At 43.2% G+C, this 144179-nt stretch overlaps 1 protein-coding gene across 2 annotated transcripts; it reads right to left on the bottom strand.

Moving 5' to 3' along the window:
- Positions 1-26454: 26454 nt before the first annotated feature.
- Positions 26455-139221, bottom strand: MPPED2 (metallophosphoesterase domain containing 2). 2 transcript variants are annotated; one of them, XM_053946836.1, is made up of 7 exons: positions 139131-139221; positions 134058-134301; positions 100276-100457; positions 77665-77890; positions 32746-32861; positions 30106-30219; positions 26455-26648 (listed from the first exon to the last, which is right to left on the bottom strand). In XM_053946836.1, exons 2-7 carry the CDS (start codon positions 134183-134185, stop codon positions 26530-26532), a joined length of 885 nt encoding a protein of 294 aa, XP_053802811.1. In that variant the 5' UTR covers positions 134186-134301; positions 139131-139221; the 3' UTR covers positions 26455-26529. The 2 variants fall into 2 exon arrangements, with proteins under 2 accessions (XP_053802811.1, XP_053802812.1); XM_053946837.1 differs by lacking the exon at positions 139131-139221 and adding an exon at positions 138016-138049.
- Positions 139222-144179: the final 4958 nt, after the last annotated feature.

Genomic DNA, 144179 nt, shown 5'->3' with positions numbered 1-144179 from the left:
GCTCAGAAAAAAACTTTTGGATTGATCTGGAGTGCACAAGGCTATTTTCTATTAAAGTGTATTAATGTCAGGTTCTGTGCAATTAGTGAAAAGTCAATTCCCATTACTAGTTAACATTATTGAGTATCTGCTTTCTTTAATAAAAACCTATGTCCAGCATAAAGACAATAAATCAATAAGCAGCCACTTTCTAAATCTATTCTGGCTCCTCCAAAAATGCAGAGAGTGCTGCCATTTGGAGTCAGAATGGATTTACAAGAAGACACCCCCTGCAACTCCTTTTTTTTTTTTTTTTGTTAAACCTTTGCTTTTTTCCAAGAGCTGTACACGTGCAAACTGGTGTTAGGTAGATTTTACATTCATTCAGCAGCATCTCAGCCCAGCTTGGCAGAAATCAGAGAAAATTAGAGAGTCTCACATGTCTAAATCATATATAACTGTTATGATTTCTTTTTTTGTGAGGGTGGTGAGACCCTGGCTTGTGGCTGTCCCACCCCTGGAGGTGTCCAAGGCCAGGCTGGGTGGGGCTCTGAGCAGCCTGGTCTGGTGGGATGCCGGCATTAATTAATTAATGGTGGTGGAATTAATGGCATCCTACCAGGCCAGCCAGGAGCTTAGCTAGAAATCACATCTGCAAAAGGTCTGCTAGGTGCATTTTTAAGTTTCTCTATGTGCAGGTTTCATGTCTAGTTAGCCCTGAAATAAATGAGGAATGCTGTTTGAAATTAAGAAAAAATAACTAAAACAGAAGGAAAAAAAAAAAACTTGTTTTTCTTGGGTGGGAAAAATGAAAGCTAAACAAGGACTGAGAGGAACTGTGAAAGATTTATTGTTCTTCTCGTGGTGTTTCTTGAGTTTACTATTGGTTTTCACTTTCCCCATGGATCTGCAAAGCCCCAAGGGCTGCTGCTGAAAAGTGAATAAAAGGCAACTAAAAGGCAGCTGCTGTCAGTGGCCTTTTTTTGTTGCTGTTGATTTCACCTGCAGGACCAGGGGGAAGGCGGTGGCTGGGTGGCAGAAGAAGCTGAAGATGGCTCAAGGAAAGCAAATGTATTTTCCTTCATTCTTTACAGAGAAGGGAGGAAGGAAATCAAGCTGCTCTGCCTGTTTTAATGATTATTTGCTAAACATCCCAGCAGCTGAGTTGTTAGTCAGAATGAATGTAGATGAAATTCAGGCATAGACAAAGCTGTTTGTAGAAATTTGATTTTTATAGACACATTGGCAGTACTTTTCCCCCAGAAGTATTACATTTTGATTTAGCTGGGGAACAGGGATTGTATTATGTGATTTAATTACACGATTGTGACTCACACTTTGTTACAAATACTGAGCAGTGAAAATGGAAGCAAAAATGCAAGCTATCTGTTAGGTAAACATGTTCTTTTAAACTGTTGGCTGAATTTGAATAATGAATAAATTGGAGGAAATGGCAATCTGCTTGTGGAGGTTTCAGAAAAATAAAGAAGGGCTAAGCTCAAAAGGTAAATTATTAATGTTGGCATAGTCGCTTTGCTCCTGTTATTTGTAACACAGGAAATGTGATTTGTGTCTATGTGTCATTTTAATGTTAACTCGGTTGCCAGCTCAGAACTGAAATAATGAGACAGATGCAAGTCTTTCATTTCCAGAGAAGCATTTTTAATGCAAATCAAATCAATATGGTCAAACATTCTGCCCAAAGAAGAGCTAAAGGCTGGGCCTTGGGAGGTTTTACACCCTTCATTTTCTCCTCCTGTGGTGGGACAGACACAAGCACACATGGAAGGGGATGGTGACACCAGCTTCTGCCTCTGAGTTCAGCACGTGCTGGGCTCTTGTCTGCAGTCAGCTTGATCAGGAGCAGCTACAGCACTATAAAAAAAAGGTAAAAAATCAGATACTCAGCCACAGCTGTGTACAGCTGCAGGGCCTGAGAGCTAGTGAGTGAGAGCTAATGCTCTTGGGGAAGCCTGCCAGTGGTCTGGTAACTCTGTAAGGCCACAGCAGTGGGGAAACACTCAGGTCCTCTCCTCCTGTGAATGGCTCCATGTCAATCACCCTGAATTTTCCTTGGGCACCAAAGGGAAATGGCAGACTGGGTCTCACCCGGCTTTGAAGCTGCTCAAAACGAGGAGGGAACTCCCTGATTTTTGAAGGAAATCCCCTGGAAGGCTGGGGAGATCCCTCAAGAGAGCAGGTGTGCTCTCAGCACCCCTGCAGGGCTGCAGCTCCTCTCCCTTCTCCGCTCGTCGTGCCCGGCATGTTGCATCAGGAAGGGAGCACTGGTGAGCAGGCACTGCCAGCCAAGCCCTGTGGAGCCTCCCTGGGGTCAGGAAGGGCCAATCCCTCTTCCTGCTGTGCTGTGTTCAGCCCCTTTTCACACCTGTGCAGCGTGGCCTGGCTCCAGGTGTCCCTGGAGTCCCCTCCCGTCCTGGCTCCAGGCGTCCCCTGTGAGTGTCACACACAGGGGAGGAAATGAGATGGACAGAAAAGCTGGGACCTATCCCCATCCACTGCAGCTCTGAGCTGGGATTTTGGCTGTCCAGGCATGGCAATAACCAGAGCATGGAGTATAACCATTGCCCTGGATGGTTATTTCAGACCAGAGCAGCCCTGTGGTGACAGGTAATGGCACAAGAATAAAATAACCCTCACCAGCTCTGAGATCAGCTCTCTCAGCAGCACACTTAGAAGGAATCATAACGGGAGTTGGCTTTTTGTTTTCAGCTTGGGCAAAGCTCGTGCCAAGTTCAGTGGAAGTTCACACCTGCAAGCCACAGTGTGTGAAAACAATACTGTCAGGCAAAATTCACCTCTTATTTTCATGCCACAGGGGGACAGCAGCTCAGGTGCAGTTAGAGCCGGATAAAAATGCCTCTTTCTTTAACTCAAAGAGAGGTGGAGCAGGGGTGAAGACACTGTGGAGCTTGGCCCAGCACCTCTCTTCTTTACCCACGCCGTCCGAGCTGTCTCAGGGTGGAGCCAGCTTTCACAATTTGACAGTGTGATGTTGAGGAGCTGATGTTGCTGAGCTGCCCTGCACAGAGGCCAGGAGAATGCTGGCTTAGAAATTTCCTCCCTTCTTGTTTTCCACGGTGCTGACTCTGTGCTCCCCAGAGGCTGCTTGTTAACAGCACGCACACCATCAGCAAAAATTAAAAATAACAAAAAAAAAAAAAAAAAAAAAGAGGAGTGGGGTGGGGAGAGGGGAGGAAGGATGAGGAAACAAACCTGCTGTGTATTCCCTCTGTGTCCCACCAACAGTGTCATGCAGAAGGAAAATTGTTCCATCAGTGACTGTGTTAGATTCATGACCCCACCACAACCTTGAATTGGCCTTTAGTTGTCGCTGATGGGAACTGAAGAACAGCTCCTGTCGACATGATTGCTGCTCTCCAATGAATCAGAACACACAGGGCACAGAGCAGCACATTAAACTAGCAACAGAAATATATCACTGTACTTTTATATAGATGTATTGCTTTTGCCCAGGCACATAAATGATTGGGCTATCCACTTATTTTTTTTTCCAAGGACTATAAATTAAAAATAAGCTAAGGGTTTGGAAATTATGTTCTCTCTCTTTCCCCCCTCCCCCTCTCTCTCCTTTATTTTATTTATTTTTTTTTTTTTACAAAGCTGGGTAGCTATTTTAGGTCCACAGTAAAACATTTTAAAGGTAATCTTACTGCCTCAGCCTACTTGACCATCCTTTTTTTTTTTTTTTTTTTCTTAGAGAAATCTACCAGTGCAGCTCTTGCTTAGGTAATTTAACATTTCAGTCTGATCACACTAACTCTAGGTATGGATCCCCATGCTACTTCTGCTGCTAATGAACACGTACAAGGCTGTATTTTTTCATTTGGCAAGACAAGTTTCTGAAATGGCAAAATCTATGTGTGCCAGGTGCTGGGGGCTTTTCCCCTAACCCATATTTTATGAAGTAAGATTATTTCAATATACTTGGACCAAAGGTCACTTGGAGTTGAAAGTTAGTGTGATGCACTGCTGCATAATTCAAGGTAGTGCCTCAGAAATGGAAACACTTCACCATTAAGCTGCACTTAATTTTTGCAACTTTCTCTGCTCGCTGATTGGATCATCTGTTTAAAATATCTCTTTATATTGGAGGTGATATCACCAGATCTGCAAAAACTGGGGTTCATTTTGGCCATTGCACATTTCCAGTTTTTTGCAGTTTATCACTTACCAGCTCTGCAGGCAGGTGTAGCAGCAATAAGAAAGCTGCTCCCCTTGCATCCTTCCCCCAGCTCAGGGAATTTTATTTTGGATGAGAGGCAGAACAAGAGTCCAGGGATGCATTTTTTGTGGTCTGAGGCCAGGGCAGGCAGGCACCATGGTGTTTTTTCCAGGCCTGGAAACCCTTGTCCAGGTGAGCAGCCCCTGGCTGTGAAAATAGAACAGGGCAAATTTGTCCTACGAGGATCTGTGGGACTGAGCTTGTCTTCTGCTGGCTTTTTGGATGTGTTGCAGAAGACATTTTTAACTTTACTTTTCTTGGACTACCCGCTAAAGGAGTTTGGTGGTAACCACATGTGCACGTGCTGGATAAAATGGCTTTGCTGGCCACGAGCAAATGACCTGATCAAAGAGAATAAATGAGCTGCTCCCAGCTATTTCCCCTCAGCACATAACTGTGTCTCCTCTGTGTCTTTTCCCTTGGGTGATTGGATCTCTACTGTGTGCCACTTCCCAGCAAAACCAGTAAGGTACAAATGAAAACCTGCCTGCATTTTTGCCTTTAAAAGCTGTCATTTCCAGCAGTAATGCTAGCGTGCTCTCAAGGCCCACAGTCAAGCCAGGGCTGATGGGTGAAGGGCAGCAGTTCCTCTTGGCTGTGTTTGCTCAGGGAATGGAGCCACAGCTGTGGGATAAAGGATTGATGGTGATCACCACCTGTGGGAGCCCAGAACACCCCTCTGGCTGCCCTGGCTGGCTCCAGACCCTGGCAGGGGGCTCAGAGACCTTGGCACAAAGTCAAAAACACCTGTGGCTTCCATTTTAGCCCGTGGAAAAAGCTGCCAACTTTGTGTGAGGAGTTACAAACCACAAGGGTTTGAGTAGCGTGGTAGTTGACTTAACACAGGGTGGAAAAGTAGAATTTTGGGGTTTTTAGAATGGGGTTCAGGGTGACAAGATGGAGGAATTTGCATGTCCTGGCCTTCTTCTCCTTCTCCTTGCCCTCCATGTCTCGCTGTGCTGGTGACACTTTTCTGTTGGTTTCAGGCACAGACACACTGTCCAACACCAATGACAGACATTGGCACGTTATTGTAACCACGGCACACGGAGTTTTTGGTATAAAATGTGAACACTGCCCTGAGGGCAGACAGAATGCCATGGCCGAGCTGCTGGACAGAGCTCAGCAGGGCAGAGAGAGAATGTTCTAGAGAAGGGAAAATAAACAACCTTGAGAAGCTGATCCTGTGCATTCAGACTCCTCCTGTGGCTGTGTGGGCTGGGAAATGAGGAATTTTACACTCTTGGGGTCATCCCGACCCCCAGACCCCGAGAACCTACATGGAGACCAGCGCTTGGCTTGCCCAGAGGAGCCAGGCTTGGCCTCTGCCTTCACCCTGCCACCAGTCAGGCTGCCCCCCTCCCTGTGGATCCAGTCCCTTCCAGAGCCCTCCTGCTGCTGCTCTGTCCCTAATGCCATTCTTGGGGTGATGGATGCTGGTAGCCAGCCTGCCAGATTAAAAAAAAAAAATAATCTCATTTTATTTAAAGAGAAAAGAGACTTGCTTTGTGGCTAAAGGGCTGCCCCGAGGCAAATCTCTCCCCAGTTTACCTCGTGGCCTTGGGAAAGCCAAGTAGCTGCCACTTGTTTGCTGAGCTGGGGAATTAGGAAGTTGGGCACATCTTTCTTTTTCCCTTTTTACAGAATTGTGCTAGGTCTTTACTTTCTAACAGCTTTAGCCTACCCTAATTGTTTACAAACTAACTTTTAGGCCTGACTGGTGCGAAGTTCTAGACCTAATGGAGTTTCATGTCTCAGGATTTGTTTCTGAGCCACTTCAGGCTGTGAGGAGGAGTTTATTTTCACTGCCCTCCTGTCAGGCTCAGGGGGGATCTCCTGGCAAGGGCATTTCTCCCTCTCTGTGCCCTGCAGAGAGTGATGCCTTGCAGTGGCTACCTAGAACAGAGGCTAGACAAGGTTAAGAGAATAAAGTGGGTATTTATTAAAGGCTTTCAAACAGGGCAGACAAAAGCCTCTGAGGCCACACCCAAGATGGATGACAGTCATGGGTTTTTCAGAGAGATATAACATAGCAGGGGTTAATCCTCCAATTACACTTTCAGCTAATGAAGCCATATTCCCCCCCAATTTTACCCCCAATTCACTTTTGTTTATACTTTTCTAGGCCTGAGGCTGTGCTGTGCCCTTGGATCACAGGCCCAGAGGGATTGTTGTGTCTGACCAAAACGTGGAGAGTTTAGTACATTTCATGTGGAGCTCAGAGTTATGCACTAAAGCAGTACAGGGATTGAAAACCATAAAAGCTAAAATCCTAGGGCATCAAGGGGAGCAGAAGGGGCAGAGGCACAGCTTGGCTTTTGCTCTTCATGGAGAAAGGGATGATCTCTCACTGAACTGGGGACAGGCTCAGGTATTTGCCTCTAGTGATGCCTGGTGCAGGCTGGGCCTAGAGCAGAGACTGGACAGAGCTAAAGAACAAAGCAGGGATTGATTCAAAGGATCTCCTCCATGGATCCACCTTGGGCAGCACCAGAGCCCAGCCAGGGCTGCAGCCAAGAGGAACCAAAATGGTCCCAAAATGCACGAGCGCTGCCGGGGGCTCTCACTGGGATCAGCTCTGCTCCATTTGCACCTTGCACTTCATTGTCCCATTCCAGCTTTAGCCCAGGCACTCCCATCCTGCTTGTTTTTCTCTCTCCAGCCCACGCTGTTTGTGCTCCTGGGCCTGAGCTTTGGATCATTTGTCCTTGGTGCCCAGCTGGAGCAGGAATTGTTTTGTCTCCTGCTCTGTGCACAGAGCTCCCCATCCCCTCATGTGAAGCTCAGAAGTGCACACTGGAGCAGCACAGAATGTGAAAAATAGAAAAGCTGAACCTGAGGCATCAGGAGGAGCCTATAGGACTGTGAGGCCAGTGAACCTCTGCCAGCTCTGGGCAGGAGCATGCCTGCATGTTGTTTTCTATAAAATACCACATCACTTTCTAATCTGGTCTTAAAAGGCCAGGAAAAGCTCCTGAGAGCAGCCATGGGAAATGAAGAGCAAGGCTCTAAATGGGATAGTGGCAGCTAGTGAGCAGCACAGGTTCCCAGCACATGTTCCATGCCCAGAACCATTTACATCCAAACTCAAACCTGCTCCTGATCCTGAGATGAGGTTCAAGTGATCCACACTTGTGTAAACACCAGTCCCAAAGTCAGACAAACCTGAAGCAGTCCCCCCCAGGAAGTATCACTGCCACTTGAAGGACACACAGAAAGTCACTACTGAAAGGTGCTAACTTCTCTGATGATAATGAATTAGTTCTCTGACTCCTTGAAAGCTTTGTCAGCCCAGTCAGGAGATTGTTTACAGCCCAGGTCTGGCATTGCTGCTTGCCTATTGATGTCACAAAGTCCATAATTCTACTTAGGGTTTAGGCTATCACCAGATGGTGAGATTGTATTGGGGTGGGGAGGGTGGGGGGAGAAATCTTGCAATGTCCTCACCTGATGTGTTGAGCTGCTCCTGCAGCAGCTGATGTGAAGGGGAAGTTGACAAATTCCTGGTATCAAGCCCAGCTGCCAGAACAACGCGGGGTAATAGCTGTGCTTGTCAAACGTGCCAGTTAATTCAGCAGCCTGCCAATGCAGGTGTAAGTGATGGACTCCCCATTCTGGCTGAATGATGGAAGCCTAAAGCCTTGCTGAGTCCATTCCACGAGATCCTGGGAGCTCACCTGAGCTCTCAGTGTAGTGGTGAGGGGCGCTTAAAAAAGCCCAACGTGCAGAACAACAGTTTGCTGCAAGAGCAGGAAGAGGTTTCACATGAATCTTCAATTTAAAGGTGGAAAAGGATGTGAAAAGAAAGGCTGTGGAACAATGCTGTAACACTTTGGGCTGGCAGATTTATTCAAATACTGCTTGAAGTCAAATAGAAAATACAGTTAGAGGAATTATTTCTCTGTGAGAACCAGAACGTGTTCTGGAGCCTTCCTGCTAATGAGAGAGTTGCTTGGAGAAGAAAATGTGGCCATTTTCTTAAAAAGTTGTGGAAAGGCAGTGTCAGCTCAGCAGGCTCATTAGCATAATCCTTTGTCCGACTTAGAAATATTTGTTAAGAACTTCTAAAACAACAACAAGAAATTGCTGTTGGAGTTCCCTGACTACTGTGCTGACTCATCTACTTGCAGTGGAGATTTTGGTTTAACAAATGGCTTGAGGTCAGGTTTAGAGCACAGATTTTATGTTAGGCACTCATTTTACCCTCCCCCCAAAAAAAAAAGAAAAAAGGAAAGCTTTTTTCTCTATGACCACAGCACAGGGATAAGGTTGAGCAGAAAAAATAATAATAGCATAAAAAAAAAAAAAAAAATGAAATGTGTCTCACCCTCTGCCAGCACTGCCCTGCCTCCAGTGGGCTGTCACTCTTTGCTCTGAGGAGTACCTGCCTGCTAGAAAGAGCAGGGGCAGGGCCAGGCCTGCTTCCCTGGGCTAGCACAAACCATGGGCACGAGCCCCAGGGAGGGAACAAAGCCCCCTGGGGTTTTAATGGATGCTCTGAGAGCCTGAAATTAAAAAACAAACAAACAAACAAACAAAACAAAAAAAAAAAAAAAAAAACAAAAAAAAAAACCAAAAAAAAAAAACCCAAAAAAACAAAAAAAAAAACACCCTCAAAAAAAAAAAAAAAAAACCAAAAAAAAAAAACCAAAAAACCAAACAAACAAACAAAACAAAAAAAAATGTGATCTTCTAGGATAATTTAGGAGAGCTTTTTATGGGGAGGGGCTGTTGGTTCTTTATGCAGTTCAGGGGATGATTGAGGGGCATTACAAGCACTGGCAATGATGGGAAGAGCAGATGAAAAAGGACCAGCCATGCTGGTAGCTCTGCTTTCCTGCTTCCTAGGATTTATGTACTCAGGGATGAATTTAATACTTGGTGATCAAAAGAGTTCAAATAGTGGTTGTATTAATGATTTCAGCATAACCTCTAAATCCCAGGATGGCAGTAGGAGCCTTCAGCTTGGTCTTAATCTCCTGACTTTTTTTTTATTAAGAGCAAAATTAAGTGCTGTTGCCTGATGATAAAGCCTCTTACAGAAGTGTGAACTGTGGCATTGCCACCACACTGTGCCAGTCCTTTCCCAAAAAATGAATTACAAGAGGATAATATCCTCTTGGTGGTTTTTTGGTTTTTTTTTTTTTTGTTTTGTTTTGTTTTTTTTTCTGGTATTTGGTTGATTCTTACCTGGTCTTTACAGTCTCTGGCTCTGACTGTGCAGAGTGATGCACATTATTGCCTGCATTTATCACAGTGCATTGCTGTGTTCTGTACAGAGCCTCTGCCAACTGCTTTGGTGCTACATCACCCCCCTTCCCTCCTGTTTTCTCAATAAATGTTTGGTTCCCATTAAAGAAACCTGCAGGGCTCCTAGCTCATGCAAGTGTTGTGCATCTTGCAGCAAAACCCACCTTGTTTTGGAGCCCAGCTCACCTGTGATCTGTGCTTTGTGACCAAAGAAATATGAATGTGGCTCCAAGTAATAAGGGAATCATCTCACCATTACTCTTCTTGCCTTCCTCCCCCACGCTCCCTGAAGTATATTGATCTTTGATGTGCTTGCTTTCTTGAGCCAATTTGAAGACAAAGTGTCTGAATCAGGGAGGGAAATAAGTGATATTTGAAGCTGCTCCCAAACCTTAGGACAGTTTATTGTGGCTTTGCTGTGTGAGTCACAAAGACTGCTCAGTTTCTCAGTTAGGGGTAGTGTTAGCTGCTAATTAAAGGCAACGACGTCCCCAAAGATGAAAAATGCCAGCTCTAGTCTTAATTTTGAAGCTTTAAAATGTGGCAAGGTGTGATCCCAGGAGCCCTGGAGGCAGGACAGGGATTTTGGGGTTGACATGCAATTATTGTGCTCCCCCCGTTGCAGGGGGGGGTGTTGAGGACACCCCTGTGGCAGAACTGGATGGGATGCAGAAGTCAGATAAAACAGTTCCTGCAGAGTTTCTTCTCCTTCCTTACCTGAGGGAGCCCAGAGCTCACAGTCTCAGCTGTGATGTAGCCTGACAGATGCTGAGCACAGGGGTTTGAGAACCTCCCTGAGGGCCTGTGCTCACTGCAGCACAGTCCCTCCACAGAGCAGGACTTGTGCTTGTCCTGGCCCAGCTTTGGCCTGCTCCTGTCCCTCAAAAAACACTCCAAGGCCTTCAGATCAAAAATGAAATGCTTATTTTAATGTTACTTTAATTATTAATTTATTAGTTAATTATAACTTATATATATAATTATAATTAATATGTATACTGTAGCATATAATATATAATATATATATAATATAATATATATAATTTTATATTATATTATATATTATATATATTTTATATATATAATATAATATAATTATATATTATATATTATATATTATATAATATATATTATATATATTATATATAATTATATAATATATATAATTATATATATTATATATTATATATATTTTATATATATATAATATATAATTAATTATATTAATGCTATTTTAATGTAATGTTCCCACACAGGATGTGAGGACGGCAAGGTGTTGTGCTGACAGCTCCCACTTATTAGACTGCATCTGGGATACATGCAGGGAAATAAAAATGGGAGGAGGACACGGTGAGAGCGCCTCAGGCTGCCCCACACCCTGACCTCAGGTTAGTTGTGCCCCTGTTTGTGTAAGACACAATAATATCTGAGTGCTGTGGCCTTCAGTGAATGCAGGCTTTAAGGTGTGAGGGGAAGCCATCCATAAATTCTGTGTGATGAATGGTTGGCAGCTCCCTTTGAGCACTTCCTGCCACAGATGTTTAACATTTTTTTTTGTGAGGTGTCAAGGTTTAACCCCCAGTGGCAACTACGCCCCCCACACCACTCACTTATTCCCCTGGAGGGGTGGGGGAGAGAATGGCAAGGGTGGGAGTGAGGAAAAGCCTGGTCAAGGATTTTCCAGGTAAAGACAGTTTAGGAGGGAAAGCAAAAGCCACAGTGCAAGCAAAGCAAAGCAAAGCTGAGCAAAGCAGAGCAGAGCAAAGAATTCCCTCCCCAGTTCCCCTGGCAGGCAGGAGCTCAGCCATCCCCAGGGTCCAGCTCCCATATAATGGGGTCTTGGGGAGACAGATGCTGTCACTGAATGTCCCCTGTCCTCCTTCTTGCCCAGCTTCACAGGCTGAGCACGAGGCCATCTGGCCTGGGATGTCCCCTGGCTGGGCTGGGCTCAGCTGTCCTGGCTCTGTCCCCTCCCTGCATCTTGGCTCCATGTAAGCCCAGGCTAACTCAGCACGAGTACCATGGTTTAACAGGTTTAACTCAGCACGAGTTAAACTTTTCTGCGTTAGAGTTAAACTATTTTAAGCTCCTTTTTTAAGCTTTTCTGTATTGTTGGCACCACTTGCTAAGCAGGCACGAGGGAGAGAGTTAACCCCAGCCTATGAATGCATTGATTAATAGAACAACTACAAAATGACAGGGAGGTTTTTAAATCATGAGACATGAAAGCAGTTCTAACAAAAAAATGTGTGCCAATTGTTTCAGCTTTGCTGGGCCCTCTGTGGCTACAAGAAGTGGAACAGAAGCTCAGGGTGAAAGGGGCTGATTTAGGGACGGGGTGGCTCTGGCTGGGATAGAGTTAATTTCCCCCACGGTAGCTGGGATGGGGTTGTGCTTTGGAAACAAAGCTGATCATGCAGGGACGTTTTCCTTCCTGCTGAGCAGCACTTACCGTGCCAAGGCCCTTTTTGGGGTGCACAAGGGGTTGGGAGAGGACTCAGACAGGACAGCTGAGCCCAGGGACATTCCAGACCATCACACTCCCATGGAGAGCTGCGGGAAGAAAGAGGGGATGATAGATGGTGTTTTCCTTCCCAAGTAACCTCCAAGTGATGGAGCCCTGCTCTCCTGGGCATGCTGAGCACCTGCCTGTCCCTGGGAGAGGGGGATGAACCCCTCGCTTTGCTTTGCTTGCTCCTATGGCTTTTGCTTTCCCTATTAAACTGTCTTTACCTCAGTCCAGGGCTTTCTCACCTCCACCCTTCCCACGTGGAGGGAGGCAGTGTGCGTGTCCTGCTTGAGGGCAAATCTGGGAGAAAACCTCTAAAGGGGCTCCTCTAGAAAGCAAATTCAAGCAGCCCCTCCCACAGCTGGTTTGGGAAATAGATTTCCTTGGAGAAAAGGGGGAAAAACCTGTTTATTTAACAGGCAAAGCATTCACCAGCCCAAAAAAAAAAAAAAAAAGAATATTAAACAACACTAAAAAGTCACCCCAGGACAGAGTGGCTGCTGGGCTCAGCTGCTGGCTGGGGTTAAGCCATGGCAGGACAGGTCCAGGCAGTACAGTCACCCAAGACTAAATGTCACAAATATCAAAAAATCAGTCCACAGGGTTGGATTTCTGTTCTTACCTTTGTAGGAATGTGCCCCCTGTTGATGGAGTAAACAAGTTCCCCTTTGTCTCCTTAAAAAGGAAAAAAACCCAGAAGTTTCTCTCCTCAATTTGGCTAAAAGACACCTCACAGGACCTTGGGGACTTCACCTCAAACTTAAGGACACCCAACTGGACAGAAGCCAAAAAGTCCCACCTAAGCAATTCCCTAGAAAAAGAAGAGAACAAAAGAAGCAAATGGCTTTTGTGAAGTGTTTTAGCAGGAGCAAGAACCTCTTGCCCTGGCTCGGTTTTTCTCTGTAAAGAACTTTTTTTATTTTGCCTTTATATTATTTAATTTGCCTTTTTCGTTTCCAACGCTGTCACAAGAGCCATCCTGCTTCTTTTATACCACCTAAAGTAGCTGAGCTGTCAAGGGTGTGATGTTTGTCTGTAAGAGCCTATGAGACCCAACTCATAGAATAGATAAAACACACCTTTGCACACAAGCCCAGGGTCTTTCCCCTTTAATGTCCAGCGTTTCATTCTCTCCCAGAGAGAATGGTTTTAGCTACAAGCAGAGAGGGAGCAGGAGGTGCTCTGAAGCCTGGCTCACTCCCTGGGTGTCTCAGTGGGCTCCCAGCTGCACTGAGTGGGTGCTGCACGAGCATCCTCACGGCACAGCGCGGCTGGGGAGCAGGGAGACCTAAGGGAGCGACACAGCAGCTCTAGAAGGGAGAGCTTCGAGCCTGATTTCCCCCAGCCCAGCTGTCTGGGACACTCCTGGTCTGCTTCAAGGCGTCCAGGGGCTCCTGAGCACTTGGTGTGCCTGCAGGGTGACACAGCCTCGCTCCTCGGGTGCTCCCCTTGCCCCGGCAGACACGGCCCTGGCTTGCTCAGCCATGCCCTATTGATTTCTGCAGCCTCTCCTTCCCTCAGGAGCTGACTGCACTTGATCAAATGAAGAGCAATCTGAGCATTTAATGGGGCTCCTTCCATAAGATGAAGTTTGATTGCTTGAAGTTCATGATAATTATTTATGCTGACAGCACCCTCACAGACAATAAAGCCTGGCCCTTTGCTGAAGGCCTCTCCTCATCAGGGAATTAGTTTAATTGTGCTTACCTGATACACTTCTCATTATTAAATGTATTTACTATATATATTACTAAATCTACTTACTCATATTTATTATTAAATAATTAAATTCTTCTTATTAAATATACTTCTCATTAATTAATATAAGAATAACGATCAGACAACAAAATGCATTTTATTTCCACCAAAAGTGGTGTCAAAACTCTTCTTTTGGTTCTGTTCTCACTTACCAAATAAAACCCAGTACCAGCAGCCTCACCTGCAGTTTGGAGGTTAACAGCAGAACTTTTGGCTCTCCTGGGCAGAGGATCGGGGCTCTCCCTGCTCACTTGCAGTAGCACAAGACTTACAAAATGCATTTGTGATAAAAAGTGCAGCATTTTTGGGATGCCTAAGAGGTCTGTCCCGAGGATTGCCCATAATCACCACTCTGAGCTAATAAACAGGTTTGTCTGTGAGCAGGCATTTTCACGAGTGACAGAGAGGCTGAAAATAAATCTCTTGCAACTTCTTGAGTCCTGTTACTAAAAACCCTCGTGTCTGGGTATAATGAAGCCAATCCTCAAAGTCTGTGTGTGTTTGTGGGTATCCCCCAGAACCAGCAGTCCTGACACCTGAGGATGCACAAAACAATGCACAAAACACCAGCAGGTTTTCATTTCTGGTGTGCGTACACACACACCTAAAAGTGAAAACAAGATGTTTCATATTTTATATGTGTTTTTCTGTATTACACATGTTTAGTTTATACACACGTACAGAAATGCACAGGTGTAAAGGAGCCCTCCCCTTGCAGCTGCTATAAATGGAGCAGTGCAACTCCTCAGCCCCCAAAAAAGTGAAAAGGCAAAAAAAGAGAAGGCAGTTTTCTGATTAATTTTTTTTTTTTTTACTTTCCTCCCCCCCTCAAACAACAGCTACATCCACCCTAGTTTTCCCTGGAACAGAACTGTTCAAACAGAACAGAACACACTTTGGGAGAGCCCCATGCAAATGCTGCTGTTCTGTGGCAGGGAGCAAAGCAATGCCTGTGGCTTTCCCAGCAGGAATGCAGCACTTACCCGGGCTGGGGAGTCCTCCTGTGCTGGACAGGACGTGGACAGGGCTCTGACACACACTCCTAAAATGGTCCTTGGGGTTCCTCTGGGCAGCCAGCCCAGCATCCCTGCTGTGTGCATCCCACTCCTCCCCAGTGCAGCTTTCTCTCTCCAGAAATCTCTCAGAGCGTTCAGATGCAGGAACAGCTGCCCTGCATTACACAGTGATTCTCCAGCCAAGGGACTGAGTAGAAAAATCAGCCTCTTAAGCCACCTAAATGTAACAGTGGTGTCCCCTGGGGGAGAGCTAGAAAACACGAAAATGGAGCTGGAGCTGCACGGAGGCAGCAGAGGCTCCCTCTCACTCAGCAGTGACACAGCCCACTCCCTGCAGCCGGACAGGGAAGGAGCAGCTGACCAAGGGGGAAAAGCACATTGCAGGGCTTCCCTCAGATGGCCGTGTTTGCACCTTGCTCTGCCTCTCATTTGCTCCTTGTCACATCTCGCTTCGTCCCTTTTGCACTGAGTGTCAGAACACATCTCGTCTCGGGGGCTGCTCTGACAGCCAGGGATGCCTTGGCTCGCTCCATCCCCCTCAGGGGCCAGGCAAAAGGAGGCTGGAGCTGCCCCCAGGACATGCCAGGGTTTGCATTTTTTGGGGGGCAGTTGGCTGCTTGGAGCAGGGGAGGGGATTTTTGGCAGCGTGGCTTGATGCCGTGAAAGAAAAGGGCTTCGAGCTGCTTCTCATTTGAAAAAATAATAAAGCAGGGAGGCAGGGAGGGAGCTGCTCTGTTTCTTTAAGGGAGAGAGTCTGTGTCAGCCCCTCTGCTGAGCAGCCCATGCCATTCTCTGCCCTGCTCCAAGTTTCTCAGTGACACTGAACTCCAGGTGACCCTCGCAGACAGTAATCGCTTTAGCATGGGCTTGACAACAGCAAGAACCTCTCTAAAAATAAGCAAAGCTTAAAATAAATTTCAGCTCTGGAGACCTGCTCATGTGAGGAATACAGTACACCACCTGTATTTTCCTTGATGAGCGCCACAGTTCCTGGCAGCTGGAAAAAAAAAAAAATATGAGTTTTCAAGGGATTTCCAGTGCCTCCTGCTCCAGTGTCCAAGCTGGCAGGAGTCAGCCAGGAAAGACAGCAGGTGGCCTTTTAGGGACCCTCATGGGAGAGCATCCCTGCTCATTTACCCCAACAGCTACCTCACTGAAAGGTGGGATTTAGAGAAAACCAAATTTAATTGCAGTGCCTGGGACAAATGCCTTTCCTTGCTTTGCAGCCGTAACAAAATGAATTTAAAATGAGTTCATCAGACCTGGCAACAAATGCTACCTAAAAATCATCAAAATTCAATCAAAAGAACATTTAGTCACCGGGAGGATGAAACAACTCTGTGCCCCTCAGCAGGAAAAGGGGGAATTCCAGCTGCAAGTGCTGCAGGAATTGTTTGTTCTGGAAGAGGTGCCCACGGGACACACACAGAGCAGAGGCATGTCTGTGCTTCCAGAGCACTTCTGGAGCCTTTGCTGTGACAACAAACCGCCTGCAAAATAATCATCAGGGCAAATTAGCCAGCCCTGATCCTGCAGAAGTTTAAAGAGGTGTATGTACCTTGCTGCTGCACTGAATCTGGGGTGCAAATTTTCAGTAAATTCAATAGAAAGTAACCCTTCCCTTTCAAGAAGAGAACGCAGTTTCCTTTTTCTAGCCCTCACAGTGGCGGCGTACACAGGATGGATTTTGATTTGATGAGTAATGAAGAAGAGAAGCAAATTATTTTTTTTTCCCCGGGCTCTTTTTTGAAGACATTTTCCTCAGTTTTCCAGGCTGACTTTCTGCAGGCAGCTGTCTCACAATATGAGCTACTGAAATTTAGAATGTCCCTGTCCACAGTTTTGCTCATGTTTTGTTAGGAAAAGGCTGCCAGGACATTGGAGAAGAGCCCCAAACGTGGAATTGTACCCAGCAGTCAGGGAGTAATTGTGGGAAATGAATTTGTAGAAAATCCTTAAAGCTTAATCTGGCAAATAACCCACTGTCCTGTGTTTTATCCTCTTAGGAAGACTTCAAGTATTTCAAGAAAAGAATTCGCATCAAGTTTCAATCCCCTATAGCAAACATATAGAAAATAAGTGTTTCAAACTTATTTTGAAATATTTCAAATAGTCCCAAACAAAGTGTTCCAGGATGTGTTGTGTGAGGCAAGAGGAGACATCATTTCCCTGCATACAGCTGTCTGGAAACTGGTTTCTTTTTCTTGTCCCTCACCAATAAAAGCCAGAGGCAGATCCCAAATGTAAACTGAAATACTCACCTGACAGCAAATAGTCAGATATTCCAGGCAGTTTTAAAGCAGCACTTTCTCCCGTGACAAATGAAAGATGGGAATTCTGAAAAACACATGTATAGTCCACCTCCTTTGCTTGTTTTCTGGTTAAATACACTTCTGCTCTGTCATCACTGCTGAGGTCAGCTTGCTCCAACAATTTTTGATGAGACACTGGAGTGGGCTTGCTGTTGGCTTTTTATTAAATGCCTACATTTTAGGAAAAAAATTGTCTATTTCAGCTTGCTAAATAACACAACTGGTGAAATTGCTTATTTTAGTCATCATTTGGATTAGTAGTAATTATGCCTGTAATAGTAAAATGAGATTTTAATGCTGATTAATGGAACTGCTAAATTGTCAAGACTGCTAGTCACAGTTATCAGTCTCTGGAGACTGTGCCCTAAACCAGTTGTCATCATTTGTGTAATATGGCTTCTTTTGTAGGACCAGATGTGCAGCATATGGTGACCTGTTACAATAGGGATGAGCTCTAAGTCCATCAGGGCTGAATTATATATTGGACAAACTAGGAAAAAAATAACATCCACCGATCATTGCAGGATCACAGCAACTTTCTAGAGGGTGAGGGATGATGAAGGGTGAGGGAAACTGCCTAGCTGAGGTAATCATTCCTGCAATCCTGATTTTCTTCCACGTTTACTTGTGTCCTGGAGGAAGGCTGTGCTGCTGCGCATGTGAACGCGCTGTAAAACATCCTGCTGCTGCTTGTTCCCTTTCTTTTTGTGTTTCTCTCTTTCCTGCCTGCCCCAGGGCCCCGTTCCTGCTGCTGGAGGGAAATCCTCTGGGGTGCTGGGTGCTGGCAGGGGGGACCTGTGCAGCTCCCCGGAGGAGGAAACCTGCTGGGTGATAGGAGGGACACTGGGCTGGCCAGAGCGCCGAGCAGTAGGCAGGAAAAGAAAAACTAATGGAATGCAGCTCTCTGCCCTCCTGTGCAGAACAATTCTGGTGTGCTGGGCACATGTCACCTCCTTCTGGGGCAGGCTCCTTGCAGGAAAGCAGCGAGTGGCTGCACGGAGCTCAGGAGGGCCATCCTCAGAGCACTTGTGCCCCTGGGAGGGAGAAAGAGAGTAAACTTCTCTGAACAACCACATTTCCCCTTGCCCATTAACTAGACTGTAATCAAAAAACTGTGCTTAGTCCTCAGTACATCGGCAGGTACAGCCCAGAGCAGAGTACAAAGGACTGCTCTTCAGTTCTGCTGCTGCCACCACGTTGTGTTACTCCTCAAATGTTTCTGCCATTTCGTGAACAGTGTAATCTGGCTCAGGATCAGAGGGGCTTCATTAGCCACGAGGAGCTGCTGTCTTTTCTCACAGGGAAAAGCAGCAGGATGGCAGGTGTGCATCCAACTACCAGCACCCTGCCAGCCCACGTGTGGAGCGGCAAATACCCCACAGCACACACACAAACTGATTTTTGGAGGCCAGGGAAGTGTACACAGCTATTTCAGTGACTTAGCACACAAGTCAACATGCAGGATGATTCAGATGATTCACAGGCACATGCACTGTGCTTCACAGTCCTTTCCAAAGCCAGTAAATGCTGAGGGTCAAACTTACCTCAGGCAAGATGCTCTCGTTTGAATGTATGCTTGGAGGAGGGAGTAAACTTTGTGGAAATCCCTTGAAAACTGTCTTTTTTTTTTTTTTTCCAGCTGTCAAAAAACCTACTGGGCACACTTCCAGGATTTCTTCCACTGCCCCGTTCTTGGGCTTTAGGATTGCCCTGTCCAATGGAAGTGCCCTTCCCACAACCTGTCAGGTCTCACTGACTTTGGATGTGGTTTCACAGCAGCCAGCCCTGCACCCCTGACACACACGAGCAGCATCACCAACGTCACAAAATCAGATCCCCAGAAATGCTGAAACTCTGTCCTACAATTCTGTCACCGTGCAAGGCTGATTTACTGCAGCAGAAGCTCTCTTCAAATGGTCTGCCAACAGAAACCGAGGCACTTTTTATTATATGGCCAAGCTTTCTGTGACAAATAGTGCTACCACAGCTTAATTGGCATTAATACAAATATTCAGGTCTGTAAATGATACTGGTGGAAGCCAGAGCTACAGCTGGGGCTGTCTGCATATGGTTACTGCGCTGGGGATGGGTAATTTGTGCCTTGGAAAAGTCTGTTTTCACAGGAACGTGGTTACAAAGCAGCCTCTCAAGTGCCACTGTGTGGGGAAAGCACATCACAGGCAGAAGGTAATGACTGCTGACACCAGACCAGCTTTGCTCTTGTTCCAAATAAAAGCCAGCAAACTCTAAATCATCAGTGCAGCCACGCCGTGTACCTGCCCCCATTGTTCAGGCTTGGCTCTAAGCTGGGAACAAAATCTATCAAAATGCAGTTTCAGGGGGGAAAAAAATTTACTGTGCGACACGTACAAGTCCAACTGGCTGGTCTGAACAAAAGTAAACTGGGATTAAGATTTCAACAAAGAGCACTGCCCACTAAGGAATGGTGCCTTGGGAACTACTCCACACACACATAGGGAGAAAATCCCCCTCCAAAACTCCACCTCCCCTCTCCAAACAAAAGAAAAATCTGGGGTGGGATGGACCTGGAATTGTTCCTGCCCTGGCATTTTGGCACACACCCTTAAGAAGGAAGATTACAGAGCACAAGTCATGAACTACTGTTTGTCTAACATTTGCCCAAACTATAGCCTGTGTATTCTAGCTGGGAAATCCAGTTTGGAAATCTCAAATGCCCTTTCTCTTATCTGTTGGTTATCTTTGGCTCAAATGATGGCTTTAATGTGAAATCTTTTGTGGGCTTTCAAATTATGTTGTTTGTCCGAACTAGGGTTAGAAAGCTGGTTCATACTCATTGTATGATCTTACTAAATAAAAAGTTGTGAGGAACTGAACAGCAGCAAAAATCAGAAAATAAGGATTCCACCCTTAATTTGGCCACAGGCCACTGGTGTTACTGTGGCTGGTCAGCTTGATTTTCTTCCCACAGCTGCTCTAACAGTAAAAACAGCACAGTTGTTGGCTTTTTGATTCCTGTTTGACTCGGGCTCCACAGCAAAGGGACCCTCTGACCATGTTTGACAAGGAACACCAAGTCAGGAAATCTCTGTGCTCCCGGAGTGCAGCTGAGAGCTCCAGCTTTTATTCACATAGCTGACAGCCTGCTGCAGGGCGTTAGGCTAAGAAAAGTAAATTTTGTCTCTGACTACCCACTGTGCTGAAGTCTGACTGGTACCTACAGCAGCTCCAGAAAAATCTTAGAACAACGGGTAAGATTTTCTTAGTAAGAAACGTCAAAAAACAGAATTTTTAAAACGTATTTCCAGATACAACAAGTATCTATTCAAGAGTAACATGTAACTGGCAACCTAAACTGGCCTCAATTTGGTAACAGAAACACCAACCACTAATAAAAACAAACCACCTGAATTTCATTTTAAACTGATACAGCTCTTGGGTTTCAAAGCTTTGTATCGAATGTCATTGATTATGAATAAGTCTATGTATTCTGTAGTTTCAAGTCTGCAGAAAATTCAATAGCACTTTGTGCAAGAAGTCGTTCTGCTGATTAGGAGACCTTAATCAATGCAATTTAGCTCCTCTTAGGAACTGCCCCTCTCCCAGCCAGAGCTGGGCTTGAGCCTTGTAATGTCAATATGACGCTCAAACAGAGCCTTCAAAATTCTCCAGACACCTCCTAACACAAACCCAATAACAAGGTGGTGTTACTGACAGAGCTGCAGTTTGTACCTCACAATAATGCAGATTTTGCACCTGCTTCAGATCTCTTAAAGAACCTAAGACAGTGCTCATAAAAAAGCTTACATTGTTCCTGCAATGACAGTAACTCACCAGAAAAGAAAATATTTTGCTCTGGTCCTTACACAAGAGTGAATGTTGAAAATGCTTGAGCACAGCATGCAAAACCCCCCACATTTGTGGTGCTGTTCCTTTAGTAACTGAGAGCCCAACAGACTGACACTCCTGAGCCACTTCAATAGTAATGGTAATAAAAAAATACATCTTAATGCAATTCCAGGAAAACAAAGTCGTTTGTTTTACACTTTTAAGTCTAAGCTTTCTAGCCTAATTTTTTGAGTACGTTGCCATTTATCTGAACTCCTTGGACCTTATGCAGTCCCAGCTCCTCAGCTCCTAAATCTGACAAGCCCCCTTGTGCCACTGACACCTGCCTAAAGAAGGTGGGCTGTTCACTCAGTTATCCTAAACTCAGGTCTTTGTCACACCCCCTGTCGTGGATGTAAACCTTCACAAAACAAGTGACTGAGCTGTGCAGTGAGAATCACAGAGAAATGCTGCCCAGAAGAAAGGAAGGGCTACTCTGACTCTACTCCATGATCAACAGAAAGCAAATTGAGCCTGAGGAAAACAAGAGGGAAGACAAAATGAGATGTATCCTTGTAGCCACATCCTAATGGAATCATTGCAGCACTGCTGGCTCCTGCCAGAGGTGGAGGCAGGAAAGGGATAAACAGATGGGGAAGAAACAAATCAATACGGATCACTGAAAAGTGCTTTAGAGCACTGAGCTCACTCAGACTTCTCTTGCATTTTCCCTCGATTAGGCTGGCAGGAAGTGAAGGTGAAAATGTTACAACCTGACTTCAGTCTTCCGTGCTGCACTGAGGCTGCACTCTTGTGGGAGACTCCCTTTCCCCGCGTTTCTGCAGATCAGAAACAGCTGGGACCTGCCCACAGGGGTGCAGAGGGTGTCCTCTGGCAGCTGACATCCCTGTCCAAGCCTGATCATAACACCCTTTCGTTTGAGCAGCTCAAGTGAATTAGCTGGTGCCAGCGCTCAGCAGCCTGGTTACAGCAAATGAGGAACCTGCCAGGAGGTGAGGACTGGTACAAAGGAAAGGAAATGCACTCGCTTTTACAATGCATTTCTCTCTCCGTTAAGAAGCTGTGATGTGAGGCAGAGAAAAATCATAATCCCTGCCAGCCTATAACTGCTAGAGACTATTAAGTTGAAAAAAAGACATGGGGGGGGGGGGGTGAGGGAGAGAAGGGGTGAAAAGAAAATTCCAGAAACCTAATTCAAACACCTGTGGTCAAAAAGCAAGGTCTCAAGGGAGGCCCTGGGGTCAATGTGACACAGAGTGGGAGGACTACAGAGTTTGGAACTCTCCCTGTGACTTAAATTACAGATAGTTTCCAAGAGTTTCCTTAATGAAATTTGTCTGAGGAGAAAATACTGGTGTCAGTGAGGGGAAAAGCTCTGATTCATGGAAAATGGAAAAGAGAGAGGCAGCCTCAACCAGGAGTCAGTCATCAATCTGTTGCTGAGACAGAGTCTTGGCAAAACCCATCCTCCTGGTAGAACTTGCCTGGAGTAGAGCAGATTGATTTGTCAGTCTCTTAGCCTAATAAATGCTTGACCCCAAGGTCTGCTGAATTCACTAAATTGACTATGCAGAGAGAATTGGGAACCAATCACCTCTGGGGAGCATCCTGCCCCTCAGCCCTGCCCTGCTGAAGGCCTTGACTGCTCTCAGCCTCGTGGAGATGAGGAGATGGGAGCTGCTGTCACAGAAGAAAGGTTAATCGACTGCACTGCTGTTAATCAATCGCCTGGGAGGGTTCAGCACTTGCAGTAGGTAGGGCTCTCTTCCCACCAAGAGGCTCCTGCATCTTAACCAAGGACCTCCAGCTGGAAGGATGAGTAAAAGGCAGGAACACAGCCCAGAGAGATGGCAGGTGTCTGATCCACAGCCAGCTGAAGTCAACAGAAAGACTCCTGGCAGTGCAGTGGGCTTGGACCAGACCCCAAAGGAAGACTTATTACCTTGGGTTTGTTCTGCATACAGGCATTGAGCTACTTCCAGTAGAGAAAGATCCTTGAAAAGAAGCAGATTCATCACACATTTCTGCCTCCCTGTGAAACCAAACTTCTACAAACCATACTGTGTCCCAGTTACCCTGACTGTCAGATAGGGCTGACATCCAGCACAGGAAAATTACCTGCCTGTGACAGCACACACAGACATTACATTATATACATTTCAAAATCTCCGAGGAGCACAACAAGAAAATAAGCCAAACTGCTAATCTCTTCTGGCCTTTTTTGTAATTGCTGCTAGCCAAAATGAGAGCTTCCTCAGAAGAGGAAAACTAGATCAGTTCCTGAAAGGACAAAAGAAAACTGAGGGAGTAAAATTTAAAATACCCTGGCATGGAGGAGAACGAGCTCAGTGCTGAAGCACCAGCAAGGTGAAGCTGACAGAACCTGAGAGAAAAAGATACCAGGAGAAAACCCAGGGTTAGAAAGCACCCCTGAAGACTTACCTCTGTAAATGAGCAGCTGCATTTAGCCCCAGCACCAACTGATGACAAAGCAGTGACTGTCCCTGACGTGTCTAAATGGCAGGAGGAAGCCTCAGCCTGTTGTGACAAATCCAGGCCCCTGATTCCCAGTGCAGAACCCCTTGGTGACACACCTGCTGCACCACGCAGCCAAAAAGCCACGTGGCAAAGAGCTGAAACCAAGACTCACACCTTTAGGGCATCCATGGAATCCTTTAGGGATCCAGCCTAGAGTTTATCCCAGAGGTTGCTGCAGATCTGCTCCCTCACAGCATCTGCTTCTTTACCAGTCTTACCCAAGGCAGGCTCCTGGGTGAACTTCCACTGCCATCCACTCCTTTTGCTGCCAGAAGTCTGCTCAAATCCTGGGGCAAAGCTGTTGGCTCGGGAATCCTGCTTCTGGAATCACCCAGTTCCTATTAAGAGGCAGAGACGCGACAGCCTGGTGCCATGGAGCTCCTGCTGCAGCTCATGAAGAGGTGCCAGGCTCTCCAGAAGGCTGGAGAGCAACACAGATACAGTGGCTCTTCTCTGCTCACCTCCAAGCTCATGGCACTAGAGAGCATCTGAGGCTGTGGCTGTTTCCTCCTGGTGCAGGGACAACAAGCAAGAGATCAGCAGAGATAAACAGAATAATCCAAGCTGTGCTGCACACACGATTCCTGTGTGCTCCAAAGAATTGCTTTTCTTCCATCTCAGAAGCTCTTTGCCAGCAGACAGCTGTGGTTGTCACAGCCAATTTCCTCGTCTTCTCAGTGCTAGGTGAAAAAAAGCCCACAGGACAGACCCTGCATCTACATCCCAAAGTAAGGATTAGCATTCGGTGACCTTTCTTCCTTTGGCTCAGTTGATAGAATAACCAGCACTGCAAGCAAAGTGAGGCAGATGTCATTGAGGAGTGAAGGCACCTATCTATTTCATAAGGAAACCTGACAAGGGATTCCACCTACAGAGCAGGAACTAGATTTAAGAGATACAGCAGCTTCTTCCCCAAAAAAGACTTTGGAATAGCAGACTTAGAAATGTGAAGATTTCAGCCAAGATCTGTGTCATGCATGTTGCATCAAAATACAGACAGTGGCCCTCTAAGTTGCACTCTGCTGCAAGAGCCTTGGATTTGTTTGTCTTTTTTGTCTAATTTTTCTGACCTTTGTATCAAAATAATGTCAAGAATTACCAACCTGTTAAGGCCAATGGGGATTCTGTGTCTCTCTCCAGGTGTTGTGATGCCACTGTGGGTGCAGGCCCATGCAAACTCTGCCCTATTTCCTCATGCCTGAAAGCAGATTTTTGCAGCCATAGCTCCTGGTTTGGAAGAGGACTCTGTTATTCTGTGTAGGTGTGTGCAGCATCCCCAGCAGTCCTGCAGTGTTTGTCACCCCACTGGCATGCACAGAACCCCCCCCCTGCCCTGGATCCTGCTGCAGCCACCAAACTGCACAGAAAAAGTGATGGATTTCACCTGCTGGCCAGTCATTTTCTAGCCAGGAGTGGACGAGCATGAGACACACCTGCAGCTCGGTGCTCATGACCCAGGGGGGAAGCAAAGAGGCTCCTGCCTGATCAGTTCCTCCCCGTGTCATCTGCAGCAGGGTCCCACAAGGCTTGAACTTGGTCACGCTGCAGCACAACACCCAAGGACAAAAGCCCTTCTGCCCGAAAGGAATGGGGGGATGGCTGGCACAGGAACGGGAGGGAATCTCAGCTCCACTGGCCCAGCTGACAGCTGATGAACGGGCTGCAATACAAATGTACTGAGGAACAGAAAACCTCTTACTTATTACCCTTAGCAACACCCCCCAAAATCGTTCGTGCCACAGAAAAACCCCACAGATTCCCCCTTGAAGCGCGTATTTAAAAATCTTGCAATTTTATTTGCATATAAAGGCCGCTAGATATAATATCACAATAAATTTAAAGAAACAACTGCTTTTCTAAATTCCATTAACAAGGTAACATAAAACAGAACAAAGCTCAATAGCATTTACAGTGGTGGAACAGAAGTAACTATCTGCAACAATATTTTGTGCTAGTGAGATTGCATTTACACACAGTGCAAAATAAGAAAAAGGAAATAAAAAAGACAAGAAGAATATTTAAATATAAAGGACAACTAAGCCTTATTTTATTTAGGCTTGATTGTATCCATTTGACTCTATACATGCCTGAACTACAACAAAGATTTAACTCGGGCTCTTGAAGGCCTTGAGCACTTGGAAAAACTTGTCACATCCTTCATAATTTAGATGTGCTGTACAGCATAATTTTGCAGATGCTATACTGGCAATATTAAATCCTAGCTTAGTTATAATGCACAAAAAATACATATATATATAAATTCATATTTAAAAGGAGTCCGCATTTACAATTTATTTTTTTTTTTTACTGCATGAAATACCTGCTCTTTGCAGCTTTCACCCCCAGTCTTTTAAAGCTAAAATAATTTAAAAAAGAAACAACAGAAGGTAGATATCACATACAGGCTGTAGCTATCTAGATCAGTCTTTATAAAGCAAGTAGAGACAAACAACTGAGAAGTCTGTTCTCCCCTTGCTGCATTCTACCATGAATAGAAACAAGTTTAAGTACATGCACACGTGTCAAGAGGTAAATGGACCCCAAAACATTGCTTGTGCTACTAAAAAAATTGATATAAACTGAGACAAAAAGCTAACATTTAAACCTAGGGAAAGAGAAGACACTTAAAAAAACCCCAACAGTAACAAAAGTTGTGCAAATTTGGGTGTATTTAAATGCTGCCTATTTTTTAGCTTATAATATAATATTAAAATAAGGTCTTTCACTTATTAAAAGAAAGCTTGGCTGTCCTTTTGAGAACACTATAACAATTTACAATGGCAAATTTATTGAAAAACAAAATTCATTTTACAAATTCACAATGCTTTATCAATTTAAAATGAATGCTGCATTTCCAAAAAGCACAACCTCTAACTTTTCTTCTTGTTTCTTTTGCACCAGCAATTTACAAATTAAAAAAAAAACAAAAAACAAAAAATCCCAAACCCCACCCCAAAACAAACCCCCCTCCCCACGGCTCCCCCAAAATCCCCCCTAGCCCCTATTTTGAAATAAACATGAAGGTAAGTTTTGAAGTTAGAAAATGGCAGTTTATAGACCTTCCCCAGTAGTGCTTCAGGATCCTTGAGGGGTGGGAAGGTCGAAGATGATGGGAGGGTTGGTGGGCTGGAAGCTGACTGTGCACGTGGAGGCGTTGATGTAGGTGGTGTAGCCATCTGTCATGATCCCATAACCTGTGGGGACAACGGGCCACACTCACTGGGGCGCCTCAGGTTCAGCTTTTCTATTTTTCACATTCTGTGCTGCTCCAGTGTGCACTTCTGAGCTTCACATGAGGGGATGGGGAGCTCTGTGCACAGAGCAGGGAGACAAAACAATTCCTGCTCCAGCTGGGCACCAAGGACAAATGATCCAAAGCTCAGGCCCAGGAGCACAAACAGCGTGGGCTGGAGAGAGAAAAACAAGCAGGATGGGAGTGCCTGGGCTAAAGCTGGAATGGGACAATGAACTGCAAGGTGCAAATGGAGCAGAGCTGATCCCAGTGAGAGCCCCCGGGAGCGCTCGTGCATTTTGGGACCATTTTGGTTCCTCTTGGCTGCAGCCCTGGCTGGGCTCTGGTGCTGCCCAAGGTGGATCCATGCAGGAGATCCTTTGAATCAATCCCTGCTTTGTTCTTTAGCTCTGCCCAGCTCTGCTCCAGGCCAGCCTGCACAAGGCATCAACTACCAGGGACACACGGAGCATCCCAAGGCTGCTGGGGCATCCCTGCTGTGCAATAAATACAAATTGTCCCCTTCAAAATGACACCAGCCCCTTCTGGCATCTCTGCCACAAAGGCTCGACTGAAAAAAATACATTGGGCTGTGTTTGAGATAAGAATGGGTGCTTTTGGTTTATGCACAAACTTTTTGTCACCCCTGGAGAATCCTCTGTTGCAACTGGGTGTGGCAGAAACACAAACCCCAGATGTTCTTTTTCTAATTAGTGAGCTATAGCTTGCATGGCTGTCAGAAGAAAAAGACCAGTCAGAAGCAAAAGATTTTGGAGTAACTTTGGTTTAGCCTCAACACCCCCTCTCCAAAAAACGACCTGAACTCTGTCATCCCCCCTGTGCTGGGCCTCATCACCCAGCTCCTCATCCCAGCACTGCCCAGCTGCTGCTCACACTGGCTTTGATGCCTGGTGAAGGCTGGCCTGGAGCAGAGCTGGGCAGAGCTAAAGAACAAAGTAGGGATTGATTCCAAGGATCTCCTGCATGGATCCACCTTGGGCAGCACCAGAGCCCAGCCAGGGCTGCAGCCAAGAGGAACCAAAATGGTCCCAAAATGCACGAGCGCTCCCGGGGGCTCTCACTGGGATCAGCTCTGCTCCATTTGCACCTTGCAGTTCATTGTCCCATTCCAGCTTTAGCCCAGGCACTCCCATCCTTCTTGTTTTTCTCTCTGCAGCCCACGCTGTTTGTGCTCCTGGGCCTGAGCTTTGGATCATTTGTCCTTGGTGCCCAGCTGGAGCAGGAATTGTTTTGTCTCCCTGCTCTGTGCACAGAGCTCCCCATCCCCTCATGTGAAGCCCAGACCCACACACCAAAGCAGCTCAGAATGTGAAAATATAAAAGCTAAAACCTGAGGCCTCCACTTCTGAGACCTCAAGAACTCCTCAGCAGGTTAAAATCACACACATGCACATCCTCAGCCTGCCCAGGGAAGCTGTGTCTGCCCCATCCCCAGAGTGTCCAAGGCCAGGCTGGACAGGGCTCAGAGCAGCCTGGGATACTGAAAAACATCCCTGCCCATGGCAGAGGGCTTGGAATGAGGTGATCCTTCAAGTCCCTTCCAATCCAAACCATTCTATGGCTCCATTATTTAATTTATAGATCTATTTTAAGACAATTTTATAAAAGTGTGTGTGTGTTTTCAGCTGACATCCACAAAAAGCAAACAAAGAAGCTTGAAAACGTCTAAGAGATATTTGGCCCAAATGTACTTAAAAAAAAAAAAATGAAAAAAACCCCAGAGTTTCATGGAGGAATAAAGCTTCCCATTGCAAACCCACAGAGGAAAAAGGCTTTTTCTTTTAAACCATTATGATAGAGTACAGATCACTGCTGTCTGAAAGCTAAGATAAATACAGCTACCCACAGTGCCTATCAGAAAGAATAATCACTTCAGAATTGCTGCACTGTCCACCTGTATCACTTTATTTATTTAGACTGGCAATTTTGATTTAGATCATCTCATGGTGGGAAAAACCTTGTTTGTGGTTGTTTTGCTTATCAACCAGGGGAAAAAACTGCATCATCAAAATGTGTGTATAGCCTCTGTTGGTTCATGGGAGTGTGGAGCATGTTCATCTCAGCTGGGGTTGCATAAAAATTAATTGCACCCTAAGATAATGCTCTCAACACTTTGCTATTTCTTCCTGTACTGAAACAAGCCATTCTGTGTAAGTACTTGAAATTAGTTGAAATTTTTGCTGGCATTTCTACAAGAATTTATTTGAATGCTCACTTTTAATATGTCCTGCTGCCTTTCCCAGGAGATTTAAACGTGGTGCTTTCTCATAATGCTGGTCTTGGGCATTCAGACACCCTCCTCTCCCACCCTTAGCACTGTTACAACCACAAGTTTCACCACCCAAATTTACAGTTTACACATTTGAGCTGGGAGTCTTGGCATATTCATTTATTTTTAATATGCATTTATATTTAATATTTGCACAAAACACCCACTCTTTTTAATGGGTGCATGAAAGGACTGTTATTTATGCCTCTATGCAGAGGGCCATGTTATTATTCCCAGTATAAACTCTTTATTTACAGATGCCAGGCATGGAAATCATTGTATGAAGCCACGAGGGCTTCAGAAAAGCCACCACCACTGGCAGAGAAAGCTGTCCTCTTTTTATTTGGCTTTTTATGAAGTCCTCGAAATCTTCAGGCCCATGGAGAACCTAGTTAGAGACAATGGAGAAACCTCCAGGGGGAGAATATAAAACATTTAATGTGTAATTTTGAGTTCTAGGGTCACCAAGTCTTGCACTCTCTCTCAGGCAGAACGCCTAGTGTTTGTCTCTCAGCCACATGGAAGCCACAAAATTGTATTAAATATTTAAGCATCTCCAGAATGTATTTAATCTCTCAGTCTCTTCTCTTCCACTGCCACAAACTGAGCTTGTTGTTTCTGAAGCTTCACACTCTGCTGTGCTGGCAAGGGCAGAGGGGGAATATCTCTTCCAAAACATGAGACTGACTCGAGATGCCCTCCTTATACCCTGAGGGAGGTGAGCAGAGGCAGCAAGTTGTCTTCACATTTCCTATTTTTTTTTTTCTCTAGCATCCTTCTTAGCTCCTGTGCTCGGAGGAATGGGGATAATTTTCATTTTGGCTCGCAAGTGTGGGGAATCTCATCTGTTTCCCTAACCAAGTTTGTCAAAATTTGAACTGCTTTCAAATAACCTGTACGGAACAACCTTTGCAGCACAGTGAAAGATGTAGGTGGCTAAATGTAGCACACATTCCTGAAACAGTCTGCTTTAATTCTGGAATAAATTTCCAAAGTGCCACGCTGGCAATCGCTTCCCTGAACTCCGTCCCTGCTTTAACCCAATATTAAGCCATTACCCACTGCAACACAGCACCAAAATGTGCTTCTGGAAATCTGAGCTGAAGCAGGGAACAGCTCTGCTCCTTACCTTCATGAATCCCACCAAAGACGTGCAGTTTGGGCCGGACTCTCCTCTGCACTGTGTTCAGCAGCTCCACACAGCCCACTCTCTGCAGCTCCTTGGGAACCCAGTCTCGAAAACCTGAAGGCAAAAAGCAATCAGTGCTGTTCATTTTCCCTCTTCAGGTGAGGTTTCACCCAGTCTTTCAGGAAGTCATCATTCACACAGGGTTCATTACATTATCTCCAGTCATAACCTCTCCATTAAAGCACACAATGGCTTTTAGGAAACGTTTCACTGTCACTTTGTCTTCCTTAAGATTTCCTCCCTCCATCTGCATTAATATTTTTCCTGGATGTGATTTGTTTTTTTTTTTGAACTATAGGTTTCTTCCACCTTGAAACCCCGGGGACTGGGCACTGCTGCCAGATTTTTCTTCCCTTTCCCCTGGTTCTTACAGCAGTCAGCTCTGTGGCTACCCCAGAAATGAAACAGCTCAGGAAGACGAGCTGAGCTACGACTCAATGCCAAAGATTTAAAATACTCTCCACATCTTCTGGGGGAGCGTGCTCTGCAGGCATCAGGTCACTTCTGAGCCCTCGTCACCAGCCTCAAGCCGTGCAGAAATTGCAAAGCAGCTGCCAACTGGCCCTTCTGGCTAATACAGCAGAATTAATACAAAAGCTGCCTGCAGGAGCCTGCTGCCTGCACTGGCATGGGGAACATCAGCAGGGCAAGGTGGATGAGGAGCAGTAAAAGGGAAACCAGGAGCCAGCTGCAGCACCATCCTGCTGACTTTAGCAAAAACATGCTGGGACATGGACTTGGCTAAACTTTAGTGACCAAAGAGCCCAGCTCCAGCTCTCTGTAGTACTTAGTAAGTTAACACTTACTTAAAAAGCAGTGTTTTATCAATGTTATCACACAGGCTGAGACCTAGAGCCCCTCATTTTAGGCACAGCACTGACACCTGATCTGTGTCTGTAGCTGAGATACAGTGCCAACCCTTTGAAACTGAACTTCATTATCTCCTTCAAACACAAAATTTAAGCAGGCTTATTCAATTACAGCACTCATTAGTGTCTGCAGCATCACAGTATTTCTGTATGAACCCAGCTCAGAGCAGATGGATGAACAACCCATTTAAAACCAGCATCCATGAAACATTATAAACACACTTGGGTTGTTTTTGTTGGTTTTTTTTTTTTGTTTTGTTTTTTTGTTTTTGTTTTTTTTTTTGGGAAAATTGAGTGATTAAGAGAGTTCTGTTCAAGGCCCTGGTTTGCAGCACGCTGGCAGCTCCAGGAAGGTTAAAGGGAATTTGCTGATCATCTTACAACATTCTCTAAGTAGTATTAAAAAAACTAGCCAGAATATAAAAAGAGCAGTAAGTACACTGGTCAAAAACTTTCTGGACTTTTCTTTTTTCCCCTTAGCTTGGATTGCTGATTCTTAACTCCATTGTGTAAAAAACATAAGCATGCATTAATTCCTGACTCCACGGTCACCAAGAAGCTTTAAAAGAGCACCGAGCCAGCCTGGAAGCACTTAAAATGCTGGTTTATAGTGGCACCATGCAATTCTGAGCAGATTTTACATGTTTACTGCCATGAATGTAGCAAGTGACTGTGATTTGGTCACTTCCTGTGATTGTGTGACCCCTTCTTGGACTGCCAGAGCTCACTAAAACCCTGACAAAAATCCTCAAACCCGGACAAAAACCCCTCCTCTCACAGTGAGGGCCACGGAGACACTGCCACACTTCCTCCTCCTGAGAAGTGGCATTTGTAAGAGGCTCAGCTGCAAACCCAGCTGAGGGAGTTAAAGCACAGTGCCAGGCTGCCTGTAAAAATGTAAAAAAAAATACATTATTGTGCCTCGTGGGGCACGGGCTGCAGCCAGGACAGTGGGACTTCCCAAAGGGCTCCAGCTACTCCAGAGATGCCAAAATTGAGCACTCCTGCCTCTGCTGCATGAGTGTCCTGGGGTCCTCCTGAGCCCAGCAGAGCTCAGTTTGGACCTCAAAGCTGAGATCAGCGAATGACTCACGCTGACAAGCAAAACTTCAGCTCCCTAATGAAGAAACAAATTATGCATGCACAGACTGGTGCTCACCTGTCATTAGATCAAGTCAGGAACAATTATCTAAGAACATAATTTTATTCCTTCACAAATTTTTTATAAGCCAATTAATGCCTTTAAAACTATTCTTACGTATTCTAAGTTTACAAGGACATTATCAAGGAGAATATGTGACTGCATAGTTCCAAACTCTTGACTGCTCCTCTCAAACCTTAAAATGACATGACACCACAGTGAGAAAAGGTTTCAAAAGTTTTAGTCAATCTCTAAAAAGTCATATGGGATTGAAAACTGGTTGTCAGATGAATACTATTCTTAAATAAAATGTCACACTATAATGGTTATGGTGTCAGATATTTGATCTTCCCTAGCTTGAATTTAATAAAAAATTTCAATTTTTTAATGGAAATTCAACAGATCAGCTAAGCCTAATCATCATTTTCCACTTCTTTCAGAAAGTTTTTCCATCCACAGTTTTTACTCTGGGTGCAATTACAGTGTATATCTTACAGCATTATCAACTTTGAAAGTAAAATTCTCATGCAAAAAAAAAAAAAAGTCACACAGAACTTCTGTTTCACTTACCAAGGGGAGGTCCGTGTGTCATTAGTATATCAATTCCCTCAGGAATAAGGTTCCACTTGTCTAGCAGAGACTGACCTCTGGGTAGATTAAAGCCCCATCCATTAAACCAGGGTGTCCTTAGGGGAAAATAAGACAAACTGCATCAGTGTGAAATAAAAAACCTCTTCCCTTCCCCAATTTTTTTCCTGAATTAAAACAATTTCTGTGCTTCAGAGATTCCCTGCAGGGAATTTGAAGGGGATGCCTCTAACACACACTGATCCAAATACACACGTATGTTAAACCACACATTTAAATTTGGATTAATGTCTGATGATATTTCTGCACTTTGAGTGCATTCAGCCCTGGGGGCATTTGCTCACTAGAGAGAAAGGGAAAAACACTAAAATAACAAAGCTTTTTATCACAGTTTGGGAATGTTCAAACTCCTTCCCTATGCTATCAAAACAACCCAAATAATTTTTTGGAGGCAAAAAATCAGTTTCAAGAGTCAAACAAGTTGAAACAACAGTGTCAGGATTTTCAAACAAGAGGCTAGATGGGGCAGCAGCATCTGTGCCACTGTGGCATTTCACTAAACTCAACCTTGCTCCTTTCAGCACTTTCAATAGCAGAACACTGTCACAAAACTGGGGTTTGAGCCCCTGAGCCTCCTAGAGATAGAGGAAAAAAAAAACCATAACAAAAATAATAAAAGAAAACATAATAAAAATAATAAAAGAAATAAACATCCACACAATGCTCAGCCTTACAGTGATATTTTTTTTAAAAGGGATCTTATAATTTAGAAATCATTTAGTGTTTCTCAAGGAAAACTGACACCCTCAGTGCTCTCCAGCAGAGCACAGAGTTGTTCTCAGACACTGGTTTATCCACCAACTCAGGCATGCAGCAATGACAAGAACATTTTCTAGTACTTTTTTTAATATATAGCATTTTCAACGCGTAATTTTGATACAGGTCTATCATAACAAAGCCTTTCCCTATCAAATAAGTACACAGAAACAATTGCTCTGATGAAATGCAGGAATATTTAGATTTGTCACCAATGACCTTTCACACAGCTCTTAGTATTGTACAAATTTTAAGAGTTTGCACCCCTGTGTGTGATTCCTAGAGCTCAGTTTAGACTCTGTTTTCTAGGTAGGATTCTCCTGTCCTAGCCCTGGTCATATTTCTGAAAGTTCTAGGTGGGATTCTCCTGTGCTAGCCCATATTTCTGAAAGTTCAGGCTACTCCTGAAGTCCTCTGTGTGCTGCAGTTCCAAAAACAGAAAACGAAAACTGGGGCAAAGAACAACCTCAAACCAACCTAGAAAAAAACCCCCACACCTGTTAAAACAGAGCTCATTCGAGTCCTGTGTAATTTCATTACGTAATCTGCCTCCTCTCCCCGCTAAATTATTCATTTTTCCAGCCTCAAATACGCATTTGAGTGGGAATGTCCTCCTGAGACGACATCTCTTAATTTTTTTTTTTTTTTTTATCATTAAAGCATTTTGTTTTGCTGAGACAATAATTTGACCAATGAGGACTGTACCCAGTTCTGTGGATGATCTGCATTCCTGACAACTGGCAGTATGGAAAAACAGCAGGCGCTGCTAATATAGGGGCAGGAAGGTCACCGGTGCCTTTGTGACAAATAATAGACATATCCCACGTAGTCCTGCTGGATAATGCTCATACTCCACACACACAGGAACTCATTCAAGCTAGCAGACTTCCTGAATGAGCACTGACAAAAGACAGGGAAATGAGACTTTGGTCAGAGGTCTGATGTGAGCTCCTCGTGTGCTCGGCTTCTCCTCCCACAGCTGCCTCGCTCTGCACCCTCTGGAGCACCTGAAACCCCTCCCGTGCACCCTGCAGGAGCTTGGTGTGCAGCTGAACTTAAACTCGAGGTTGTTGGCTTGGCTTTAGCCAAACCACAAGAATTTCTGATTTCCTAGGACTGGCTTTCCTGGGACACGCATCTAAGTTCCCCTTCCTATAAACATTCCTAGGTTTTAACCTGTGGAGATTACTGTAACCTTCAGGGCTGCAGCTAGAAGTTAAAATATCCCTTCCTATAAACATTCCTAGGTTTTAACCTGTGGAGATTACTGTAACCTTCAGGGCTGCGGCCAGAAGTTAAAATATCCCTTCCTATAAACATTCCTAGGTTTTAACCTGTGGAGATTACTGTAACATTCAGGGCTGCGGCCAGAAGTTAAAATATCCTTTGGCTAAACATTCAGCTGCTTAAAACAAACAAACACACAGAGCCCGGGTCAAACTTTTCACTGTCAATTAATGATTCTTTCCCCACTTGCGTTTCTCCTGCAGATAAGACTGTAGTTACTGCAACACTGTTAAACCTGAAACGTGAAACCACATCTGTGATCTCTCTGGAGCTCTTCGGGGACCAGGACCACAGAAAAACCTGGCTTTGTCTGCTGGAATTTTATTTTATTTCCTTCTGAAGCACTGTGGAAAGAGGAGGAGGGGAACAACCTGAGCTCAGATATATTCCTCATTCACCAACCTCTGTAATTAGCTGTGACTAACAGGCGCCACACGGGAATCCACTTGCAAGAAAACTTTTGAGAAACCTTCCTCGTTCTGCACAAAGAGAGATGGTCAAGTACTTATTTAATATACTAAAGATTTTCATCCAGAAGGGGGTAAATCAAAGAGGAGAGCAGGCAATGACTGGAAGAACAGCTGGGTTACAGATTTAGGCTGCAGGCATTTAAAACATGAGTGCACAACTCCTGACAGCGCAGCACGCTGGCCAGGCACGCTGGGGCTCCCTGCCTTTGGAGGGGTTCAGGCCTTGCCAGGAAGCCAAGCACGTGCTCTGAACACCACCAAGAAGCCAAAGAGCTGCGTGGCACGGGCCCAGTTTGGGTGGGACCCCAGGGAAGGTGAGCTGGTGTTGGCTGTGCCGCAGTGAGGATGGCTGGGCTGGCTGTGCTGCGAACCCTGGCTACCCCAGCAAACTTCAAATACCTGCAGGAAACACAAAGCCTGCTCTGACTCTCCTGTCAAGGGGGATCAGAGAGGGATATTTCACTCCCTTAAAGCGTTAGTGCCTTTTTTTTTTGCATAAACGAGAGTTAAACAGAGTCACTCTCAATATCTAAATAATTTAGAAGGAAAGAATTGTGCACAGAGTTAGGTGCCTTCTGCAATGTATTTCCAAGCTGGTTACTTACTGTGAGGAACCACTTCCTGTCTAGGAAGAAATGTAAATAATGAACTGTGGCTGCACTGTCATGGTTTAACCCCAGCTGGCAACCAAGCCCCCACAGCCCTTTTCCTTACATCCCATGGGGTGGGGGAGAGAGTCAGAGGGGTGAAAGCACACACACCCACTCGTGGCAAATTGCAATCGGGCACAAGTAATTAATAAAGGCTACTTAGTCATTAGCAGCAATATCTCAGCTCTGACCTAATTCTTTTTCCTGTGGATCCCTGAGTAAAAATACTTCAGCTAATTCCTAAAACTTCATTTTGAAGCATAGCTGGCAACAGCAGGAAGTTATTGGCTGCTGAACAACGCCACAGGGGAGGCGCGGAAGGAAAACCCAGAGGGGCTGCTAATGAGAGATTACAAATGGTTTTGTCACTTTAGGTTTGATGGAGCAGAACACGTCCTCGCAGCCCGTGTGCAGGGGAGCCTAAGTGAGGCTCTGCTGCCCAGAACCAGGGCACACCTCACAGCATCCCCCACGTGCCATCAAAGCCCCACCGTAACTCCTGCTCGGCCTGGCAGCTCAGCCCTCCCTGGCTGCACAGCTTCCCTGTCACCCGGGGAGAGCGGCAGTGCTGGCAGCAGGCGTGGCACAGGGAATATCCTCGTGGAAGGCAGACACCTGGCCCATCCCTGCTCTCCTCAGCTCCTCGGCTCTGCACAGCAATCCCCACAGATCCCCCCCCTCTCCACCTGGCGTTTCGGAAGCCTCGTTTTCTGCAATCAGAAGGATGCTGATGCAGGAGGCTGCAAATTATCTTCACGCCTTGTGCTGCAGGAGGTGCAGGCACTGCTTGACATCATGCCAGGAAGGAGGGAATGTTAAGCTTCCCCTCATCCTCCTTTGGCAGGTGCAGTGGGAGAACCCCTGGACAGGACACACAAATCCATCTGCTCCTAGCAGCAGAGAGCTGCAGCTTCAGCAGGTGATCACATCTCCCTCCTCCCAAGGAAGCACTGAATGGCTTTATTACTTCACTCATACATTAAAAACCACCCAAAACGAACCCAAACCAACCTGCACGAGAAGCACAGCGGCAGAGCATCATTTACAACACAAAAAATCACAAGTGCTCCTCGGTGCATTCACCTCAGAAGCAACACTGTCACACAAGGGGACACAAAGCCCATGGCCAGTTCACCTGGGTAACACAGAAATGTCAACTCCTTCTGCAGCTTTAATGCTTTTGAAGGATGCTAACTCCTACAACCTACTTTCATCTCCTCCCTGACTCGTGAATTTAATTACCTGATCCTCAGAGTTCAACAACTCAAAAGGTAAATGTACAATGAGATCTTCTAGATTCACATTTTCCTCTTTACTCCACCGGTAAATCCATTTATTTCAACAGTTACTTCTAAACAGGATTAGAAAAAATAAATTGTCTTGTGGGTCTTTAATCCCAACTATTCATTCATTTTTAAGGCTACCCAGTCTTTTAGGAAAGCTTCAATTTTATCTTTAATCCAATGAGTAAAGTGCACAGGAGGCAAAAATCTCAGTCTGCCTCCTTCCAGAGGATACCAGCTGAGGGAGCATCTAAAAGGCATCCCAGTGGGAAGCACTTCCACACCACCACTAACAACAACGCAATGCTCTCTGTTCTTACCAGCATTCACAGGGAGCACACAGCCCTGGCCCACGAGGTGGGGAGACAGCTCCAGCAGCAGAACAGAACTGGTGGGACAGCCCATGGATGTGCAGCCCTGGCCTCGATTCCACGTGGGACCACCCTACAGACACATCCCCAGAGCACCCGCTCCAGTCCTGGGCCAAAGCTGCAGCCTGGCAGTGCAGCAGAGACCAGCAGAGTGCCAAAACAGCCACCAGCAGTGACTTTGGGTGGGGATAAGGAGAAAGAGAGGCTTTCAGTGCCCACACAGCAGCACACACTGCACACAGGGACAGGGACAGGAGGGGAGAGCCTGGGGCATCATCCAGACAAAACACTGAGCAGGGCAAGTGCAAAGTGCATGGGATGCTTTAGGGTTTAGCTTTTCTATTTTTCACATTCTGTGCTGCTCCAGTGTGCACTTCTGAGCTTCACATGAGGGGATGGGGAGCTCTGTGCACAGAGCAGGGAGACAAAACAATTCCTGCTCCAGCTGGGCACCAAGGACAAATGATCCAAAGCTCAGGCCCAGGAGCACAAACAGCGTGGGCTGGAGAGAGAAAAACAAGCAGGATGGGAGTGCCTGGGCTAAAGCTGGGATGGGACAATGAACTGCAAGGTGCAAATGGAGCAGAGCTGATCCCAGTGAGAGCCCCGGGAGCGCTCGTGCATTTTGGGACCATTTTGGTTCCTCTTGGCTGCAGCCCTGGCTGGGCTCTGGTGCTGCCCAAGGTGGATCCATGGAGGAGATCCTTTGAATCAATCCCTGCTTTGTTCTTTAGCTCTGCCCAGCCTCTGCTCTAGGCCAGCCTGCACAAGGAATCACATTTCACAGCAGCTTCTGCAAAGCCGCTGGAACTTGCCTTCGGTGCCACAAAAGTAATTTTTTTCGTGAAGCTCCTTTTTACAGTGAAGAGTCAAATGCTTTTTCATAATGTAACAACCACCAGGAAATGGTAAAGGCTAAACTGTTTCCTAAAGGTGCTCATTATATGCAGAGCTGTGACATGGGAGAGAGGCACAGCCTGGGGGCTCCAGTGAATGTCATTCCCACCAGCACTGCCTGCTGTGCCTCAGTGTCCCATTTCGAAAGTCAGAACAATAACACAGAACAGAAAGGAACACCACAGAGCCTGGTTCCTTGGGATTTTGCTTACCCTGCATCTTTAAACAGCTGAAGCTCCCACAGAAGTGAATTATCAGTACTGCAATTATGTTAGCCATGTTACTGTATGTAACTCCTCATTACCAGCCTGCACTTGAGTCAGGAAGTCTCTAAAAGATAGTTCAGCTATTTTCACAAGGTCAGGAAAACCTGAAACCTCAACAACCTGATTGGTTGGTTTGATTGGTTCTGTCCTGCAGGCTTTTATCTCTCTCTAAACTGACAGTCTCTGGCCTCTGAATGCTGGCTACCCAAATGACAAAGCATTTGAGCAGCAGGACCCCCCATCCTGTTTGGAGGCACAGAGCCCTGCAGTGCCTTTTCCCCGGGGAGCAGTCCCTCACAAGGAGGAGCTGCAGGGTCCCCTCAGCAGCCAGCCTGACCTGGCACACTCCTTGCACCAAGCCATTCTCAGTTCCTGCCTCACACTGTACAAACTGGCCAGTGCAGGCTTTAGTTTGAACTCATGTCAGAGTCAGATTCAGGCCTGGATCTGTGAGAGCTGTGGAAAACCCAGGACCTTTACTGCTGCCATCCATCACATTCCATGGATGTGCTGATCTGGAGCAGATTATCACATCAAGCAGGGGCAGGGCAGCAGCAAGTGCAGCTTTAGCCATCCCTACAGCTGCAGAATGGCACATGCAAAGAGTTCCCTCCTGCATCTTCCCTCTCTCAGTGCCTGCACATCCGTGCCCTTGCTGCCTCCAGGCTGCCCCAGCTGTTACTGACAGGTAACTGAGCTCTGCTCCCCAAATCTACAGCCAAACCTACCACCTCTGTGCATACCTCTCACTTATTTCTCCTCTCTGATGGTCCACACCATCTCCTGCCCTAAGTCTGCAATGATTCATGATCCCTTTTGCCAAGGATTGTCCATTCAGCTCACAGGTTTTGTGTTAACAACAGCAGAACCCCACAGACAGTATTTAAGAAAACTCATCTGTGGGCAAGACGTGTTTCAGTAAAAAAGAAAAGAAGAAAAAAAGGAGAAGGAGAAGGAGAAGGAGAAGAGAATTAAGAACCGTGTGAAAACAGAAATACACCAGGGTTTAAGAAACTTGAGAGCAAAGGAGCAGACAGGCAGGAGGCTAGAGCCCCAGTAATGTCACAGAGACACTGAAGACAGCAGGACACAGAGCACAGGGCTCCCAGAGAACAGCAATAAAGAGCACAATGAAGCAGAGCAGTGGACACCACCAGGAAGCCAGTGGGTACTGGGAGGGAGAGGAAGGGAGTAGGTGAATTTCTCAGTTTCTCATTCCAGACAGCCTTTGCTTAAGTATCCGAATTGCTCATCAAAGAGGAAATTTCCTCCAAACCTTCTGGGGCTTCCCAATCCCTAACTGTATTGCAATTATTTTATTTAGGGCTCTACTTAATGAGATCTGGGAGATATTTTAATATCCCCCCCAAAAAATTGAAAATAATTCAAACTTGACTCAAGGGCTAATTTCATTCTACTTTTAAAAAGCACAGAATTCCAAAGGCCTACGAATAGAGGCAAGCACCAGACCTTACACATGTGCTGTGCATAGCTGGGGCTGGCTTGGAGGACAGACCTGGCTTAAGTTAGGACCAGACTCAGATGGACCCAGACATGAAGCACATTGTTTTTGCCCACATGGCAGTGGTGTTGCACTGTGGCAGCAGCTCAGACCTACAGAACACATCCTGCACTGACCTGCAGGACTGCTGCTCATTCTGGAGCGAGCACATTTACCCCTTCATTCATCCCCCTACTGCATCCCACGCCCTTGAAGCATCAAAGGATGCTGCAGCACTGAAAAGAACCTAAATGACTCAAGTTCTTCTGGTAAAAATTTTGTAGTGCTTATAAAAACAGAGAATATTAAAATATCTGTCTAGAGGAAGGAGCTCTCTGGTCCTGAAGCTCACCACAACATAAATCAGTGTCTGTTCCCAGGGACATGCCGGGGGGAAGAGGGAACAAAAGAAAAAAAAAGAGCAGCTGCCTAAAATTTTGATTCAATTTCGCTCAACAACTGTACATGTTTAAGAATGATGCTTGATTTCTCAGAGTAAATGTGATCATAACACGCCATCGTACCACATCTTAAATTAATTTTCTACATTCCCCTTATTATCTGTGCAGGAAATGCAAACTGACAAAGCTTCCACCCCAGGTCAGTCAGGGAGAGGCTTTTACCAGCAGTCTTCTGTGATGACAACACACATTAGAGAGAAAAAAAAAATAAAGAAAAAAAAATAAAGAAAAAAAAAAAAAAAAGTAAAGACCTCTCCCCCAACACACACTTAACTGCACATCTTCAGCCCACTGGGGTAGTCTGTGTGTTTGACATGTAAAACAGCAAAATCTGAACAGGTCTAATTACATCCAGTAGTTGAATATTTTATATATTTGCAAAAGCAGCATTTGGAAAATATTAACAGAAACATGTCGGCCTTTAAAGCAAATAAGCTACATTCCAGTGAATTATGAAAGAAATGTTGCCAGATTCATGTTAGTGTAACAAATAAAACACTCCAAAGTAGTTATGTCAACCTGCCCTATTAGTGAAATTGGTTCTTGCTCCTAAGAAACAGCCTCTAGATATTTAATTATTCGGAATGCTCCTTAAAACAGAATTCTTTAGCATTGGCAAAGTCTCTGTAGTTCCTCCAAAAGGCTCTGAGGGTCAGCAGATGTGATAGCTTGTTCATTAATTAATGCCACAGACCAGACAAATTCCAGACACAAATTTTTATGTAGTGTTTCAGCACCTTTTTCTATGTTTATATCTGCAGCCTGTACTGCTCCTAATATACACAACATTTAATGACACCTGCAGGAAAGGTCTTTTTTATACTGAAGAGCTCTACCACATAACACCACAAAGGAAAAGGGTTTGGGTCTGGATGTCTTAGCTGCCGTACTTTTCCCATCCCAATTCCCAGGGTTATCAAAGCAGTTTGGTGCTTCTGAAAAACACCTAAACCAGAACCAACCCAAAGGAACACACTGGGCACAGACCTACATCACAGTCACAGGAACTTGAAGGCTTTCAAAAACTCCTTCAGGTGCTTTACAAGCAGTAGTAAATCATTTAGGCTCAGAACAGTCTAGTCAGAGCACCGTCTAGAGAGGTGCAGAACTAAGCTGCCTAACCCAAGAATAAATTTGCCACAATACATGCCTAAGTAACTTGCATAAAGCCAACCAGACAGTAGACACAGAATTCTGCCCTCCATGGTTTTCACCATCAGTCTTTACCAATAAATCAATTATTCTTAGCTAGTCCAATGGCCTAAAATAAGACAGGGAGGTTGTTCATTGCCAGATGGTGCTGTTTGCTATAAATACCACCGCTATTTTTATTTATGTTTTGCTCAAAATGCTGGCTAGCATTCCTCAATAAGAAACTGAAACTTTCCAGAATGCCTGCTGGGAAAACCAAACAAGGCTCACACGCATTAAGTCCTCCAGACACGCACAGCCCACAATATTTAATTGTAGGAACTTGTAACGTAATCTTCTAAATATTTACAGAAAAGAATGGAAACAGTTAGTTATAATTAGGACACAGGATACTCCCAGCATTTCTTGTTTGTCTGAGGTCTGTGCCACCTTCCGTTCCAGCTTATTCTTGATGTCAAGTCTCTTTTCCCCACTAACCAGATGAAAACTGAGTTTCCAATGTCACAATACAAGCTTAGCTGGCATTTAGGTACAGTATAAAATACCATGGCATGCTCTTAAGCCATAACTTAGTGGTTTACTGTTCAGTTTTAAGTTTTAGGAAGTGCCATTTGTTTGAAAGGTATGCAGATTGGTTCGTTTTCTTCATTTATTACAGACCTTGCCTCATGCAGAAATTTAACATCCAGAGTACTTGAAATTCCTCCTCTGCTGAAAAACGTGACCCAGCTTTGGAGTCTGCAGGAAGGGAAAGCTAAAGCTCCTGTCCAGTCTTCACCAAAAACCACTGCTGCCTTATCTGCCAAGCTCTGCCTACCAACAAACTCCTTCTGTAAGGTCATCTGGGGAAAGGGATGATCGTGGATCTCAAAATGCACATCACACCTCCTCCTCAGGCCAGGAAGCCTCAGGAGACTGGACTGCAAGCAAAGTCCACACAAAGAGAAAATCCCACACCTGATGTGCACCTGGCGCATACAACATGTGCACTTGTGTGTAGATATACTTCTATATATGCACAATATAAATAAACATTCCCTCCCTGCTGCTCTGCTTGGATCAGGGAAACTGAAAAACAGCTTGCACAAATGGCTCAGTGCACTCCCAAACCAACGAGAGCTCCAAGGACTGCAGCACTCAAGCATGGCCACAGCAATGTGAGCAAACATTTCCAGGTTATTACCTGGAGGAGCTGTCTTATGTATGAGCCAATTCAGCAAATCAATTAAAGTAATGCAGTTACTTGATCAACAGATGAACACAAAGGGAAAGATATGCCAGGGGAAAACATAAGGGTCATAAAGGAAAAGCAGCTGAAGAGGCTGGAGAAAGCACTGGGCAGCACAGAGGCAAACAGAGAATTATTTTAATTGAAAAGGGTCTCTTTGAGCAATTTTTGTTGCCTTCAAGATTAAACAAGGAACTCTGAGGACAACTGGGTCACTTACACAACATTTCATTTTAAGGTCCCCCAGCTTTGTGTCGTCCTTCCAACAAGGTTTGTGGGAGATGTTCACATTCTGTGCTGCTCCAGTGTGCACTTCTGGGCTTCACATGAGGGGATGGGGAGCTCTGTGCACAGAGCAGGGAGACAAAACAATTCCTGCTCCAGCTGGGCACCAAGGACAAATGATCCAAAGCTCAGGCCCAGGAGCACAAACAGCGTGGGCTGGAGAGAGAAAAACAAGCAGGATGGGAGTGCCTGGGCTAAAGCTGGAATGGGACAATGAACTGCAAGGTGCAAATGGAGCAGAGCTGATCCCAGTGAGAGCCCCCGGGAGCGCTCGTGCATTTTGGGAACATTTTGGTTCCTCTTGGCTGCAGCCCTGGCTGGGCTCTGGTGCTGCCCAAGGTGGATCCATGGAGGAGATCCTTTGAATCAATCCCTGCTTTGTTCTTCAGCTCTGTTCTAGTCTCAGTTCTAGATCAGCCTTCACCAGGCATCAGAAGGACAACACAAAGCTGGGGGCCCTTAAAATGAAATACTGTGAAAATGATCCAAGTGTCATCAGAGTTCCTTGTTTAATCTTGAAGGCAACAAAAAGGAGCGACCCATTGCTCAAAGAGACCCTTTTCAATTAAAATAATTCTCTGTTTGCCTCTGTGCTGCCAATGCTCTCTCCAGTCTTTTCAGCTGCTTTTCCTTTATGCCCCTTATGGGCAGGGACACCTTCCACAGGATCAGGTTCCTCAGAGCCCCTTCCAACCTGGTCTGGAACATTTCCAGGGATCCAGAGGCAGCCACAGCTGCTCTGCTGGGCATCCTGTGCCAGTCCCTCAGCACACTCACAGAGAAAAATTTCTTCCCAAAATCTGACCTAAGCCTGCCCTCTGCCAAGTCCCTCTCCAGCTCTCCTGTAACCCCTTTAGGCACTGCAAAGCTGCTGGAAGGCTCCCCCCAGACTCTTCTCCTTCTCCTTCTCCTTCTCCTTCTCCTTCTCCTTCTCCTTCTCCTCTCCTTCTCCTTCTCCTTCTCCTCTCCTCCCCTCCCCTTGTCTTCTCAACAGCCTCAACACTCTCAGCCTGTCTCTGCAGGAGAGGTGCTCCAGCCATGCTGCAGCAGCACAATTACATATTCACCCCTTGGGATATTAAATACTTATCATTAAAAAAAAAAAAAAAAAAAAAAAAAAAAAAAAAAAAAAAAAGATGCATTCAAAGAAAAGTTGTGAGCTCAAATTACAAGTTCCCAGCTGAAGTAAATTTTTTACTGAGGAGTTACCAGCCTATGAACTGGTGGTTTATAACAGAAAGGCAGACTGACATTTAAACAGAGTGGCACTAGAATAATGGCTTTACATTAGTATTTTATGGGAGGCTGAATAACCACAGAGTTAACATACTGTATTTTCTGGCAATAAAAAACCCTTTGAAAACAAAAGGTCATTTTATTTGATAATGTAAATGAATTAGATCTGTACTGTATGGCCTAGAGAGTAAAGGAAAGATTAATTCTTAGAGAAGAAGTCAATATATCAGGATGGCTAGGAGTGGTTTGGTTTTAATTCCTTAAGCATGCCGTAAAGCCTGCAGTTCATAACCCACAGCCATATATTGCTGTACACTGGGGGTTTTAATACAGGCCCTGGACTTCAGGCTGTTCTGATAAAAACCTGAAACTTGCAGCAGGCCATCATGTGGGCAAACCATTCATTTTATATTCACCTCCTTGTCGTGTCAGTGCAGAGGTCATCTAAAGAGGGGGCCTAATTAATCAAACTGTCGGAGCCGATGAGGAGGAGCATGTTAATGGGACTTTTATTTCACCCAGGAAAGCAGGGCTCTGACAGGAAGCAGGAAATATGGCCTTGATGCTGCTGTTTATTAGCAGATCAGGTGTAATAGGTGCCAAGCAGGCAATGTCTGATAAAGCACTGGGTGTCAGAACCTGCACCCAGCAGAAATCAGGCAGACAAGGGGCAGGAGCCAGCACAGCCTGTGCTGTGACAGCTCCTGAGCACAGCTGGGGCTTGGGTGTGAGCACAGAGCCTCAGCCTGCACAGCACACATTCCCCTTTCTTCACAAGTAAATTAAAAACAAACAAAACCCACCAAACAACAACAACAACCCCCCCCCCCAAAAAAAAAAAAACAACCCAAAAAACACCCCTCACCCTTGAAATACCAAAACTTAGCTCTTTTCCTGCACTTAGAGGTCAGGCTTTGCAATATTTAGTGCCTACCTGGCTTGCCTGCTAGGCCAGCACAGTGGCACAGAAAAAAAAAACAACCCTACATTTGGGGGTTTTTTAAGTGCTTTAAGTGCTGAACTTAAAGGATTGCCTTGATGGGAGGCCAGCAGAGCTCTCACACCCTCTGAGAGCTGCCAGGACTGTCAGTGCTCCCAGCCCAGCACGAGAGCTGGGCTCACCTGAGCCAGAGCCACCAGGTGCAGGAGGCACAGCACTGGCAGCAGTCAGCTCTTGTGCCAACCCACAAAACACAGGGATAATGCTGAAATAAACACACAGAGCATTTCATTTCTTGCCCAAAGCCCTTATGCTCTTAACACGAAATGCATGCCCAGAGTAAAGAAGAAAACCAGGATACCTACAAGGGAGTGAGTGGGAGACAGAAGAGATGCTCAATTTTTGAAGGGCACTGGACTCATTTTAGCAGCAGCCAAGGCATTTGCTGTGTGGGTGATATATGTAAAATTTTAAATTAATTATTTTAGTAATGCTCCCCTACATGATTTCGCAGACTGCAATGTATTTTATACTTCAGGCCATGGTAGGCTTTATAATTAACTACTTTCTGAAGCCATTTTAATTATTTCCCCCCGCTCCCAACACCATTATTTCCAAATGAATAGAGAGCTAACATTAAATAGCCTTCTAAATAGAGAGCTGCAGGAACCTGCTCTTGTAGGATAAAGCACTTGGAGAATCACTACCCCAGCAATGCCCCCAAAAAGGTTTAAGCAGCTGAAAGGAAATATGTTGCCAAAGGGAAACCTCGGGCAATAGCAGGGCCCCAGCTGAGTCAAAATTTTTCTTGGTGGAAAAGGAAAGCTGCTGTGATTTTGGCTGCTGCCATGGATCCAAATACCCTCATCCTGAATGATCTTTTTTCTTTTCTGCATTGACTGGGTCTTCCTCTCAAAGCCAGCAGTACTAGAACGGGAATGAGATGATTCAGAACCAACTTCTGTGCCTCTGACTGGGGCGACTCAGGAGCCCGGGGTGGCCCTGCCTTCCCTCTGGGAACAGCTGCCCCTGTAGGAAATGGAAAGACAGAAACTTCCACGGGCACTGGAGGGTTTGATCTGCAGCCTTGGAAGAAGCTTGGGTCGATGTAAAAATAAAAGCACACAGACAGAAAGCAGAAAAGCTGTAAAGTTGTGTTTCTAGAGCTGTAAGTAGGAATGTGCCTTAAGTAAGTGAGGAGCTGGGTGGGTGAGGTGGTGAAGGGTTGGTGGTGTGGTAATGTAATTGTGTAAGAGTTCAGCTCTTACAACAGAAGCACGTGTGTGTGTGCATTTTATAGCAGCCCACTGGATAAAGGCATCCACAGTGCAGCAGAATTAAAGGTGGTAGTTAGAAAAGCAAAATAGACTCTGTGGCAGCTTTCCATTGGATTAGAAAGTTATGTATTGGCTTATAACGAAAAAACCTGTGACTACTCTGAGCTATGGGCCAGTTCCTGCTCCTCTAAAATCTCACAGCCTCTGAGGCTGATGTTCATCTGAGCAATAAATGGGTTTTAGCCCAACAGTGGTCCCCTCCCTTCATTAAGGTGTCAGTAACACCCCCTGCAAGTGCACAGGCACAATTCCATCTACAGAGGCTGCAGAAAGGTGTTTTTTCTCTGCTAGCAAAACATCCTGCTGCTCTCCTGAGCCTCCCCCTGCCACAGGCACGGCTCCCTTCTGCTGATGAGCCTGAGGTGAGGCCACTGACAGCACCCTTGTCGACAAAAATGGGAAGATCTTTTCGGTTGTTTGCTCTTACGGGGTTCAAAACTTCAAGCTGCCCAAACGTGGGACTGGAGAATGATAGCACTGGGCTCAGGACTGCTTGTCCAGGGCAGGAGCTGCTTCCCTGACAGCAAAACTCACAGCTTTGCCACCAAACTGCAGCTTAAAGAGAACAGTGCACTCCTGCTGTAAAGCAAACATAAGAACAATAAAGACACTCTTCCTGTCCTAATCTTCTGCTGTTGACAATGCCCCTTTGAATGGTAAAAATTATACTTTCATACTTTTTAATTTAAACATAAGGCACAGCCCCTATACTGCACAGATTAGATTGAAAACAAATGCAGAAAGCTAAAATAACTACCTTTGAAAGCTTTACATGGCTGCTTTCACAGCTAGAAGAAAAATAAATGTTGATGTGTAAAATCTTAATGGTTATGAGCCACACTTTTATATTTCTCAGCGAGAGTGGTGTTAAAAACATTAAAGCCAGTTCACTGTTAGCAAACAGAATAGTACAGGAATTTGGGACTATGTTGAGCATCTTTTAAAAAAGTACTGAAGAGGTTTTCTGTCATTGACAGTGCATTAATTAGCCACCACCACAGTATTCTCTTAGTGTTTTATTAACTATATTGTACGATTAGCTCATAGGCGGGGAGGTCTGAATATTTTGTCATGTCACATCTTCATCTGGAAACACTGTGTAGTCAAAAGTATGACCACAAACCTCCTGCTTCTAAGGCTTTGCAGGAGTGTATTCCTCAAATGCCTGCCCAGCTTCATGGAGACATTGCTCTTACTGTGAAACAAAGGAAAACCTGCACATTAATCCCAGTGACATTGCCACAGGAACCTTATTTACAGTATGATTAAAAAATGGTCCTTTCTCACAGCCTCATTAAATCTAAGCCTCATTTAACTACCAGGACATTTTTACAATGGGTATACTGACATACCATGACAAATGTCTGTATAACATCCTTCAACAGCAGCCCTGACTACAGCCACAACCACAATGTGTATAAACACTGCAGCAGCTCTAACAATGTGCTGTCCTCAATAGTAGGAAGTGAAGTACCACTAAACCCATTTTTACTAAGCCCCACGTCTCCAAACCTGTGTTTTGCTTTAGGTTTTTCCACTGGTTTCTCTTTTGTTTTGGGGGGGCTTCTTTGTTTTGCCTTCTCAGTGGGAAAAGAAACGTTCTCCTTAAAATTACGAGAATTAAGATGTTGATCTTTGAAAATATTACAGGCCCCTTTGAGATTCTGACCTAGGCCGAAAGGTTTCCTGAAATTTGATTCTTTAGAGATAAAAGGGCTGGCAGCAGGATGAAAGCAGCCCAACCCTTTTTTCCAAGTCAGAGAAATGAATGGAGCAGCTTATGAATACGTGCAAGTCGCCCATTCAGGAGCCACACTGGTGCCTGCTGGTCCTGAAGTATCTCAGTGTCAGGTTACTGTGCAAAGCAACATCACTGAGAGCCAGCACCGACTCCATCCCGCAACAACGAGGGCCACGGGAAGCATTTTGGAGATGTAACAAACTCCCCGAACTTCAAGGGGAGGAATTGGAGACATTTCTGTGGGAATCGTGCTTCCAAAACTCCTCAGTAAATGGTTATCCACTGTAACTTACCCCTGCCAGGCACAGCCATCAGGAGAACCAGAAGTGTACAACAAACCAAAACTGAACGGGCTCAAATGCTTTCCTGTACCTGGCTGGCCTCTGATTTAATTTCACATCAAATGATATCTCAAAGCTGGACATGGTAAACCTACAGTTCTTTCGCTGGAGACTAGGGTCTGACATTCTGTCTAAATGAAATTTCCCAGTTGTCCCAAACACTTTTTATCTTATTCCTATGCTAGCACTTTGAAATGTCACTATGCATTGCCACAATGACAGATGAGTAAAGGCACAAGAAAGCAACAGAGCTGCTTTCTCCAATGAACCATGCCTGGCAAATGTGAAAATTCACTTTTGCCCCAGGCTCACTCCCAGGTATTGATGGTAACAGAGAGAAACTCAGTAATGTGACTTCACACTGGTTGAAATACAGAGCCTGAGTTAAGAAAACTTTGTATGTCTGTATATGCATACTCACATTATATAAAAACACCACTAAGGTTCAAATCTTGCAAGTATTTTTTTGCTTTTTTACCACAGGCTATCAGACAACAACAACAAACATCCTGGGATACAGGAGATTAAGTCATGTGGCCATAATACATATTTTATGCAGATTAATAGACTGAGACCTAGATGGTAGTGGTAAAAAACTAAACATCCTTCAGAAAACATTTTTGTAGGAGATGATGCCTCCTGCTCACAGGGATCTCAGAACCTACAGACATCTCTGCAGTGGGGAGGAGACCACAGGAACATTTCTCACTTACAAATTTCTATCAATTACAGTGGACAGCCTCAAGCCCAGACTGTGAACTAGGGCTTCTCTTTGCTAAACCCTGCTGTAGTGCAATGATAATCTTCTGCCTCTAAAAGGCAACTCCTTTACATGGGCTTGCTCAAGCCACAGAGCTGACAGCCAGTGGGAGAAAAAGAGATGGGCTTATATTACCAATCAACGCCTGGATATTGTAGCTCTGTCCCACCTGAGCCCCTGCTCTCTCCTGTCTGCTCCTCCTGCGTGGTGCTGAAAGGAGCATTGGCATGCAGCAACCTCCCCCAGAGTGTGAAACGCTGCTCCCACCCAAGTCAGGGCTGGAAATCCCACCCAGGATTTATTTTTTTCAATAAGTCACCTCTTGCTGTCCTGCTCTTTGAGATTGCTTTGCTTCTGAGAGCACAGAAGACATGAAAAGGTGTGTTTCTATTAGCAGCAGACACTTGAAAACTTGGCATGCTACCCTCTTTATAAGGCCCTGCTGCCTTCCATTCCCTAACACGAGCTGTTACTCAGCCTTCTCCTGCCTTTATCATCACAAGAAATCATTCTGACCAGCACAATAAAACCCAGAGGTCACCATGATGCCTTTCATAAGCATTAGGAAACAAACTTTATAGTGGAAGGTGGGGTAAAAATCAAGCCCTGCACCATATTTTGGCTACATTCCCCCGAAGAAGTTCATCTGTACAACTCTTTTCTTCAGAAGTACAAAACTGAGGCCCCCAGATGGCCAGAATTTCCCATGGCTGAGATGATACAAATGAGGTACACTGTATTTTGGGGACATATTTTCAGAGCATAATGGGATCCACCTGAAACCTTCCTCTTCCAGGGATGCAGGAGATCACACCTGCCCCTGCAGACCCACAGCAGAGCCATTTCCTTAGCTTACAGTAATGTAAGCTTGGCTTACTCCTTAGCTCAGCTTCCCTTGCTACACCTGAGAGAAAAAAGGAAAGGGAAGACTGCTGGGATGGTGAATTCAGTTCATACCATACTCCAATAATACAATACTCCAACTTGTATTTTAACCAACACAAGTGGCTTAAAAAAAACTCCCTCAGCAAGTTGTCATTCAGGAGGTATAAACAAAATACTCTTTAAACAGCAAAGAGAAAACTAGAGGAACAGCCTCAACGTGTCCCACACGAGAGGCCAGTACCCCATGCATGCCTGCAGGAGCACAGTGCATCCATTAGATTTATAAGCAACATTATTATATTAATATGCAGCACAGTCCATCGATTTTCTCACAGCTGTCTCAACACAAAAATAGACAAGAGCCTGCAATCAAGCAATGAAATCAGCACGAGGATTTGGCATGCTGAAGGAGCTTGACACACTCTGTGTAAGGAAATGCACAAGCCCTGCTGCTGGAGCCCTGGCTGCAGAATTCCAGACTTTCTGTGCTGCCAGGCACTGACCCCCAGGAGAACTCTGCATTGATCTGAGGCCGTGGAGAAGCTTCCAGAATGGAATGACAGCACTGGGATTGTGGGGGTGGAGTTTGAATAAAAATGTGTAATATCACAGGGTGGAAAACTTAGATTTAAAGGTTTTAGAACATAGTAATATATATAAAGCAAAAGGGAGGTTTTAGGGCAGTGGCTGCTCCTTCTTCACCTTCTTCTCCAAGGGTTTGGGTGGTTTTGTGTAATTGGATAAAAAAGTCCACATTGCACGATTGGTTATTGGGTTAAAAGTAAAAACAATTTAGGTGCCATTTCCTAATTGGACAGTTTATCCTTATCAGGCCATGTAGAGTTAGATACAGGGCCATTTTGTAGCTTGTCAGAGTGAAGGGCTGTAGAAGTCTGGGTTTGTGAGACTGGAACACAGATAACAACTAATAAACATCTGAGTCCAAACACAAAACATCGCCGCAATTTAATCTCAACCCTGACCAAGGAGGAAAAAAGAAGACAGAACTCAACTCCCTGCCAGAATTTGTTCATCAAATTGTCAGAGCAGCTCGACTTCTGCCTGCAAATTTATAAAGTCATAGAATTTATAAAAGGGAGAGCAGTATTCACCGCCGTGCCTCTGCCTAGCTGCTGAATTGCAACGTGTATTTGGCCAGATGAATTAGCCAAGTGTTTAAAATACAAGCAATGCCTGTCAGTCATTTTTCCACGGCCTTTGACGTTTTGCAGCGCCTAAACCACTTCCAGAACACCCTCACAGAGGTAGCTTTATGTCTTGCAGTGCATCAGGGCCAAGCATGACCTGTTTCCATCAGCTGCATGCAAGTCTGTTAATACTGGAGCTCAACTCAGCTCCAGTTCAGGAGTCAAATGTTTGGTGCAGGGCAGTGTCCTTGGGCAACAGAGGGAGAGAAAAGCCCTTTTTGCCAAGGGTACAATGTGTAAAGCAGCTGGGATGGATTGCAGGTGCTGCTTTCAGTCTCCTTCCATGAAAATAGGGAGCTGAGGAACTCCTGCTTAGTTTCAAACTGTAACTTTCAAATTAAAAAAAAAAAAAACAAAACAAAAAACAATATCTAGGCTCCAACCCCAAATTTACTGTACCTTAAGGGACATGACACATTACATAAAATAAAGCTTCTGCAGAAATGTGGTGAGATAGGTGTTTGTTCACACGAGCATGCACGTATATATACAGCACATAAAATCTGACACCTAAAAAATATATATATCAACTTCTGGCAATATTGAAAACCCTTCAACATGCTTCTTGCGTGCAATGCTTAGAAGAAGGCAACTGTGATACTGCTTTTAAGCTATTTTAGTAAGGGCCCTTGACAAGCTTCACATAAAATATTCAGCATTGATGCTTTCAAGTCCACACAATTTAACTTAAAAAGCTCTCTTCTTCAACCCACATTATAAATAGGTTTATTATAAAGGTGGTATGTGGATTAGATGTTTCCCTTACCCTCCCAAAGCATGATTGTACTGGGCTGCATCACAGGCACAAGCAGAAATTGAAAAACAATTTCTTTTGGATTTAAAATGATTTCTTGAATATTTTGACAGTTTTTTAAGAAATTCAGAGGCATTTCACATACTGTGTCAAGTAGTTGTATCTCCAACAAGTAACTGTAGGGCTGAAAAGCAGTCAGAATTAGAAGAGTACTCTATTAATTTAGTCCTCCAGTAGGAAACTTTATTGCCCATGCCTTAATTGGAAAGAATTCGTCTTCCAAATTAACTTTTGAAATTAATACATCCTTTCTTTACAGAACTGAGGAGCAAATGCTGCTGATTTCAGAGAGAGATGACTTTCATCCTTAATCTTTTCATTTTCATCTGCATAATGAACTGATAACCTGCTCCATGTAAGGAAGTTCTTTAAATAACACACTGAAAATACTGAAAAACCACAGAAAACACAGCATTCACACGACTTTTCAAACTACAGCTGCAATGAAGGCATAAAGAAAAAGCATTTTTCAAATTCTTACAGGCCTGGAGACTCCAATATCTTTTTCTGAGCTGTTTAGATGCCCAAGCTGGCATCAAATGCAGACGTGGCTGAGCCTGATCCTGTATTTCACAGTGTAAATCTGCAGTCCTGAGTCGGGCAGAATTCCAAGCACAGTGTTTTCAATTTTTTTTCCTCATCTGTTGTCTAAGAACTTCAGGATCAAACAGATGATTTAAAGCCTACTGAGATCAGTGGGAAAATCCCGTAGGCTTCAAGGAGCCTTGCATGAGACTCGGAGGACCACAGTCAGAAAGTTATCTAGGGCTGAAAAATGCATCTGGTGAGCTCTAGGCCCATTTTGTGGCTCAGCACCAAAACTTCTGGTCATCTCAGTTCTTTATCTCAACTTCTCAATCCCAAACTTTACTAATCAGACATTTTCTTAATCCAAAAATCTTAACATTCAATGATCAAATGTCTCTTTTCTGCCCTCCTTCTCTTCTCTGTTTGGTACATTTGGGAATTTTATCACTGCCAATAGAACTCATGATAAAATAGAGACCAATAACACTTTTAACTTCTTCCAGTGTTATGCAAAGCTATTTTAACTGCTGTTGAACTTGAGCTATAGGAAATGGTGATTTCCAAGTGAACTTGGTTCAGTCACTGAAATATTTCCTATAAATATTTTACATGGTAATTCTATTCTTCCCAAAGAGAAAATGACTTAATTATCAGGGGCTTCTGCTCGCAGTATTCATGGGAGCAGATATACTTTTTAGCATATTTAAAGAAACTAAATTATGAAAATCAGTTCACACAGGGTAATTATTTGATAGTTCATTATGACGAAGTACATTTTTTTATAATAAGTGCCGTGTTTTATAGCATGATACCAAAATCAGATACTACTTCATAGCTGTTAGAACTCTGGATATTGAGAATTTTAGACCTTTTGTGCTGATAGGCACTGACTCCTAAGAGAATATTGCATTTGACTTGAGGCTGCAGAAAAGGTTTCTAAAATTGAATGATAAAACTGGGATTATGGATGTGTAGTTTAAATAAAAGTGTGGAATATGACATAGTAAAAAAACTTTGAGTTTAAGGTTTTAGAATGCAGTAATATATATAAAGCAAGATGGAGGTTTTAGAGTAGAGGCTGGTCCTTCCTCTTCACTTTCTGCTTCATGGGTTTGGGTGGTTTTGTGCAGTTAGATAAAAAATTCCACACTGTGGGCCACAAGTGGTTAGTTACTAAGTTAAAAGCAGAAATAATTCAGGTGTCATTTCTTAAACAAACAATTTATCCTTAAAAAAAAAAACGTTGCCATTCCCCATGCTTGATAATCTACCATTTAACCTTTAAGCACGTGTTTACCAAAACCTCTAGAGGCACAATGGCTTTCTTTAGTGGAGAGCACCAGGCACACAAGGCAAGGTTTGTGCAAGGTTTTAACTTCTGCTTGACTGCAAGATATATCAAAACAGTCTCGCTGTTTGTCTTGGGAGGGGGGAACAACGTTCCTCTGTCTTCTCGTCCCAGATCTGACATCACTTACAGAGACTGAGATTCATCTCCCACTGAAATGAGGAGAGGTCTGCCCAACGATGTGAAGTGGATCAAGATTTAATTGAGGTAAGTACTGGCAAGACATTTACTGCAGAGTTATTGCAAAAACACGTTTCATTAATGACAATGATACTAAAACATTGGAAATCCATAAAGGTGGAATCAGAAAGACAAAATGCCCATGGAAGTCCATGGAAATAAGCTCTGGACCCCACTTTGCTCACAAAGCAACACCTTCTTTAGAGTTAGTAAAATTTTACACACAGGATTAGTGGAATGTTACCTATTAAATCCCCATAACAAATGTAAGAAGAGTAGATAGGAATAGTGAAAACACAGCAAGGGATAGGAAGGAGACCGTGTTTGCACAAACACACAATTTCTGTGTATGACTGACACTCATTCAGGGGAGCTGCTTGCAACAAGTGAAACTTTCCACACCACAGTCTGCAGGAAGGGCTCATCCCCCTACTTTCAGCCACCCCATCCCCTATTTGAGAAATCAGGCACAGAGACCACAGCGTGGAGTTTTACCAGCAGCCTTTCCCCCCCCTGCACTGCTCCCCAGGCTCAGTGTGTCTGGCCAGGAGCCACGGAGCAGCAGCACAACAGGATCAGAGCCCTGGGCCTTGAAGGCAGCCCAGGAATCACCACCCTAATGAAAAAAAAAAATCTGCTTGCTGGGACAGAATATCAAAATGAGCAGTGCCCGCTCCCTCGCAAAGTTTGCCCTTTCTTGTCAGCTTTAGCTGAAGTAAAAATGACTTCACCTGAAATATAAGCACCAGAGTGAGGTGAGAAGAAAGTGCAATATTATTAGGACCAAAGTGAAAGCTGTGATATGAAAGTCACAACCCCCTCCACCCCCACTATTTATTCCAGCTAGAATAACAGCTTTGCTCACGCCGATATTCACCTCCTTGTCACTTGAAGAGAAAGAAAAGTCAGACCAACTTTTAAATTAACTTACATACCCACACCTCCAGAAGTGATTAATTCTTCTTGAAAGGATGGTTAGGAACAGCAACAAAAGAAAAACCAAGATTACTGTAAATGGGCACAATTTCTTCTTGAGCTAACCTCAGACAGAAAGATTTATTTGACCACGTTGTAAGGTCAGCTGCTACAAAATTCTGATTATCTAAGGTTGCCAGTGCACAATCCAGCATGATGCTTCTGTGAGAGAATCACAGAATTAACTAGACTGGAAAAGACCTTTGGGTTCCTGGAGCCCAAGCTATGACCTGACAGCACCTTGTCACCCAGACCGTGGCACTGAGTGCCACATCCAGTCTTTTCTCCAGGGATGGTGACTCTCCCTGGGCAGCCCACTCCAGTGCCCCATTCCCCTTTCTGTCAAGAAATTCTCCCTAATATCCAGCCTCAACCTCCCCTGGTGCAGCTGCAGGTAGGCTGAAAAAAACAGGGACCTTCCATTTGTCCCAGACTGAAAGGCAAGACGCATCCATTTGCCATCTGAATGGCAGTTGTCTTGTGTTAAGTGGGCAGTTTTCCTTATCTCTTCCACAACCAATCCTCTCTCAGGGTGACATCTGCTGATAATGGGCCATTGAATGTCACTGCATGACTGATAAGAACTAAAACATCCCACTGGGAGATGCTCTGCCCAGAGGGAGGAGCCAAGCATTCCTGCCTGGATATAATCTGGAGTTTATGGAACACCAGCATGGCTTTTCCTGCACCGCATTTCCCAGAGGAACAGCTGCCTCTTCCACTGCAGGAAGACTGCACCCTTTTTCCTACAGGATCACTGCTCCAGCAGAACCACACCTGACACTCCAGGAGGGCTGCAGCCACAATTCCAATTGGACTGTGGCCAACACCCTGTCCAACAGGGTGTCAGGTTGCGTTCTGACTCTGCCAGTGTTGTTCTGGTTCACTGCATTGTTTATTTTATCTTTTTATTTCCTTCCCTAATAAAGACCTGCTATTCCTGCTCTCATATTTTTGCCTGAGAGCCCCCCTTAATTTCAAACTTACAACAATTCGGAGGGAAGGGGTCTACATTTCTTCCATTTCAGGGGAGGCTCCTGCCTTCCTTAGCAGACACCTGGCTTTCCAAACCGAGACACCATTACAGAAATAAAAGTGGCAAAGGAGAAAATCTGTGGGAAACCCCTGGGCAAGGAAGACCGACCTGCAGTGCCTGCCCCAACGGACTGAATCCATCAGCTCCAGCACCGTCCAGGGCCAGGAGCTCCCTCTGAGTGTCAGGGGCACTGCAGCTTTCCAGGAGCTGCCCTGGCGCTCATCTCTGCTGCCATTAGCCAACACAGAGCTCCAGAAGCAGAGGAATACTGAATTTTAGCTTGCTGGGTGTGCAGGGTCTGTTTGCAATGAGTGGGATGGCTCATTATTATTTGTTGCTGGTTTTCACTGCTCTACTCTTTTATCTCTTGCAAAAGGCATTCAGTCTCCAAAAATATTCCAGACTCTACTGACTGGTTGCTTTCTTGCACAAGTTGTTTTAAATTTTAAGTTTCCATGGAAAAGGGTGTTTTGGAATACACAATTAGAATAATTAACAGCTAAAACTAAAAAATAAGGTGGGGCCCTTTGGTGCACGTTGTTGGTGCAACCCTCTCACATTGTGTAGCTAAACACAAACCCAAGCGCCACAGGCAGCTGCCAGCCCCAGTACAACAGGGGGACAAAAGACCCTACAGAAAGGAGAAGAGTAGCTTGGCATGTGGCTTCTCTTGCAGCAGAAATTAACATTCAAAAAACAAGTGGTGGTAGCGAGACAAGCCTACATTTCTGATTTAATTCACATGGATCTTTGAGTTTTTACACTGCAAATTCTGGTTTGTATAAAGTACATGATTACTGTGTTGGACAGCCATTGTAAATGTAGGTGAACCTCGTGGGAAGAAATAATGATGTCTGATTTTAGTTTAGAAGGCTGAATGACCTCTTTATTATAACTATACTACAATAGATTAATACACTTTTTAAAGGAGATACTAAAACTACATATTTACTCTTTCTATTTATTATATTTAACTAACTCGTGCCCCTCTCTGAGTCCAGCCACAGGTGGGTTGGATTGGCCACCAGGCTCAAACAATCCTCACCAGAATCCAACCAAGCAATCACCCCAGGTAAACAATTCTCCAAACACATCCCACATGGGAAAAACAAGGAGCAGAAATAGAAATTGTTTTCTCTTTCTTTCTCTTTGTATACTTCTATGAAAAATCCTGAGAGAGAAATGTGCTTGCCACAGACAGCTAATTGTTTTTAAAATTTTCCCTAAAGATGTTACGAGCCACATGAAGTCTACACTTACAATAATATAATAAAATCATTAATATCCCAAAAAATAAGCAACATTTACTTGTTCCTAAAGTTAAAAGCCACTTAACTGAAAGAAGTCTCCGAATAAACTCTTAGAATTACAGTTTGCTGAAGAATTTTTGCAGGATTAATTTCTGCTTTTGTAGAAGAAAATACATTTTTTTATTTTAGTTCATAGAAGTAGAACATACTAGTGCTTGATTAAAATGAAAAGGAAAAATTCCCAAAAACATGGGAATCAAGAAAGGAGAAGTACCACCTACAATTTATGAATAAAAACTAAGTGTAAAACACTATTTCCATTATCTCTGTAACCTTGAAAGACTGGCTTGACCAGGAACAATAAATTAGTTGAAAAATCTGAGACAAAGGTAATATTTTGTCTTTTATAATTTGCTGTAATGAACTTTTTCCTTATGCATTTACAGTCCTAAGCTAGTTTCATTCTGGTAGGAGAATGTATTTTAAAACATTCTCTCTGTTCATTTATAAATTAATGCTGATAGTTTGCATCAAAAGACAGCTGGAATCCATGAAAAAAAAAAAGAGATTAAAAAGCATTAATTCATCAGTTTATAATAAGAAAATATTGAAGCAGATATACAAAACAAAGAGCAAAAATATTAAAATATTATATTTTTATGCCTCTACTTAAATAAGAATCAGCAGCATACTGTCCCAAGTTTGAAAAAATGACATGTTGCCAATTATTGACACTCAGTCTTCTTCACATAAAAATCGCTTGTATATTTTTAAGAAGTAAAATAGCAAAAACAGGGGGGAAAATCACAAAAATTAAAAAAATACAATAAAATACAAGATAAATAAACTAATTTTGAAATAAATAAAATAATTAATCATTAATTAAATAAGATAAATAAAAGTAAAATTAAATAATGAATAAATAATACAAATAAATTGAAACTAGATAATAAAAATAAAATAAAGAAATAAATTTACGATAAGTTACAAAATAAATAAATAATTTATTAATTAAAATAAATTACAAAAGTCACTTGACCCAGCCCACGCTGCAGAAAAGAAAGAACTCTTGCCCAGACAGCAGCACTTCCTTCCATCTGCTCCCGAGGTTTTTCTCCAAGCAGTGCTGCCTGATCTTTGTGCACTTCCCACTGCCCTCGCCCTGCACCTCAGCCCTGTTTGTCCCCCTTATCAGCTCAGGAAGAAATTTGGCCAAAACTCTTCCTCTGGTCACCGATATCTCTGGGAACCAAAGCCATTAAGATATTTGTGAGCCCTACTCGAGCTGTTTTAACTGTCTGTTGTACAGGAAGGAACTGATAAAAATAGGATTACAATGGCCTTACAGATGAACCAGCAGGAGGCTTGATTGTGATTGATGCCTGAATAAATATACAATAACAGGCCCTACATTTCAACAGGGCTTTTGATGGGAGGTAAGGAGCAGTGTCAGTTTTCAGTGCCTGGACTGCAGGACTCTTTGCTCAAATACCTGCCAAGCGCCTTTGGCTGGAGATTGAATCTTCTACCTTTAGTCTGGCTTCAAAGAAAGAGCAGGAGGAGGTTATTAGGAGGTAGGAATGAATATTTGTATTATTTTGTGAGGTACAAAGGTGCATTTCTTCCCACGGGTGCTCACGTGTGGCCCACCCTAAATTCCTTTGAAGTCTCAATAACTTCCCCAGAGATAATCAGCGCCAAGGTGAGTGTATTTTAAAAATGCACAGCATCATAACAGCAGTGTGGGGAAAAAAATGGGCTGGAATTGGAGTTTGGGAAGGCTGGGATTGTCCACGCCTTTGGCAACTTATCTGTGCCTTGGGAGAAGTTCTGAGCAGTGAGCCGGGCACGGGCTCAGCCCAGGAACAGCTCCTGCAGGAGCCCAGCTTTGCTGGGCTGCACAGCACAGGAGAGTGTCACCAGATGACACAAGCAAAAACGACGCAGCACAGCCTTGCTCACGATGAAGAGACTCATTGATTTCCTCTGACTCCAATCTTTTATAGTTCTCAAAAGATGCCAGTGGATTGGAGGGTGAACGTGCCACCTCTCCAACGACACTGGACAAACCACCTGTACATCAAATTTCTCCGCCTCTGTCAAAGAATGCAAAACAACAGGTTGTTTACAGAAAGTTGTGTGGGAAAGTTCTCTACAAGAATGTCAACTCAGAAGGCTTTAGAAAACTCTTGATAACCAGGGCGACAGGAGAGCACAGATTTCTGTGCCAGATGGCTCTGCCTGACCCCATCCACTCTGCAGCCTCCCTGCATTCTCCCAGTCCTTCTTAATAAACTAATGAACATGAGCGATGCCTTTACCACCCAAACCAGAAATTTCAGGAAGCAACCTCAGAGCACTGCAGTTTTGATTAACCTTCCTCTTTTGGAGAAGAGGGCTTCAAGTGTCCTGAAATGACACGTTATCAGCTCCAAGCAGCACAGCTATCTATTCCACTTCACCAGTATCTCAAGAACACCTCTTCTTATCCTGCAAAAAACAGACACCTACTCAGCTTTGATCCAGCCAAGTGCCCCTGCAAGCTCACATCCTTCCAGGGCCAAACACTCCCTCTGGCCCCTCTGAAATCATTCGAGGAGGAAAGGCTTGCATTTGCTCAGGACCTTGCTGGATCACCTGGCTAAAAATAAGTTAACAACAACACTTGGCACTTTCCAAGTGTTTTCATGTGCTGAAACTCCTGCCTGAATGGCAACCATACAACTGCTACCAGCCTTGCTTTGTAGGTGGAGAAATTAAAGGATTTATGGCCTGCACCCTGCACAGTGAGGCAGTGCTGGAGCTGGGACTCCCCTTCCCTGCTCCCTCATCCACATTCCCCACCCTCCTGGCACCCCCGTGTTTCTCCTCACTGAAGGCACACTCACAGCAAGCACAGCAGTCTGCAAACAGATTTAAAAATTCAGTTCCACCTCTGGCTACAGTCTGCACCAATTCATGTACATCACACACTAAAATTACTCCAACCCCCCTGCCACGAGCAGGGACACCTTCAACAGGGCCCCATTGAAGCTGGCTTGGAATATTTCCAGAGATGGGGCACCTGCCACCTCTCTGGGCAGCCTGTACCAATGTTTCACTGCACTCCAAGGGCCAGCACTCACTATTGATTTAATAATTTGCTGCCAGCTGCTGCCCCTGGGTCTTTCGTTTTAGCTTAACAGGTTTGGGTTTCTTCCTCTCACTGATTCTTTGTGGCTTTCAATTCTCTTCAGATTTATTAGCCTGCATTTTTTTCAGAAGGAATCCCCTTTTCTTACTTATCTCAGTGGTTCTAACCTCCTTTGGCATAATTTCTCTCCCCACTGTCATGTTTATAACACTTCTCACTATATTGAAATCTGTGAATTTAATTAATGCACTGTTTACCCCTTCTTCCAGATCATTAATAAAGATGCTAAATAAAACTGATCCTAATGCTAATGCAGGTCTTACAGAAGTACTGATTCTGTTCTGAAGTCATCATCCAACCAGACAGTAAACCAAATTTTGGTTTTGGTACCTGACACCAGGACTCCATCAAGCCCCTGAACCCCAAACCAAGGCACTGCAGCAAAGTATTTACCCAGTATAGGCTTGGCCAGTCCAAAATTTGGAGCACACACCTCCTAATTGCACTCTGGGGAATGAAACAGAGACCCAGCCGACTTGGAGGAAGCTGTTCAGGGATAATATGGCAGAGCTCAGACTCAGTGTGACCGTGGAACTGAGATTAAGAGCTGAGATTAAACCTTCCTCTGCCCAGCTCCAGAGGTGCTTAAATGCCTGTGGGGTTCCACCAAAATCACAGTGTCCAAAACCACTGAACACAGCATCTCAGTGCTTGGGGAAAAGGGGGAAATCCTGGCTCCAAGTGCCCAGAGGTGGGACTTGGCTCAGGCTGCAGAGCTGCCCAGCCCTAACCAGCAGGGACAGAGCTCTGGTTTTGTGCTGCCCCAGAGCTCTGGGTTAGACCTAAATCAGGCCTGTGACCCACATTTTAACACCTCTTCTTGCCCCGGATATGATGACTCAGTGGTGGCTTTGCAGAACGTGCCACTCCAGCCAAGGTGGGACAAACAAGTGCTCCATTTGTAGAGTAGAAATGGGGGTTTTGCACAGAGCTCGTAAAATCAAGCCAAAGACAGAAAGGGAAAGTGAAATCTCACAAGATTGGTTTCATTCCATTGCTGCATGGCACAACTCCTCATTCAAGTTTATACTGATGCACACGATGAACTTGTGAAGCACAAAGTTTTTCCTATTCCAGTTTAAATACCTTCAAATTTAAACAAAACACAAATTCAGTGTGCTATTAAATGATACAGAGCCCCAAGCTGCACAGCAAGAAAGCACTTAACCCACCCTGAACTTAAGCAAACAGATAAGTCTTACAAATTTCACAAGGATGAAAGAGTGCACTTAAAATTTAGACAAGAGCTTACTATTGCCTTTGCAAACACATAAAAAAAAACATTTCAACTGGACATGGGTATACTTATATTATAGATAATTATGCTTAATTAATTATATTTATAATTATATATAATTTTAACTTGTATTATCTGATATATATATATATATATATATATATATATATAAACAAAATGACGACTGCAGACAAGCAAGCAGCAGACAATTCAAACTGCCACTGGACAACTGAAATAGTAACAGAACAACTCCATCCCCAGTAGTTTTGTATTTAAAATCAAGCCCTGGGGAGGCCGTGAGGAACATGGCACTGCTCAGCACACTCTGGATTGCGGAGCAATGCTGAGAACCCTCTCCTAGTAAGTCTAAATGCAGCCCAGAATTACAAGATGGTGTAACTGGGGTGGGTGGGGGTGGAGGAGGTGTAATTGCTCTGAGCAAGGAGAATTATAGCTACTCAGCTGCCAAGATCTCAAAGTGCCCCAAAACCACAGCTCTATTTCATCACATTTAATTTTTGTACATATATTAAATTCGGCCAAGTCAGTAGATTAAAATAATATAGTAGATTCTATCGACCCAGACTTTGGCAAAAATGTGACATAATCCCTTTTTGAAAACCCTAAAACTGGCTTGCTTGTGAGGACTATCACATGGCTGAATAGTGGCTAAAGGGCTATAAATAAATAGATTGCAGCAGCACAAGGGAGGTGCTAGCAGATTGCCACAGGGAGTGGTATTAGGATCAGTTTTATTTAGCATCTTTATTAATGATCTGGAAGAAGGGGTAAACAGTGCATTAATTAAATTCACAGATTTCAGTATAGGGAGAAGTGTTATAAACATGACAGTGGGGAGAGAAATTATGCCAAAGGAGGTTAGAACCACTGAGATAAGTAAGAAAAGGGGATTCCTTCTGAAAAAAATGCAGGCTAATAAATCTGAAGAGAATTGAAAGCCACAAAGAATCAGTGAGGGGAAGAAACCCAAACCTGTTAAGCTAAAACGAAAGATCCAGGGGCAGCAGCTGGCAGCAAATAATGCACGGGCTTGCAACATGAACGGGGAAGAGAATAAAATTATCTGGGCTACACACATGGTTGTACCAGACATCAGAGCCTGATGCAAGCCTGGACTTCCTGCAGGAGCAGAAAAAACCACAGTCACCACCCTTCAGCAGGGTTCCAAGCAGCCAAGGATCCCCTCATCATACAGCAGTGACAGAGATCTGCAGTTTGGTTCTAAGTCTCTTGTGAAAATTTGGAAAAAAACCCCAGAAAACACACCAAACAATCAACCAAGCAAATACGCCAGAATATCAGGATATCAGGCACCTCACCAGAAATAAGAGAGAGGAAAAGAGAAAAATCTGAAAGGAATACGAAGACTGAGGGGATAAAATAAATGACACAAGGCTAGAAAAGCAGCATCATGAAGGCTACAAGAAATCTTTAGGATCATCTCAAACACAGCACAGTTTGGAGTTTTTTTAAAAATAAAATAAACCTAGGAAACGTATAAGCAGAATATTAGTTCCCATTAGTAACATCTTCACTGCACTGAGGTACAGCCTCAAAAAGAATGAACTGAAACTGCTTTTCTTCATTCATTAAAACTGGGCATAATATTCAAAAATACAGTGTAGGAGACAATCCTGCAGTAGCAGGATGATTTAATAGTTCTTTTCCATCTCTAACTTCTATGATTCCTTAAGAGACAATAAGCAGAGGGACAACCCTCTGCAAAATTAAATCACTGGGATTCAACTGGAGAATGAAAATTAAATCACAGCCAAGTATTTTCTTCTCTGTAAGCATTAGCATTAATCACATGCAAAAGTAAAATATTAGTTAATTTGATTCCCTGTGCCTTCCAGACTCTGGTCGAAATGAATCAATGCAGGAAGACTCATTTCTCTGATAACTGGGGAAATGGTAAGGAGGGAGGAAAAACGAAGTAAGGAGGGGAAAAGAAAAAAAAAAGGTAGAAATAGCTGGTGAAAATGAAATCACCAAAAGGAATCTGACTACAGAAAAACGTGTTAGGGCACTTATTTCTTCTCTATTCCTAATGGGAACAGTATATGTCAAATTTCACAGTGGTGGCTTTGAAAAAGTCTTATTTAACCATGGCTAGCACTGGGATAAGTCACCTTGGGCAGTAGAAACTCTCCAATTTACCACCTTGGTAAAAAATAACTAGCGGTCTGGTTTGTTTCTTTTGGTACATTTTAAAATATGTGCTTTTCCTCCTAAAGGCAAGAAATACTGCACTTAATTAGAAGAATAAATCATTACGTTTTTATAGTTAGCAGTTTCTTCTACAGTGAAATGAGATTAGTTTCCCACTACACACGCTGTTTATTGTTCAAATTTTATGGTAAGTTCTAATAAGTGAAGTGTTACAAACAGTTCAGTTTGAGGTTGGTTGGTTTTTGGTTTTTTTTTGCTATTAAACCAGCTCTCAGACTATTCTTTTGTTTTTTATATATATATATATTATATATAGAAAATGAAACTTGTTTTATATATATAATATATATAATTTATATATAAATAGAATATATATAATTTATATATAAATATAATTTATATAAATATATATTAATATATAAATATATATAAATATATAAAAATATATAAATATATATGAATATATATGAATATATAAATATATATAAATATATATAAATATATATAAATATATATAAATATATATAAATATATTTAACAAAAAGATCTCTCTGACTTTCTACCTATTGCAGGGAAATACACATTCCCTTAAACGACCCTCTGAATGTTATGGGGATAGACTTATCCCTCAAATTCTACAGAGTTTAAATCTTAGTGCCACCTAGGAGCAAAGTCTGAATTTTGATCCTCACACCTACAACTGGGCAGGTTCTTCTCCTCCAGAACACAGGTAAGAACACAGGTAACACATAAGGACCCATCCTGCAGCCACAAACGTCTGTATCACAATTTTCTGTAGGACTGCAATTATTTCCCTCCGTCCCCCCCCTCCTACAGCACCAAAATCAAGATGTAAACACCAAGAAAGCGTGGCAGACACCTCAGTGATTTCACTGCCATCTGAGACAAGCCCAGCAGCTCTGTGCTGAGGGCTGAGGAGGGAAGCACATCAAGAACATCCAGGCTGATCTGTTTTGCAGCCTGATTAATAGAAACAACCTCTGAGGACTAATCACAAGTCGAGCCCTGTTTTGTAGATTAATAGAACAAAAGCACAAGAGAATAGGGAAGGTTACAGGACTGGAATATAAATAAGAAAAGGTGTACATTCTGGGCAGATTGACTGCTAGTAATTATCAGGTCTTGCTGCTGTGTGCTAGAACAGCTCATTTCCAGATGAACCATCAGTCTATGCATCTCTGAGTAGTCTGTCCCCAAAATCCACAAAGCAATGACAAAATAGGTGTTTGTTTTGTTTGTTTCTCTGAAACAAGTCACACCTTCATCTCACCCTTTCAGGCCACTTGGATTTCTAGGTTGATGTTTGGTGATTCAAGTTTGTAGCAGCTACACTTTTCAGCTATGCCTATGTGGGTCTGTTATTATTAATAAACAGTTATTTTATTTCTGACTGCTACACAAACCCTGCAATATGGGACCAGATGCTGCAGCCCAGTAGAGGTGCCACACATCCAATCTGTGCAGAGTGATCCATACTTGGTTTACTCCATCATTTTCCAAGCTTTCCCAAATGTTCCACCTCTATACATGCAGCAATATAAGCTCTTGAACCCCATAAATCCAGGACTTTTTAAAAAAAGATCTGCAGGTGAGGCAGTGGAAGGCAATATTCCTTAAAATGGCACTCTGCAGGCTTCTCAAGAAACATGAAACTTATGTCATATTCATAAACAGAAGGAGCCAAGCTTGCTAAAAACTGAAAAACCAAATTCAAGGAGCCATAACTCCAGATGACAGTGTTTTAGGGCATCCCATATTAAAAATGGGAACACTTGCAGCTTTCAGACTAGCAGCTCAGGTTGCCTTTCTCCTTTTCCATGCAGTGCAGGCCACGGAAGTGTCCCGAGCAGCCCAGATGGAACACCAAGGGAAGTGTTAAAGAGAACACCTTTCTTGAAATTTAGTACATCCCCAGTTTTGAAAACGAGATGCATTAAAATCTGTGCCAGGAAAAGGAGACTGAAAGACAGCCTTCCTTCTTACATAAAGCTTACTTTATATATTATTTATATAAAACTGGAGGCAATACACAGCTATAAAGAACAATAAACCCAACTCAAGAGATTAATACAGTTAGCAGCTGCAAAGACCAGCTTTTGTCAGTGAGACACACACTGATTCACACATGCACAAAAATAAACTGGCTTTCTGAAGGACCAGGCCCACAGCCTTCCTGCCAGCTCTACCCATCCTACAAATGCTGCCAAAGCAGCAAAACTGGAGGTGAGAGCTCCCCAGAAGCACAGGACAGACAGGCTGGCAGATCTGCAGGTACAGAGCTCAGGTACTCACATTAATTGCAAAACAAATACGAGGGCAGAGTTGTCAGATGGTTTCAGATCATCGGGAGATCGCTCCCTGGGAAGCATCATTCCCTCTGTCAAAGTGGGCCTGTTAGAAATGCCAGCAATCCTCACATTTTACACCTACACAAACCACAATACAGACCAGCACCTAAACCTTGTAGGAGTGCTTATAAATACCCACGGGTCCCATTGATTTCCAGCTGAATCCACGAGCACTGACCACTTTTGAAATAAGGTGCCAGATCTATTCTACTGAACAGATTCTCATGAAAATCTGATGAATGCTCTTGACCTTTATGTCTATGCTCAGATTCACAATCAGTGGTCTCTTATTTAAAGTGCATGTGCAATTTTTGCTTTATTTCACAGCTTCTGTGAATTACTTTAAGCATTTTATACACACGTCAGGGTGAAGTTAGCATTGTGATCAATAAGTATTAGATAAATATGACCCAAATCATCTGAAAGACAGTCATGAGAAATCTTACCCTTCACTGGGACCTAAGAAAATCTAGTCACATACTTTTGGATTTAAAAAAATAAAACATAATTGCTTCTCCACTTCTATTGCATTTTATTGCCATCAGATCTTGTGAGCTTTACTGTCAGCTCTACCTGTGACATAAATTCTTCCACATTTCTTCCTGTTTGTCCTGAATAGATGAACTGTGAAACAAACCACTTGTAGATTGCATCTGTTTCCCACACCCAACCACCACCTTCCTCCCTGTCACCTCCTCCATCCTAATTTCACTCATTTCACTCCCCAGGAAGCCAGGCTTCATCACATGGAGTGCTTGCTCCAGAAGGCAAACGCTGCAAATACCAAACACCATCCCCCCACTCTCCTTAGCTTTCATATCTGAGCTGACATCACACGGTATGGAATATTCCTGTGGTCAGCGTGGGTCCAAAATCTTGCCCAGCTTGCTGATGGAGGTGAGGGATGTTGGAGAAGGCAGTGCTGATGCTGTAGCCAAACACAGATGTGTCACCAACACCTTTCCAGAAACAGGCCCAGACATTCTCCAGCAGGCTTCTCTGCCTGTCACTCACAGCACCCAGCTGCTCCCTAATTCTTCTTGCTCAGGGCACAGGGGAAATGAAGCAGTGAAAGTAATGAGGCTTGAAGAGCACCACGCAATGCAAAATCCATTCTGATGTCAGCTTGTCAGAGCTGGAGCCCCTCTCTTACTTCTCCACTCTCCTGCTGCGAAGGTGGCTGTCCTAGAGTCCTAGAGAGAAGGCATTTTTCAGCTCACCTGAGCAGCAGGGTGTTTTCAGCTTTTGTCTGTCTTCCCTTCTCTACCAGACCACCACAAAGAGCTGTGGCGCATGTGGAAATGGAAAAGCAGGAGTCCTGAAGTGCAGGAGCTGCACGGGAGAATTTATTCAAGCCACACACTGCAAGGAGTCCTGCCCTGAACAGAACAGTCCATCTCCAGACCTGCCTTAACTCTTGCCTTAACTCCTCTTTCCCAGCTCCCATTCTTTAAGGAGCTTCAAACCCTCTCCCAAAACAAAGCCTGATGAGAGTTTAAAATGCCAGGAGTTTTGCACTATTCTGTGTCCTACTCTTGGTAACTCCTCGCTGGGTGTGAATGCTTGCAGCCTGCTCCTTGCACACCAATGCCACAGTGACCACTGTGTTATTCCAGTGTTCAGCTAAAGGAAAGCAAAGAGCTTGCCCCTGGCAAGTAAAAACACACCAACCAAAGCAAAACCACACGTGCAAGCACAGCTTGTCTGTCAAAATGTCCTTCTTGCTCAGCAAACCATACTCCAGCCTACAAATGAGGAGGGCACCATGGATAATCAGCGCCCCAACAGCGCAGCTCACGCTCCTTCTGCCTCTCTGCTCCTCTCCTGAACTCCAGGAAAATGGAGCAAGAATTAGAGACCCAGAGCAGATTTCCACAGTCACCTGTGGAAAACATCAAATCCCTGTTTCCACACCGGATTCAAAAGAGCTAGGGGAGCTACCATTTTATGTCTCCTTTAACTGGCTAGAATTCCACTCACAAATTTTAGGCACAGTTTATTTGTTAACACTAGTAACGAATACTCTGAAGTTGTTATTCCTGCTGAAGTCAAGCCTGAAGAAAAAAGATCTCAAGGCTTCATGATCTGCCCCAGTGCCAGGATGCAGAGCTGTCCAACGCTTTAAATAGGGCAGGTTTGTGCCACAGTATTAAAAATTACTTATGAGCGAGTGCATTTAAAATTATACAAACATACCTCTCTTTATTTAAAAAAAAAAAAAAAGAATAAAAAAGGAAAGAAAGCTTTCAAAAGTAAACAGGACAATTTTTTACTTGGAAGTGAATCTGATATCAAGGAGACCAAAGGAAAATCAGCCACATTCCCTACAAGGCACAAAATGTAAACAAACCTCTGCAATTCTAGACCAGGGGGAATTCATTCTTCCATTCTAAACTGTGAGACCTGGAGGACAAATGCCAAGAAAAACGAAACAGAAGCCTGCACCTTTAAACACAGCCACGCTGCAGTGGTGGTGTGTTTGTTTAACATACAGACAGGAGACTTCAGTCTTTGCCAAGAATTCTCTCAAGCTGCTGACTTCTCCTGCATAAACACCAGAATTCCTGAAAAAACTGGTGCGACACACACAGCCTTGTCCAGTCCCCCCGATTTCCTCAGCACTAAACAGCAAAGAAGAACTTTACTGCTGAATAGTCCAATTTCTAGCCCTCCTTTTTTAGACACGAGCTAATTGCCAGCTAAGACCATGAAAATAAAAGAAATGAGATCCATTCCAACCCATCAGTGTATCTGAATCCCATCATGTGAGTTGCCAATTGGTTTTCCAGTCCTCACGCTCAATATCTGCTGCTAATTTGCTTGCTATTTCAAGAACTTGAAGACTGTCAGCAAAACCCATGATGCATTACAAAACTTATAATTGGAAAGGGAAAAAAAAAAAACCCTCTGACACCTCTCTGACAGGATAAACAGAGAGTCTGAAAACACTGATCAGAGCAAGACAGAAGTACTAACTTAGAGCTGCTTGTGCTAAAATTCCACTGCAAATGGAGCAGAGAAAGAAACCGAGTTAGAGAAATCATTTTAAACCGATGTAAAATCATTTGATGGAGCCCCAGATTTTACACTGGGCTAAAAAGAGGACAAGATTGCACAAAACATTATTTTTAAAGGAGATGGCCAAACCCGTCTCTGCCTTCTTAAGGTTGCATTATCTATGCCAATTAAAACTTTGCTCCTGGAAAAGAGTTAAGGCACTTCCTCTAGAGTTACTAAAAAAAGCAAATGGAAGCCTTGGCTGCGCAGACGTGAGTGACAGTGAGCCGTTTGTTCCTGACCTCTGGATCACCCCCCAGATCAAATTCCTGGACACAGGAAAAACCCACCAAGTGTTCATTAGGAGCAACTGGGAGGCCAGCTCTGCACTCCTGCTGCCCGAGCTGCTGCTCCAGCCACGGGGAGGGAAGGGCTGGATGTCGGAACCCAAGGTGTCCCTCAGACACTCTGGGATGTTCCAGGTCCAGGGCAGAAGCCTCTGAGACCCTGGCAGGCAGCTGGGAACCCCTGTGGGTTTGAGTTTGACCCATGGAACAATTTACCAACTTTGCAGGAAGAACAAGAAATCACAAAAGTTTAGATATTATAATAGAGTAATCACTTTGTATCAATTTTTAGAGTAATCAATTTGTAATCACAAAGTGAAAGGAAGGATTTTTGAGTGCTGTACAGGGGGGTTTTAGGCCTTGTACAGAGGGGTCTGAGTTTTGTACATGGGGGTCAGAGGTTCTAAGATGGAGGGATTTGGGCGTGCCCTGTCCTCCTTCTTTCTCCTTCCTATTCCCCATGTTCTTGGTGATGTTGGCACTCACAGATTGGTTTAGAGTAGAAAGCCACTGTTCAATATAGGTGATAGGCATTGGGGAAAAACTATAAACATTTAATAGGTAATGTGTGATATAAGAGATGGCACCAGCCCCTTGGGAGGGGGAGATGAAGACGGAGGGAGACGGAGAGAGACGCAGAGGGAGAAGGAGTCAGGGACAATGTCAGGGAGTCTGTGTGCCTTGAGATTATTGCAATGAACTGCCTTGAGACCACACGGCTGAAGACTGCTGAGTCTTTCTTTGAGTTGGAGGAGAGACTTTACCACCACCCGGGGTCACCCCAGTCTGGGGGTGATCCCGACAGCTGGGCTGCAGGGGAGCCCGTCCCACCACAGCCATGCAAAGGGCAGGTGCAGCCAGAGCTGAAGGATTGACTGCTGCCCTTCGCCTCCGGGGCGCTTTGAGTCACCCACCTGGAGCCGGCTCTGGCAGCCCCTGGCGGGCACTGACTGACACGGGAGGAGCTTTGTGCACTGCACCTGGCTGCCTTCCAAAAGATCTCCGTGCCTCCATAATTCCATTTACTCATTGAATTTATTTCTATTTATATATATATATATATAATATCATGTAGGTATTTTTATATAATTATATATTTATATATATTTACACTGCACCTGGCTGCCTTCCAAAAGATCTCCGTGCCTCCATAATTTCATTTATTCATTGAAATTATTTCTATTTATATATATATATATATATAATATCATGTAGGTATTTTTATATAATTATATATTTATTTATATTTACACTGCACCTTGCTGCCTTCCAAAAGATCTCTGCGCCTCCATAATTTCATTTATTCATTGAAATTATTTCTATTTATATATATATATATATAATATCATGTAGGTATTTTTATATAATTATATATTTATATATATTTACACTGCACCTGGCTGCCTTCCAAAAGATCTCCGTGCCTCCATAATTTCATTTATTCATTGAAATTATTTCTATTTATATATATATATATATAATATCATGTAGGTATTTTTATATAATTATATATTTATTTATATTTACACTGCACCTTGCTGCCTTCCAAAAGATCTCCGTGCCTCCATAATTTCATTTATTCATTGAAATTATTTCTATTTATATATATATATATATAATATCATGTAGGTATTTTTATATAATTATATATTTATTTATATTTACACTGCACCTTGCTGCCTTCCAAAAGATCTCTGCGCCTCCATAATTTCATTTATTCATTGAAATTATTTCTATTTATATATATATATATATATAATATCATGTAGGTATTTTTATATAATTATATATTTATATATATTTACACTGCACCTTGCTGCCTTCCAAAAGATCTCTGCGCCTCCATAATTTCATTTATTTACTCAAATTATTTCTATTTATTTATACATATATATATATAGATAATCATGTAGGTATTTTTATATAATTATATATTTACACTGCACCTTGCTGCCTTCAAAAAGATCTCTGTGCCTCCATAATTTCATTATTTAGTTAAATTGTTTCTATTTATTTATATATAAATATATATAATCATGTAGGTATTTTTATATAATTATATATTTACACTGCACCTTGCTGCCTTCCAAAAGATCTCTGTGCCTCCATAATTTCATTTATTTAGTTAAATTGTTTCTATTTATATATATATATATATATATATATATAAAATCATGTAGGTATTTTTATATAATTATATATTTATATATATTTACACTGCACATTGCTTCCTTCAAAAAGATCTCTGTACCTCCATAATTTTATTATTTAGTTAAATTGTTTCTATTTATTTATATATATAATTATATATTTATATATTATATAGATATTTATACATATATTTATATATATTTACACTACATTTTGCTTCCTTCAAAAAGATCTCTGTACCTCCATAATTTCATTTATTTACTTAAATTATTTCTATTTATTAATATAATTTATATATATATATATATAAAATCATGTAGGTATTTTTATATAATTATATATTTATATATATTTACACTACATTTTGCTTCCTTCAAAAATATCTCTGTACCTCCATATTTTTATTTATTTAAATTATTTATATTTATATAATTATATATATTTATATAATATCATGTAGATATGTATACACATATTTATACATTTACACTATACATTTCTTCTTTCAAAATACCTCTGTATCTCCATATTTTTATTTAAATTATTTATATTTATATATAATTATATATGTTTATATAATATCATGTAGATATATATTTATATATTTACACTACACATTTCTTCCCTCAAAAAGATCTCTGTATCTCCATATTTTAATTTATTTATTTATTTAAATGAGGTATGTTTCTTCATTTATTTATATATTTTAATATATTTATATATTATCATGTAGATATTTACACAACACATTTCTTCCTTCACAAAGATCTCTGTACCTCCAGTTATCTAAACAAATATATGGGCTGAAAGCCCCAGACCTCCAGCTTTATTTCTCATTCTCTTAGATACGAGTGGAATTTCCTGACATACTTTCATAGCTAAAAATGACGTAAAGGATTGCTTTGTTAGATTATTTTACACTTTCTGTGAAATTCTTGTGCAGAACAGAATTTCAAATCCATATTTAGAAATGTAAATAAATAAAAGTATTTATATATAGATACATAAATGTATAAGTGTAAATATATAATATATAATATATAATATATATATATAATATATAGTATATAATACATATAATATATAATACATAACACATAATATATAATATATAATGTATACTATATATTATATATAGTATATTATCTATTACAGTATAATAGGTAATATATAAATAAATATATATATATATAAATATATAAAATATATAAAAATATAATTAAATATCAAATCCAATAAGCCTATTGCCTCCTTCTTCATCAAACTAAGAATCACCAATTTCAGTGCACACAAAGTGCATCAGAACACTTTTTCTTTTCAACTACTTTTCTCCCTCAAGCAGGCAAAACACCCACAAAAGTTACCTACAGAGCTGATCAGCAGAACAAAATAAAACAGCGAGAAATGTTCTTCCTGAGCAATCGTTTCTGTCAAAATGTGGTTTAAACAAATTCTGGCTCCAGTTAACTGCAGCTCTCTGGTGGTTTTGTGCTTTTAAAGCTTCATTAGAAAACACACACTGTGAGAATATTTGTATCCAAACGCCTGCAGCCTACTATGGGAAATTCAGCCCTCAGCAAGGGTGAACAATTTCAGATATCGTTAAAAAAAAAAAAAAAAACCAGCACGTATTTTAAAATAACATTTGAATATAAGTAAAACTTACACTAATTCACTTATGCATATTCAGCACCCGGAGCTGCAGTAAAACCAGCCTGTGTCTCCTTACCCTTTCACAGCTACACCAGCATGAGTTATGCCTGTGTTTACTTCACAGAGGGAGTTTTAAGATTTAAAAATTCATAAATCCATCACTGGTTTTATTTTCCGTCCTGTTTAATAAGAAGCCTCAGTCTCGAATTTCCCAAGGAGGAAACGCTTTCACTGGAACCTTGCAGAATTTTTTACTGCATAAACTATCAATTATTTTCCCACCAAACAAGCCAGGTTCATAGGGCAAAGTCAGAAGGAAGGGAAAGGAGGGGAATGTTTTTGTGGATTGTTATCTATAGACCAAATGGAAAATCTTCAGCCATTTTGTTCCTTCAAGGTACATCAAAGAATCTCCTGTTTAAGGTGTGAAAATGTCAGTCACATTCTTCACCTCAGAAAATGAGCACAGCTCTGAATGTCATTTATGTCCCACCCTTGCACTTTTCTCTTTTAGGAGCTGATACTCTTCTTTTCAACTTCCCTCCAGCTAATGCCATTTAATACTCTCAGAACTATCAGGCTAAATTCAGATTTTCTGCTCCTCAGAGGCTGTTGTTATGCACCACAGCACATTCCAATTGCAAATACACACGAATGCTCCCATGCATTGTAAGCCCTTTTTTTACTCACAAATCCCGCTAAATGGTAAGTTAGGAGGCACTACTTGAATTCTCTTAGGTCTTTAGGAAGCTTTTAGCTGTACCATGAGTAATAACATGTAATGAATATGAACTGATATTTCTTCTCTGTATTTACACTGAGTTGGCAATTTACATTTTCTAGCTAGATGACTTATAGCCAGCCTTCCCAGCGCTCTGGCAATTACTTCTTAGAAACCCCTGACAGGCTCCAACCTCCAGAATCACATCTGTTATTCTTGGTTTGCTCCCTCTTTTTTAAATTAAAACCAGTAGCTTTATCAGCAAATGAGAATTTTTTTTTTTCCTCCCCCTCTGGAAATACTTACAGAACTGCACATAAATTGAACATGCCAACTTATCTCACGTTAGGGTTGGCACATCTCCTGGGTTAATGACCAGTGCTCCAATTCTGGGACAGAACTAATTGGGGTAAGGAGGCTGTAAATACACACAAAACCCCACAAATTCTCTTCCTTGGGGGCAATCTGAGGATTTATAGGACTAGAGCAAGCTGTGATTGGAGGGGAGAGAGTATAAAAATTTAAGAAGTGGTAAAATGCCTGTCTTGATCATCCTGTCTCAGTTTCCAGGCACGGAACAAAATTAGAGCAGATTTTACCAATATCTGGTGGGACTTTTCCTTCCTCTGAAAGACTGGCTAAAATACAAAAAAAAAAACAAACAAAAAAACTAGTAAATTTTCACATTTTCTAAAAACTGTCATTAATAAAAAAAAAAGAAAAAAGGAAAATGCATGGACAGTTCCACATTTCTGCTCTCAACACAGATTGGCTGATTGACCTAAAAAGCTTTATTGAAAATACAGCTCAACTCCACGTCCAGAGGTGCTCAAGACATGATTTGACAACAATTTTTGGCAGCTAAACACAAATGAAGGTCAAGAGAGACAAGGCCTCACTGGGTTCGAGCTCAGTGTCAATTTCTAACAATCTAGCTTCGTTTATCATGCCTCACTAATGGGAAAAATCCAGTTTTGGGTTATGGGAAAGATGAATTCAGGTTTGTCTTCCATGAGACACATGCCATTCACTTTTTACAGCTAAGACAACTCAGGGCCTTGAGCTGTCCCTTAATATTCCAGAGCAAACATTCTAAATCCACGTGCACAACTGCAAATGGAAAGAACTTCTAAATGTCTCTTCTGGAGACAAAAGGATGGCAGATTTCCATTATGGATTTGGGAAGGAAAAGAGAAGGAAAGAGAACATGGTGTACTGCCAGTGCATATACACGTAAGGGTAAAGGTGCATCACACGGTTCTCTCCTGTGTTCTCCTGGTCTCTCCAGCAGTGCTGCAGGAAGCTGAGCTCATTAAATCTGATCTCAATAAATCTGGAGATATGCCTGCACTTCCTAATCACTGCAGAGGCCCTCCAAGTCTGATGCCCACACACAAAAGCAGCTGAACACAATCCCAACCTCAGCAGCAAACCTTCCTCAGCTCCTCAGCCTGCAGCAAGCCTCTAACCCACCCCACTACCCAAAGCCTTCTGTGCTGCTGGTACAAAAAAAATTACTTTGAAACGTCTTGAGGAGATGATTCCTAACCTGAATTAAGATCACCTTTCCCAATTTGCTGATATTGTGGGGTTTAGGGCATTGCTTTTTTTTTTTTTTTAGCTAAGCAATGTCAGGCTGATTTAAACTAGTAGCTAAAGGCTATGACTTAAATTAAAAGATTAGCAGCTCAAGTCAAGAATGTGAGATACAGAGCTAGATCACAGTTTTCCAGCCAGCACTAATGCATACAATATGACCAGGAGAAAGCATTGTCAGAGGCATCAACGTGTGTGGTGTCACACCAGCCACCAAGGTCTCCAGGCCACGACAACAAAGAAGGGCTGAAGGGGAAAATTTCTAATGCATGTAGAGGTTTGACCCATTTCCTGGTTCAGCCCCTCTTCTACTCTCACCTTTAAAGCAAGCCTGACATCAAAAATAAGTTATAAGCTCATAATAAGCCCTTCTGATAGGTGTGCATAAATTAGCATGTCGGTGCTTCTGCTGACAATTGAGAATTCCAAGCTACAGAATGATTATCACCATCACTCAAGCTCAGGTCTCTGGTAAAGCCTGAGAGGAGACTGTGGCTGTTCTCAACGTGAGAATGTAGAACAAGTGCTACCCAAGGCTCCAGAGAAAGATGTCAGGCATCACAATGAAATGACATGTAGAAAAAACAAGGCAGGACCTCCTTAGCACAAAACTGGGCAGCAATCTTTCCTGCATGACACGCTTGACACATGGGTGGAATGAGACCAAAACCCGTTTGAAATTCTGTTATCACAACTTTACAAGCAAAAGAAAACAATGCCTAGAACTGCTCAAAAATAAGGCTTAAAGCACCTGCTGCCTCGTGCCCTTATGCTGTGTGGGTGTTAAATGCCACCACACTAATCTATTAGCACAGCAGATATAAATATAAATAGCTCAGCAGTATAGAATGTAATGGAGTCCCCCTAATGCATCCCAAAATGCCACCACAGTTCATCCACAAGCACAGAGTTGGTATTGACTCCACAGTTCAGGTGCATTCAGCAGGCAGAACAGAAATAGTTACAGCTCCTTTTGTCTTATTGCACACACTTGGCTAAACAGAGATTATCTATCCAAAAAAAGAAAAGGGAAAAAAAAATTTAAAAAAGAAAAGCAACTGTGTCAGAATGGTTACAGCTAAGTCTGATACTGTTCTGCAGGGCAATGCAACAAAGCAGCTTCATGCAGGTTCAACAGGAATGATTCCTGCTGGGGTTCAAGCAACAAACAGCAAAGAAAGTTTAAATTGAGACTTACCACGGGGCACCATATATTCGGAATCCTTTAACTGTTACCTCTGAATCTTGTAAGTAAATACTATTTGTCAGGAGTGACTGAACATTGTCAAAGTCCTCTGGTTTCAATTTGGACACAGAGGGAAAGCGGTAGTAATCTTGTTTAACAAGGTCTGCCATGAATTCCTTATCAAATGTCAGTTCATGATTCCCAGCAATCACTATTTTATATTCATATGGTAGGTTTCCTGAAATAACAAAAAAGAGGACTTCATTAGCACATTTCCTCCCACAACAAGCAGCCAGCCAGCAGTGACAGAGGGGGACACCCCAGGCCTGGGAGCATCTCCGTGCTGGGCACAGGACACGGATGCTGCTCCTCCTCCACGCCGTGGGACGGGGTCAAAAGGCACGGGAATGGCACAGCAAAGAGCCCCGTGCTGCAGGGCTCAGCAGCACCAGCTGCTGGGAGCCAAACCAGCTCCAAAGGTGGCATCAAACACCTCTGCTGCGTCATTCACCTCAGTGTGACCACGAGGCTTTAATCGGGGTCAGTCCCCAGGAGTGACCTGTGAGGAGTGAGTAACCCAGGAGTAACTAGTGAGGAGCCTGGCAGGCGACCAGAGACTGCAGGATGCTGCCAGCCATGTCCTGAGAGCACCAGAGCAGAGTCCAAGGCTGGTGGGCTCTAAAATTATGGCTTGATTTTGATTAATCTGTATTCCAGGGGCATTTGTTTGTTGGAACCCTGCTTACTGAGAATTTCAGACTTTCTCTGCTGCCAGGCACTGACCCCCAGGAGAACTCTGCATTGACCTGAGGCTGTGGAGAAGCTTCCAGAATGGAATGACAGAACTGGGATTGTGGGGGTGGAGTTTGGATAGAAGTGTGTAACATCACAGGGTGGGAAACTCAGAGTTTAAAGGTTTAGAATATAGTAATAGATATAAAAGCAAGATGGAGATTTTAGGGCAGTGGCTGCTCCTTCTTCACCTTCTCCATGGGTTTGGGTGGTTTTGTGCAATTGGATAAAAAAGTCCACATTGCATGATTGGTTATTGGGTTAAAAGTGAAAATAATTTAGGTGTAATTTCCTAACTGGACAGTTTATCTTTAAAATGCCTTGTAGAGAGGGAGATGGAGCTCCATTTTTAGTTTGTGAGAGTGAAGGGCTGTAGAATTCAGGGTTTGTGAGACTGTAGAATAAGAATAAACATCTGAGTCCCAACAAGAAATACCATCTCATACATTTAATCCTGACCTTGGCAGAAAAGAAGCAAAGAATCCCCATTTATTCAAGACTAAGTCTATTCCCCAAAGCTTCAATTCACTTGCAACATCCTTCTATATTGTTATTATTATTTTTGTTACTACATTTATGGCAGTATCTCAGTTCTTGTAGAAAGCACACAAGTAGGAGCAGCCACAAAACTCAGCCACATAAGACAAACTCGAAAAAAGGAAAATCATTTACCATCAGAGTCAAAAGGAAAGAATCACATGTTTGCTCCCCTCAGTTCAGGGGAACTAATACCCTTGTTTGGAAGGAGGCATGGATCAAGCTCACAGAGCCAGATTTTTGGAGTTCAGAACAGATTTTCAAGCACTTGGTACCAGCAATCAGTGCCAGATCTTCCAAATAAACATACTGGGTGCTGAGCTCCCTTAAAAATGCAGTCTTCACAGAAGTTAGGCTCTCACAAAATCTGTCCCTCTGTGACTTGCCAAAAATCACACGTAAGATTGCATCAAAGCTAACTGCTCCTGCCTTCACAACAAGCCTGATTTCTTAGCCTCATACCTTATCCTTCATTTTGGTGTTTATTACTAATAATTACTTAGAAATGGTTGGGTTTGTTATGGGGATTTCTGTGCACTTTGTCCTTGGTTTTTTTTCCATAAAGGCAGCAAAATGTATGTAGAGATCTGTGGGTTCATCTTCCAGTTCTGGAACCCACAACATCTGTCCCAGGGAGGACAGAATCTGGTATGCATTTCTTGTGAATACAGTTCTCCTAAATAGAAGTGGCTTTCCTAGTTTAAAACTTACCTTCCAACTTTTGAAACTGTTTGGGTTTGGGTTCTTTTTTAAAGTGAGTCTCAGAGTAAAGCTGTAATTATATACAACAAGATTAACTTTTCCCCTGAATAGGACTTACAGGGGAACCAATCAAAACCCTCTGCTTTTCCAATATTTGCAGCACAGAAACAGGAATTACATTAGTTAATTCTGGATGGAAAACCAAAAAGCTACAAATCCCTTGAAAAAACCAAGCAGACTATGTTTTCCATAGATACCTCAGGCCTGAACAAAATACATATTCATAACACTCTGTGGTGCTGCATTAGAATAAAAGCTGGGGAGATGCAATAAATGCTTCTCTACAGTTTTTTTTTTTACTCACTCCTTTCCCACCTTCCTCCCCTTCCCCACTACGTGCTGCTCTGCAATGCATTTTTATTTAAAAGCTCTCTGTGGCATGTACCTAAAATTCCTGCTCTCTGTGACTCCTGGGCACAAGATAAAAACTGCTATTTTCTCTTCTCCCAGGAAACATAAAAGATATCACCAGCATGAAATTTGATACACTTGCCATAACCATCAATCCCCCAAAACAAGCTAGGTGTGATAATATTCTCAGAGAAGTGGGATGGAGAAGTCAAATTCAGTTTTCTGCTAAGTTATCAACATTTGCCTGTTTTAGCACAGAAAACTCTTCATCTTACTTGATACATATCCAAGCTTTACACTTTCATTTATTTTGATAGACTTGAAAACCAGCACATTTTGCTGATATTATGCCCAATTAGGCCTGGAGCATTTTTGCTCAATATTTTTTTTTTTTTAAATAAGGGCTTACTTTGAAGGCACACAGGACATGCAAAGGCAAACTAATGGTGACATCAATAATTATTAAAACACATAAATGTAGCATTAGACATGTTATATAATCACCTGAAATCTGCAGGGGAAACCCAGACAGTATTTCTTGCAAAGACAGCTGCTGGTATTTTTAGGACTATGACACATCAAAAGCCAGGGCAGCAGCAAGAGAAAGTCTCATTCAATTCTTCTCTCTTCCTTGAGGAAAAGGACTATCTAGCACTAATCACAGTAATAAATTACTTGCAATCAGATCACCCATTTATTTATCATATTCTGGTTTTTCCTTCTTCAACGACCCCGTGGCATTGCACAACATCCACTCTCCCTGATATCATTTCTGAAATATTTTGTTTTCTTTTGGCAGACCTGCCCTTTCTCTATAATCTGTTGACCTTGTGTTTAATATGGAAACATAAACAGTCATCTTCAAAAATCTCCTGCTCCACGGTAATTTCGTTTTATCTCGACCAGATTAATCTCTGTGTATCTGCATCAGTGCTGCCTGAACAACACACAGGTTGAAAGGCTTTTCCTCATTTTCCCTCACTAAATCTTTGTTAGCCACATTTGGTCTTTATTAGTCTGATTTCCTAACTATCAAATCTTCCATTATGCATCAGCAAACATCATTCACCCCAAATTTATACTGTGACTCTGGAAAACAATTAGAAGAATCCTTTTCCAAACTAGAAAAAGTGGGATCTGTTTGCTGGGCCGAGTACTCCAAAAACACCCATTATTAACTCCCAGCATCATAACTGAGTTTATTTAAAAACACTTAAATGCTTAACAGGTGAGATCAGAAGGCTAAAATTACAGCTACCAAAAACGCCCAGGGCACTAAGTCTGTGAAGCAGAGTCACCTACACTGGAGGATTTGAAACCCATATTTATGTGTGTATATACACACACACAGGGTGTGCATATGTCTGTCTTCAAAATATATCTATTATTTTGTTTAAGATGTTTTTCAACAACTCTAAACAGTACCAGCAAGGGCACAGTGTAATCATTGATTGAGAAAATACTGCAATTAGACAAGTTGTTCTCTTCTGGAAGCCAGGAGGTCAACACCACTCCTGCTCAAACAAAGGTGACAATGGTTATCTCTGAATTGCTTACAAAAACGGAATTGCTTACAGTAAATGCATTAATGTGGGAGTCTCAGAAAACTTCTGTGGCTTCTGGGCTAACAAGTCAACCCTCAAGCTACAGTCCCAGGTACATTTGTCCCCCAGTGGTTCATCTTTACTGCTGTGCCACGGCACCTTCCTGCCAACACAAGGATTTGGTGGGCACAGAGCAGAGAGGATCAGATGAAAATGAAAAATGATGAAAAGAGAAAAATGATGTGGCAAAAAAAGGAGTGGGGGTCTGAATGCTGCTAAGGCAGAACGTCTATTGCTGGCTGCAGCCACTTACACCACTCCAAGTGTCAGCTGAACAACAGACTGACTTTAAATATATCTGTGACATGGGGCAAGGGGGCAAGCTCGGGGGCCAGGGGGTTGTGGGGTCTTTTCAACCTACCTAAGCAGTTGTTTCAGTGGGTTTCTTTAAATTCACCTTAAGCACTTGGAGCCTAGGAAGCCTTAATCTGTGCAAGAACCATTCCCATTTTAATAGCATGCTTCACGTGAGTACAGTTTAGTCACACAACCCAAGCTCTGTAGAGCTGCCAGACATGAAAAGGAGCGTGCCTGGCAGTGAACCTTAACTGCTGAGTCCCTATAAAAATAGAAATTCGCATTATTTTTCTACTACTGCTACCTGCAGACCCCACAGGGAAGTAGGGGAATAAGAAGTAATGTGATGCTAGCTGTCTGTAGAGCGGTAGGAACCTGTATTTACACACAAATGATATGCAAGGGCTTTTGATGCGAAGCTCTGAATATGCATACGCAGGCATTAACTATTCAAACCACACAACACTTCCATGAAACATGCAGCTTTCCTCATGCCTGTTTCATAGCCTCATAAACCCTTTGGCCATATGCTGAGAAACAGACTGAGAAGCCTTGAAGTCTAAAACCTTAAAGAGAGGGAAAACTGTACAAGAGAGAGATGTGCGTGCAAGCGAATCATCTCAAATTTATGGTATTTTGTGTACACCCCAAAAGTGCAAAACTGGTCGTGGGGCATTCCCCTGTAACCAGCCCCATACACATCCAGGGATGAACACAGAAGGAGCAGATTTTGTGTGGCTCCTACAGACTCCAGTGCCCACAGCTGCTGAGGGCAAGCAGCAGAGCCCAGCTCTGGTCAGCAGCTCTGCAACTTCTTCCTAGAGAGGTTTCTCCTGGAAAGCCCTTGGAAACACGGGGCCATGGTCACTCTCTCTTCCCAGCATTTACAGCACAGTCCCAACACACAGAGGCTCCTTTCAGCTTTTTAAAACAAAGACAGAGTATCTCAAAGGCTGCTATTTCTCCTTCAGCAGCAATGAGTGAGCTGGACTGCAGAAGTACAGTTACACAGACTCGAGCTTCCACAGGACAAGCTGGGCCCAGCCCACCTAAAACCCACTTCAGGTACCCAGATCCAAAACTGGGTAAGAAAAACACCTTTTCTAAGATGAGACTGCCCAACTGACTGTGTAAATATTTTGGCTGTTTTAACCAAGTCAGCCCTCACCAAAAGTCCTCAATGGGACAGCTCAAACTGGTATCCACCAACACACTGGCTGAAAACATAGCCCATGGATTTCTGTGCAGTTTAGCTCCCTGTGTCTGTAGAAACCTACACAATGAAACAATTAAAAGCAAAAAAAAAAAAAAAAAAAAAGGCAGCAAATAAGAAACAGAACATGCACAAAAATCAGAGCATGCTTCTAAAACAGTACAAAGAACTGAAGCACAGGATCTCTCAAAGCCTTCCCAGTGAAAAGTGTTCCACCATCAGTTCAGATGCCTCTTTTGGGTTTTTTTTTTTCCCACCCTCCAGTTTTGCAGAAGGAAAAAATAAAGGCAAGACACACATGTGCAAGACAGCAAGAAGAGAGGATGAATGAAAATGTAACTGTTTTGCCTTTATGCAAAGAAAACATCACATCGCAGCACAGGGAGAAGCAAAGGCTGAGACCCTCGAATTCCTGTGATAAATCCAACGCTTGTACATTAAAGCTCCCCTTTGTTGAGAACACTGTTAGACACAACAAAACAGAAATGTTAGGTGAGTGCAAGCTCTGCCTGTGACCTTTCCCTCTGTAGCCGTCAGGCTTCATTAATTTCCACAAGGCCTGACAGCTCCAGCGTTAATACTCACACTTGCGGATCGAGCCACACAGCAGGTTCAGAGTCTGCTGCCTTCTCCTCTCAAACTCATGCATTAGGATTTCCTCCATGCTGGCAATGGAAAACCAAGTCTAAGGAACATTAAACACAAAAAACTACGTTACAATAATGCCGGGGTTGAGCCATAAACCCATGAAAGCAAGGAGGTGAATCTGGATCTCAGCTGGGCGCTGCCGAGGGACACAGGGACCACAGGTCCTTGCCCAGGGAGCACAGGTGGAGCAGCACTGCACACAACTCTGATGTGCACCAGCACTGGTGCCCAGCACCAAGTTTCCATCCTTCCCTTCTCTTCCACAGGTAAACGCAGTGAATTTTGGGCCCAGGCATCCCCGCGTGCACTGCAGCACCTGCTCGGCTCCAGGTCTGAGGTAACCACGCTCTGGCACTGCTCACCACTCCTTGCTTTTATGTTTTTATGTCTCAACCATAACATTATTCTAATGTAACTGTTTGTGATTAATATCTCCCCTCCTGTCTGTTGAAATGAAGAAAGCAGCACTGCGTAAGCGACAAGCTTTTGTTTCCCTTCAGCGTTCCACGGCTTCCTTAGCATTATTCTGACATAACTTGTCCTGTTTTTTTGATCTCCAGCTTGTTTTGAACTTCACCGGGCTACTGTTATTGAAACATGGAAATCTTCGCTGAAGTTGAAACAATTAATATGTGACGTTCCTCTGTTTTGAAACAGGATCTGAAGTTTTTGTTCAGTCTAACCCCAAAAGTAAAAAAAAAAAAAAACCCAAAAAAACAAACAAAAAAAACCAACCAAACAAGAAAAAAAACAGCCTCCAGATTTTGCAGCTCAGAGCACTGCCAACTTTAGGTGTAAAAAGTCCCCCCAAACTGACTTTAAAATTATGAAATCTGAAACACAAGCAGCACAGATTGCTTGCTAGTCCCTGGAAAGGCTTTTTTTCCAGGCTTTTAATTATGCAACCTAAAAGACAGAGCTTTCAAGAGGAAAAAAAAAAAAAATCACATAACTTAAAATCAAAGGAGCTGGCAGCTGTGAAATTTCTCTTTAAATTTAGCAAATTCTGAGACACCTGGAAATAGCAATAGCCTTGTCCCTTCTCATTTGCACAAGTGCTTCTTGCATTAATGGGAGTTCCTGCTCCTCTCCTCTTCCCCACCTGCAGAATGACACCTGAAGGACTCCCAGGTCTGTGCTGGATCCTTCTAAGGGATCCTTTAAGGTGCTCACTTGGGAAGTCACCAGGGACTTTCAGGGAGGACACCTTTTGCCTGGCAGAGCTGAAGGGTGCTCCCCTGAACAGAACCACCCTGCACTTACAGGACACTTGCAGCCAGCCCCTGCAGCTCAGGGTCTGTGTGTGTACCTACAGGGAAATAAATCCAGGTTTTGTCCAACAGAACTGCAGATCTTTCCTCTTGCAGCCGAGCTCTTAATGTAGCAGGGCTGAGCAGTTTTAGACCAATTTCAGCACCTTGGTTTCAAATGGCTGCGACCTTGAACTCCAAATACCAAGGCTGGAACTTAAGCTCAGCCTTCACAGTGCCAGTAGGGCTAAGTAGAAATGGCCTTCTTGGACTTAATTTAGACTTAATTGACAAGAAACAGTTTTGGTTACTATTGCATTAGGCTAAAACATAAAAATGAACCCTAATACTATCTAAATCTAATAAGAGAAAGGCATCTCCCTTTCAAAAAATTTCAAAGCATTCTCCATAAACGCATCACAGATCAATTTACATGGTGCTTTTGCCAATAAGCAAAACAAAATCACAGGTTCCAACTGGCTTAACTCATATTGGAAAGTGCGAAAGCAAATGCTAGAAAATGCAATTACTGCAAACAAACTCCATTTTCTCCACTCAGGAGGGAATTTCAGAGAACATTTTATTGCCCTCAAATAATATTTCTAAAGGCATCAATACACAATTCTATTTTCTTTTCAGAGCCCACCACACTATATAACCTAATCCTCCATAAAGAAATTCACCAGATTTTGAAGTAATATATTGGTTGTTGATATTACCTTGTGCACACACATACTGTATCAATTTAAATGACTTTTCTCCACGAATCTTAAGAATATAAGAACCAGCTTCCACTGCCTGACACAAACAGATCTAGACCTATTTCCCAGAACATACCCTTTACATCTGTCATCTACAATTCCAATTAAGTCTTCCCCCCCCCCTTAAAATAAATGAATAAAAGCCACCAAAAAGAAGGTCATCTTGAGAAACAATTATACAGAAAGTAATTAAGCTAATCGTAATTATCACAGACAATGTCTTGGCATTTTAATGTACATGGATTTTCACACTGCAAAAGGCCAGGGAAAGCTAAAGGACGAAATTTTCCAGAAAAAGTGAAATCTTTATTTAAAAGAGAAACAAGGTTTGACATCATTTCTTCACTGCTTAGTGAAGGAAATGAGAATTACGAGTGCAGGACCCAGATCTAGATTCTGCCCCAAATTCTTCTACCTTACTGACAGAGACCTTTAAACAAGCAGCAGAAATTCCCTTTCTACCTGCAGGACTGACCAACACACCCCCCCCTGTCAGGACCCTCCCAGCACCTACCCACCTATCTAAATATGAATAAATAAATACACCAGCCAGGGAAACAGATGATCTCCAGAACATTCTCCTGTTCCCCAAGTCTTTGAGCTAGTTCCCATCATTTGTTTGCTCATTCTTAGAAGAAACTCTCTTGAGACTTACAAATGCACAAAGCAGCAGGGTATCACCTTCCTCTGTCTTGTGGCCTGGCAGAGCCCAGTCAGTATTTCTGAAAAAAAAAATCCCTTCAAATATCTCCTTTTTTCTGTACCCCAGGAAGGCATTCAGAGCATTTCTTATGAAAACTCTCAACATACACAAACAAGAAGCTTCTAAAAACTATTCTCTTTCTGTGATGCGTTATATTCTACATAACTTCTTGATTTTATACCTGGAACTGAAATCCTTCCTTTAAAATTATTCTTTTTGAGCATATTGTTGGTAAACTATAAAACATGCTGGGTTCATAATTAACCAACTGTCAGCACCAGTGTTACGTGGATAAATACCCATCATGGTAAGAGGAAAGATAAAAGCAGGGATAGCAAGAATAATCACAAGGAAAATAAAGAGAAGAAATGAGTTAAAATGTTTTGTTAAGTATCCCAGAGGCTTTAAAAGCATGAGCTACTGCCTAAAAGCAGGACCACAGGTTTTTAATAACTCTGAGAATGTAACCAGTGTGCTAAAGCAATTAGCTGCTCTTGAGATTTTACCCTGTGAACCAAGCCTTGTATTTGTAAACATTCAAGTATAAGAAGCAAGTTTGATATTCAAAGGTAAGTTTTAAACATATTTTCACAACACTGATGCCTGTTGGGAAATGTTTCTTCCTTTTCTAATTTGGAAGGGCAGAAACTGAAAGCTTGAGCTAAACTCCACTTCCAGAGTGCAATATCCAGCAAGGATTTGTGTGCCCCAGAGCCACCCAGGGCCTTTTTGGAACTGTTTATGGAGGGTAGAACTCAAAGAGGAAGCGCACAGAGCATGCAAACAGAAATTACAGCCAGCTCAGGTCTTTAGGAACCTCCAGCACCATTTTCTGAACCCCGTGTTTAAATTTATTATTCCAAATAAAGCTAAACATTCCCTCATAGTCTTCCAAGATGAACTTGGATACCAGGAATCTCCTGAGCCCCCTAAGGAAATTCCTTTTGAGGAATCCAGCTCACAGAGAGGTCCCTTAGATACTGAGAGGGACAAGCAAATCACTCCAGCTGTATCGTGTTACTGCAAGCAGCTGAATTCCTCTTATGCAGGTTTTCTTCCTGGCCCTCCAGAATTCCCCGAGCAGGAGGGAATTCCAGAACTCCCCGAGCAGGAGGGCACAGATCCCTTCCTTGTTGAGTTTAGGGGACAAGCACTAAACACTAAAAGGAGAGTGAAAAGGAAGCTTGAAGCCTGATAAAGGCTTAGAGTGGTAACTCTGGACATTGGCACCAGTGATTTCTGAGTGCTCTGTCTCACCCCTGCTACTGCTTCTTGCCACCTCCTCTTTTCTGCTGCCTTTGCAGAATTCCAATTTCCAGTCCACTGGTTGCAATTTGTGCTGCAGCATCCCAGGACCTCACAGCAGAGCGGCCAAATTCACACTGAACTTTTTTTAAGAATCCACATCTCTGAATTTCATTGCGGAAAACTGAAATGCCTCCTAACTGTCCTTCCAAAAGCAGGACAAAACAGAAAAAATTAAAAACAGTGCATGCAATGTAAACTCCATTCTGCAGCAGAGAGTTTGCCTGCTTTTGTTTGTGACAGAATTTGGGTAAAACACTTGATCTTTCCTGTCCCTGTCACAAGGAGATGGGCCCTCTGCTGCTGCCATCTCTGCTCCTCAGTAAGGATAATTGTAAGCCACTAACCTAGCAGTGAAATGTTTTTTTTTCAAATGAACGTGTGAGATTTACAGTACTTATCGTTGTGAATTTGAATTTACAGCACCATTTCCACAAGGTGCTTGAAAATCTCTGTGATGCAGCATCTGCACCTCAGAGCAGAGAAGGACACTGGGAATTCTGGTCCACCAATAAATATTTGTCTGTAATTAAACGCTACGGTTAATTGTTGGAGCATGCAATTTTTCACCTGGCGTGCTTTCTGCAGAGTAGGGTCTCTCTTGATTTACCCATTTTAGCCATCTTTTCCAGCCTTTAATACAAAACATAGGATGAGAAACCTGCTGTAAAAAGCCACGACATGCAGGCTAAATCCTGCTGAATAACACAGCAACTACAGTTAATCAGAGCTGGTCATCAGCACAAAGCGTTCAGAGAGCAGCTACTTCAGTCACTTAAGGCAAAGGTAACAATTTAATCCTGATTTATTCTCCTTTCTGCCCAGGTTTTGCCCTCTCACCTCACAGGCAGGCATCACTGTTCTCACAGCTGGTCTCAGGGAAGCAGTTTGTGAGGAGCTGCATTGCTTCCACACCTAGCTGGACAATGCCAGACCCCTTCCAACACCAAAGCAGAGGTGTCTGGTCCTTCCCCTGCCCCTGTCAGCCTGGCTGCCCACCACGGCAGGGCATCCCCTCCTGCCCTTCCCACTGCAGCCAATGGCACAGGATTGTAAATTGGTACATTTACAGCAAATGGGGAGTGCCTTTCTGTGCAGTGTGGGTTGCAGAATTCACTGAATTCACTGAATCCCTGGGTTGGAAGAGACCTTCAACAGCATCGAGTCCAACCCAGCCCCAGCCCCTCAACCCAGCCCTGGCAGCCAGTGCCACATCCAGGCTTTGTTAAACACACCCAGGGATGGTGACTCCACCACCTCCTGGGCAGCCATTCCAGAACTTTATCACTCTTTCTGTGCAAAACTTTTTCCAAATATGCAACCTAAATTTCCCTTGGCACAGTACTCTGGTTCTGTCAGAGCTGCCTGGAGACAGAGCCCAAGCCCAGCTGAGCACAGGCACCTTTCAGGAGCTGTGCAGAGTGCTGAGGTCACCCCTGGGTCTCCTTTTCTCCAGGCTGAGCACCCCCAGCTCCCTCAGTTGTTCCTCACAGGGTTTGTGTTCCCAGCCCCTCTCCAGCCTCCTTGCCCTTGTGGGGTTATTTCTCATGGGGTTTTTAGAGGGGACAGCAGTCCAGGACCACAAGCCTGGCTACAGGTGCATTATTTTATTCCCAAAGACCACTGAAACTTGGGACAAAGGAGAGGAGAAGGAGCAAATTCCTTCCCTGCCATGCTCAGGAGACATCTCCTGCACAAAGCTGCAGCAAACTTCGTGCCTGCCTTGCAGCTTTTCTGCTCATCTCTCAGTAGTGAAGGTAAATGCCAAGTGCTGCTGAGGGAGCAGGGAGCCTTCAGAGTAACATATGGGGGAGAGCAGCTCAGGGAAAAGTAAGGACACGTGGGTAATTCTTTATCATTTGCAGCTCTGTTTTAAACTTAGAGCCCTTTGTGTCGGCTGGTTACACCAAAAAAAATGTAATGGCAATATTCAAGAGAGAAGGAGCTACTGCACTCTGATACCCAGCCTGCCCTGTAACGTGAAAGCTTCTGGTTCATTAGAAAAGATGCACATAATTCTGAGGTCTTTATGGTTCACCTACCAAAAATTACAGGAAATTCAAAGGACAGAGTGCTCCTGAGCTCTCATTTCCTAATTTTATTAACTTGAGAAGAGATGAAGCTCTGGAAAAAGCAAGTGAAAAAGAACAGGTCCAGTACTTTATGTCCCTGTGCTCTCATTTGTCTCCCTCTTCTTTGTAGTCTCCACCCCCAGTTTGATGTTCCTTTGTTCTCCCAGTGCTGGCTTTCCATGGCCTCTCTCCTTACTCTGCTGTGCCCTGGTGTGCTGCTTTGAGAGGGTTTGGTGGCTGTCACCTCTCAGCTGGGGTGCAGGACAGGAAAAGAGACCAGAACAGCTCCGTGAAGTGAGGCACTGACGTGACCTGAGCCCCAGAGCCACCACAAGCCCTGAGAAGCTCCCTGCCCAAAGCTGTGGCAGGGCCACCACAATCCAGCCCTCCCCTGAGCCCAGCCTGCTGCCACGGGCTGAGGAGCACAGAGGGTCCTCCTGATGCCTCAGGTTTCAGCTTTTCTGTTTTTCAGATTATATTCTGCTTCAGTGTGCACTCCTGAGCTTCACATGAGGGGATGGGGAGCTCTGTGCACAGAGCAGGAGACAAAACAATTCCTGCTCCAGCTGGGCACCAAGGACAAATGATCCAAAGCTCAGGCCCAGGAGCACAAACAGCGTGGGCTGGAGAGAGAAAAACAAGCAGGATGGGAGTGCCTGGGCTAAAGCTGGAATGGGACAATGAACTGCAAGGTGCAAATGGAGCAGAGCTGATCCCAGTGAGAGCCCCCGGGAGCGCTCGTGCATTTTGGGACCATTTTGGTTCCTCTTGGGTGCAGCCCTGGCTGGGCTCTGGTGCTGCCCAAGGTGGATCCATGCAGGAGATCCTTTGAATCAATCCCTGCTTTGTTCTTTAGCTCTGCTCTAGTCTCAGTTCTAGATCAGCCTTCACCAGGCATCACTCCCAGCCTCCCAGCAGGGCTGGAGGTGCTGCCTGAGGGTTTTGGTTCACCCTCCAGAGCAGGTGCCACCATTCACTGCCATGCCCAGCACAGAGCAGGGCAAGGAAAACAAAAGTTCCTTGAGCTCTGGGGAAAGGGGTTCTCCCCTTCTCTTCCTCCCCACCAGTGGTGCCCACAAACGTAACATCCACCCTCCAAATCCGACCTGTGGCAAGCACATTTCTCTCTCTCTCAGGATTTTTTATTGAGGTGCACAGAGAGAAATGAAAGAGAAAACAATTTCTATTTCTGCTCCTTGTTTTTCTCTTGTGGAATGTGTTTGGAGAATTGTTTACCCAGAGTGAGTGCTTGGTTGGATCATGGTGGATTGTTTGGTCCTGACAGCCAATCAGATCCACCTGTGTCTAAGCTCTAGAGAACAAAGTCACGAGTTGTAAGTTAGTTAAATAAAATAGTTAGAAAAAGTAGCATATAGTAGTTAATATCCTCTTTTATATAACATATTAATGTATTATAACGTAATTATAATAAAGAAATCATTCAACCTTCTAAAATAAAGTTAAACATCATCATTCTTCCCATTAAGTTCACCAACATCTACAACACCTACTCCCTAATTCAGGTTTGAGCTAGGTTCAGGTTTGAATTCCCGAAACTCAGGTTTGAATTCCCGAAATTCAGGTTTGAAGGTCTCCTAGCAGGCCTGGCAGGGGTGGGTGAGAGACAGGTCTCTCTTTCACAGCCCCAGTGTGCCAAAACACATCCTTCCCATTCAGGAATTGCCCAAGCCCAAGCACCCAGCCCCCTGCAGCAGGAGGGTTAATTAACAAGCTACGCAGGCTGGTTATAGCCAGCAATAAGCAGCTCTCTGTTTTTCTTTAAGAAAAAAAATAAGTCAGTAATTCTTGGCACATTTATTAACCCCCTAGTATAGGCAATTACTGGAAGATAAAGGTCTGCTAGTCTTGCATTACCATAAATTGCTGCATGTTGCTTTTCTACAGCACAGTAAAGTCCACAACCAGTGTGAATAAATGCTAACATTTGAGTTTTAAGCTCAATTCAATCCTCTCGATCTAACATTTTTAGCAGGAATTCACTTTCAGGGGCTGTTGGGCCACCAAAAAAATAATTATTTTATACAAGCCAAAAAAATCCAGGATGGTATTTCATTGATAGACTGTTTTGTAGCTCAAGTTTAAGGTAATCTCACATATTTCCTAACATGCAGAACAGAAAAGAGGAAGGCAGGTGGGAAGTACAAAATCCCTAAGATTGTTCCTGCTGTCTACGAGGTTTTGTACTCACATACAACATAAAAAAAATAGTGGCAATAAAAAAAAAAAAGAAGAAAAAAGCTTTGTAATAGACAGAACACCACCAACCAGCTTTAAATTGAATTACACAGCCTGCTAATCTTTATGATGAAATAAAATTTCTTTGAACACTTCACATTATACTAAAATCCGCAGTGCTTTCTCCCCAGCCCCAACCCCTCTCTGCTCAAAGCAACTCCTCCACCCCTAAACCATTGTTCTTCCCAGCCTGGAATGTGATGCTCTGCTAACAGAAGGACTCATTTTAATTAGCTATTGTTAATATGGCATGCACGGTGTGAAAATGTAGGGGAGCAGTACTTCTGCACTTTGTATTTTTGATGCAACGTTAAATTTGCAAGTGAAGGAATTAACTGATGGTGTACAAAGAATCCAGCCCTCCACTGCTCTCCACTGAAATCATTCTCATTACAATATGTGGCTGTGGCAGCAGCACTGGAGGAAGAATCTGATGAAAATGTCTATAAAAGTTTCTATTTGAGTGGCATTAGTTGTTCCATGCCTGCTCAATGCAACAACCATAAATCTCTTTTCTGTTTCAAAGTGGATTTGCGGGAAAGGGGGAATTGAAAGGAAGAATTATTTGGGGTTTTTTTTTTTATATAAATTTGCTTTGGTTACAGCCTGTTCTAAGAAACCTGATCATCCCCTCCCCCCTTCTAAGACAACATTAGCAGCCCAGGGAAGCAGATCCAAGAAATGACCAAGCAATTATTGTGATTGAAAATCCATTCAAGAATTGTGCAATACTCTGCAGTGCTCACTGGCTCCTTTCTGTCATTGAAAATTACCAAATGAACATATTAGTTTAAACTTATAAAGAGCCACTCACTCCAGAACATTATTCTCTTTGAAAGCACATTTTACCTGAGCCAAGTTTTCTAATGGCTGTCAAATAACACCTTTATATTTGCTTTGACTGACCGTGGCAATCTGTAAAGAGAATTTTACACTTTAGCAGCAAACACAGTTTTAAACCCCTCTGTTTCTCTACAGACCATTAGGAGATAGCAAAAATGGATTTTTGTGGAATCTCTTTATGAAGAATTGCCAGGAATAACAAGAGCAGGACAAGAAAGAACTGATCAGATATGAATGATCTTACACTGCTCCTCAGGCATAAATTCCATTTCAGTCAGTGGAAGTTTTACTACCTCAACATTCATTTTATCCAATGGCTTCTATTTTACCCTCTGAGTTACACTTCTGGGGTTCTGCTTCCCACAAAGCCTCTCATATCTGACCCAGAGCAGAGGATAAACATGAAGAAACAGCTACAACCCTGGCCCAAAAGGAGAATTTTGTACTTTTTCCTACTTTTGTTTTCACATTGCACTACAGATTGCTGCAACAGGAAAAAGTATTCAGCCTATTACCAAAAATCAATATGGCTGTATTTCCCCACTACTTTATAAATAGAATAAAATGAAACATTCAAAATATTTTTGTATTATTATTTTGAGAAGAAAAAGCAAAGATAAAAATTAGTAATAACAGATCATTCAAAGGTATATGCAAATAAAAGCTGAGTGCTGATTATTAATTCAGGCAGGCCATATGGGAATTGAAAACTAAGTACAAATGGGAATTTAAGCATGACATTAAACATACTCCAAGTTAGAACAAAAGCAAAGGAAATATTCTTAAGTAGTAATATGGCAACAAACCCAAAATAAACTAGGAAGAAGATTTTTAAAACTTTATGGAATAAAGACAGAGTGAGATGCACAACCCAGAGAACTACTAAATCAGTAAAAAACCCACGAGCCCTCAGCACCAGCTCACCCTGTAAATAAAATATCTCCATCCCACCCCAGTGTCTGAAGCTTCTCACCAGGGCCACCACAGAAGACAGAGCTGTTTCCAAAATTGGATTAATAGATTTTCCAGGGAGTTGCTTCCCTCTCTCCCAGAACAGCTGTGCAAAACTCACACATACTTAGAGGATTAAAGCCACCTCAGCATTTCCTTTCGCTTGCAATGAATGCAATTTTTTTTAAGTGCTCAGAGTTTTGTTCATCAAAATGGTATTTTATGTTTAGTCAATTATTCATTCCAGCCGTAACAAGCAGAGCAATATAGAGTTCAAAATATGCTCCAGATGGTAAAAACACAAATCAGAAATAAATCAATTTATAAAAAAGGAAGAGATTTGTTTTTATTGCCATAATTTAACTTTAAAATATTCACAAGCTTCCTTCTGGTTCTAAATTACCCCAGAATACTTTAAGCTAATACCCCTCTGAATCTGGAGAAATTCAGAACTCACTGGTTTGTTTTTTTTTTTTTTTTTTCCTTACATAAAATAGTGTGATGTCAGATGCCAACATAATTCACATCAGAAATATACTTTAACGGAGCAAAAGCCCTCAAGAACAAAGGCTTCATCACACTGAAACTGTCCTCAGTGTACATCAGTAAAAGGAACACACTCACTCGAAACCCTAAATGAGCCATGCCTGGAGAGGAGATGCAGCCAGATAACTAAGCCAGACCAGAGAGACTGAGAAAGGATAAAAGTGGAATGTGACCCTGCATTTTTAAACAGTGATAAGAAAAGAGCTTGATCTTACTATTATACTATTCTGGTACAGTTCTTTTTTTTTTTTTTTTTTTTTTCCCCAAACTGAATTATGCTATCTTCACTATCAAACACATTCTGGCAGGTGTCTGGCTTAGCAGTTTTGAATATAATTTCAAATTCCCACAGCACTAATGCATAAATTTAAATGAAGATTGGAACCAAGTGTCTGTCCATAGTTCTGAGAGCAGCACCACGTTTACATTTTGCCATCTATTCCACGTAACAGCCAGCAATTCCAAGGTGATGCTGCTATTTTCAATTACTAATAGTCACACAAAAATGAAGTTTAAAATAATTGACAACACTTTGCTGAGGACCACATCCACATATGCAGAGCATAACAAGAAAACCTCTGCATTAAAATTATAAAATCATTATTTTCTTCTCACTTAAGTAACACGATCAAGGAACTACAGCACAGGGAAAAAAAAAAAGTTTTTTTTTTAGCTCTAGCAACAATGTTTACACTAGAGGCAAGCACATATTACAGGTGAAGGAATATTTGCTCCAGTACAAATCCATGTGTATTTGGCCACTAAACCATTCACTAAGTTTTTACAGTCATTAACCCAAAGAAATTAAAAGAAATAAACATTCGGAACAAAAGCAAGACTTAAAAAACATGAAACAAGTTGCCAAATCCTAGAAGAACTCAGGAAAAACCTGACTAAATTCAACTTTCAGCTCCACAGACAATACCCAGCAGCAAGATCAGCTACTGAATTTATCCAAGTCTACCACTGCAAGATTTTGCCTAGCTCATGCAGTGATATTCTTTATAACAGAAACCCTGCATGGGGGAAAAACAAACAAACCTGAAGCAAAAAATGAACACAGTGTGATATAACCACTAAACAAAAAAGTGCAAAATGGGCTGTTGGGGAGAAATTTCTACACTGAATTCAAATTATTCACACAAGCAAGGATATGCACAATCAGGCCCATAGTAACTGAGCAAAACAAACATATCAACTCATTAAAGATCTATCTGCCTGAATTTATCTTTGCTTTCCCTTCAGTTCTTATGGGTTATTCAATCACTTCCCATCAGCCAGAAAAGGAAATATTGCACTATGAAGACAGAGCTATAATTAGATATTCTTCTATTTCATTTCACATATATGACTGAATGAGAATGGATGGGAAAAATATGAACAGAGATAATAATAGCAAGTTGAAGCATTCAGTACAAAATAGATTTGGCACAGAATAACATCTCTCAGTTCTTCCTCAGCACATAATGCTGTGTTTACTGCAAAATTAGTTAATATAAGAGATTTTTAATGAAAACAATTATAAATTTAAAATAACTGTGTTTAAAGCATTTAACAGTCCCTAAGGTCAAGTGATTACAGCAGTTACAAGGCCCGAGGGACATGTTCACACCAAAACAAAGTGAATAAATTACCTCAGCCAGCGCATGTAATCACTAAGTGACCACAGAGGTTATTCAATGTATAAGCCCAGATGACTTCCATGCAAAACCAATAATGAAAACCTAACAGCCGAAGGGAAAAAAGCATTGAACTAGCAAAAGTTGCTGGAAGGGCTGAGAACTTGGGAGAATGGCAAAGGGAGTGTGGAAGGCAAGCTCCATGGCTTGGCTGTGGAGACAAGGGAGAAGGATGAGTGCTGATGAAATGGACAGGCAAGATGCTGAACATTTTTCCCAGGTGAAAGACCCAAATTGTTGTAAAAGGATGCAAGACTCAAAAAATGTAACCCGGCAGGGCTTTAAGCAGTGCTCTCAGCCCTGTATAACTGGAATATCTAACACCCAGTGAAGTACAAGCCAGGCAGGAGCTCACAATAATCATCTCTCAACTTTCCCCTTGGCTTTACTGCCAGGAAAAATGAGGGACAGTTCTTGTGTTTTAGTTATGCCATGATGTAATTCTAATGGAGGCAGCAGGAGCCTGGTTTTTACCACAGAGTGGGTAAGATAAGCTGCAGAATGAAACCCAGCTTTGATCTGGCTTCCCTCCCTCATGACATAAATGATACAGATGCCTTGTCTTCACTGCAGCTTCACAACACAGCTGCCAGTGGAGAAAACCAGAGCCAGGAAAGACAGAAAAACATTTTCTCTGTAAGGACCACCTTGCAATTGGTCTATTTGATTCTCACTGTGCACCTTTGGAATAAGGTTCCTATCAACTATGGTGAAAAAAGATGCTACTGAGGAAGCAAAAGGAGCCCTGCTTGCTCCTGGTATGTATTTTTTTTTTAACTACTGCACGTCATCACCTCACATCCTGGAAGGTATTAAATCTTCACAGCACACACAGTAAATAGTACCACAGTAAATGGTAAAACACAAATTAACACACTTTGCAGAGAGGAGTCTGAAAAGAGAGGCAAGAGGACGTGCCTGACTTTGGTGCTTTGGTTCCTGGTGAGGAATACTTGCACTCAAGCAAGTGTTCACCAACACTCCCACAGGTGAAGCAATTTGCTGGCTTGCCCTGTGCCAGGAACCTAATAACTGGTATTGGCATATCTATATATCAATATATATCTATATATCAATATATAGATACCTATATATATCTGTATATCTATATATATATATATATATATATCTATCTATCTATACATAGATAGACAGACAGATAGATGAGAAAATGCAAGTGGACTCTCTGCATGTAAAAAACTATTTTGTTTGTATTTGAAATATGAAAGGCCCTCACACAGTCAGAGCTTCCAGTTTCAGTGAAACTGCCTGCAAAATCTGCTTTTGCAGATAAACCTTATACTGTCTTCACAAGAACTATGCACACATGCTAGGAAAGGCCCCTGGCAAATTACTGAGGCTGGAGCACAGCCTATCCAAAGGGTTGCAATTCTTCTGTTGGGCATGTTAATCCAAGGACCTGTGTGCTAAAATAAAAGCATCAGGAAGCCCCTGTTAGGTGCAAGCAATGCCAACACTCCAGGATTCCCCACGGAAGGGTGAAAGCTCCCTGGCACATTATTTGGGCTGGCTTTTTGCAGCCCTGAGTGTTTTCAAAAGCCAAGCACTGGCCACAGGCTCTGGCTGTACCCAAAGAGCATTTGTGAAGTTTGTGAAATTATTCAGGGGCCAAAGAGGAGCTCAGGTGGCCAGACACTGCTCCCAGCAATGCACTCAGGGAGATCTGTGCTCTCCAAGAGGCAATTCCTCCTCTGGAGCTGCATTTACAAGCACAGAAAAAGGGTAGTTTTGAGCCTAGAAAACCTAGCATCACTTTCTAGAAATAAGAACAATACAGCTAAGTTGCAGTGATATGATGAGAGAGCCCCACTCCCACGTGCACAGCAATAGGAGAGAAGGAAAAACACTCATTCAAACAGGAAGTGTGGAAATCAGAGGAGGTCAGGTAAAAAGAAGAGTATAAAGAAAGCCCAAAGAAGGATGACAAGACAGACAATGCAGAAGTTCTTCCAGTTAAAAATCCCTTTTGTAAAACCAGATGCTCCTTACATATCTCTTGAAGGGTCAGCCAAGGAACTCCAGTGCAATAAAATGATGTGGAGATGCTACAAATGATAAAATATGTACAATATACATAAGATAAATTATGTAGAGACGCTGCCATCACCCAGCAGGCAAGAGAGAGTGCAGTAAGACCTGACAACAAAGCTGTGCCTCGAAATACTTTTTATATAACGCTGTCAATTCATTCTGATGCTTCCTGAAAATCAGCTCTGGGTATTTCTAGAGCAGGAGGTGACCTGGCAGTGCATTTCCAGCAGGAGCATCCCACACAAGCTCCCCTCCTTCCTTTTGGCTGCCTGCTGTTGCTATTTAATTGCCCTCAATTCCAGCAACGTGCTGTCAGGGCACTGCTGTCAAACACAGCAGAATATGAGAGGCATTTGTAGTGGGTTTGGTTTGCTAATTTGAGATTTTTTTTTGGTTAATGTACTAATGAGTGTGGTGGGTTTAGTGCTGGCTAATCACTGGTGCATTCACTGGGATGTACTCTCTTATTTCTTGTTGTGAGGTAGGACTAGGGGAAAGGTAAAGTAGGTTTAAAACTTTAAAAGAGGATAAAGAGAAATTGATTAATAGTAACTAAACAAAAAATTAATAAAAATTAGAACAAAACTTTTAGGACACTTCTCATTTTTCTCTAACCTATTCTTTCTTACTGATAATGTAAAGAAACAAAACCTAAAATTTTAGTTAATTTACTACTTTTAGAATAATCTTTCTTTAGTTTACTTAGGGAGAGAAGTCTTTTTTGTTAATGATATGGAGGCTTCTCTATAAGAAAAGTTTTTTTGTGTTTCTTTTATGAATAGTATATGCTTGGGGAAATTTATAATTGCAAAATTGCTTCTATTGATATAAATTTTTTTTATAAGCTTTGTTTATGGGCCGTGTTCACTAATGGGTATGGTTTTAAAGATGAGTTGCTTAAAGGTAAAGGTTTTCATTATCTAGCTTTAAAATTATCTTTATCTCTGGGAATAGAGGTCTTTTTTTTTTCCTCTCCCTAGCGACAGTATTCTACCAAAGAGATGCTGACTGCCCTTGATCAAAGTTGAAATACCACTACTCCAACTCAAAGGGGCAAGCATGTGAATATCACCCCCAAAAATTCTCCAAATATTATATATATAATATATATTATATATATACAATATATAATATATATAATATATTATATATATTAATATATTGATATATTATATATAAAATATACTGTATATAATATATATTATATAGTATATATTATATATTAAATATATATAATATATAATATATTAATATATATTATATATAATATAATATACAATATATATCACATAGTACAATTATCTAATATATTAATACTATATAATAATTATATATAGAATATATAATACATATAAAGTATTTTGTATATTAATATTATAGATATAAATACAATTACATATCTATAATATTATAGCTATAGATATGAAATATATATGTGAAGAATATATATTAAATAAATAAATATATATGAGAAATATATTTATATATGAGAAATATACATATATATATAAGAAATATATATATTTTATACATATAGATATTTTTATACACATATATATATACACATATATATACACACACACATATATATATATATTTTTTTTTTTTTTTTTTTTTAACAACAATACTCTTCCAAAAGTGTGACTGATTGTGCCACAATCAGAATTGTGGGAATCAGGGAAGGAGGACTTCCATCATCTCCCTGCACCAGGTGCCACCACCTGCTCAGCACTCCCGGCAGTTCTTGCCGTGCACTGACTGAACCTTTTCCCCAAGGCAATGCAGAAAATGCAGCAAAGTCTCTAAATCTGTCTCAATTAAGAGAATTATTATTATTATTTATGATTAACAAGCGAGGCTAGAAGCAGCACATCACACGAGGACAAGTGGAGGAAGGGTGGGGGGGAGATTTCTCCAGCGCCCTAATTCAATTAGCAGGCGGTGAGTGACGCTCGGACAGGAGAGGTTAATTGGGGTCAGCAAAACGCAGTAATTCCTTACCTAACCAGTCATTAAACTTCTTAACCTCAGAGGGCAGCCCCAGCTCGGTGAAGTCGCCCGTGTGGAGCAGGATGTCCCCGTAGGGCATCTGGATGCCATCTGTTCTGGAGTGCGTGTCCGAGACGCAGACGAAGCGCGTGTGGCCCGCTGGCTTTGGAGTGTCATATGGGATAGGGTCGACCCTAAAGCAGACACAGAGACCTCGTAACAGTCACAGGGTTAAAGCCCCCACATCCATTACTGCAGAAATCAGCACGCAGCTCCCTCCACCAAAGCAGGCACGCATCCCCCGACACACGGCACTGCCCAAAACCCAGGAGGGAACACGGTGCCGCTAAAAACTTACCTGGTAAGGAAAGGAAGATTGAAACAGGCGCAACATGCAGCCACTCTGTGGTACTAAAGTGTGTTTGAACACGGGGAAAAATGGATTTAGGAGGCTTTGAATTCAGGTGTTTTGCATCCTTGTACACGGACAGGTACAGGGGCCATGGAATTTCAGGCCTCCCAGGTGGGCCAGGAACAGGCTCTCACCTGAGCTTAGCAGCTGATTTTGTCCAAGGGCATAGGTTCTCCTATAGATCCCAGGGCAGAGTGTTTCTTTACACACAATAAGGTACATTCAGGAGTGCTTTGATGGAGGCTGGAAACTGCAGAACCAAGTCTAGTGACAGCTTCCTGAACTCAGACAAAATCCTGAGCTCGTCTTCCCAGAGTCTAGAGTCAGAACTGATGTGCTACCACACTAAGCAACCACGTATAAAACTTTTTTTCTGTAGCCAACAATGCTAAAAATTTAGTTCAACTGGTTATTGGCAAGCTATAATTGCTAATTTGATTTTATCAATTACATCATGGAAGTCTGGTCATTTGGTTTTTGGTTAATATTTTTTTTAAGCACAATAGATTAAAAAAAAATAGGTAATCAAAATGTGCATACTTAGTGGTTAGAAGCTCTAATTTGTAACAGAATAACTCAAATACAAAAGGCAACCCATTGCCTACTTTGGAATAGCAATTATTTCTCTGCAGAGTTACCATAATTTGATTTGCTCAACACTTGAATAGCACAGCATCTAGATTAGTGCCACAGAAAATCCCATCCCAAATCCACAAAACTTCAGCTCATTCCACTGATGTGCCACTTTGATCATGGTTAGAGCTTAGCTTCAGCTAGAAACTTTGAGGTATTTAGGAGTTTTGTCAGAATAACAGTCCATTTACATCTCAAATTATCAGGCTAGAGAAACCAAGCTCCAGCTACTTTAAAGCATCCAAAAATAATGCTGTTCTAAGACTTATTTGGACAAACTGGCACAAGAGGCATTCAAAAATGAAAGCAAAAATAAAATTAAACCCTTTTTATTAGTTTTGCTCTCCACACTGAGAAGAAGCACCACTAGATATCACTGTGAGTTTGTTTGTCCTCAGTCCCCAGAGCTAGGATGAGATGTATGGTCAGTAATAGAAAATAAAGCACAAACCTTAAGAAAATACTGACTTTTGAAGTATTTATTTTGCTTACTGAACTGTAAACTGAATTAGCATTTAGTTTTTACCGTGTGAAAACTTCTACCAGTGCCTTGAACTTCAGCTCCCTGCACAGGTGAGAAAGACCAGAAGCATCCTCCAGGGTGCAAATCACTTCCCTGCCCTGGGGAGTTTTAGAGTGGCCCCAGAAATCAGACTCCATATGTTTATGTCCTGGTCTCCAGTGGAAAACTGGCCCTGTGAATGCACTTACTAACAAGATTTTACTGAGATAGAATTTAATTTTGTTAGAATTTTAAAATTATATTGTATTAATATTACATTATATTGTATTATATTGTGTTATATGTTATGTTATTTTAGTGATGTTATATTTTATATGTTATATGTTATGTTATATTATGTTATATTATGTTATTTTTTATATAATATATAATTCAGTTTTATAATATATTATATGAATTATTTATTATATTTGTTAGACTATTCACAGCTAAATCATTAGTGGGGGAAGCACTAATATTTGTTAGAGTGCCTTTTCCTAGGTACCATAATTAGGTCTTTCCAATCAAGCTGTATTTACTATAAAAGTACCATACCTCGTTGACACGGGCCCCTGAATTAATTTGCAAAATTCAGGCTCTCAAAGATGATGCTGACTTTAAAAACAGATTCTACTGCCAGCTGGACTGGAGAGCAGAGAATTTGGTGGATAACTCTTCCTGGGGTTTGGTTTTGTACCAGGTACAATTCCCTGAGCCATGAAACTCATACTACTGCAGAAACCCATGAGAAAAATCCAACAATCAATGGAATTTTTTTTTGCCCTCAACAAAGGTCTAAAATTAACAAGGTTATTATTCCAGAGAAAAATTAATTTACCCATTGAATTTGCACTGGCAAGCTGGGCAGAACTGCAATCAGAGGCCACAGTGCTTTTCTACATGGTGCCTTCCTTCCAAAATATGGGGGTCCCCAAATCAACATTTCCCTACTTCCCAGCCTGTTTACTCCAGACAGCACAAAAAATGACCCCCAGCTTTCATCATCACCACAGAACTTGTTCAGAGTATCTCTGCTTGAGCTAAAGCAGCACTGCCTGCCCTGGGGGGCCCAAGTTTTGTTTGTACACAGCAGCGATGCATTTGCTGTTCTCTGCAGCTTGCAGCCAAAACAAACCCTGTTCTGCAGTAGAGCAGGACACTGAAACCTGCTTCAGGATTTTCCCATTCGTGCCGTGACTTACAGAAAATTCTACAATCAAAATTCATTAAGTCCCTGACCCTTCCTTCTCTTCTTTACAAACACTATGATGTTGCCAAGTAACCTTTCTTCCTACGTCCTCGCTTCCTTCTCTTGCTCAGTAGTGCTTGCCTGCTAAGTATTTCCAAGTGAGATACTGCAGCTGATTGTGCTCAGTCCATCAATTTATCATACTCAAGACAGTCCTTGAACAGAAACTTCATAAAAGTGCTGTTATTGCCACTCCTAAAGGCTCAAGTTTTCCTTCCACCCACAGCTGCAGCATGGCAAACAGCAATATGAGTCTCTTTTCCCCCTGCACCCTGAGAGAACTGGACTCTGAAGGCAAGGCACTGCCCTGCCACAGCTCCTGGTGACACACAGGTTCTGGGCTCTGAGCACCACCCTTCCTCCTGATCTTTCACCCTTCCTCCTGATCTTTCACCCTTCCTCCTGATCCACTCACAAACCAGCAGCTGGGGGCTGCACACTGCCATTGCTAAAACAGTCAGTTATGCATCTGACCCTTACTGCAGTTCAAGCAGATAAAATAATAAATAATCAAATAATTACTTCAACCCTGTCCACCGCCATTCTGCTGAATCAGAGAAAGATTCAGCAGCATCTTTCTAAGAAATTCAACTTATTTCTTTACCTTCGCTGCAAACACAGCGCATCCAGCTAACTCGGACACTCTCCATCACCACCAACAATTTGGTTTTTTTCAGTCTTCTTGACATGGCAGACTGAAACACTTCACAGACCCTGTGATTACTGCACCTGGAACGGCGTGCTCATGGAAAGATGCAGTAAGACATCCAGATATAAGAGATATTCAGAATAATTTAAATGTTCATATATTAGGATTAATGCAGTGATCAGGAAATAGGAAACAACGTGAGGCATGTTGCACCCTAGCAAATCAGGCACTTGGCTGTTTTATAAAAAGTTTATGTAAGAACAAAATCCCGTAAGGCAGTTGAGCAATGGCTGCTCTGTGAGCTCATGACAGTAATGCAAGATCTGCCACGTTTAATGCATTTGTGACAAGGGCTCAGGAATCAGAAGGGACAGTGTAACACCATACTCCTCTAGCAGAACCTTCATCAGATGAATCCTCACCAGCAGAGGCTCCCACCTGGAGCCCCTCGGGCACAAAGCTCAGCTCTGCAGTTCCTCCCACGGTGCCTGAAGGGACAGCATCCCCCAGGCTCTGCTTTGGCTCGCTCAGCTGCCCCTTCCCCACAGCCCCAGCTCCCACAGCCCCTCCCAGGCTGGGTCCCTGCAGCTCAGGGGCTGAGTGCTGCCCCTTGCCCTGCCAGCTGTGCACACAGCAGCCCAGGCACTGCTCCACCCTGGGCTGCTCCCTGTCCCCACCCGTCCAAATTCCACCGTGGCTTGGGGAGTGAGAGATGGAATAAGCAAGAATGAGCGACACACGCCGTATCGGGGGGGTTTGAACAGCAAGGGAGCAGGGGATGAATTCAGGAACTCTCTAAAAATGAGCACCTTGGGCCTTGCACATGTGCAGGGGTGTGGATGCTGACAGTCTGGGCAGAGAGAAAGCCAGATAAAACTTTCCCAAGCATCGCTCTGGGGAGTTCTGAGACAGCTCAGAGAAAGAATTAAAAGAATCCTTAATCTCTGCGACTGGTGTTTGAAACTTGTTGTTTATTTGTAAGATGTGCACAAGCCGGGCGTTGTTCATCAGCCTATGCTCCACTGGGGATATCTGTGACTGAATTTGTGGGTTTATTTTTTATGACAGCTAAATAAGTATTCATTATGCACCCATGTAAGCACAGGCTTCCAGTCTGTGTGCCACATAAAACCCACATGTGTCCTTGCACTTATTTGTTTACTTTTAAGATGTGTACAAGAAGAGTGTTGCTCCTAATTAGCCAATAATGTGAGGAGTGTTAATTGAGGACCAATCAGGTCAGACCTTCTCAGGGCTGTCTATAAAAAGAATGTGATGTATAATAAACTTCACATTTACCTTCCAACAACATAAAAACCTGTGTCACTTGATTCAACCATCCCTGATGCAACACTGGGGCAAAGGATTTGATTTAGGATGTCTTGCTACAGAGCAGACACGTTAACTGTGCATTTCAGCCCAAGCCTACACCAGTTACTCACAAGGATGTCTTATAAATCAGCAGTGTTGGAAAGCTCCTCTGAGACAGGCAGGGCAGTGCAGCCCTCCCACAGACACAGCTGCAGCCACACTGGGACCCTGCTGTGAAAAAAACTCGGAAAAAACTCGGAAAAAAACTCTCAGAAAAAAACCTCAGAAAAAAACCTCAGAAAAAAAAACTCAGAAAAAAAAAACTCAGAAAAAAAAAACTCAGAAAAAAAAACTCAGAAAAAAAACTCAGAAAAAAAACTCAGAAAAAAAACTCAGAAAAAAAACTCAGAAAAAAAAAACTCAGAAAAAAAAAACTCAGAAAAAAAAAAACTCAGAAAAAAAAAAACTCAGAAAAAAAAAAACTCAGAAAAAAAAAAACTCAGAAAAAAAAAAAACTCAGAAAAAAAAAAACTCAGAAAACACCCGAGCACCATCTCCCTGAAAGGAGCCAGTTTTGATTGTGGAGGATAATTCTGCATGGCCAAGTTCAAACGCTGAAAATAAGGGTCTTGGGGTGTGTGGGAAATGAATCTATAGAGAGTTTTTGAAGTTTAATAGAAAGTTTAGATAGCATGTATTTGTGTGCAAACTTTGAGGTAAGAAATGCTGATTTAGAAATACTATGGAGTAAGAAAGATGTTGTTGAGAGAGAGAACTAGAAAGAAGTTTTAAAGGGTGGTTTTGTAAATAAGACTAGATATTTTAGAGAAATAGCACTATGAAAGATGCATTGTAATAAGACTTATGAGGGGGAATTTCAGATTATTAGTTTTAAAACATTTATAGTATAGTGTGATTAAATCAGTAAGTTAAGAAGCGCTTATATTGTATTGTAATTAACAAATAGTTTTTGATTGAAATAGTGTAAATTATAATTTTTTTTTTTTTTTACATGAGATTGAAAATAAAATAAAAGTTTTTTAAATGTCTTTTAGTTCTTCTATTTCTAAGAAAAAAACTTAATCTGACAGGGGTGGGTTAGCCAGTCCTGGGAATGCCTGTGGCTGGAGAGCCAAACCCCACAGACTGGTCATTGCCCTGCTCTCTCAGATTTTCAGATATGCACACTCCAAACCCCCTCTCAGAGAGGGATTCCCAAGAAACCAATTCATCCTTGAAGATGGAGTAAAAATCTTGAACACTAAGCCAGCAAAAACTCCCAGTTGCTAACAGGGCGTAAATCACTCAGAGGAGCGCGGCACCCACGAGGGACAGAACACAAAGAGATGCTGCACACCCCTCCTGTGTCAGAACCCAAGGGGTCCCTCAGACACTCTGGGATGTTCCAGGTCCAGGGCAGAAGCCTCTGAGACCCTGGCAGGCAGCCAGAAACCCCTGTGGTTTTGAGTTTGACCCATGGAACAATTTACCAACCTTGCAGGAAGAACAAGAAATCACAGAAGTTTAGATATTATAATAGAAGTAGTCACAAAGTGAAAGGAAGGATTTTTGAGTGCTGTACAGGGGGGGTTTAAGCCTTGTACAGAGGGGTCTGAGTTTTGTACATGGGGGTCAGAGGTTCTAAAATGGAGGGATTTGGGCGTGCCCTGTCCTCCTTCTTTCTCCTTCCTATCCCCCATGTTCTTGGTGGTGTTGGCACTCACAGATTGGTTTAGAGTAGAAAGTCACTGTTCAATATAGGTGATAGGCATTGGGGAAAAACTATAAACATTTAATAGGTAATGTGTGATATAAAAGATGGCACCAGCCCCTTGGGAGGGGGAGACAGAGAAGAAGACGAAGAGGAAACGAAGACAAAAGGAGACGGAGAGAGACACAGAGGGAGAAGGAGTCAGGGAGAATGTCAGGGAGTCTGTGTGCCTTGAGATAACATGCAATAAACTGCCTTGAGACCAGACAACTGAAGACTGCTGAGTCTTTCTTTGAAGGCCTGGGTTAAAAGAGAGACTTTACCACCACCCGGGGTCACCCCAGTCTGGGGGAGACTCCGGCACTCCTGCAGCCCCACTCCCCAGCACCCCAAGCAGCACTATTCCTGCTTACAAGGCACCACTCTGCGAGCTGCCTCTGCTACAGGTGAACAAGTCAGCAGGCAGCACAGCAGAGCAGCTCATTTACTGTCCCAGGCTCTCCAGACGCATGAACAGTCCCATGCCACGCTGCCCACGTCCCCCCCAGCCTGTGCCACGTCATACTCTGGCTTTCCATCTCACTAATTACTCCACTGGGGATAGCCGTGGCTGAATTTGTGGGTTTATTTTTCATGACATCTAAATAAGTATTCATTATGCATCCATTTAAGCGCGGGCTTCGCGTCTGTGTGCCACATAAAATCCGTGTGCGTTGTTGCACTTAAGTCTGTTTTGGGAGCCACTTGGAGACATCCTAGCTAGTAACACATTTAAAACATATCCATCAAACTGGCTTTTTAAAAGCATCCTACTCATACTTCCTGTGAATAGTCATCTTTGTATTTATTTACGGTTTAGCTTCCTCTGGTATCATTTCATACTCTTCTTGCTACTTCTGTTTTCAAAATTTGCAAACAAAATACTTGTTCAAAGAGCCAATTAGCTTGGTGTGTTTATTTTAGGATTAAAATACAAATATTTTCTGGAAAAAAAAACACCTTTAGAAGCTTGTTTCTTAGTGCTGTTAGTTCCCCCTCCTCAGCTAAGGCAACAGAAGACAATTTTTTTGAAATGGGAAAACAAAAGCAACATATTTTCTATATCTTCGGGTTTTTCTTTCTTTGAATTCATACCTCTGTCTCTACACATGCTCCCTCTGGCATGGAAAATTCAGGAGAAAAGAATGGCAGTTTTTTCTGTGAAAACTGCTGTGTAAATGCATTTGTTTGTGTCCAAACCTCACAGCTTTGTTACCTTGTGATATTTGTTACTGCTCTTAGAGCCAGTCCCAAGTCCTGGAATGGGGGCAATCGTGTGAAACCTGTGGCTCAACTAATTTTTGTTAACATTTATCAGTAAGTCCCTCAGCTGAAGGAAAAAAGCATGAAATGCACCTGCATGCCCAGCAGCATCCAAGAAATGGAAGGAAAGTAACAGATGTGTAATTGTTCCTATTTAAAACAAACAAACAAACCAAACCTCACTGCTGTTAGGCCAGCTTCACACTTCTCTACTGAGTTTTTAAGGCCACGGACTAGAAGGACTATATCAAACTGTAAATGTGTCTACATTTTGAAGCAAAAGTTTAATATCCTAATTCACAAGCCTTCAAAACCTGAACACAAATGTCATTTAAGTTCCCCTCTCAGGAAAACATTTACATGCTCATAGCTGATTTTGTGATACAACACATGCTGAAGACACAAAGCCAAACGCTAATTTCCTCTCAATACACAAAATTAATGCCCAAATATAGTCTTGCTTTAGTTGGCCATTAATTGTTTAAATCATACATATTAATGCTTTTGTTAACTTGTCTTCCAGCATGCTCAAACACCAAGCCAACATCTGGTTTCTTGTCTGGCTGAAAACAAAGGGATGCAAATACCTTTCCACACTCTCCCTGGCAGATTTGATTTGTGCAAGCACACGTACCCAAAAACAGACTCCCCCAAATGTGCTGGAAAGCCCCACCTCCTCTGGAAACCTCCATGTACATGTGTCACCCACCAAAGCCTCAGAGGGTTCTGGAGAGCTGTAAAACAGAGGTCTGATATTTATTACAGAAATGGCATTAATTGTGTCTTGGTGCAATGTGGGGGGAAAAAAAAAAAAAAAAAAAAAAAGAAAATAAATTACATTTCCAAAGCCACAGGAGGATTCAATGCAGCGCTCAGCAGCTTACTGCTAACGCTTCCAACAATTATAGCTGCAGGGAAATGATGGATCTTTTTATTACAGGTTCTGGAGCTGTTTTACTTCCAGTGAGATTTATGAGATTAAACAGAAAAGACCTATATTACCCACTGTCATCATCGGGGCAAATTCAAGAAAACTCTCCTTTACAAGGAATTTATAATAATGTATCTTCTCAGCCCCATTTAAACCTTAACTAATTAAGGCTCCAAACTCTGTTAAACCCAGATTCTGGTCAGTAATAAAAGCAGAAAGAGCTAAAATCCAGATTTGCCATGGTGTTCTTTGAGGGGCAAATAGTCAGCTGGCCTTTTCTGAAGTACCCGACCCCTGCCTTTGATACTAATGGGAATTCAGAAACAGAATTGCTTGAGCATTTTTGAAAATCCTATTCATCATCCCTCTGCAGAAAAATTTTCTTTTAAGTCAACAAAATACCTTCTAAAATTTAGCTACCAGTGGCTTTCCAAAGGTTAGAAAAGTAAAACAGAACTGGGAAAAGAGTTTCAACACCAGTATCAGCATCACTCTAAGGCCCAGAGAGAAGTTTCCTTTAAATAAAATACTAAACCATTCTAATGCTGGTATGGTTTCAATTAAAATTGATTAAGAAGCACTTTCCCCCTGTTCTTTTGCTGCTGTTGTTGGGGGATTGCTATAAATAATGTCTTTTTCCCACCCTGACAGAACTTATTTGCTGGCAAAACTGCACCTACTATGAGGGTAAGCCAATAAGATCTCTACACTGAAAGAATTTTTATTTCCCTACTATAAGCTATCCAAACACCAACTCATGAAATACACTCAGAAAGTACAATCTGGCATCCCAAGTTTAGATCCAATTTTAATTTAAGGACGATGAGGTTTGAAAAATACACATTTTGATATATTTAGCAAGAGTGAGGCTAAATTAATGCGTGGTATCCCTCCCATCATTTCAATTCAACTGCAGGAATCATAAACTGTGCTGGATTTACTTCTAGGATGGGAACCACAGAGAAGGCTTTAGCCCTTGTTTCAACGGGAAAACAGTTTTTCCAAAATGCAGTGGGAAAAAATGCACCCCCCAAAAGAAGCAGAAGCAGATCTCCAGGACAGATGACATTTCACTGGTTTTGCTCTCACTTGACATGCCACCTTCCCCAGAAATCAGGACAATTCTGATCAGAGGGACCGAGGTCACAGGGTTCTGCCAAAACAGAATTGCATAACCATGTGCTGCAGCATGTGTTCCATTTCTGATGCCCATTTATATTAAGAATCATATCTGGAATATCATAAAATGTACAAAATTCATCTGCATAATACATGATATTTTCTTGGAGATGATACATTCACCACATAGACAATAACTCTTATGTAATAGGGAAACCAGGCAAGTGGACCTGAAGTTCCATAAAATTTTGAGAACTCATTCTCCTTGGAATTCGCTATTAAATCTGAAACCTATCTTCATGTTTCACAAACAAATACTCGGCGTTTAGATACCCACAGGACTAAGCCCAGGGTGTTTGCAAAGAACCACTCGAGGCTGGTGCTGATTCTTTTCCCCCCAGTACATATTTGGTCTAAGGCACAGTGGCTACTTGAAATTTCAGCTCCAGAAATACAAGTGTTCTTCTTTAAGCCACAGGTCAAGTGCACAGTGCAAAGTCAGAAACTCTGCCCTCAGCCTACCCAGTCGTTTTGCTTCCCGACCTGCAAGGAACACCCTCTCCAAGGGATGGGATGCAATTCCATTTTAAACATGACACACTATTTTAAACATGACACACTATTGCAAAGAAGGAAACTGGCAGGCACCATGTGTTACCTGAATTATTATTATTCACATTATGAATCATAATTCATATTGTTCTTAATATGAGTTTGTGCACGTGAACCAGGGTGGCTGTTGTATTGAGGATGGGTAAATAGAGCCACATATATACTCTAAGGTTGTAGGAGGTAAAATGTTGAGTTTATTAGAATCTACACGTTTTTTTAATAGACAGTTATGATAAAGGTGGACTTGACTGGCCATTAATTAATACTCTTTACACTATTGGTTAATTAGGAATAGCACTCTTCTTGTAAACACTTTACAATTAACAGTAAGTTCAAAACACTAGTTGTAGGATTGCTTTAATTCTCTCTCTGAGCTTTCTCAAAACTTCCCAGGGGAATGTCTGGGAAAGTCTATCTGACTTTCTTCTCTGAGCAGTTCTCAGCAAACACAAACCAGTACAAAAACCTGTCTCTTTTAGGATGTATATTGTCTCCTGCACCTGAGCTAACACCTTAGCCATAAAATGCTTCCCACCAAAACACAAGCATCTAACACTGTGCTCCTACTAAATAAAACCCTGCAGAACAGCCCTGCTCTCTGAAAAGGCCCTCTACCACTCAGTCTCATGACTATGAGCCATTTCAGCCCTTGTCAAAGGTTTCTTTTCATTTCTCTACCTCCTAAGGTTTAAGAAGCTTTCTACAGGGGAGATGATAATATTCAAACACCACTGAGCTCTCCCTCCCGAGTTAAGCCCTAGTGTCTAGGAACAGAGAGCAGATTATGGACTGCCTTCTACCAACACCAAAACACAGGTCTCTAGTCAGCATCCAGGTTAACAAAAAACTCAGGACCACACTGAAATGGTAAACTGGAATTAGGTAAGCTTTCCTGCTCTCTAGTCACACAGCTGGCCTAATATTCGTGTACTCCTAGAAATCCCATCGCAACAGATTTTGACACCACTTGTCTTAAGCTCAGCTTGAACTCTAGATCTAGACTAGTGAGAGATCTGAAGCAGTCCCAGGGTGTATAGAAATATATATATTATCTCATATAATTTTCTTTGTTGCAGAGGAGGAAACAAAAAAAAAAAAAAAAAACAAACAAAACAAAAACAGAAAAAAAAAAAAAAAAACCAAAAACGCCTAACTGCCAAAAAAAACAATTTCTGCTCTTAAAATATGCTCTCAACCTTTCACAGAACCCTTGCTGGAGACACAGAAAGGTAAGAGACAACTTTGGGCCTTGAAATTCTGCTGGGGAGAATTTAGCACTTCCATCTTTCTATCCTTTATCTTTGCAGTGCAATTGTCTTCACTCCAGCTAACAGCATCTCCCTGACACACATCTAACACGGAATCCAGTCCCAGACAGAACTGGATTCAACCAACAAAACTGCAATTCCTTGGTGGCTGGATTGGGATTGGAGGGTGCTGGACCACAGACACTGACAGCAGGTTCTTTTATTTGGAAAACACTGTGCCAAACACACCCCCAGCTAAAAAGATTCTACCAGTTAGCTCTCCCTGCCTTTTCTCTCTCTTTCTCCAGTATTAAATAACTTATGACAAGGAAACCTCAGGTCAAGCAGTACACATTCCACAATATTTCAAGATACAAACATTAGCTCAAGTGAGAAAAAGCTCGGTGGATAAAGCTGTGGGGCAGAAAAAGAAATCTCATGTTTTCACTGCTGCAAGAAGGTAACTCCAGCTGGAGATACTCACTGGAAATGCAGAACTCATTCTGATTTGCTTTCTCCCCCTTTTAGTTTTTGTTTTTCAAATCTCTCTCATTATTTGGTGTTCTCATTCATTTTCCATGAGCACTTATGTGTGACAGAGGCCGCCGAAATCAGGACCGCCAAATTCTTAGAGGAAATACAAAACATCTCACGGGTAAAAACCAGCACTGACTGTTTCAGTTGTGCCATCACTTTAACTTGACTGTGGCATTTATTTGACACGCATCACGTTTATAGAATATTATGAGAAGCAGTGCTGCATACAGGATCAGGAGGTTTTATCAATAATGTAGTTAATAGGCAGAGTGTTTGTGGGCAGCCACAGTGTTACAGGTTACCCCAGAACGTTTGTGTTTTGCTTATATTTCTGTAATAAAAATTAATGACTTCAAAGTCCTCAGTGGGAGTATCTAGGACATTCATATTTATCAGAACTGTTACTGGCTTCTGCAGTAAGCAATTATTCTTATTGCATTAAACCGTTCATTTCCAAAGATGTACCCCCAAAAATCAAATAAATCCAAGAATGAATTATAGTCAAGACAGAAATTTACCTCAGGGATACTTTCAGAAAACTCAATTTAAAAACGCATTTACTTTTGCCTCTGTGCCAGCAACAAAGGCAGGAGGAAAGAGGGAAGAACAACAGCATAATTTTGATTTTGGTGTTTCCTACAAGACAATTCCAAAGCCAAAGGAGCTGAAAGCCCTCAATATCCAGCTTCTATCTGTGAAGGATAGGAAGGCATTGCCACCTCTGACTCGGAGGCTGCTGCTAATTGTACAGACCGAATGAATAATGCTGAATATGCAACAGAATGTGGCTTTTCAATGTTGCCCTTGAAAGCTTTGAAAACTCGCTGCTCCCCAATCCGTGTGCTGGGCACCACCAGGATTTTAGCTGGCACGACAGATGCAGGAGCACACTGCAGAAAGTCATTTCTGTGTCAAGCACAAAAGGCAAACAGTTGCAGTTTGAAATTTAGAGAGAGAACATCAGAAGGACAAGCCCCGGGAAGGAGGAAAACAAGCTGCTGCACATAACATTTTACGGTACAAACCGAGATGTGGGCAATGTAATTTCACTTACGTGATTCATTTTATAAGCAATGCAAATGCAATCTCACTGATTATGCTCCAAAACAAAAGAGGGAATTTCATTACTTCAGCCAGTGCAATTAGACATGCAGAAATCATAAAACATCCTCTCTGCAGCAGAACAAACAGAAACCATCATTTCCCATTTAGATGGGAATAACCAAGGTGGGTGAAATGCATTCTGTTGTGGTGGGTGCTGGGGAGGCATAAACTGAATTGTGCAGCCTTGAAGCTCACACAGTCTGTGCTACACACAGATACACACACACACAGATTAATTCCACCAAATTTGCCATAAATGAGCTAAAGATACCTCAGAACGTGCATAACATGAGGTAAAAAAACCCCAAACAACAACAAAACTGACCAAAAAAACCCCAAACCAATGTCTGCCCCAACAAAACAAAACACCACTTAAAAAAACCACCCCAAAACTCCACACCTATTTTTTATACAAGAGTCTTTTCCAGCTTTTACTTGTCTTCTGGTTTCTCAAAGCTTGAAAATAGGCAGTTACTCTGAAGTAAGGCAGGCTGTGTGAATTAAGAGTACCATTGCTTTCCCTACATGGCTCCCCGGGGAATCCATTTATTAGGCACAGGCCTGTTTTCTGATTTAGCTTAAGCACTTTTCCTAGAGAATATCACTGTACACACCGAGAGGAATTTTCGAGTAACAGCTGCACAACAGCCTTTTTCTGCAGGAACTGTCTTGAATCAGTTCCCCTACATGGATACACGGTATTGATTTCCATCCTCATACTCCTCTTAGTACTTAAAAGGAGAAGAAAATGAAATTTCTTTAATAGGCAGTCCAGTAATAAGAATTTCAGAAAAGCCTCAGCTTCTTGAAAATTAGCTATAAAAGTGAAACTGACAAAACCAAAATACATAAATAGATGGAATATCAGGGCACTCAGCTATACTAATTTGGGCGTGTTGCTTTTAGTTTAACAATCAAAACCACTTTTGCTTTGACTAAGAATACATGCCAAATTGCACCCACCTACCCATCCACAGTCATATTTCTCAGCATGTAAATGAAATCCTAGTTCTTTTGATTTTTATCCATTAAGGAGCAGGAAAAGGCACCTTCCAGGGACAGACTACAACAGAATTCCACAGCTCTGCAAGGCTATGGGGAAGTGCAAAGGAAAAACGGAAAAAAAAACAAAAACAAAAACAAAACGTTTCTATGAGTTTGCAGCAAAAAAATCATTACTGGACATTCTGTAAAAGATACAACTATTAGGGTAGTTTTTAAGGCTAATTCACTAAATTGCTTAAGGAGACAAAAAAGAAAAAAAAAAAACCCTTGAAAAAACAATGCAACTGTTAAAAAGCCTGGGAACAGCTGCCTTGTCCACTTCTTTCTTTACATCTGGATCCTCTGGGCTGTTACTTTTCCTTACACTTCTGCATTCTGGCACTGCCAGTGACATGTGCAGCTGCACAGCACCAGGGCTGCCTGTGCTGGTGCTCGCTGCAGTCAATAAAGTCAGGGTTCCCAGTGGCCAAAAGAGGACAGGAATGTGAGCTGGGTGAAACTGCCCTGTTCACATCAACACTGTTACAGTCACCTACAAAACTAGCAGTTAAGATTCTCAGTTCTCTGACTGAAGTGACTAATTTCCTGCAACCTTTCTCCTCCTTCCTCCCTCCAAACGTTTTGGCAACCAAGAACAGGCTTAGGGGCTGTTGCATAATGAATGCAGCCCTTGAGGGTGAAACTGGCAAGACACTGCAGTCTGCTCCAGAAACCCCTTCTGCAATTCATTATTCCATCCAGTTCTACTCTACTGGTTTACTCCAGCCTATAAAACCTTGAGCTCCTTCATCTTCTCCAGATTGTGAAGATTTGAGACTAGCCATACTCCTAAAGACCAAAACCATGTGTTTCTGGAATTAAAATGCTCTGGGTCCCTCTACCTTTTGGAAAACCAACTGCTCTAGAGCTTTCCTCAAGAAGGGCTTTGTCTGCATTTTGCTGTAGAAAATGAAAGGTGACATGCTCAGAGGCTTTCCACTACTTTTGCCTCAGAAACCATCTCTAGCACTTGCTTTTTCCCATTGTTGTTACCTACAGTAACAAGAACCACATCTATCCCTCTCCTTGTCAAATAACACGACAGATTTTTTTTTAAGTAACAATCACCTTCAACTGCTGAGGAGAATACCATGCAGCTCCAAACAGCTGTGCTCATCTCGCCCACACAAATGACATTTCCTTGTCTCAAACATCAGCATCTCCCCAAAGACCCTTCCTCACCAAAGCCAATACCGTGACTTGGTAGCTGCATACCCTTTGCAGTGTGTCACCCAGAGAGCAGCAAACACAACTCAGCTGAACGAGCACAGGTGCATACTTTGTGTGAAACAGCAAAGTGACTTCCCTTGGAGCGCTGCCATTCCCTGTGCCACCATACCTGTCCCTACAAGCCACGCTGGGCACACCCCTCCAGCAAACACAAGCCAGAAAATTGCTCTGCCCTTGACCTTTGCTAAGTAAGCAGGCCCAGAGAATGGCCTGAATTACAGGCTTGCCTTTGAACTATGCCTCAGTTTGAGGCAGCCTGCCAGGTGTATGCACCGAGCTGTCAGTGAGCAGGGCTTTGCCTCGCTGTGCTCAGCTCAGGCAAGCCAGCTGTCTGAAGGGAATCTAACCTCACAGGAATTTAACAAGGACTCTGGCTCGTGCCATGTGCCACTCTCTTTTTTCAGTTCCCAGCCTGGTGGCCAAAATGGAATTCCAGTCCGAGGGTGATGGGAACACGTGGAGGGAGCAGAGCAGCGTGGGACAAAGGGAATGCAGCCCTGGGACATGAGTGTGGCCTGCCACCAGTTTAACAATGTCAGAGGTGCACTCTGAGCCTGAGGCAGGGTGCAGCCACTTGTACAGCTAGGAGTGGGAAGTGCTGCTGACCTCATAAACCACGCTGTCGTTTTTCACACTGCTAAGCAAAACAGACCAAAGTGTTAACCTGTTGTGCCCTGGATTTTCCCTGATCACCCTCAGCGTGTGATTCTCTCATGTTTATGAGAGTCTCAGCCAGCTCTGACTCATGGGAGATAACACATCAGGAAGCCTACCAAGGGGGTTGCCTTTAACACCCATTCCATTCACAGGTCTGGTGAAGGCCACTATTCCTTCTTCCTCTCCCACTAACCCAGAACCCACATCTGGAGCTCACATCCTCCCAGCCACCCATAGCAGGGATGTGCTCAGCCAAACCTCCTCCCAGGCCACTCACAGAGCAGCTGCTCCACTGACTGTGGGGTGCTGTTTTTTCCTATTAAGGCAAAAATGAAGAGCTCCTTGGCCTAATGAGAGTTTTCTCTATCTGCAGACACAGTTTGATCTTGCACTGCATGTTGGACTTGCAGATGACTCCTTCTGTTAGAGACAGTGTTAGGCTTGGATGGGAAACTGCCTTCTGAGCAGGCAAAAAAAAAATGAATGAAGGAAGAGAAAAGGTAAAGCAAATATCTTTAATACACAGGAGATGATAAGAGGCCTGGCTGAAGTTTGTTAATTGTGTATTGCACAACCTTCCTCACACCTTCTGGTCACAGCATCTCAGCCCTAACCATCCAGGCTTTTCTGTCACTTCACTCTTTGGTACCTTCCTTAGGCAAAACTGTATCCTCACGTGGTCTCGTGTAATTCCTCAGGCAGTAAAAGCACCAAGTGACCATGCTACACACAAAAAGCCAAAGGATGCTCTGCCCAGTTTCACACACTCCGCTTTTTCTTTGTTTTCCTCCAACCACTTCATTTTTCCTGAGGGACACTCCGACATGAATGCCACATTAACTGCCAGTGCCACGAGAAGAACACCTCCATCACCCATCAGAACCAGGAATCAGACCTCTCAAGTCCCCTGGCCAGGCTGTTTCCTGCCCTTCCAGTAACCCTGCAGCACGCTATCACTGCCACTTCTTATCTTATCTCCTGCTCAAACACTGTCTGCCAGGGGCAGACAAGGAGCCAGACCTAAACAATGATGCTAAATGAAGGCTTCCTCCCAGCACAGTCTTGAACTTCTGACAAACTGATCACTCCTCAGCAAGATAACAAACCCTGCTGGGGCTTTAAGGGCTTCAAAACCCAAGTCAAGAGAATGCAAATAGGAAGGAAAAAAAAAAAAAATCAGTGCATGCAAACATTCATCTCTGGGTACCAGCTATATGTACATGTACACACACAGACACATGTAGAAACAAATAACAAATATACACCGTGGGGATGTTTGGATTCCTCAGTCAAATTCTCTTCTGTTAAAAAAAAAAAATAAAAGTTAAAGGAGGCTTTTTAGCCCATTAGACTTTAAAACACAGCTGGAGCAGCAGCAACTTTTCCAAAGCAAAGGACTGGTATTTTTCAATTCCGTTAAAATTCAGACAACTCTGCACTAGAATTGGATGCTTGGTAGAGAAAATAAGTTTTTCCATGTTTTTATAAGAGTAAAAAAAAACCACTAAACATGAAACAAAACAGAAAACCTAAACCTAGGAAGCAGCAAGGCTTTTGCCTCCACCCTTTTTCTCCATCAGGCTACTTGCTACCAAGACTACAAGCTTTACCATCACAACCCGTGTGGTTCTTGGGCAGATCTGTTAACGTGATTAACAGCAGAAGCACACCAGCTGCACTGAAGTGCACTCTGGCCTCTGCTCAGATTAACTGCCCTTTCCTCCAGGGAGCCTCAGGTAGAAGCTCCAAGCAGAGATTTAGGGTTTCCAAGGGTGGAAGACATCCTATCCTGCCCCAGTCATTCCACCTGCAGTGGGACCATGTGAGGAGACAAAGGACTCTGCAGATTCAATGTGAACCAAGCAAAAGCCTTTACTGTGCTTCTAATCACTGTTTCTATTTACTTCTTATCTTGTCACACACTGTTTGATTGGTAGCTCTGCTTTGTCCAAGCATCTCTGGATTGGCAGCTCTGCTTTGCCCACGAGGCAAGCACACATCTTTTTATTAATCTAACTGGTGGATGCTCTAAGTGGCATTTTTACTCAGGTTGACACCCCTGTGTCTGTTAACAACTTTCCTGCTGCTTCTTTCTTCTCACAATATCAGCTTTTTTATCCTCAGAGGTGACCTCGTTCTTTAGTTCCAGAAGTTAGGCTGGTTTGATCAGTCCATGCCCATTTTCCTGCAGCTGTGATCCCATGCCCACAGCTCCACCAAGGCCTCAGCACGGGCAAGCTCCAGAGTGCAGTGGCGAGCCCTGGCTAGGCGTGCAAGTGAATGCTTTCTTTCAGCAATGATTAAGGCACACGAAAAAGGCCAAAAACACCACGGGAAAAGAAAAAAAAAAAAAAAAATGTATTTTTCCTTTTTTAGCAATACAGTTCAGGAGACTATTCCATGGCATCTTACTGTTTCTGCAAGGACAGTGAACACGATCTCAAAAATCTTGATCCCACAGAAAATTGTCGCAATGCCTCCATGCACAGGGGCTGCATTTCACCACTTCAAAACATTTCCCCAGCAACATTTACAGGCTGGCCTTTCCAATGTGTACGATGGGGCAGTGAAAAAGCACACAGCATTGAAGTTCTAACCCTCCTTACCATTTTCACAAGCATTTAAGTCACGTGCTGCAGAGCAGCATCACTGAAAGCTCCTTCAGGTTTCATTCCAAGAGGGTCAGGATCAGCCACCCCCTCTCTCACTGAGTGCAGGAAGCAGAAGAATGAGAAAGCAAGTAAAGCTGTCAATACAGGGGATTGTCTGGATGCCACTGCTCTATAAAAACACCTTTTCAGGCACTGTGTCACGGCTAACAGCTAATGCAGCAGGAAATTTGAAGTCAAATACTGTATTAGCCAAAACGACAACAAATTAGTAGCGGAGTGGCCATGCCTTGCATAAAAATGAAACCCTAATGAAACCTGGTACAGTTTTGTTGATACCACGAGCAGTCTGGGCTACATGCATAATGTAGCAGCGCAACTGCTAACAGCAGGCTCACAGAAGATAATTTACACTTGTTTTTGTGGACACGAGGAAGTGATCTTTGAAGTTGTCCCTAATGAGATTCTGCTTGGCCCTGACAGCATCCTGAGAGGACGTGCTGGGCTTCTTCCCCTCCCCTGCACCCGGTGCATATTTATGATGCAGAATCCAGAGCTATTTAAATGGCACGTGGGCACACTGGTGTGTCCCCCCCACCCCATGCCATCACCGAGGCACATTCTCACAGTGGGGGGAAGCACCTCCGAAAATGTCTCCATTTTCAAGTCCTTGCTGTAATTACCCACGCCACCTCTGCTAAGTGCCAAGAGGCACACGGGGGTTAATGAACACGGCTCTTTTTCCCCTTGCACAGCTGACCTCCTACCTTGATTGGAGCTGCCAGGTCAATTGGCAGCTGCATCACAGCTGCAGAGGGCACATCCAAACCACAGGCACAAGGCTCCCCAGAGAAAACACAAGTGTGCCTCTGCAATGCATTTCAAAAACACAGGCAGCAGCACGTTGTGAAAAACTTCACAGTAACAAATAAAATAAAAAAGAGCCACAAAAAAACCTAATTTTTTCATCTTGTAGAGCAATCTCCATAACATTAACAAGAGAGACTTCTCTCCCTAAGTAAACTAAAAAAAGACTACTTTAAAAGTAGTAAACTAACTATAAATTTTAGGGTTTGTTACTGTACAGTAAAAAAAAAAGTTGTAAAGGGAAGAAAAGTATTCAAAAATTTGTTTTATTTCTTACTACTTTTTTTTCTTTTAGTTGCTAATAAAATTTTCTTTATCCCCTTTTAAAATTTTAAACCTACTTTACCTTTCCCCTAATGCTGTCTTCCTACCTCACAACAAAAAATAAATACATAAGTAATCAACCAACACTGAAACCCACCACACTCATCAACACATTAGTTAAAAAAAAAATCTCAAAATTTTAAATTAACACACCAAAACCTCTACAGTAAGGCAAACAGGAAAAGGTTTTTGCTGTGCCCTGTGTGGTCACTGCTTCAAGGCTACACCCACCTGTGAGAGCCCAGATTTTACTCTCTTCCACAGTTCTCCCAGACAGAGCCATGCTTATCCCTGGCTTCTTGATTTTCACTGCTTCACGTCCAAATATTCAAGTAAATTAAGTGCAGGCTAAGGCAGGCCAAGAAACTTTTTCATGCTCCACTCAAATGTTTCTTCTGCACCTTTTGGGAGGGTGCTAAAATCAGAATATTATTTTATATATAAAATAATATTCTGATTTTAGTACCCTCCCAAAATATATATATTATATATATTATATATATATAAAATATGAAATATTAAATTCTATATATATATATTTTTTATATATATATATATATACATTATTACTTCAGTTATACCATCAGAGATTCGACATTTAAACTCTTACATTTCTGTCTTTTTCTGTTTGGAAAATAGAGAGGGGGGAGAAACAATCCCTAAATTCTTTGAACATACCCGTCAGCACTGTCTGTGCTGTATGGATGCAGAGCATGGTGTTTAGGATTAGATGACTCAGAGGACAGACAGCAGGATGCTTGATTTTTCATTCAGAGCTCATTATCTAATAACACACTAAGCAAACAGAAATTCTACCCCACTGGCAGCCTTAAAAATTTTTTAAAAACCCACAAAAGCAACAAAACACAAGAAAGAATTCTGCTTTAATTCCTATAAACAACCTCTTGGTCAGCATGACCACGCTTCCGTGCAAAAAACTACAAGGCATAAGTCTGGAAGTTCAAACTCTGAAAACCCTTTTTTTGTTAGCAAAATAATAAAACACATACAAAGACACAAAAGACAGATTCCAACACAGCAATACTGTGAGATATGTATCACACTGCTGCACTTCATGGTAGGGCAGGGAAGTCTTGAAACACACATGCAGGCAGTAAAATTGCAATAAAGTAAATATGGCTGTAAGTGCAAGGTGTGCTAAGAACTACACCTCAGGCCAGCATCTTATCTCAGGTCATTTCTGGGTATTTGAGATCATTTACACATTTCTGAACTTCTATTTATTCTGTACTGGTCATCTCCAGTCCATCCCTCTGTATTTTATTATAGAAGTGTCTGGACCCAAAGAAATGGCACTGTCTTTTTATAGAAGATAGAAGATATACAGATATACAGGAAATTGCCATGTCTTACTCCACATCTTCTACAGGACCCCATTGAATTTGAACTAATTAATTAAAAAAAAAAACCTCTACCAACTTCCTGGCTACAGGAGTTTCAGTTCATACCTTTTAACTCCCCACTGAGTGAGATCATTTCCAAGAGGTCTTTCTCATGCTGTAGGATGGCATCTGAGAGGAGCACTCACTAAAAATAGTGACTGTATGAAATGATGGTATGAACAGACTCTCAAGGAAGCCAGGTGATCCAAAATTAATTTTCAACCTCAATTAGTGTTTATCTTCACAATCTACACTGGATGCAAGGATTCTTTTCAGGAAAATCAGCTGTGTTAACAATGATATTTAAAATGAATGAGCCAGAAGACAAAACAAAGTCCCCCTAGATACAGACCACTTTAATTCCTTGAGACCAGGGGTTTCCTTGCTGTCCTCACTCAAAGAAAATGAAGACTTCATTCTACGTGCACACACTCTTAAACCAACCTGCCTTCTCGAAGGCACAGAAGTGGTGGTGACAGACAAGCAAGAAGAAATGACAACTCCATGCATTCAAAGTCTGTGTTTTGTGCCAGGTTCTGTGATCCTTGCATTAAGGCAGCAGCACGTGCAGAGCAGCTGAGCAGAACACCACCAAGGGTCAAAGTGGAGATAAAAAAAGGGGGGTAAAAAATCATACACCACCCCCCAGCATTACCATCAGCATTTTAATTCTCTGAGGGTGTCTGAAATTCCTACTACAGGATTTGATCTGTGCGTCTGTAGGAGAAACACTGTCTTCAGAACTTGATACAAACAATTGAATTAGCCTCCAAAACATCTAACAAGTCACAATAGGAATCATAACTCTCTCTCAAAAGCCCTAGGAGGGTACATAGGTGGAAAATGTCAAGGTACAGAATAGGATGGAGAGCAGAACAAAATTAATTCTTCTTGCAAACATCCCTGTTCAACAAACAAGATAATAAAAAAAAAAATCAAACTAATGTCAAGAGAGATATCATTGAAAGGAAACAATTACATATAAAAACTTTCAAGTAATTCAAAGATTACACCCAGGTTGTATATATATTTTTTCTTTCATATATGATTGTGTATTTATTTAGTTTGAATTTATTCACTGCTTTGCACCCAGAGGAAAAGTGAACGCCTGGATGACTTTAAATTTACAAAATAAACACACCACACAGACAAAATTTCCCTCTTCCTTAATATCTGTCAATTACCATAATCTTATATGCACGCTGCTAACAACCAGAGCAAATAACTCCTTCAAAGAATTGTTGCTTAAAATTGAGGGAGCCACTTAATCTGGTATTTTTAAGTGGCAGGTCCTGTCCCATGGGAAGCAATGATGATGTCACTAATCGCTGCATTTCACAAGAACAGGACACGGCTCCTATTTATTAAATATGCTGGATGACATGAAATTTCAATTCTGAACATTACTTCCCCCAAAACTACTACCTCACCATTCACAGGAGAGCAAAGAACCCACTGCTAGTGCTCACTGCTGGCCAGGAGCGGCTTTGAGAAACGAGGAAGCCTGGAGTAATTAAAAAGGAATGACTTTTTTCCTTGCTGCTCCCTACCTGAAAGGAGCAGGGGGCAAGATATACTGGACCAGCACCTTTTCCCTGCCATAAACCAATGGAATAGCCAAACATTCAGGAGTGATGTGCTGACCTTCATGCTGGCAGCCACTACCCCCAATCCCTTATCCCGGGTAAACAGAAGTGTGCTGGCTTCCAGCTCCATCAGATCCAGCCCCTGCATCACAGCCACTCCCTCCCCCTGCCCCTCTCCATCTGCTGCCCTCCTGGGAAGGGAGAGCTCCCCTTAATGGCTGTGTGCTTTTAAGTCTAATGTGCTGGATTTAAGTTAATGCCAGCTACACTAAGTGGAGACTCTGCTGCAAGGAAGCCTCTGGTGCTGGATTTTTTTTTTTTTTTTCCCCCCCCTGTCAACATCCAGCAGAGTCTCTGCAGCCCTAATGTCAGCCAGGGTGCAAGGAAGAGAGGGTCTGGGAATATGAAATCCACGGCCTGTGACAAAAACAAACCCTGAAAGACACTACACTGCACAGTAATTTAAATGATCCTTCAGTAAAAACCGGAGACAGGATTTTATTTGTCGCTCCCCTCCACACAATGATTTAGATGTAGGAATTTAAATTTAGAAATAGGGCATATAAAAATAAGGGCAAGCATCTCTCTGTCACACAGGTGACCTCTCTGCTGGCAGGAATACAATGGGCCTGATCCATCAGTTACAACGGTATTTGGGGATTAGGAATTATGGAATGTGGCCCGCTCTGAAAGCTTCAGCACTGCTCCTCCCCAGCACTGTGTGACAGCAGCAGCAGCACATCCTGCAGGACACATTCAGCTCCTGTGCTGGAGCTCCAGCTTTATGGAGGTTATGACCGAGCTTTATGGCCAACTCTTCAGGAGATAAATCAAATTACTGCAACGCCAGGTACCTAAACTTTATTGTTTGGAACCCAAACTTGCCGTTTTCTGCTCCAACCACTTGGTACTGCTCCAGGAACGTTACTGGGGGCAAGATTATCCTACCCTAGCTTTTTGTTTGAAAAAGGCAGCAAAACAAAATCCATTAAATGGAGTCTAGTCTCATTTACCACAGGACAGAACTGGTTTGACTTCAGTGCTTTAAAGGCACACATGTTTGCTGTTTGATGAGATCTTAACTTGCTGGATTTTTTTTAATTTTTAATATCTTTAGCAGTTAACATACTGGTTTATATTGTGGTGGACCTGGCAGTGCTAGATTAACAGTTGGAGTTGATAATCCAGCCTCAACAAATCCATAATTCAGTCACAGCTTCCTCCTAATTAAAAACAACCACAAGAACAACCAAAACTTAAAAACAACCAAAACTTGAGCTACAACACACCACCTAAAAACCGCAACCTCCACGGCCCACACCAAAACTGAAAGCAAATGGTGCATTTGAACTTCCCAAGTCCCAGCAAACAAGTTGTTTCCATGCTCTGAAACAGCTGCTCTGCAGAACGTGCATGCCCACGTGCACGCAGCCTCCTTTGCACTGCTCTGGCCTCCATCCACATCGCAGAGAGGAGCTCAGAGCCACTCTCACAGTCACCCTCTGGCCCTCTGCAAGCAGGAACAACCTCCTCAAGCCCATAAAGCTGCAGCTGCACGTGCCAAGTATGATCCAAACCACTGGAAACAAGAAGTCATTGCTCCAAGGACCAGAACTCACAACTTGCTGGGAAATCCACTGCTAGGGACTTGGGGAAGCCTGGTGTGAATTACGAAGGGGATGATTTTCCCATGCAGGACAGGGGGAACCTCCTACCCAGCAGGTGATGCCAACACCAGGCTGGGCTCTGCCTTCCCAGCAGCGACCTGACCAGCTCACTGCTCAGAGATGCCTTAGAGACATTCAGAGATGTTTTAAAGGCATGTCCCTGCCTCACTGTACCTCTGCTGTGCCTCAAAGCATTTATTTTCTCAAGTTACATCGTGGCATATTACAGAATTCAAAAGCAAGCTGTTCCCTCTTTGACAGGGAGACACGCTGGCCCTCCATTTCTGAATTTTTCCATGATGTTAGGCAACTGGCTCCAAAATTAAGCCACCTCTGGGAGCTCAAGATCAGAAATGTAAACTCAAAAAGCTACCATGCCAACACTGAGTGCAAAAAGTCGATATCCACGACCAACACTTGATCACTTCTGAAAGAAACTTCGTGCACCACTAAATTTCTTGCATCAAACATCAGCAATATAATAATTTAACACTGTTCACGGGGCTTTCCTTTGGCTTATTTGCCCAACAAAAAAAATTCTAGCAAGGGCTTGCAAAAGGAAAAGAGTGAGATGGGTGATAGGCAGCTGCAGCACTTGCCCTGGAATAGCTGTGTGGCACAGCCAAGGGATCGCTGCTGCCAGGGAGGACCAGCCTCGTCCTGCCACGGGGAGAAAACCAAGAGCCAAAAATTCTCCAGTGGGATTTGCAGTGTGGGGCCTGCAAACGTTGTTTTTAACTCTCTGCAGCTCTAGAAGCTGTTTCACAGGACAGATTGTATCTCACCCTTCTAGCACTAAAGAAAACCTGCTCCAATTCTGCAAGAATAATTCCACAACAATACCCCCACTGCCCTGGTACTTTCAAAAAAAGTAAGTCACAAGTTTCCAGTGACAGCACAACGTCCTGATTGCAACGTAGATCCACGTTTTTTTGTCGAGCTGCTTCACAGCAAAGAGCTGCCTGGGTGAGCACAAGGCACTGTGGCAGGAGCCCCTGCTGCACGAGGCATTCCTGGCCAGAATCACACATCTCCCCCTGTACTCGGCACTGGTGAGGGCACACCTCGAGTGCTGGGTCCAGCTCTGGCCCCTCAGTTTGGGAAGGACACTGAGATGCTTGAGTGCATCCAGAGGAGGCAACGAGGCTGGAGAGGGGCTGGAACACAAGCCCTGTGAGGAATGTTTGAAGGAGCTGGGGTTGTTCAGCCTGGAGAAGAGGCGGCTCAGAGGTGACCTTGTTGGTCTCTACAACTTCCTGAAGGGAGGTGCAGACAGGTGGGGTCGGTCTCTTCCACCGGGCAGCACTGACAGAACAAGAGGACACAGCCTCAAGCTACGTCAGGGAAGGTTCAGGTTGGATATTAGGAAAAAATTTTTCACCAAAAGAATAATAAAGTACTGGAATTGCCTTCCCAGGGAGGTGGTGGAGTCACCATCTCTGGATGTGTTTAAAAAAAGACTGGACGTGGCACTTGGTGCTATAGTCTAGGTGAGGTGTTGGGGCATGGGTTGGACTTGATGATCTTAGAGGTCCCTTCCAACCTCATTGTTCTGTGATTCTGTGACTCTGTGAAAAGGTAAGAAGGCATTTGTGCGCTGTCCATGCACGTGCAGGTGCAGCTCAGCTGTGTCTCAGTACCACTGAGCACTGAAGGAACCCCACAGCCACCCCCAGAGCCAGATCGTGCCAGGCAAATTTCCCTCGGCAGCGCTCAGCTACTGAGAGGGGCCCTACAGACAAAGGGTTTGTGACCATTCATACAGCAAAAAGGAACAACTGCACACACAAAACTTCTCCTTCCCCCCTCTCAGGCTTGGCCAGCAGCAGCCAGAGTGACTCCATTTCCACCAGTGAAAACCTCCGTCGCTGTTGTTTCTGCACCAGAGGTGAAGAGATCTCCCCTCCCTGCTCCCCCTGCCCGCTGGAGGATGCACGAGCCCGCACCCCGCACCCCGAGCAGCTGCGTTTGCAAACTCAAATTCAGCCTCTCACTTTGGATGTGGCCCATGGGGCTTGCAGGTTTTAGGTGCTGCAGCTGAAGTTTTGTGCCACTGTGTGGTTGGTTGTAATTAGGAGGAAGCTGTGAGTGAATTGTGGATTTGTTGAGGCTGGATTGTCAGCTCCAGCTGTTAATCTAGCACTGCCAGGTCCACCACAATATAAACCAGGATGATAACTGCTAAACATATTAAAAATTTAAAAAAAAAAAAATCCAGCAAGTTAAGATCACACTAAGCCAGCTCCCTGGTGAGGCTACACCAAGAGAGAGATCACTGCAAGTAGCTCATTGGGGAAAACAAAACAAAAACAAAAAAATAAAATAAAATAAAATAAAATAAAATAAAATAAAATAAAATAAAATAAAATAAAATAAAATAAAATAAAATAAAATAAAATAAAATAAAATAAAAATAAAATTTAATAATAAAATAATAAAATTATAAAATTTAAATAAAATTTAAAGATAAAATAATAAAATAAACATAAAATTTAAAAATAAAATTTAAAAATAAAAAAATTAAAAGTAAAAAATAAAATTAAATTTAAAAATGAAAGATAAAATAAAATAGAATTTTAAAATAAAATATAAAATAAAATATGAAATAAAATATAAAATAAAATATAAAATAAAAATAAAAAAATATTAAAAAATAAAAAATAAAATAAAATAAAATAAAATAAAATAAAACAAAATAAAATAAAATAAAATAAAACAAAATAAAATCCCAACTAAAGCAAAAACCCCACCCCACTACAAGGAGATGTGTACCCTGGACTGTTTCAGCATCCATCCAGCAGCTCCCAAAGGCTCTGCCAGCTCTGCTGGGGCAGGAGGGAGCAGCAGGAACAGGGCAATGGTGACAAAAAATTATTTTAAACATGCCCTACATTAATAATAATAATAATAATAATAATAATAATAATAATAATAATAATAATAATAATAATGGCACTTTTACTTTTAATACTGGCATTAGCCTTCCAGGGATGTCAGGCTATTTTTTTAAAGGTAGGTTGATATTACTACTCCTTTTTACAATGACAAAAAGAAAGGTCAGAAATTTAATCAATTTTTCAAGAGTGTTTAGCATACGATGACTGCGCTGTGTAAACTCAATACAAGGGGCCTAAATTTGAATTTTAATTACAAAACTGAGCCTTGCACCACCACTGGAAGTGGTGCCCCACACTCCAGCACCCCAAATAAGCGCCGCTTCTTTAAGAAGTTATTTTCATTTTACACCTAAAATTGAACTTTGGAACTTTGGTGCCGCTTACATTTTTTGCACGATAACTTTAAGAGTGTAAAATCAGCGAGATGGGAGAGATCTGCACTGCCACAGACACGCACAGGCACTCGAAACAGGGTTTGATTCAGGACAAGGGAGCAGCCAGGGAAAGGAGACAAACCTGCACCAAGGTGAGCTGATCAGAGCCCTGACCCCAGGGGGAAATCCCTGGTTTAAGTGCACTCATTCAAAGCACTCCTGTTTCCACAGCCACAGCTTAAATGCCACCTGATTGTTTCAGAGAGTATTCATTATATGTTTATAATAGATGATTATTCATAATATTAAATAATATTAATAATATTAAATCTTATAATAAATACCTTTATAATAAATACCATTATAATAAATACCATTATAACAAATACCATTATAACAAATACCATTATAACAAATACCATTATAACAAATACCATTATAACAAATACCATTATAACAAATACCATTATAACAAATACATTTATAATAAATACCTTTATAATAAATACCTTTATAATAAAATACCTTTATAATAAATACCATTATAATAAATACCTTTAGAATATCTTTATAATAAATATCTTTAGAATATCTTTATAATAAATATCTTTAGAATATCTTTAGAATATCTTATCTTTAGAGTATCTTTAGAGTATCTTTAGAGTATTTATAATATATATAATATATATATTATATATACATGTATATATAATATATATGTGCTTATATATTTATTTATTTAATAATAAATATTTATTTATTTATTTATTTGGAAATATTTATTTATTTATTTGGAAATATTTATTTATTTATTTATTTGGAAATATTTATTTATTTATTTAGAAAAATAAGTAGTGAAAAGAAACCTGAACGGTTACAAGCTGTGCATGCTTTTGTACAGATAAAGAAAAGGAGTGTTACTAATGGCCAGAGCAGCAATTTCCAGCAGAACTCCAAGTCTGTCCCATCAGTCACACAGCTACAGCTGAGTGCTGTGAGGCTGAATCTCTTTTTTCCCCTCAGCCAATAACACCACTCATACCAGCCCCACTTTTCTGTACCTGTCAAGTGAGTTCATATTTTGCACACCTCGCACGAAACAAAAAAGGGGGAATGCTGCAAATCAAACCCCTCATTTCCCTCTGGTCTCAGTGTATAAAGCCCATTAAATGCAGGATGGTTTTCCCCCAAGAAAAGGGGGGAAAACCCCAACAAACCAAGATCCTCTCTGTCAGGGTTAGTACTCTAAGAACATCTCTGGCTTCTAACAGTGTCAGCTTTCATCACAGCTGGAAGTTTTTTCTTCTATGATCAAAGAGCTGTGGTTTTGTTTGTTTGGTTTTTTTTAATTGTTATGTTCTGATTTTTAAACCAAAATTTTTAACCAAATTTCTGATTTTGAGGAAGCTGCAGTACTTAAGTTAAAAATCATTTAGAATTCTGTCACTGTACCCTACTTTGAAGTTTCAGGTTTTACGTATCAGGCATTTGTGTACTTTATTCAACCACACATATATTTCTAACAATATAAAACTCTGCTTATACTCTATGTTTTAAAATAAAAACAGTCACGTGGTGGGGTGCTGCTCCAGTACAGAAAAGGCAGTAAAATTATATAGTTACAGATTGAAAAATGTATCTCCAGGTATGAATAAACTTATTTGGAGGACTTTTGCTCTGGCACACAAACCTCTTTCTCACTCCCCTACTATTGAATTTAAACCATAACGAAGTGGTAACATGCATTCAAACTACCCCAAAAAAAGAAGCCTGCAGCTATTTTATCCTCACAAAACTCCCTCATCCTCACCAGACAGGCCTGTCCAAAGGGGCATTTTCCAAAACACATACTCAAGTTTTATTTTGGTTTATTTCACTCTTTTTTTTTTTCCCCCTCTGCAAGTAAATGGGGTGCTGTACCTAAACAGGAAGATTTTTCTGTCTGCTTAAAAACTAAGGAAGTAGGTTTTCATTTGAATTTGTCCCCAGGCTGCATCCCACTGCTGCTCACTGGTACTGCTGGAACCACTGCTAGCAGCCTCATACAGAATATTTCAGAAGTCTAAACAGGCTTAAAAGGTGGTTTGGTTTAAAAATAAACAAACAAACATCCAAAAAAAACCTCTCAAACACACTCTTATACACCTAAGGGGCAAGAAGCACTTCCCTCTTTAATTCTTGCCAAAAAATTTCAAAGTGTGAAAACTTTCAAAAGAATAATAACCAATACGAAGCACAGAGAAGCATATTATAGGTATTATAATATTAATAACCATAATATGATAGTTATTTATTATTTTGCAGCTGCCCTTGAAAGCAGGGAGCTAAGATGATGCTGTTAATTAAAACTAAGTGAAAGTAAACACTAACTGGACAAAGCAATCAAACACAAACACTCTGTAACAGTCAGAAAGCCACTGAAACCTGTGGGTGGGTTCAGATGACAAAATAATATCTAAATTGCATCCCGTTATGCAAAACAAATGTGCAGCAAAACCTGCCTTTAGAATACCAGTTCAAACACTAATCAGCAGAGAAACACAATGAAATGAAATGAAATGAAGTGAAGTGGTTGGACAAACCGATCCAGAGGCTGTACTGACAAAGCTGCTGTAGCTGCCAGCCCCAAGCAAGGGCAGCTGTAATAAAAACTCTGCTGTTAACTGACACCACGCTTAAACAAACTGACTAAGGAGTGTAAAAAATACATATGAAGATAAGAGAACTCTCTCCCAGCTGACTGAACTACAAGAAAGGCACAAAATAAAAGTGTGAGAAGCAGCCCGGGACACGTGAACTTGGCAAAGTAGCGCCTTACAGGAGGCAATGCTGGTGAAACTCCATGGACTGTACTCTGTGTGAAATCAGAGCTAGGCCCAAAGGACACAGGACCTTGTAAATGGCTCTGTGGAGGCCAAGAAACCAGCTCTCACCTTTGCACACGAAGATGCATAACCGCAGAGGAATTGCTTCTAAAAGCAGCATTTCCTTTAGCAAGCAGCACTGTCCTTAAGCTGCACCCAGCTCCTGATTTATGGCATGCAGCAGGTCCTGCAGCAATAGATTGCCCTGCTGTTCACACACATGTCACAAAACTCAGCTCCCGTGTTGCTTCACTCATTTCTCTTCATCCCACGATTTTTAAAATAAATTTGTCACCAGAGAATAAAGCGTCTTCAAGCTCCCTCTTAGGGAAAAAAACAAACAAACAAACAAACAAAAGCAAACCGACAAACCACACACATGCATTACTCTAAAAGACAGCAACAAAGAAAAGCAGACTGTAAAACCAAATCAAATCAATCCTGGCAGCTGCAGCAGTGTAGCACTAACAGAGCCAGAGCAGGGTAAAAAGATCATGGTTTCTTTGTTAATACTGCTTTTACCAATTTTCTGTTAAGATTTCTCACTTGATGACAACCTCTTTCAGATGAACACACAAAACTTCCACTACAATACATTAAGAAGACAATAAAGACTCCATCTGAAGCTACCACACAATCCAGTCTCCCCTCCCCAGCAGCAGTTCTGCTGCTCTCACATCACACAAACCCTCAGCACACTCAGATCTTCACTTCCTTGCTTTCCTCTGCCCACCTGGTAGGATCCCCTCTTTTCTTTACCAGGTTTTCTAAAATCTGCCGTTTGCTACCCAGACCTATGAACTCACCTCCTGCACTGGAACATTTCTGTCTGCTTCCACTGTGGATCTGAGACTAATTCATTGCCAGTTTTTTTCTAGATTTTGATCTCCCTTTTGTGCACCAACACCTTCTGCCAAACCCGAATTTCTGATTTTAAGAAAGTTCCAGTATTTAAGTTTAAAATTATTTAAAATTCTGTCGCTGTACCTCACTTTGAAGTTTCAGTGTTTAATTCAACTACACAGTTTTTCCAAACAAGTATCTTTCAAGACATTCATCAAGTTAGTATCATTTTACACTATCCCTTAGAGGAGTGCCTGTATGTTTGTGAGGTTTTTAAACAAAGCATGAACAATTTTTACAGAGTTGAACACCACACTTAGTCCTAAATTCAGCTCCCACTGAAGTCAATGTCACGGGAAGGGGTTCTTTAAAACTGCCTTCTGATTTTCTTTTGTTTGCTTTGAGTTCATTCTCTAAATAAGATTTGTACTTAGTGTCAGTCAGAAGCACAGCCTGGAGTGCAAACCACGCACCAGGAATTTGCTGGCAAAAGGTCTAAAAAGTGACTCGAGACACGGAAATGTTTCTAAACTCAAAGTTACATCACCGCAGTACTAATAAATCAAATGTAATTAATGGAAAGTTTTCCACCTTGAAAAGTGAATGCAGGACAGACACTCAGCATCCTTCCTGAAGTTGCCTTTAGGAACATTGTAACCACAAGAAATCCTATTAGAAGGTGCTGAACTCCTACATTGTGGCTCTTCCGGCAGGCTTCTACATAACAAAAATGCAATGAAGTACCATACAACTTTCCCCCCTTATTATGCAAAATCCTTATCAAATTCAATAGTGTGACATGGTTCAAAATCCTGCCTAACAATGGCTCGCAGGATGTCCAGGGATGTCGGCTTTGTTTTAGTTTCACGTGCTTTTCAGTCTATTAATGCTAAAAGAAAAAGAACCTTCACATAAATAACCGATAAAGATCAAACCCCGCTGAACAATGGGAAGGAAATTCAGAGTTGGAACTGGTGCTGTGCTGAGCAAGCAGCCCATTGTGCCACCAGGGTGCCACAGCCGCCGGGAATACCGAGGTGAGGCCAGAAGGAGCCTCCAGCCGCCCCCTGGCCACGGTTCCCTCGGCCGGGGCCGAAGGGAGGTGTTGGAAGGGTCTGCAGCTCCTCGCAGGAGCCGCGGGGCAGCCCCGGCTCCTTTGTGCCGCAGGTTGCGGGTGGAATGTGGAATGCGGCACACGTTCCGCTCGCAACCAGGAGGACAAAGGATGCACTGATCGGGGGGGACAATTAGTCCCAATTAGGCCTATTTCGCAGCTGAGTGTGAGCGCTGGGGGAAGGGAGCTTAAATCTTAGCGCAATGGGTCCCTCAGGCGAGTGAGGGCGAGATCAGTGAAGTGACAAGCTTGAGAGCACGGGGAGAGTCCCACCGAGGTGGTGGCACCGAGTCCCAGAGTCCCACCGAGGTGGTGGCACCGAGTCCCAGAGTCCCACCGAGGTGGTGGCACCCACCGAGTCCCAGAGTCCCACCATGGTGGTGGCACCCAACGAGTCTCACTGAGGTGGTGGCACCCACCGAGTCCGATCAAGGTGGTGGCACCCACCGAGTCCCACCAAGGTGGTGGCACTCACCGAGTCTCACCAAGGTGGTGGCACCCACTGAGTCTCACTGAGGTGGTGGCGCTCACCGAGTCCCAGAGTCCCACCATGGTGGTGGCACCCACTGAGTCTCACTGAGGTGGTGGCACCCACTGAGTCCCACAGAGGTGGCGGCACCAACCGAGTCTCACCGTGGTGGTGTCACCCACCGAGTCTCACCGAGGTGGTGGCACCCACTGAGTCTCACCATGGTGGTGGCACTCACCGAGTCTCACCGAGGTGGTGGCACCCACTGAGTCTCACCATGGTGGTGGCACCCACCGAGTCCCACTGAGGTGGTGGCACTCACCGAGTCTCACCGAGGTGGTGGCACCCACCGCCTCCATCCAGGAGAGGATGGAGCCCAGCTCCTCACCCCTCGGACACACGGGCTCCAAACCCTGCTAACCACTCTGCCTTTTAGATCCCCTTGCTAACTAAGCCAAGTTCCCAGTTTCCCAGCCCCGCCCGGAGCAGCAGTCCCGGTGTGAGGCACACAGGCAGGGAATACTCACATATGCACGTGGGGAGGCTGGAAGCGGCTCTGGTTGATGTTGTAGTGCGTGAACGCCTGCGTGGGGTTGGAGCTGTACTCATCCACCGTTACGGTAACTTTGCCTTGTGAAGGAATTCCATGAGCCATCCTTCCTCCTTATGGACATGAGCAAGCTCACAGCTTCCCAAGGCCAGGGGCAGGGCAGGGCATTGTGGTCCGGCCAGATCCCGACTCCCAGCAGCTCCGCATCAACTCCGTGACCTCTGCTGGGAGAGACAGACAGCACACGCTGCTGTAAGCCATGAGATGTAAACACACCCTGACCTAGTGCTCCACGCTCTCCTGACTTCCATTCAGATCTGAGACCTGTTCAGATCTGAGACCTATTCAGATCTGAGATCTTTTTCTATATTCCCCACGTACCCATCACCCCTCTCCACTCATTACTATTCACTTTTTTTTTTTTTTTTAATTACCTCATCATCCAGCTCCATCATCATTAGACACATCCAAAGGATGAATGCTTAAAGTAAGGCTTTATCTTCAGGGGGTGGGGGAAGGGGGAATAACATATCTGTGTTGAAAGCTCCACTTAAATACTCCCCATTTCATAACCTCGATTTTAAATAACATCTTGCGTTAATTGCAACCACGAAAACTCACAAGTGGACCCAGCTTCCAGAAGGACAGAAGACTTTCCACAAACCCGCACACTTGTTTTCAAGCCGCTGCTGTAGCTTTAGAACGCTAATAACTGAGAAACTTTCATGAAACTGATGTAGAGAACACGTTACAATCGCACAGCAAAAGGCACACCCAAATACCTCTGAATCGAGGCGTTTATGTGCCCAGAGAAAGTGAGTATCTAGGCAATGTTAACAAAACATCCACGTTGTAGCTCACTAGCACTGAAACTGGTTCGGACTCACTGTCAGCAGACAGCAATGATTTATCAGACTAAAGCGCGATTTTATGCATGTTTCTGCATAAGGTGAAAGAATCAGGCTCTTCCCTCTCTCTGCATCCCTGTCCGGCTTCTTCAGAGTGCTCTTAGACACATTTTGCGTTAGGCCTGGGTGTGCGCTGTGATACCGGCACAACCCAACAGCCAGAACCTCCCAAACACGCTCTGCTGAGCTTCCCGGGCAAAACCCGAGCTTCCATGGGTCCGGTCAGTATCCTGAGGATACCTCGGCTGCCTTCCTTTCAGAAATTGACCAGCGGATGGTCGAAGGATACTCTCAAGATGAGCAACTCCGTAAAAGCCCCGTTTAAGAGGCAGATCCTCAGCTGGGACACGCTGTGCTAGCTGCAAGGACATGAAACCACCGCTCTCGGAGCCCACTGAAATTCCTCCCTTTAGCTGCCACGTGCAAGAGTGGGCTTCTCCTATCTGGAGTGCATTTCACAAAAGTAAATCCTTGCTTACTGGGAAGACAAAGAGATGGGAAAGAGAAGAGAATGACTTGGGCCCCGAGCATCAAACCAAGCAATATTTTTCCAGTGCAATTTCCCTGGGCTTCTCCAGCTCCCAGATAGAAATGTGCTTGCCATGTGTAACACTGAGCATTTGAAATCTTTGATTTGTATTCCAAATATATTTTTAATACAAAGACTAATTTCCAGTTTGGCACGAGGCACGATGGAAACGCTCTGCAAATGGCAGATGGCCTGCTATAGGCCATTTATTTTACTATTTTACCACCTCAGGCCTACGTAGGCTTCCATATGTTGGCTGGGTTAAGACATGCCGCAAACTTTGTTCTAGCAACTGCATTCTATCCCTTCATCTTCTTCAGCATCGGAAGGAAAAAAGTAGAAGGAAAAAAAATTAAAAAGAAAAAAAAAGATGAAATTAAACCTTAAAGCATGGATTTCCAAACTGTCACTGGAGATGGCAGAGCACTGTAACTGTGGTTACAGCCTGCTCCTCCCCTGTGAGACCTAGCGGACCTCTCTCATGAGAACAAGGTCTCAGCAGCAAAAATCAGCAAGGGTGAGCTTTGCTGGAACACATCCTTGCTGTGCTAGATGCGATGTAAGGTGCTGCAAGAACTGCTCACATAACCCAGCGGTTACCGCGCCGAATTTGCAGCTGTTTCCTGAATTTCCTCTACAATTATATTTTAGTGTTATTTTGCATAACACTAAAACACAACACCTGCTTCAAACTGCAGTCCTGGTTCCAAGCGCTGCAGTTCTTTTGAGATAGAAACTAAGAAGAGTGCACAACGCAGAGCAGCATAATTGCCCTGTACTGAGAAGTAAATACAAATGAAAACATCTTCCTGCCAGAGAAATGACTGTCATTAACAAGACAGGCCATCAGAGCTCCCCAGGAAAAAAAAAAATAAAGAGTTTTTCTTTTACACTGCAAGAACTTTGGAGGCTTCATACATTAAGAAGTGGTGTGAAAATTACATGTGTAATGTTTTTTTCTGCAATTAAAAGCAACAATATAAAAATGCGTTAAACCAACGACAAAAATATGCTTGGGCTATCAGGAAAGCTTAATGACACTGTTTTCAGCACCCCAGCATAAGAAAGGTCAGAACATTAAATTTCATATTATTGTTCACTCATGGAAGAAAAATCTAATTTGTTCATGAGAATGAATTATACATAAAGATAATAGGCATTTTTTACAATGTTTGTAGCAGTCCAGAAAGAAATTACAACTAACTGGCATAAAACAAATGACAAGAGGGCACTGAGATAGCTGTATTAAATACTTTTAAGTTGACTCTCAGTAAGATTATAAGTCTATAAGCTGCAATTGCTTCCCATTGTTCTAATCTTTAATCTTAAAAATAAATCTGTACTTAAACTGAGACAAAGCTGAACAAAGCATCCTTTTAAAATGAAATTCAACAACAAATGCCAGACTGGGGGTAAAAAAAAAAAATATAATTTGAAGCTGGCTTCTGTGTCAATTCTTTTCATTTCCATTTAATACTTCATAGAGTACTACAGCTCAACTATCAGAAGTATCTAATTATTACCTTCTTTACTGGGAACGTCTCTGAAGAAAATAGAAGAAAGAAGCTGAACACTTCAAAACTTTAAAACAAACGTATCCTAGGCCCAAGATTTTAAAAAAAAAGAAATTAAAAGAGACCTCTTCGAACTGCTACCATTCTTCTTTCTCCAACTATGAGCACTACTTGAAGGTTACTCACAGGAGATGAGTGCAAAAAAAAATAAAAGTTGGATTATTTTCCCATCTATCAAGTAAACACAACACGTAATATCTTCCACGCCTTTCGAGGCAGTTTTAGGTAAGAATGCCTACATTAAAAACGCAAACGATGCTTTTTCAGCGTGTTGCCTTTTCCCAGATACAGGCTGTTACCCTTTTCCAGCGTGTATTTGCAGCGGCAGCCAGACAGGAGATGTGCCATTGTACACATCTGCCCGGCGTTACGGGTATAAAGCGGAGCTTTTTCAGAACACGCCTGACCCAAACGCGGCTGCAGCTATTTGTAAACCTGTACGCTGCCGCCCTGTCAAAAAAACTGCCAGGAAACCTGCGCAGGTAAGTCAATTCCCACGTAGCGTTACATCGCACAGACAACCACCCGCACGAAGGCACGCGAAAAAACCCATTTCCCCAAATAAAATATTTACGCCTCCCTCATCTGAATTTCAAACATTCGCCTCTAGCTGGGCTCGGGCCGCAGCAGAAAACGCTGAAAGGCAGGAGCCGGGAAGGGTTAAGCCCGTGTCAACACCTTGTGGTGCTCCACGCACTCTCCCGGCGCTCTTACCCCGCCGCGCCCGCCCGGGGCCGCGCCGCGGCCGCGGAGCCCCCGGCACTCCCGGTGCGCTCCCGGCCCCGCGGGGACTCCGCCGCTCCCCGAGATGCCGCGCCGCACTTGGCGGACAACTCCGCGCTCCAGCTAGCCGCCGAGCCCGGCGGAGGCAGCGGGGTGGGGGGCCCGGACCCCGACTCTTCCCCCGCCGCCGACCCCCGGTACCTGGGCTCCCGGCCGCTCCCCGCCTCCGCCGGCTCCCGGGCCGCCCCGGCCGCGGCCCCGCGGGGCGCCGGGCTCGCCCCGCGGTGATTGATGGCTCCGGGTGGCCAATGGCTCCGGCGCGGCCCCGTCCCGGCGTGTGCCGCAGCCCCCGCCCCGCGCCCCCTGCCCTGCCCCCGCCCCGCGGCACCGGGGGGCATTTCTGCCCCGTCTGCGCCCTACGTGCCGCGCCGCACAAAGTTCGCCTCGCCCCCGTTGCCCGCCGTGCCACGGACCGCAAGGGGCCGCGGGGGGGAGGATGCTCGGCTCGGGGGAGGGATGCGATGAACTCCACAGCAGCCGCGGGCGAGCGCGGCGGGGCCGGGCGGGGGTGGGGGTGATGCCCGCCGCTTTTTCTTGCGGCGGGGCCGACCCCCGGCACCGCGCCCCCCGACCCCTCCAAAGGCTCCAAGTGTCTGCGGCCTCCGGGATCAGGGTTTCAGAGCGGCTTCTCTGCCGGCCAAAGGGCGAGGGGCAACTCCGCCGGGGAACGCCGAGCCAACCCTCCTTACTTTTGCGGCGCGTCCCCCCCGCCTCGCCCCCATTCCCCGGCTCGCTCCGCGCCGCCAGCCCCGTCCCTGCGCCCGCCGGGCGGCTCGGCGCTGCGCCCGCCGGCTGCCGCCCGCCCGCTGGCCGCAGCCAGCACAATGCTTCCCCGGCCTACCCTCCCGGCCCCGCCGCCGCAACCCGCGCCCGACCCCGCACGCCACCCCCGGGCCGCCCCCCGGGCAGCGGCGGAGGGCAGCGGGGGCACGGCCTGGGCAGCGGAGCGGGGCAGGGCAGCCTCGCTCAAGCGCCGCCGACACCGCCGCCCCGGCTGCGGGGAAGCGCCGCTGCCGCCGCCCCGACACGACCCGACCCGACCCGGCGGGCTCGGGCGGTCACGGCGGGGGCGCGGGCGGCCGCGTTCATCCTCAGCATTGTTTGCGGGAGGCTGGACCGGCGCCGCCGCCGGAGCTGCCGCCCGCCCCTCTCTCCGCTGCCGCCCATGACACGGCACCTCTAACCCGCCCGCTTTGTGCTCCGCTGCCCCCGCCGTGCTCCCCCCCTGCTCCCGACACCGGCCCGCGGCCGCTCACCTTCCCTCCGCGGCTGCCGCTGCGGGCGGGTCGGGGATGCCTTCAGCGCGGGCAGCGGGGCCGCTCCATGGGGCTGCGGGGGCGCGGCCGGGGCAGAGCCTGCGCCCGACCCCGCGGCGGCGCCCGGCGGCGGCGGCGGCCCTGGCTCCGGCTCCGGCTGGGCTCCGGCTGCGGGAGCGGCAGCGCGGCGGCGGCGGCGAGGGCGGGCGCGGTGCAGTGATCGGGGCTGCCACTGGGGTCAGGGAGCAGGCACCAGGAAACGCGGCGGCCACGGCGCTGCTCGCACACACACACACACACACACACACACAGAGACACGCACGGCTCCTCCCGCTGCCTCGCACTTCACCCCCCCGGGCAGGGAGGGAGGGAGGGAGCGCTGCTGCATTTCCCGAGCGCGGCACAGGCTCCCCACGCCGAGGCGGCTGGAGCACGGCTCTCCCTGCCGGGGTCACGGCCGGAGCCCACCGGGACCCCCTCCCCGCCAAGGGGCAGCGCCCGGGCACGGCCGGCCCCGCACCACGCGTCGCCGATCGGCTCCGTCCGCTGCCCGCCGAGATGGCAAAATAAATAAGTAATAACAGCAACAATTAAAATACCCAAATCCTCGGAACAGGTTTCCGCACCTTTCGTCACTGGGCGTTGATGCGGTGCCCTGCTCCTTTGTAGGTAAGCTCACCTCAGCGACCAGAAACACCGGGGTTCGCCTTTGAGGCCGAGCATCGTCTTAAGGGAACTGGGGCTTTCCTATGGAAAAATAAAATCAGGGATGTGGCTGGTGTCTTTTTTTCCCCCCCTCTTTTTTTTTTCCCCCTCCCACCCCCGCCAAAATCACAGCAATTGTGTCAACAGCCACAACAGCAACAGAGTGAGGCTTAGACGCGTTTGTCCTTTTACTTTCAAGACAGCAAATGGAAAGGGGAGACTTCCAAAAATATATTACAATGAGGAGAAAGACAGACAGAAAGACAGACAGACAGAAAGACAGACAGACAGAAAGACAGACAGACAGAAAGACAGACAGAAAGAAAGACAGAAAGAAAGACAGAAAGAAAGACAGAAAGAAAGACAGAAAGACAGACAGAAAGAAAGACAGAAAGAAAGACAGAAAGAAAGACAGACAGAAAGAAAGACAGACAGAAAGAAAGAGCAAGGCCAAATATTTTTGAATAGTTGAGCAGACAGAAAAAAAATAGCAGGCCTCTAATAGTGAGTAATTGACCTATATATTTTAAATAAGTAATTTTGACTCTAGCCAACCTTCAGATATGCCTGGCAAGCAGGCAGGTTTTTCTTTGTTGCTGAAAGCCATGAGGAAGGTCTTCTGCATTGCCAGGCAGAAATCCACTGGGATGGATTGTCCTGTTTAGAAACAGCAAACTAATAAAAATCAACATGAAAGAGACTAAATGGCATTAAGACTTTTTCCCAAATAAAAAAAAAAAAAAAAAAAAAGAGAGTGAAAGGGTACTGTTGTCGTTATCACTTTTGAAAGAAGCGAGCACTGTGAACCACCAGAGGAAAATTCCTGTTTCAGACAAAAAGGCCCACAGATGAGTTGCCCTCCTGACCAAACCAAAGCAACACTTCCAGGGAAACTTTTCCTGGAAGGGAGTGTGAGGCCGTAGCTGCACCAGTATTTGTAGCTGACTTACTGTGACACAGCTGTAGAGGCAGCAATCCAGCCTCCCACCCGTGTCCCTGCACTCCGGTGGGAACAGGGAGCCCCGCTGGGGACACTGAGGCACGGAGCAGCAGGAGACACCTCCTGCTCTGCTGTGGGTCAGCCTCCTCACACAATCCCCTTCCCAAGTGCACCAACCCTCCTGCTGGGACCGGACAGGGAGCGAGGTGGGAACAGAGCAGGAGAGCTCCCTGCTGCCAGGGACACGCACAGGAGGTGATGGGGAGCAGGTCCGAGCCTGAACCTGCTGCACCCCTCCTCCACAGTCACAGCAGCAGGAGTTTCCCTGTAGTCGTGTCTTTACACATCTGGAGCCCCTAGCGCAGAGAAACAGGGGAGAAGCCTGGGTAGGGGATTGGGCTGGGAACTGGGAAGCTCACAGACCTGCTCTCTGGCAGCTGGTGAGAGATCAGGCATTTCCCTGGCACTGAGGTGAGCATTTACCTGCCTCACTGGTCCTGACACACAGCAAGCCCCGTGGCCTCAAAGTTCCTGGTTCTTGGGTTTTGCTTGTATGAATGCAGAGTGGGACCTGCTTCTAAGCTCACACTTTTTTCACAATACTACGTGCTCAGCAACAACTGCAAGCTGTAATACAGTCATCAGGAGCATTTTTGTTCATACACCACTTGACAAACTCTGCAACATTTTCTGTTAAGGGCACACAACAGAACTTTTCCCTTTCACAAACTACTTGCTTTCAGTATGCTTTCCAAAGAGGTACTCACCTTAGAAACCTGCTGGCCCCAGAGTTGCTCTAGGAGGAAAACATATTTGACTTAAATGGATTAAAGGGTTTTCTGAGGGAAGGAGCTGAATCCTGCTGCCTTTCTTCTCCAATTCACAAGAGCAGCATCTAAATGCAAGTACACAAAAATAAAACACCTGTATTATGGCTGGAACATGTATTTGTTAACACCCGCTTGACAAGAGGATTTCAGAGATAAATTCAGAAACCTAAGAAGTAAATGAGATGTTCATTTTGAGTGTCACAGGACTGATTTTTCTAGCTGGGTGAAATTCAAAACAGTGAACAAACAAACCTTAATACCTCCTATTAATATGACAGTGAAAGGGTATGTTATACATGAAACCTCAGTCATGCTCAGAGCTGGCACTGGATTTTGTTTTTTTCACTTGTACAAAATCCAAAGTGAGTATCCTCAAATGCACAGATTCAGGAGATGCATGTTAAAAATTAAAAAAACACTATAGTATCCAGAAAAGCACACTCATTCTTCACCATCTATTATGTCATCCTCAATACATTTCATAGGTTCACTGCCTCCAGTTTCTGCCAAGCACAGGGCAGAGCCAACAGCTTATGAGACACACACGGGGTGCTTCAGACCCCCTGAACCACAGACACCTACCTAATTTTGCTCTTTACTTCAGGAAAAATCTTTCCTAAGTATCTGTAAAGCAGTACAAGAAAGTATGATTTAAAGTCCACCTTCTGAGCACTCACTCCTTAAATAATCAGATTTTTCGAGAGATCTTCTACGCGGAAAGGAATTCCAACCAAACCAAACCAAAAAACCCTTTCAAACAGATGCAAACCACAATGAGGAACAAATTCAGGTTTCAAAAAGCCTCCTTCCACAAGGGCAGAAGGGGTTTTTGAGGCAGACCCCAGGCTGGCCCACAGCAGCGTCACGAATGCTTGTGCTGGCACAAAGCAGTGCAGGACCAGGGCTGGCACAGCGTGTGCTGCACCTCCTGAAAGAGTCAGGCCAGTGTTTCACACTACCTTTTCCTCTGCACACAGTACCAGAGGTGTTTGGGTTGTTTGTTTCACTTCCCTGGATTTTTTTAGCCATTTTACAGAGCACCAAGGGTTTTCATTTGCGCTGCAGATAATTCAGTTTTGGCCTGCAGAGACCGGGACACGCTGGTACAATGCATATTTTAATTTCCTAACGTATTTTAATTTTCCTGACATTTTAAGAAAGCAGCGTTTGGTCCAGTGGATGGCCACTTTCACCAAAAGTCACTGGATTCACCATATGTCAGCACAGACCAGTGCAGTTCTGCCAAAAACTGCATCTTAACAGGCTCATTCCCCTCATTAAAGCAGAAATTCTTCCCTAACTGTGGAACAGAAGACAACAGAAGAAAACAGCATTAGTTTAGGCTTCACGCCCCACTGAGCCCCACAACGTTCCAAATTTGCTGAATATGTCTGGATAGATTTAAAGTTCTCCATTGCTCTCTTTCACTTGCAGGCCATAAGTCACAGAGCATTTGGTGTGCGTGCTGGCCAACAACATGAAAACAACAGAAAAACAGAGTATTACTTACAAACAACAAACAAACAGAAAAAAAAAAATTCCAAAACAACAGGATTCCAATTTTGCAAGTTGGGGTTTTTTAGCTCTCAGGGCTTCTAAACAAAATTGCAGGCTGGAACTAGCAGCTAATTGAATCCTAAAAGCTGAAAAAACTCCCAAACCTCATGGCTTTGGATTTTCATAATCTGTCCCATTACGAGTTTTTATCTCACTTTTTCCCCTCACAAACAGGCTTATGACCTGTTCAATACTCCAGCAAACACCTCAGAAAGAACCCACAGGCTTTCCATAGAAGCACACCAGCTTTGGGAGGAAAATGACAATTGCAAAAAGGAAGTGAAATTGGAGCCTTCTGTCAGAACCTGCAGACACAGAGGAGCATGTCATTATTCTGCTGATGGAGCATCAGGTAAGATTACTGAAGGAAATATCACCAGTTGCCCTCTGGGCACTCTTTTTATATTTGATGGGCCAGAACTTTGTCACAGGATAATGCTTGTCTGCTGCCTTGCCCCTTTAAATTAAATTAAATATTTGATTGGAATTTTCCTACTTACCCTCTGTAAAAATAAAGTGATGCAAAAAAAAAACCCAGCTGGAGGTGAATTGTTTGTCCTTCTAAGAACTCCCAATGTAACTGATTGGTACCTGGAAAATAAATAATTTTTTTTTTTTTTTTCCCCTGAACATTCCACTGAACCTTCTTTTTTTTCAGAATTAAGAAGGATACACGGGTGATTTATTTCTTCATAACAGAGAAGGCAGTGACTCCAGTTTTGTGTGTACATAACGATGCAAGTGTTGCTTGATGGAGAGCAGTGGCTGCAAAGGCATCACTGCAGGAGCTCCCAGGACCTGGGGGCTCAGGGCTCACTTCAGGAAGGATTTGGGGCTCACACTCTGGTCAATGAGCTGTGGCAGGGAATACACAACACTGGGTGTTGTAACACCCTATTTATTGCATTACGATTTGCCTGTTTAGAAGGTGGATGTCTTCTTCCCCAAGTGATCATTTTATCATTTGATTAGTTTATTATTTGACTCAATTATTCATTGAACCAAAGCCAGTGCATG

This window comes from Vidua chalybeata, chromosome 6, assembly GCF_026979565.1.
Source record: "Vidua chalybeata isolate OUT-0048 chromosome 6, bVidCha1 merged haplotype, whole genome shotgun sequence".
NCBI lineage: Eukaryota > Metazoa > Chordata > Aves > Passeriformes > Viduidae > Vidua > Vidua chalybeata.
Note: the sequence above shows the minus strand (reverse complement) of the source record. Positions and strands in the feature narration are given on the sequence as shown.

What these genes read in the sequence shown, in the direction of transcription:
- MPPED2 (XM_053946836.1), bottom strand. Translation starts at nt 134,185, where the DNA reads ATGGCTCATGGAATTCCTTCACAAGGCAAAGTTACCGTAACGGTGGAT. An exon ending in CGAATATATGGTGCCCCGTG is followed by an intron (nt 32,862 to 77,664) that starts GTAAGTCTCAAT and finishes TTTTCCCCTAAG; the next exon opens with GACACCCTGGTTTAATGGAT. An exon ending in GACACACGGACCTCCCCTTG is followed by an intron (nt 30,220 to 32,745) that starts GTAAGTGAAACA and finishes TTTTGCCTTCAG; the next exon opens with GTTTTCGAGACTGGGTTCCC.